Source organism: Schistocerca cancellata, chromosome 5 (genome assembly GCF_023864275.1).
Source record: "Schistocerca cancellata isolate TAMUIC-IGC-003103 chromosome 5, iqSchCanc2.1, whole genome shotgun sequence".
Taxonomy (NCBI): domain Eukaryota; kingdom Metazoa; phylum Arthropoda; class Insecta; order Orthoptera; family Acrididae; genus Schistocerca; species Schistocerca cancellata.
In genome coordinates, this window is record NC_064630.1 from 608,047,900 (window position 1) to 608,155,842 (window position 107,943).

Below are 107,943 nucleotides of genomic sequence, written 5' to 3' on the forward strand. Positions count from 1 at the left end.
CACCTGCATCAAACGTTCTATTACTTCCTCCAAGCTCTTGAACACTATGCATTACGTCTCAATTTTCACATTGGATTTCCCCAAATGGATCCCTTACTGTCTCATCAAATTTTTGCTTCTCCTCTCGTGTAACGCACAGTTCTGTACATCCTATGCTAGCCCGAACTTCTCTCTTCCCCTCTAATTTCTTATCGTGGCACTCTGCCAAGCGTCTAGTGACACTTTCTACCAACCCCACACTTACACCCACACGTACCATATTCTCTCTCGATAAAACTTCTACCCATCCCCTCTCTTGAACAATGAATTCCTCCTCGATATTTATTCATTCAGTCCCCATTTACCCCACTGAAAGTCAAGGCTCTCCTTCTTTACAGCTCCCCCTGACCTCACTTCTCGGCCTCCTTATCTTTTTTCCACCATCCATGCTAAACATTACCTCTATAGAGAGTACCGCACCAAGGGTATCGATATAGTAGTTTAGTGGGGGAGGAAGTGGGGTTTAGACTGAAGTATGGAGTATTTTTAATGAAAAATCACTCTCTTGATAGAGAAAAACTGTCTAGACTACACTTTTTCGTTTCCTTGGTGCTGGGTGGGTGCAGCAGCCTACCTTACCACCTTGTACCTAACAGATTCCCTTGCTTATACCGATGCCCTTTAACCCTGAAGAACTACTGATGCTCCCCTCCCTGAAAACAATTTTACTCCACTATAGATCCTACAGACTGCAGTGAGCGCGAGGCGCTCTTTTTTAAGAATGACAGTAGCGTTTTACACTTTTTTCAGTGTCTTTTTATCGTCTTTTGATTTTCTATATTTATTCAAAAACTAAGAAAACCAACAGTTTAATTGTACGTAAATACTACTGAAAACGCGTCTATTTAAAACATTTTCCAACTTTTCTTTACATTAGTAGTGTTTGAAAATAATTTAATGCTTTGGCTGTCAACCTCAGGCTATAAAATGAGCAGGGAATGATAAGAATAAAACAGGAAAAAACTGGCTATCCAGATCATATATATTTTGAAATGTGCACAAATTACAAACGCGAATGACAAGTGTTACTGTAATTATTACCGCCTTTCTCGGTTTTGTGCACACCATAATGAACAACTGTTGTAGACATTCTTTTATTTTCATCGACGCTAATATTACTCAAGAGATTTTGTTTTCTCAGTATCATCTTGCAACCACTCTGGGCAGTTTTGGCAAAGTGGATTAATAAAAGTGAAGACCAAAGTAATTTCGGCAAAATTATATCATAATGGTTAAGCTGTGTGTTGGACAAAAACAAAACGAATACCAATACTTGTCTGGGATCAACGGATTCCTTTGACATTCTTTCATCAAATTCTATGCTCTCATTACATGAAAAACAAAAAAACCCGTAACAAAAAAATCTGTAGTGAGGTTCATGTTTTAATTTATGTCATGCGATTAGTACATTCAGGATCGAAAAGTGGAGACATTACAGATGGTGTTTTTATCAATGCTGATAATTATTTTACGAGCATTAGGATGTTGTCTAAGGCACGTTTCCGTGCCTGTGTTTCGTCCTCTATTGAGGGATACATCCGCAGAGACTATGAAGGCGAAGTCAGTTAATTCTAAAATTGTAAAATTTTGAGCGCTCACTGTATCATAATCGAAGGCTTTCTGAACTCACACCCCTCAACCTGCAATTATCACAGAGGATACAGTGTTTGGAGCAGCTATTCTAGGATGTAATGCCAGAAGTAAAGGTAACTGCTTGGCAACTCTGACATGATGGATGCAGAAATGTTTAGTAGGTGGCCATGGTGGTACTGTCGAGAGAGGCCATAGAGCAATGTGGTGAAATTAAATGCAAGAATGGTAGCATTAAGCGTGCAATAGGAATTCCACTGGCAAACGCTGAGAGCCCACAAGTGTAATGAATATACTGAAATTCTCTGTGCCGGCAAAGACTTGTCCGATGACGCGAAAGAAAAAGAAACTGAGGAGGATATAGAATACATAAGGCGTCCATTATTAGAGTCAGAGTTTAAAAGGGCTTAGGAGGAGTTGTGATCAAATAAGGCAGAAGGGGTAGACAGTATTCCATATCTCGATTTATAAAACTAATGCTCGGAGTAGCAACAAAACGTCTATTCCGTTTGGTATGTAGAATATATGAGACTGGCGACGTAGACCAGACTTTCTGAAAGAAGTAAGCCACTCAACTCCGCAGACAGCAAGGAAGATACGTGCGAGCGCTACCGCTCCCCAACTTACCAGCTCATGCAGCCAAGCTGCTGATAACCACAACACTCAGAAGAATAGAAAAAAATGGAGATCTGTTTTATGACTCTCTGTTTGGCTTCAGGAAAGATAAAGACACCAGAGAGGCAATTCTGACATTGCGCTTGATTTTGGAAGCAGACTAAAGAAAAATCAAGGAACATTCATTGGTTATTTCGACCTAGAAAATCGTTGGACTATGTAAAATGGTGCAAAATGTGTGAAATTCAGCGAAAAATAGGATAAGCTATAGTGAAAGAGGGGTCTTATACAACAACAAGGACGAAGAGAGAGCAACACTAGTGGAAGACCATGAACGAAGTTCTCGGATTAAAAAGGGCGTAAGACAGGGATGCAGTTTTTCACCCCTACTGTTCAATCCTTACATTGAAGAAGCAGTCGCTGAAATAAAAGTTCAAGAGTGAGATTAAAGTAAGGGTGAAAGGATATCAATGACACACTTCGCTGATGACATTGTTATCCTCAGTCAAAGTGAAGAAGAATTAAAAGATCTATTGAATGGAATGAATAGTCGAATAAATATAGAATATGGCTTGAGAGCAAACTGGAAAACGATAGAAGCAATTGTAGCAGAAATGAGAATAGCGAGAAACTTAACATCACAATTGACGATCACGAAGTAGGCGATGTTAAGGAATTCTGATACATCGAAAACAACATAAGCTGCTACGGGCGAAGCAAAGTGAACATAAAAAGAAGATTAGCGAAGTCAAAGAAGGCATTTAATTCCAACACAGGACTTAATTTGAGGAGGAAATTGCAAAGAATGTACCTTTGGAGCACAGCATGCGTGGTAGTGAATCATGGACAGTGGGGAAAGTGGAACAGAGTATCGAAGCGTTTGAGCTGTGGTGTAACAGAATAATGTTATAAATTAAGTAGACTGATAAGCGAAGAAATGAACAGGTTCTTCGCAGAATCGACGAAGAAAGGAACATATGGAAACCACTGAGAAGAAGAAGGGACAGGGTGGCAAGATATGTATTAAGTCATCAGGATATAACTTCCATGATACTGGAGGGAGCTCTAGAGGGCAAAAACTGTAGGGGGACACAGAGATTGTAATACACCCAGCAAATAATTGAGGATATGGACTGCAAGTGCAACCTTGAGGAAAAGAGTTAGCGCAAGGGGAGGAATTCGTGGCGAGCCTCATCGTACCGGTCAGAAGGCTGATGACTCAAAAAGAAAGTGAAATAAACAAGTTACTTTTGTTAATTTATTTCAGAATTGTGTCACAACAGTTCTATTTACACTGCAGCCAAAACTAACAGCACCTTGCCTTAATTTTCTGTCTATGGAGTCCTGTGCATGTCCATGGTGAAATTTTTTATATGAACTCTAGTAAAGTTGGCGCTCTAGCTGATCCTGAATGTAAGGTTAATTTGCAGTCATAAAGCCGAGGTCTCTATCTTTCAGATACTCACGTTATTTTGTAATTTAAACCTTTCAATGTTGATTCTCGTTTCCGAAATTGTTGTGATGTGGTAGTGTTCATTATTGTTAACTGGAATACGTGACAGTCTCAGGGTTACCTGTTTGAATTTGTTTAAATATTCAGCTTTCAATTTGCAACAAATAAGGTCGACCGGCGCAATTCAATATACTATGATGTCTAGAAAGGGAATATGCTGTACAGGATGGCAGCCAGTGAAGGAATATTTTAGGGAATTAGTTTAAAAAGTTTATTTCAAAGGCCCAGTGGGATATTCTCCCATAGTGATGATGATGATGATGATGTTTGGTTTGTGGGGCGCTCAACTGCGTGGTTATCAGCGCCCGTACAATTATCCAATCTTTGCTCAGTCCAATTTCGCCACTTTCCTGGATGATGATGAAATGATGAGGACAACACAAACACCCAGTCATCTCGAGGCAGGTGAAAATCCCTGACCCCGCCGGGAATCGAACCCGGGACCCCGTGCTCGGGAAGCGAGAACGCTACCGCGAGACCACGAGCGGCGGACTCTCCCATAGTAATTCACGCCGTGTCTACGTGACACAAATTGCTTGTCTTTCAAAACCGAGGCAGTTCTGTCCAGTTAAAGCTGCTGACAAGAGACGCCCTGAGCCCTCAGCTGAAACTTCTAGAGAATTCACGCCAACTCACGCTAAAAAGCCAATAGAGTGTGCGGAATACCGATCACGTGAGTGGACGCCGGAACGTTCTACGGAGGATAACACACTTGCTTCTCTCTCTTCTAATCAAGACCTCGAGCAGAACAGACGTCTTTTTGGAAGCCAGAGCCTCTGGTTCTGCTTTTCACGACCGGCCACCAACGTAAGTTAACATGAACCGCTTCCCCTTCCGTTGCCCATTTTAATTAATTTTTCAACCTCCTAGACTGGCCTAAACCTGCTAACTTCCGACCCTACGTGCGCCCTTTTGTACTCCGTATATTGAAATATATACTTTTCATTGTACTTGATTTCCTATTTTGTCATTTAACGGCAGTCCTGGATGCCCACTATCAAATCCAAACCGCTCGACCTCCTGCACACTGCCGCCACGAGGCGTATTTATCAACCTTCTTCCCCCTTACCTGCTATTTTATACATTAACATCGGTTGAAGAAGTCCCTCGTAAACTTCCCCTAAATGTGCAGTTGTACTTTATATGAGATGGAGATCGCTTTTAGGTCTCCAGCAGCACTTTTTATCGCTGTATCTCTAAGACAGGACACGTCTTATTCTACGTAGTATGATTCCTTTTTCATCACTTGGCGTTGGTTTTGTTTATAGGCACGTCGCGGGACTGGTTACATCTTCTGGGACGACGTGTCGGCATGGTGCAACGACGTGTTTCCACCTCTTCTGCAACAGATTGTCGACTCCATGGAGTTTCCACTCTGAATTCCTGTCAGAGTCACTTACAGATTTGTGAATTAAATGTTGGCTATCGTAAAGTAAAAGCTTTCAATATTGTACAATATGTATTTTGAATAAAGAGGTAGAACTCATCAAAACTACGGTTTTGGAATTTTATTGTACACACTTCAATATTACACTCCTAGAAATGGAAAACAGAACACATTGACACCGGTGTGTCAGACCCAGCATACTTGCTCCGGACACTGCGAGAGGGCTGTACAAGCAATGATCACACGCACGGCACAGCGGGCACACCAGGAACCGCGGTGTTGGCCGTCGAATGGCGCTAGCTGCGCAGCATTTTTGCACCGCCGCCGTCAGTGACAGCCAGTTTGCCGTGGCATACGGAGCTCCGTCGCAGTCTTTAACACTGGTAGCATGCCGCGACAGCGTGGACGCGAACCGTATGTGCAGTTGACGGACTTTGAGCGAGGGCGTATAGTGGGCATGCGGGAGGCCGGGTGGACGTACCGCCGAATTGCTCAACACGTGGGGCGTGAGGTCTCCACAGTACATCGATGTTGTCGCCAGTGGTCGGCGGAAGGTGCACGTGCCCGTCGACTTGGGACCGGACCGCAGCGACGCACGGATGCACGCCAAGACCGTAGGATCCTACGCAGTGCCGTAGGGGACCGCACCGCCACTTCCCAGCAAATTAGAGACACTGTTGCTCCTGGGGTATCGGCGAAGACCATTCGCAACCGTCTCCATGAAGCTGGGCTACGGTCCCGCACACCGTTAGGCCGTCTTCCGCGCACGCCCCAACATCGTGCAGCCCGCCTCCAGTGGTGTCGCGACAGGCGTGAATGGAGGGACGAATGGAGACGTGTCGTCTTCAGCGATGAGAGTCGCTTCTGCCTTAGTGCCAATGATGGTCGTATGCGTGTTTGGCGCCGTGCAGGTGAGCGCCACAGTCAGGACTGCATACGACCGAGGCACACAGGGCCAACACCCGGCATCATGATGTGGGGAGCGATCTCCTACACTGGCCGTACACCACTGGTGATCGTCGAGGGGACACTGAATAGTGCACGGTACATCCAAACCGTCATCGAACCCATCGTTCTACCATTCCTAGACCGGCAAGGGAACTTGCTGTTCCAACAGGACAATGCACGTCCGCATGTATCCCGTGCCACCCAACGTGCTCTAGAAGGTGTAAGTCAACTACCCTGGCCAGCAAGATCTCCGGATCTGTCCCCCATTGAGCATGTTTGGGACTGGATGAAGCGTCGTCTCACGCGGTCTGCACGTCCAGCACGAACGCTGGTCCAACTGAGGCGCCAGGTGGAAATGGCATGGCAAGCCGTTCCACAGGACTACATCCAGAATCTCTACGATCGTCTCCACGGGAGAACAGCAGCCTGCATTGCTGCGAAAGGTGGATATACACTGTACTAGTGCCGACATTGTGCATGCTCTGTTGCCTGTGTCTATGTGCCTGTGGTTCTGTCAGTGTGATCATGTGATGTATCTGACCCCAGGAATGTGTCAATAAAGTTTCCCCTTCCTGGGACAATGAATTCACGGTGTTCTTATTTCAATTTCCAGGAGTGTATTTAGAACCTAGATGAAGTTGAGGAATCAATACGTAAGTGTTTATTGTTGTGTGACATCACGATTTGTCACTAGAAAGCATCATCCCGCAGATATATATTTTATAATGAAGAGATTCAATTACTCTTCATAGATTCTAAGTAACTTTGTACAAGTTATCACTGAGACTTGTACCAGAAATAGCAATATGGATGGTGTGTACAGTTTTTCCTAAGTGGTGTCGGATCACCAAATGAAGAAAACATCTTAAGTATTAGTAGACGACGGACCACATCACCGCATCGACCCACTCGGTATTCTTTGAATATCAACAAATGAACATACGTTTCGGGAAGTCTATTTCCTAGATAAGCTACTGGAGTATTCATGGAACAGTAGTGATATTTGTTCTTCCAACACACCATTTGTGAATATAATGCGGAAGAGGTACACATTATAGTACAGCACTCTCGAGTCAGTTGGTACCACGTAATTCATATTTGCAACATTTGTCTCCAGAAGGACGCAGGTCCCAGAAAGATGCAAATTATGATCCAAAACATTACCATTGCTGTCCAAGGAGAGAATGATAGCCACCTGGCGGGGCTGCAGCCACGTGACGCAAGCAGAGCAGAGACAATGCGAACTTATTTTACCTACGATGCCGGCCGCAAGTACGGAAATCCACTGACTTTGACGAAGTGCGCAGCACATGGAAATGAGAATGTCTGAAGAGATGATGATCGGTTTTCGCGTGCTAGTGTCGTGATCATCAACGGAAACTGTTTCAAGGACGGTGAAACCAAGAGCATGCAACAAGGTGTTCGTGCCTCATCATAGTGTTTGGAGGTTGGAGTCTTTGCCTTTCGGTAAAGCAGAATAGTCGAAAGACCCGACGGGGTAGCCGAAAGCGCTAAAGCGCTGCTTCCTGGACTCGGGTAGGCGCGCCGGCCCCGGATCGAATCCGCCCAGCGGATTAACGACGAGGGCCGGTATGCCGGCCAGCCTGGATGTGGGTTATAGGCGGTTTTCCACATCCCGCTAGGTGAATACCGGGCTGGTCCCCTAGTTCCGCCTCAGTTACACGACTCACAGGCATTTGAAACACGTTCGCACTATTTCATGACTTACACTAGACGCAAACAGCTGGAGTAGGGCCTACACTACTTCCGTCCCGGGGGGAGGGGGGGTTCAGTTTGGCAGCAGGAAGGGCATCCAGCCACCCTCTGCACTTAACATTGCCAAATCCGTCATAACAGAGCCGACCCCGCATTGGAACGGGACAACGTCCCGAGAAAGAAAGAAAGAAAGAAAGAAAGGAGAATAGCCTAAAGATTACGAGGAAAAAAGAAAAACGAAAATCAGCAGCAGACTGGATACATCGGCAGAGTACAATGCTGGTTGGGGGTAGAAGTGTCTGCGAGAACGACATTCGGTGCATAGTATTGAACACTATGTACTCCCATTTCGACACACTGTTACGATTTCAGTGGGTGCAGAAATATCGAGATTGAACTGAAGATCAATGGAAACAGCTCACTTCGTCGGATATAACACGTCTCTTCTCACACGAGGTCGGTGATGGTGCCCGGAAACGCCATCATCCAGGCGAACGGCTGCTTGGAGTACGTATCGCACTCGGACGCAAGGCGATTGCAGCAGTATTACACTGAGGCGATGAAAGTCATTGGTTAGCGATATGCACATGTACAGATGGCGATAATAACACGTACATAAAGTATAAAAGGTCAGTGCACTGGAGGAGCTGTCACTTGTACTCAGGTGATTCATGTGAAAAGGTTGCTGACGTGATTATGGCCGTAAGAATTAACAGACTTTGAACGTGGGATGGTAGTTGGAACTAGACGCATGAGACATTCCATTTGGGAAATCGTTAGAGAATTCCTCATTAGTGTGCCGAGAATACCAAATTGCAGCCATTACCTCTCATCACCGACAACACAGTGGCCAATGGCCTCCACTTAACAACCGAGAGCAGCGCCTTTTGCGTAGATTTGTCAGTGCCAACAGAGAAGCAACGCTGCTTGAAATAACAGCTTGACGTACGATGAACGTTTCCACTAGGACAGCACGTAACTTGGCGTTAATGGGCTATGTCGGTAGACGACGGACGTGAGTGCCGTTTTAACAGCGTAATATCACCCTTAGTGTCTCTCCCGGGCGGGTGACAATATCAGTTGGATCCTAGACATCTGGAAAACCGTGACCTGTACAGACGAATCCCGATTTCAGTTCGTAAGAACTGATGGTAGGGTTCGATTGCGGCGCAGACGCCATGAAGCCATATATAGTGTGGGCTGTGTCACGTGTTATCGACTAGTCCCTCTGGTCCAACTGAGCCGATCATTAACTGAAACTGGTTGCGTTCGGATACTTGGAGACCATTTACAGTCGTTCAAGGATGGAATTTTTATGGAGACAACGTGTCATGTCACGAGGCCACATTTGTTTGTGATTGGTGTGAAGAACTTTCTGATCGATTTGAGGCAGTAATTTGGCCACCCAGATCGCCCGACATGAATCCCATCGAGCAATCGAGCATTTATGGACAGAATCGACATGTCACTTCGTGCACAAAATCCTGCACCGGCATCATTTTCGCAGTTATGGATTGCTGTAGAAGCATAATGGTTCAGTATTTCTGCAGGGGACTTCCAACGACTTGTTGAGTCCATGTGACGTCGAGCTGCTGCCCTACCCTTGGCAAAGGAAGTCGAACACAATATTAAGAGATATCGCATGACTTTCATTAGTTCAGTGTATGCATTGTGGGAAAATCACCTGGACTTTCATGAGACTTGTGGTAGTAATCAAAGGCACCATGATAACTTTGCACTCTGTGAACATAGTTGCGGAGCACCCGCATCCGTTCATGTCTGTCTCCTTCCTCGCCAACAACACACTTTCCGACAGGGTTACTGACCGTTTCCCTACGCCGTAATTGTGGTACAGTGGTTCGTGAAGCATGGTGGTGAGCTCACGTTGATGTACTGGCCACCTACGTCGCCTAATCTGCACTCGATGGAGCACACCCATGACGTTATTGGGCCTCAGATCAGCCTCTGTTAACAACTGACGTGTAATTGTTGCGTCGCTTGTGCATAGGCTATTCTTGCCAGATATTTCTGGGAGCCTATCAAAAATTTGTTGAATCCATACCACTTAGAATAGCTCCAGTATTGCGTTTTGGCATGGGGCAAAACGCTGGATGTAGGTCATCATAATGTTTTGGCACATGAGTGTATAAAAACACGTTATACGGCATATTTTAATGGGATACCGCATTGCGTGTGTTCAGTCACCTGTCGGAATGGGTGTTCTGCCTCCGTGCACACGGGACCCTTTCTTTGCAAATATGTGGGAGCCGTGCCGTTTATGTATTCTTAGAGCGTAGGTGAGTGTAACAAATTACAAAAAGGCAGAAAATTAAGGAGATAGGACCTGGATAAGTTGAAAGAACCACAGATTAGGGAGAGTTTCAGAGGGACCATCAGGCAAATATTGACAACAGGGGGAGAGAATACAGTAGAAGATGAATGGATAGCTTGAGAGATGAAATAGTTAAGGTAGCAGAGGATCCTCGGATAATACAGGAGATGTTGAATTCAATTGATAAAAGAAGATAGCATAAAAATGGAGCAAATGAAGAAGGCGAAAAGGAATAAAAAATCTAAAAATGAGATTGAGAGGAAGAGTAAAATATCCTAGCAGGAATGGATAGAAAACAAAAGTAAGGAATTAGAAATATATTTCTGTAGGGGAAAGATAGGTACCGCCTACAGAAGAATTAAAGAGATCTTTGGAGAAAAGAGAAGCAGATGTATGAACATCAAGAAATTTGGTGGGAGGCCAACGGCAAGCAAAGAAAGAAAAGTTGAAATGTAGAAGTAGTATACAGGCTCTATACAAGGGAGATAAACTTGAAAGCATTATTATAGGAATGGAAGAGGACGTAGGTGAAGATGAGTTGGGAGTTAAGATACTGCGAGAAGAATTTGACAGAGCATTGGAAGACCCACGTCGAAACAAAGCCTAGGGAGTAGACGAAATTCTGTCAGAACTACTGACAGCCTTGGGAGAACCAGTTATGATAAAATTGTTCCATCCACAGCTCACAGTCTAGTGGTTAGCGCTGACGCTCCGGTTTCGATTCCGGCCGGGACGAGGATTTTCTTCGCTCAGGGACTGAGTGTTTGTGTTGCCCTCATCATTTCATCATCATTCGAGAAAATGAAGAGACTGGACAGTAAAAAGATTGGGTCTTTGTATAGGTGTTGATAACCGCACAGGTGGCCGCCCCGTAAACCGAATATCATCATCATCAAATCCGTTCAGTCTGGTTGAAACGTCCCCTTTGAACAATTTATACAAGACTGTGCTTAAACTGACACACAATATTTTTAGCGCAACGCAATCTGACTTTCAAAAATCCCTACAAAAGAATGGCCCTGACTAACATTAACCTATACCTTTCACAAATCACTTACCTCACAAAAATCTTCATTACTCAAACTACTGCAATACAGCGAGCGCCACTACTGCCAGCTAAATAAAAGATTCAAACTACGGAAGGCACTAACTACTGATAGGCATAGTTAGCAAATGAAAGATTTTTGTAGAGAACAAACAATGTATTTACCTTAATAGTCATAATATATATATAGCAGTTCATGACATCCAGTCTAACAAATTTCAAAACTCCGCCATTTCTCTCCCCACATCCACCACTGCTGGCGGCTCAACTCCAACTACGCAACGCTACGCGCTGTTCACATCCAGCTGCCACTGCCCAACACTACAATGGCAGACAACAATGCAAACTAGCCACAGACTGCACACAGCACAGCCAGTGATTTTCATATGAATGAGTGCTGCTGAAGAAATGTTCAAACCAAAAGGAAGTTTCCGAAACTGATAACAAACGCCGAAACAAAGGAAAGCTGTGTATTTTCTACATTCTGAATGAAGTTCGATCTGATAGAAGCTGGATCTGAGATCAATGAAAGACAACACTTTTACACCATTAAAATTTTGAAGAAGTTCTTCCAACGTTTGCGGCCTGTCTGTTTCAGGAATGATGATAGTATTGACTTGTCTCGAATCTAAGACAAGCTTGATCGATCCTTTTTTCTTCTCAACAACATGTAATGGATTGTTGTATGAGCTTACTGCAGGCTCAATAATGCCCTCGTCAAGCATAGACTGTATTTCTGTTCTAACACGGTCCCTATAATGTGCTGGAATTACGTATGGTCTAACACAAAATTTAGTATGCTCACGAACACGAAATTGGTATTGAAATCCCTTGATTGTTCCTGTTTTGTGAGTAAAAACTGTGGAATGTGCTTGTAAAATCTCAAAAAGGTCCTGCCTATCAGTGTCATTACAATTCACAATTGTTTGAATTTTATTCTGAATTAGCTCATTAGTTTCAAATATGCCGTCGATATCATCCCTGTCAGTACTTGCAGAGTGATTGTTAGTGTCAAGTTCCGTCGAAAATTCCGAACTGTTGTCTAACAGGAGGTAAAGCCGATTAATTTCTTCGTCATGGTTTGAGAGCCAATCTTCAAATTTCAAAGCTACTGACTTACCTTCTTTCTCTAAACTTATTTCAGCATCGTGAAAGCTTAAGACTGCTTTGTATTCATTCAGAAAGTCTACTCCCAGTATAATTTCCGTCTACAATAATGGAACAATGAGAAAGTTCATAGAGAAGCTGTGGCTTTGACAAAAGAATTCTAAGTTGGTTTGTTGGCGTACATCTACACTTTTTCCAATGATTGCACCTTGTAATTTAATCTTACGTAACGGAAGTGTGGGGCAATCATTAGATTTGTTGCATTTGCTAAAAGCTGTTTCACTAATTACTGAAATGGGACTGCCAGAGTCAAGTACTGCCGTAAATTTTACGTCATTTACAGTAATGTGAATCACAGGATATGCAATGTTGTTAAGTTTTACATCATGTTCCTGGAGTAAGATGTCCCTAATGTTTTCCATTTTTACGTAATTACTAGCTACGGCAGCTGCGTCGTCAGTTTCATAAGTACGTTTTGTGGCTGCCAGCGGTGTGTGTCATTGCCTATTGTCTCTTTGTTGGCGCACATCGTTATTGGGATTTGGAGACCTAACTTCTACAAATTCACCGTGACGAGAGGGCCCTGCCCTGTTTAAATCCCGCCAGTTCTGATACAATTCAGGTCTGTTGTTACGATCACATCGTCTGTCGTCATGTCGGTAGTTACTGTAGTTTCTTTCTTGTCAGTTAAGTGGTGGAGAATTTCTCCCTGAATCGTAACTGCGCGCTGGACCGTTGCGTCTAAAGTTATTCTGTCTCCCGTAATAATAATTAGTTTGGTTCCCATATTGCCTGTTTCTCTGATTGTCTCTGTCATAGTCATTACTGCGGAGAGGTGAACTTTCCCTGTTACTACTCTGCCAACGGTTGTCATACGGGTGGTGTCTGTTTTGGTCATGATTTACGTTATAGGAATAGCCTTGTCGTGTATTATTTCTGTCATCGCGGAATTGTGACAGATGTGACCTGTAATTGTTGTGCTCCTGTTTTCGCGTTCCGCGATTGTCAGTGTCAATTTCCGGTTCTTGTAACAGTCCCTGAAAAGCTTCAATGTCGTCTTTGCAACGTCCTGGTAAAATAATAAGACGTAAATGTTCAGGCAGTTTGATTAAGCAAATGCGGATGAGTTCTGAGGGGCTGTATGGGTTTGAAAGATACTGATTCTTATGCAACATGTCTTCAAAATATTTCATAAGACTGGAAAATTCAGATTGTTCGAAACGTTTCATCATTATGATGCTATGTTTTACTCGGTCTTGTGTAGCTTGAGACCAATACGCTGAGAGGAAGGCATGATAAAATTCTCCTTCACTATGACAATCGTGAATGACCGATCGCATTCTTACAGCTGGTTCATTGTCCAAGTAGCCACACATAAATTCTAACCTGTGCTCCAATGACCAGTTGGGAGGAAAACAATGAGAAAATTGATGAAGCCATGCTTGTGGATGAATGTCGTTGCCAGAATTCTTAAATGTTTTGAAATTACATGTAGTAATGAACAGCTTATAGTCGAAGTCATCGTGTCGGCGAGTCGCACATCGCTCATTGTTACTTCGTTTCGGCGGTTCCATCTCAAAATCCAATGCGCCTTGCCAATTTCTTTCATAATTTCCGAAGTGTCCTGTGTTATTATTTTGTGGTTGTTCCGTATTTCTATGTCCCTCTTCCCGTACTGGAGCGCGAGTGTCCTCTGAAATATGTAATTCTTGTATTACCTGCGTCAACTGATCTTGTACTTCCTGGATTTCTCTTTTGTGCTGTGTATTGGTTTGATTTTGATTTTGTTTAAATTTTCTAATTTGTTCATACTCTTCTGTGTCAGTGAAGGCTACAGGTCTTGTGTCATTCAGATCATCATCTACCTTTGTAGATAAGTTAGTGACCTGATCCAAAAGTTCAGCTACTTTCTCCGATAGTGAACACATTTCCTCAGTTGTTTTTCTGAACTAAGTTTCAGAGTGTCCATTTGTGTTGAAATCGAATCTACTGTGTCCTTTAAGTTTTCCTGAGTTTTTGCAAGTTGTGTAACCGAATCGGTAGATGCAACTGAGTCAATTTTAGCCCACAAGGTCTCATGATTTTCATGATCAATGGTTTGCAGTTTTTTTATGGCTGCTTCGTGATTCTGTAATGCATTTTCATGCCGCGAAAAAATAGGTTGAAAATGCTCAAAAATTTGTGTTTTTACGTCATTACAGACTTTTTGACATTTCGATTCAATGTTACGTAACTCAGTAGTTAAATCTTCACGTGTTTGTTCAAGTGTGGTGTCTAACTTTTGAAGATTTTGTTCCATTGTGTCTAACTATTTAAGATTTTGTTCCATTGTGTCTAACTTTTTAAGATTTTGTTCCATTGTGTCTAACTTTTTAAGATTTTGTCCCATTTGTCTCTGATTTTGTTCCATTTGTTGCATTAATTGCAATAATAATGTATTAGTGTCTGGAATCTGTTTCTCTATGCTTTTTCGCAGTGCATTTTCACCGGCAACATTCGCATTTTGACAAAGTAGAAAATGTGTCTTGACTCATTTGAGAAAACGCTGAGGACCCAAAACCTAAGTCTACAGTATTTGCAGTATTGTGTTCTGTCATTTCAGATTCTTCAGGCGAGCTGTTGCCGACCGATCGATCGATAATGCTTCCCTGTTCACTACCTGTTTCACTGTCTACACCATTATTTGCCGCCCGCTCCATTTCCCTATGCACGATTACCAAATTACTACTTAGATTGTCTGTTAATTCACTACACAGTGGTGCTGATAAGCTACGCTCTTCGTCACTATTATTTATCAGTTTACTTTGGAGCCTAGTGTAACGTTTTTCACACGCCATTATTGTCACAATATTTCACACGACAACACAGAAAAGCACAATTTGAAGAGCAAAAATAAGAGAACAAATTAACATAGCACTGAAAATAATATGTAGTTAATTGCTAGTGCAGCTGCAAAATACTTGGTGCAAATCTAAATGCATGCCACAACTGTGTACAACAATGAAATACTACCAACTACAAAGGAAATTCTCTCTATAATTACATGCTAGCAATAAACAAAAGCTACACTAATTACACAAACTACAAGAAAAATCAGAAGATTCCAGTGAGATATCCTGGCAGGGTCGCCATATGAAACGTCCCCTTTGAACAATTTATAAAAGACTGTGCTTAAACTGACACACAATATTTTTAGCGCAACGCAGTCTGACTTTCAAAAATCCCTACAAAAGAATGGCCCTGACTAACATTAACCTATACCTTTCACAAATCACTTATCTCACAAAAATCTTCATTACTCGAACTACTGCAATACAGCGAGCGCCACTACTGCCAGCTAAATAAAAGATTCAAACTACGGAAGGCACTAACTACTGATAGGCATAGTTAGCAAATGAAAGATTTTTGTAGAGAACAAACAATGTATTTACCTTAATAGTCATAATATATATATAGCAGTTCATGACATCCAGTCTAACAAATTTCAAAACTCCGCCATTTCTCTCCCCACATCCACCACTGCTGGCGGCTCACCTCCAACTGCGCAACGCTACGCGCTGTTCACATCCAGCTGCCGCTACCCAACACTACAATGGCAGACAACAATGCAAACTAGCCACAGACTGCACACAGCACAGCCAGTGATTTTCATATAGAGCGCTACGTAACGTTGCCAATAAGAAAACATAAACAGCCTACTTACATGGTGTGCAAAATCTGTGAGTCAGGCGAAATACCCTCAGATTTCAAGAGTAATGTAATCATTCCAATCCCAGGGAAAGCAGGTGCTGACAGGTGGGAATACAACCCTATTATCAGTACAGTAACTCTTAGCTGAAAAATACTAACAGTATTTTTTAAAGAAGAATGGAAAAATAGTAGGAGCCGACCTCGAAGGAGATCAGTTTGGAGTCCGGAGAAATATAGGAACACGCGGGGCAGTACTGAACCTACGACGTTCCTTAGAAGGAAGGCAAACATCCGTTTATAGCATTTGTAGACTTAGGAATGTTTTTTAAAATGTTGACTGGAATACCCTCTTCGAAATTCCGATCAGCGGTAAAGTAAGCGAAAGGTTGAAACTTTCCGGCAGACTATAACTGTGTGCCAGACCGAGACTCGAACTCGGGACCTTTGCCTTTCGCGGGCAACTGCTCTACCAACAGAGCTACCGAAGCAGGACTCACGCCCCGTCCTCACAGCTTTGCTTTCGCCAGTACCTCGTCTCCTACTTTCCAAACTTCACAGTTCTGCAAGGTTCGCAGGAGAGCTTCTGTGAAGTTTGGGAAGTAGGAGACGAGATACTGGCGGAAGTAAAGCTGTGAGGACGGGGCGGGAGTCGTGCTTGGGTAGCTCAGAAGTTTCATATCAGCGCACATTCCGCTGCAGAGTGAAAATCTCATTCTGGAAACATCCCCCAGGCTGTGGCTAAGCCATGCCTCCGCAAAATCCTTTCTTCCAGGAGTGCTAGGTCTGCAAGGTTCGCAGGAGAGCTTATGTGAAATTTGGAAAGTAGGAGACGAGGTACTGGCTGAAGTAAAGCTGTGAGGACGGGGCGTGAGTCGTGCTTGGGTAGCTCAGTTGGTAGAGCACTTGCCCGCGAAAGGCAAAGGTCCCGAGTTCGAGTCTCGGTCCGGCACGCAGTCTTAATCTGCCAGGAAGTTTCATATCAGCGCACACTCCGCTGCAGAGTGAAAATCTCATTCTGGAAGCGGAAGGTTATTTACAACATGTACAGAGAGCAGACATGGGTAATAAGAGTCGAGGGTCATGAAGTTAGCAGGGCTTGAGAAGGGAGTGAGACATGTGTGTAGTATATCGTCTATGTTACTTTATCGGTAGGCTTCAGGGAGAAGAGAGAAAAACTTTGAGGTTTGTTCAATAATATATTGTAATTTTGTCAGAGATAACAAAGGTTTGGAAGAGCAGCTGAAGTGTGTTCAAACACCAACAAAAGCAAAACAAGGATAATTGAATGTAGTCGAATTAAATCACGTGATGCTGAGGGAATTAGGTCAGTAAAGGAGACGCTTAAACTAGTAGATTAATTTTGTTATTTGAGCAGCATAATAACTGATGGTATTCAACGTTGAATACATTTTGAGACATAAAGGGATCAACAATTTAGTATTGGACGGAAGTGTGGTTGGGTGGAGGTTGGTGGTGGTGTGGGGGGTGGGGGGGGGGGGTGGGAGGGTGGCAGGGAGGGAGGAATTGACGGTAAAAATTTTAGAGGGAGACTAGGAGATGAATACCGTAAGAAAATTCAGAAGGATGTAAGTTGCAAGCACGGAGAGCAGCAGCAGACCAGTCTTCATACCGAAGACCACAGCAACAACAACCAGAACACCAACAACAGGACCGAGCGAGGTGGCGCAGTGGGTAGCACACTGGACTCGCATTCGGGGAGACGACGGTTCAATCCCGCGTCCGGCCATCCTGATTTAGGTTTTCCGTGATTTACCTAAATCGCTGCAGGCAAATGCCGGGATGGTTCTTTTGAAAGGGCACGGCCGACTTCCTTCCCTAATCCGATGAGACCGATGACCTAGCTGTCTGGTTTGCTCCCCCAAACAACCCCCAACCAACAACAGGTGAGTGTAATGGCTGTTTGTACATTTTTGTTTTATGTTTCTATTGTATGATGATAATGAGTGAAGGGAGAGGCTTAAAACGCTTTAGTATAAAGCGTAATTCATCCGAATAGCACTAAGAGGCCCGCCATGTTTGACCTTCCGTTCGATTTGGGAGGCAGTCTGGTTTTGTTGTCAGTGCGAGCCGGTTCGCAGTTTCTGCAGTGATGAACAAAATGACTGAGTCATTTTCACCTTCTTTCGTGGTGCCTATCAGGTGAATATGTTTGTCATTACAGAAGTGCACAATATATACCTGCACAGTTAACTTGCTGTCTATCCGTGTTCATACTTGCCACGTTATTCTTCCACGTAATGAAACGGAAGCTCGTACGTTGCTCACTTTTCGATAAATGGAAGCTAATTGTTGGACCGAATATTATCTTTTCAATTTCTCGTGCTGTAGATTGACGATTAACACTGTCTCCGACGTTATAGAAGAGTTATTCCCTTGCAAGAAGTTGTATATTGAGAGCATACGATTCAGTTTACTCTTTGCGAGAATCATGTTTTCATTCGTTACTTTGAGGACCCACGTGGGCTTTGTAGAATAGTTGCATTCTTTTGAGAACAATATACATACAGTTTCATAATATTTTTCACTGAATTGTTTCGGCCAAACCAAGTGATTTCATTTACTGTCTTTACCCGAAGCAGCTACATGCTACCTCGCCTCCATGTTGTGCACGGTTGTTGCCACCGGCTTCGTCTCGTAGATGCTGAGGGTGGCATGAAAAGTTTGCTAAATTTAATACATTCTACAGTTGCAAAATATTAGCAATGTATATATATTGTGCTTCTTTGTACGGATTTCGATTTAGCATGAGGAAATGAAGGTCGCTGGGCGCTATTTTAGCTGATTTCTGAACGTATCAGCTTGAACACGAGGCAGAACCAGCTAAAGCTAAAGGAAAAGAAATAATAACAAATCAACAACGGACAGTGAGCTGGAATATTAGAGAGTTATATTGCGGAATTCATAACAGCGACGGACTCTCTGTTAGCAATTTAGGAGAAAATTCTGTTTTGACGTAGTGTTCTGATCTTAGTAAATAAAGAAAGTATTGGTTTCATTGTTCTTATTTGTTTGGACACAGTGAGTATAAACAAGAAAGAAATAAGAAGGAACATCCCCATTTGTACTGCTGGAGGCCAAAGGCGAGAGCAAACACACTTCACAATTTTTGAACATTTTCTTGACGAAAAATTACTTTCTGATTGATGGTTGAACAGTTAGCTATGAAACATTCATTTCAGTTGCAACTGTGTTAGTTACGTTTGTGTGTCTGTGAGTATTACTTTACATACACCTTGTCAGATTGTGTTTCCAATTTGTTTATCTATCTCTATCCTAATCGGATGTTGATAATGGGTACACGGCTACGCTTATCCTCCTAGATGCAGTGTTAACACGAAGTTACCCAAGATACCATAGGTCTAAGAATATCAGTTAGGAGCTTAAGACGAAAGACTCTGCTGTTATATTGTCTGCCTCTCTAAGTAAGCTGAACCGTTAGCTAATAGCTTCCTTACAAATCATACGTTTTATTTCATTTGTCATGACAATGTGAATTACTGATAATACCTGCATTCAGTAAGTTTGTGTGTCTGTGAGTATTACTTTAAATTTCCTTGTCATATTGCGATTCCAATTTGTTTTCTGGGGCATACAGATTCATATATTACTGCAAAGCTTTGCTTATATTAGTATCCCAACTTTAATCACACACACACAAACAATTAGTACGCAAAACGAGATTTCTATTAAGGCAACAGAAATACCTGGGATGAAAGTTATTAATTTCCTGAAATTTGTTTTGAGGTTATAGCCATTACAAACACGAAAATAGCGTTAATTTATGATAAACGCTGACAATATACGTATTGAAAAGGGAGAAACAAATGTGAAATGATATGTTAGTTATAATGTGTCCTACTGGAATGAAGTTCCAAACGACGATTTAATTGCGAAATATGTTACGCATAATACTCATAACCTACGAAAATTCTCAAAATTGTACTTTTATTCACTTTAATATCTACACTGACAATCTTGGTTAACAATGATTTGAATGAGAGTACTACTGTTAAAGTTGTGTAAAAGCACAAATATGAACGACAGAAGATGTTATAGCACAAAGAAGGTTACTCGTGCTACACAACGTACGAAAACACATATCTGCATTTTACTTCGAGTTAAGGCTATTTTAGCGAAGTCGGAATGTTGACGCTAGTCGTGTATCGATCAGGTCTAAGGAAAGATCTGCAGTGATGGAGTGGGCAGATATAGTCAGTGTTACTTCATCATTACTGGAATATCCCGTTCGCAGCAGATAACAGTTTTGGATCTCACATGTTACAGATTCCCAAACAACCCAGGTGAGTTGCAAGCTGTGTGTCAAGTCGCGATGATAAAACTAACAGATAAATATAATTGGTTCATGTCCGATGCCGATAAGAGCTGAGGTTGTGATGCTGATTAAAAGCCTGATAGATAAAAGCCTCACTTCGAGAAATAAGGCGAGAACATCGATTACATATAGCAGAGAGCCGAGATTTTTTGCGAGAGAACCAGTCTTCAGCGGCTTGGCGAAGAAAACGAACGTAGCCAAAATGACACCTGGGAGCATGTGTTCATTCCTTCTGGCGCTTCTGGCCGTAGCGTCCCTACAGTGTGAGTATTCTAATCGGATATTGGTAATGGGTACACGGATACTCTTATCCTCCTAGGTACAGTGTTAACACGAAGCTACCCAAGATACCATAGGTCTAAGAATATCAGTTAGGACAGGGCTTAACAACTGGCCGGTTTTGAGCGCAAGTACTCGCGTCTGCTCAGGCACGTGCTCGCGAGCAGGTGCAAGGTCGCAGAGTAGGGAGGGAGGGGAAATGCGCATGCACGTTTAAAAAGGGCCGCAGCGTGCCTATTGAATTCGCGCCGACTATGTAACGTTTAAGGGGCTCCGGAACGCCCTATACTTGCAATGTTAAAATAACGCTTATAAATTACATCTTTCCTCACAAAGTATTTGAGGTAGGAAGTTGAACTTTTTACAGATTATTTATTGGAATATGGGCTACAACTTAACACAGGGATTTTACAAAATTTTAGTTCAGTTATTAAAGATGATTTTTTTTCAATTGTAATGAAAATTCACAACATTCTTTTGCAATTTTTTATTTATATATTCAAAAATATACAGTTTTTTTGGAAAAAAGGCTGTGTTAAAGTATGCAGAAGGTACTATGTAACATTTACTGAAAGTTTGAAACAAATATGTTTGGAAGATCCTTAGAAAACATGTAATTAGTATGAGAAAATAAAAGTTTTGGGAATCGAGCGACAAAGATTGGATTAACTTTTTAGTGCATTCCAGGTCCATAGGATCGATTATCTTCATCCTCTGCAAACTCTTCCTCCAGCTTCCTCTTGTTCCTCCTCCTGTTTACTCTTGCTTGTATTTCTAGACTCTTTACAGCCCTGTCTGCAGCCCGAAGGAGTTCCTTGTCTAAAGCAAGCATCGCTCGTACCATGTTAGAACCTATCTTCATTCCCATATTTCTAAATACCTTGCACCTTCCATTGTTGCCATCATTGAAAGTCGCAACAGCATCATACACACCAAAGTGAAGTGTTTCTATTCCAACAAATACAGTCTTGGGGATTCTCGACCATATAACACTATTTGCACTTTCATTGGGGTTTTGAGTTTTTCCGTGAATACACTTTTTCAACAGTTCAGGTGCTGCTAAGTCTCTGAAAATAGGTTTTATCACCTCCATTATTGCATGAGGCAGACTATGCTTATGAGTGTAAACTTCACCAGTTAGCAATCCTTTGTTATAATTACACCAACTGTCTTCTTCTTTGGGACACAAGCTATGTTGGGGATTTTCATCGGTTGAAGAAGTGTGAAAAAAAGAGCCCAAACAGCCTTCTTCATTTCGGCGACACTTTGTGTATTTTGCCTAATAGCCATTCCATAATAGTTCTGTATTTTGTCAATTACACTGTCAGTTAACCTTCCCTTCCCATCCAACCCTTTACCATCACTGAGTTTTTGTTTTTTGTACGAAGCTTTCAGTCGCCGAAGTCTTGTTCCCATTCGCTTCTGTACGTATCCAGTACACTCAAATTTCTGCACTGCAACATCATCACCATAGGGCTTCAGTCCTTGAACATGTTTGAAACTTTAAGAAGCACCATCACCAAGGTAATTAACATATCGCACTTTATCACACGCCTTGAACGCTGGAATATACTGGCAACACCAGCCACTTCCATTCCTCAACTACAGCCACTATAGTTAGCTTTGCTATTATTTTAATGTGTACCTTTATATTTTTGTGGACATCTACAATACTTTGATATTACTGCTACATCTAAAACTTTCCCTGTATACATACTGGTGGCAGATACTACACCATGAAGAGATGTGTGTCCCCGTTTATGCCAGGAACCATCGAACGCTGCAGTCAAATCTCTGTTACCATTATTTTCCATTACTGCCTCTGCCACAGCATTCTTCATTATTCTATACAGACATCTTCTACTTTAGACCCTATTAATTTATTATAGGTCGTAAACTTGGTTGGGGGATTTGGAAGATTCATGATGCCACAGAAAATTGCACCTGCAGTAGCACCCTTACCAACTGAACGCAAGGAATAAACAAATCTAATGTTGTGTTCGTAGATTTTGCTACCATTTTCTTCAGTTGCAGTTACTGCAACACTGTTCCAAAAAGTGGTCATGTATGAACACTTATCACATTACAGTTGTATTTCACTAGCAAGTCCTACGTGCTTTATTATGGAGAGTTCCAGACCAACTTCACTACAATGAATACATCTTACACAATTTGAAAAAATTCCTTTGAGAACCGACATATCAAATATTTCATTCACATCCGATTCGCCCATAAAACATTCATACACTCCTGGATATGGAAAAAAGAACACATTGACACCGGTGTGTCAGACCCACCATACTTGCTCCGGACACTGCGAGAGGGCTGTACAAGCAATGATCACACGCACGGCACAGCGGACACACCAGGAACCGCGGTGTTGGCCGTCGAATGGCGCTAGCTGCGCAGCATTTGTGCACCGCCGCCGTCAGTGCCAGCCAGTTTGCCGTGGCATACGGAGCTCCATCGCTGTCTTTAACACTGGTAGCATGCCACGACAGCGTGGACGTGAACCGTATGTGCAGTTGACGGACTTTGAGCGAGGGCGTATAGTGGGCATGCGGGAGGCCGGGTGGACGTACCGCCGAATTGCTCAACACGTGGGGCGTGAGGTCTCCACAGTACATCGATGTTGTCGCCAGTGGTCCGCGGAAGGTGCACGTGCCCGTCGACCTGGGACCGGACCGCAGCGACGCACGGATGCACGCCAAGACCGTAGGATCCTACGCAGTGCCGTAGGGGACCAACCGCCACTTCCCAGCAAATTAGGTACACTGTTGCTCCTGGGGTATCGGCGAGGACCATTCGCAACCGTCTCCATGAAGCTGGGTTACGGTCCCGCACACCGTTAGGCCGTCTTCCGCTCACGCCCCAACATCGTGCAGCCCGCCTCCAGTGGTGTCGCGACAGGCGTGAATGGAGGGACGAATGGAGACGTGTCGTCTTCAGCGATGAGAGTCGCTTCTGCCTTGGTGCCAATGATGGTCGTATGCGTGTTTGGCGCCGTGCAGGTGAGCGCCACAATCAGGACTGCATACGACTGAGGCACACAGGGCCAACACCCGGCATCATGGTGTGGGGAGCGATCTCCTACACTGGCCGTACACCACTGGTGATCGTCGAGGGGACACTGAAAAGTGCACGGTACATCCAAACCGTCATCGAACCCATCGTTCTACCATTCCTAGACCGGCAAGGGAACTTGCTGTTCCAACAGGACAATGCACGTCCGCATGTATCCCGTGCCACCCAACGTGCTCTAGAAGGTGTAAGTCAGCTACCCAGGCCAGCAAGATCTCCGGATCTGTCCCCAATTGAGCATGTTTGGGAATGGATGAAGCGTCGTCTCACGCGGGCTGCACGTCCAGCACGAACGCTGGTCCAACTGAGGCGCCAGGTGGAAATGGCATGGCAAGCCGTTCCACAGGACTACATCCAGCATCTCTACGACCGTCTCCATGGGAGAATAGCAGCCTGCATTGCTGCGAAAGGTGGATATACACTGTACTAGTGCCGACATTGTGCATGCTCTGTTGCCTGTGTCTATGTGCCTGTGGTTCTGTCAGTGTGATCATGTGATGTATGTGACCCCAAGAATGTGTCAATAAAGTTTCCCCTTCCTGGGACAATGAATTCACGGTGTTCTTATTTCAATTTCCAGGAGTGTAGTTTTCACTCATTGAACCAAGCTTCTTCTGTGAAGTATTTTCATTCCCACTTTGACTGCTATGGGCAGGTGTACTTGAGAGGTTAGGTTCACTCACTTGGTTATCGTCTTTATTGTTTACAGTAGTAACACATACCTTTGGCTTTCCAACATTTCTCCTTTTCTTAAAAGCCTTCAGAGGATTTCTGATAACTTTAATTTTACTCATTATTATACTTCAACAAAACAGAGACTCAAGAAACAGAATTAATTACGAATATTTTCGAGATAACGACAGAGTAAATAAACATGAAACAATCGACAATCACACCAGCGATATACACTCCTGGAAATTGAAATAAGAACACCGTGAATTCATTGTCCCAGGAAGGGGAAACTTTATTGACACATTCCTGGGGTCAGATACATCACATGATCACACTGACAGAACCACAGGCACATAGACACAGGCAACAGAGCATGCACAATGTCGGCACTAGTACAGTGTATATCCACCTTTCGCAGCAATGCAGGCTGCTATTCTCCCATGGAGACGATCGTAGAGATGCTGGATGTAGTCCTGTGGAACGGCTTGCCATGCCATTTCCACCTGGCGCCTCAGTTGGACCAGCGTTGGTGCTGGACGTGCAGACCGCGTGAGACGACGCTTCATCCAGTCCCAAACATGCTCAATGGGGGACAGATCCGGAGATCTTGCTGGCCAGGGTAGTTGACTTACACCTTCTAGAGCACGTTCGGTGGCACGGGATACATGCGGACGTGCATTGTCCTGTTGGAACAGCAAGTTCCCTTGTCGGTCTAGGAATGGTAGAACGATGCGTTCGATGACGGTTTGGATGTACCGTGCACTATTCAGTGTCCCGTCGACGATCACCAGTGGTGTACGGCCAGTGTAGGAGATCGCTCCCCACGCCATGATGCCGGGTGTTGGCCCTGTGTGCCTCGGTCGTATGCAGTCCTGATTGTGGCGCTCACCTGCACGACGCCAAACACGCATACGACCATCATTGGCACCAAGGCAGAAGCGACTCTCATCGCTGAAGACGACACGTCTCCATTCGACCCTCCATTCACGCCTGTCGCGACACCACTGGAGGCGGGCTGCACGATGTTGGGGCGTGAGCGGAAGACGGCCTAACGGTGTGCAGGACCGTAGCCCAGCTTCATGGAGACGGTTGCGAATGGTCCTCGCCGATACCCCAGGAGCAACAGTGTCCCTAATTTGCTGGGAAGTGGCGGTGCGGTCCCCTACAGCACTGCGTAGGATCCTACGGTCTTGGCGTGCATCCGTGCGTCGCTGCGGTCCGGTCCCAGGTCGACGGGCACGTGCACCTTCCGCCGACCACTGGCGACAACATCGATGTACTGTGGAGACCTCACGCCCCACGTGTTGAGCAATTCGGCGGTACGTCCACCCGGCCTCCCGCATGCCCACTATACGCCCTCGCTCAAAGTCCGTCAACTGCACATACGGTTCACGTCCACGCTGTCGCGGCATGCTACCAGTGTTAAAGACTGCGATGGAGCTCCGTATGCCACGGCAAACTGGCTGACACTGACGGCGGCGGTGCACAAATGCTGCGCAGCTAGCGCCATTCGACGGCCAACACCGCGGTTCCTGGTGTGTCCGCTGTGCCGTGCGTGTGATCATTGCTTGTACAGCCCTCTCGCAGTGTCCGGAGCAAGTATGGTGGGTCTGACACACCGGTGTCAATGTGTTCTTTTTTCCATTTCCAGGAGTGTATATTGAACCATCACAGGTTAGCCACAACACATACTTTATCTCACATCACTAAAATGTACCTGATGAACACGGACGTTAAAAATAACACCATTTGACAGCAGTTTAACAGCGCCACAGTGGGTCACGCCCATGTAGAACACACTTCAAAAAAAAATTTAAAAATAGTTGTAGTCTTCGGAACTGAATAAATTATATTTCTATTAAAAGGTAATAGTCTGCAGATTCAGAAAACGCAAAAAAGTAAAAATTGAACTTTTCATGATTTTGAGCCTTTCCCGAGCCCCTTAAAGCACTACGATCAGCTCTAACAGTCATTGCGCTGGTTAAGAATCATGTCAAGTCGCCGTTGTGTAACCCTAACCATGCTTTCGCAGTTTAACTCCCATTGGGAGGAATTGTATCTGTTCACAGAAAAATATGGTGTTCCAAAATGTTTAGTATGTCACAATACGCTGAATTCTTTCAGGAAATTTAATTTGCAGCGACATTATGTGTCGTACCACTACGGAAGTGGAAAATGTGATGGACCAGATCGTGCACAGGAAGTTATTAAACTTAAAAGGAAGCTACCCGAAGAAGATCTGGACGACGAAGAAAAATCAACTGAGGCAGCTCTCAGAGTGAGTTACAAAATTGGTTTGCTTTTAGCAAAATCCCTGCGCCCCTTCACTGATGGCGATTTAATAAAAGAATGTTTGGTAGTTGCAGCGGAACATATGTGTCCATCTCAAGTTGAACAATTTCGGATTGTGCCATTATCTAACATGACCATTATGCGTCGCATACAGGACATGGCAGACGATATCCAGAGACAACTTGCAAATATCTGTAAAGATTTAATGGCGTATTCTCTAGCTCTGGACGAAAGTGTTGTTATCACTGGAATAGCGCAGCTTGCCATATTTATGAGAGGTTTTAATAGAGATCTTCAGGTGAGGGAAGAGCTCCTCGATGTAGTAGCCATGAAGAACACTGCAATCGGAGGTGATATATTAAGTAGTGTTGAAGAAAGTGTTGAAAATGTAGGATTGTCGTGGAATTCGTTAGTTTCAGTGTCTACAAACGGTGCACCAGCGATGACAGAGAAAACATCAGGTTTTGTTGCGCTGTTGAAGGAGAAAATGCAAAAACTAACCATGCCGAATGCAGGGAAAAAATCAGGTTTCGTTGCGCTGTTGAAGGAGAAAATGCAAAAACTGACCGTGCTGAATGAAATAAGGGGCGTTCACTGTGTGATCCACCAGGAAAACTTATGTGCAAAGAGTATCACTCTAAAAAATGTGATGGTTGTTGTTGTTCGTACAACCAATTACATAAGGAAGCATGGACTACAACACAAGCAATTTAAAAGCTTTCTTGAGGGTGTAGAAAGCCAGTATGGTAGCCTGCCTTATTACAGCGAGGTCCGCTGGCTTAGTCGTGGCGAATTATTAAATCGATTTTTTTGCCTATTAGATGAGATAAATGTGTTCATGGAATTAAATAACATGTGTGTTCCTGAATTGAAAGAGCCTTCATGGAAATGTGATCTCGCATTCTTGGCAGATTTAACTAGCCATCTGAATGCTTTGAACATTTCACTACAAGCTAAAGATGTGCTAATTACTCATTTCATGGATCGAATACGAGCTTTTAAAATGAAATTGACACTTTGTGTGAGTCAGCTGGAAACAGGAAATCTAGCTCATTTTCCTAAATTATCATCCATGAAAGATGTTCACAAAGACTGTGAACATCATTCACATAGTTTAGTTGCCTTTAAGAAAGAATTTGATCAACACTTTCAAGACCTGACAGCACTAGACGGAGATTTTGATCTGTTCGCCTCTCCATATTCAGAGAATATTGAAAAGATTCGTCCTGAGCTGCAACTAGAAATTATTGACCTGCAGTGTGACAGAGAATAGAGACAAATTTCAGAACAAGAAAAACATTTTGTAATTCTACAGACAGTTCCCTCATGATAGGTTTCCTCGTTTGCACAAACTGGTGGCTTCAATAATATCAATGTTCGGTTCCACGTATGTTTGTGAACAACTGTTCTCTGCAATGAAATGTAACAAGACACGCCTGAGAAACGCATTGTCTGATCGAAATTTAAACTGCACGCTGCGCCTACAATGCACAAGAACAATTACCCCGAACATAAACGCAATTGTAAAGGACAAAAAGTACAAGATAACCGAGAATCCCACACTTCAGTGACACCTTTTATTGTGTAACTGTTCACAAATTAATACGAATGTAGAGGCATACACTAAGCTAATAAAATTATGTAGCACGTGTACATTCTCCTTTATTTGTTTCATTTGTCGCAGTAATAAATCGTGAGTGATATCCCTGCAGGTGGCCGCGGATTTACATTGACTGGCGGCAGCTGTTGTGTGCACCACGTGACTCTCCCCACTTTCCGATCTGGTCCAGTAGTGGGGGTAGCGTGCTCGCACCGCTCCGTGCTCGTGCCTTGCTGCTCACAGCTTGCTCCGCGAGCACGTATTTTGTGAAGCCCTGAGTTAGGAGCTTAAGTCGAAAGACTCCGCTGTTATATTGTCTGCCTCTCTGAGTAAGCTGAACCGTAAGCTAATAGCTTCCATACAAATCGTGTATTTTATTTCATTTGTCATGACAATGTGAATTACAGATAATACATAATGGCCATTTTAGATTGTATTATACGTAAGTCTCCGAAATGAAGCGTCTCTATACAGAGGGAACATTAATAAAACCAACAAACTTCAGGGACGGATTTCTGAGTGGAAATGGAGGAAAAAAGATCTTATGAACATGTCTCCGGAATTGTACACTACTGGCCATTAAAATTGCAACACCACGAACATGACGTGCTACAGACGCGAAATTTAACCGATAGGAAGAAGATGCTGTGATATGCGAATGATTAACTTTTCAGAGCATTCACACAAGGTTGGCGCCGGTGGCAACACCTACAACATGCTGACATGAGGAAAGTTTCCAACCGATTTCTCATACACAAAGAGCAGTTGACCGACGTTGCCTGGTGAAACGTTGTTGTGATGCCTCGTGTAAGGAGAAGACGTTAGCGGACAGAGCTAGAAATATTTGTGAACCTGAGTTGCTCGACGCTGAGATGGAACATCTCCACAATGCACTAACGAAGAACGGATATTCGTCCGCCGAAATAAAACGTGCGTTGAGGCAGCCACGCAGAAATCATATTGACGTAGAGGCTACTGCAAAATCTAAGGTTTTCCTGCCGTTTGTTAAAAATTTAACGGAAGGAATAGGGAGGATCTCGACGAAGTGGAATATTACCGTAATTTACAAGCCCACCAGGAAGATACAGGAATACCCTAAGCCTGCAAAGGACGCTCGCAAACCTTTGGAAAAAGCTGGAGTGTATAGCATCCTATGCAGCTGTGGTGATGTTTATGTGGGTACCACTAAAAGAATTGTTTCTAAACGTTTGGAAGAGCACAAGGGAAATTGTAGAAGAGGAGAAACGGAACGATCAGCTGTTGCGGAGCATGTTTTCCAGCCAGGGAACCACAATATTCGGTCCGAGGAGACGCAGGTACTAGCGGCCACAAGCGGATACTACGAAAGGCTCTACAGGGAGGCAATCGAAATCGCTAAACACCCAAATAATTTCAACCGGAAGGAGGAGGGCGTGAAATTAAACGGGATATGGATGCCGGTGTTAAAGAAGATGTGTACCATCCCTCCACTACTGGGTGACGGCAACGGCGATCGACGGCGACGGACAGCGGCCAATTGCACTGACGTTTTCAAAACAGGTGACGTCACACCGCGGCGCGGGAGCGCGCGGACACGGAATTTAGCGGCAGTCAGTAGCGAGCCAATGGGTGTGTTGGACCTTCCATCGACCTACGGACCCCCTTGAAGATGTCTCCCGCAGTCGGAGACGAAACGTTGGGAACTGAGGCAAAATTCATCAACCGACCACGGCATAACAGCCCGGATAATTATAACGGACATAATGGACAGAAATGCATACCATCACGTTTTCGACTTTGATAAAGGTCGGATTGTAGCCTATCGCGATTGCGATTTATCGTATCGCGACATTGCTGCTTGCGTTGGTCGAGATCCAATGACTGTTAGCAGAATATGGAATTGGTGGGTTCAGAAGGGTAATACGGAACGCCGTGCTGGATCCCAACGGCCTCGTATCATTAGCAGTCCAGACGACAGGCATCTTATCCTCACGGCTGCAACGGATAGTGCAGCCACGTCTCGATCCCTGAGTCAACAGATGGGGACGTTTGCAAGATAACAACCATCTGCAAGAACAGTTCGACGATGTTTGCAGCAACATGGACTATCAGCTCGGAGACCATGCCTGCGGTTACCCTTGACGCTGCATCACAGACAGGAGCGCCTGCGATGGTATACTCAACGACAAACCTGGGTGCACGAATGGCAAAATGCCACTTTTTCGGATGAATCCAGGTTCTGTTTACAGCATCACGATGGTTGTATCCGCGTTTGGCGACGTCGTGGTGAACGCACACTGGAAGCGTGTGTTCCTCATCGTCATCCTGGAGTATCACCCGGAGTGATGGTATGGGGTGCCGTTGGCTACACGTCTCGGTCACCTCTTGTTCACATTTACAGCACTTTGAACCGTGGTCGTTACATTTCAAATGTGTTACGACCCCTGCGAAACCCTTCATTTGCGGAGGATAATGCAAGACCGCATGTTGCAGGTCTTGTACGGGCCTTTCTGGATGCAGAAAATGTACGACTGCTGTGCTGGCGAGCACATTCTCCAGATCTCTCACCAATTGAAAACGTCTGGTCATTGGTATCCGAGCAACTGGCTCGTCACAATACGCCAGTCACTACACTTGATGAACTGTGGTATCGTGTTGAAGCTGGATGGGTAGCTGTACTTGGACACGCCATCCAAGCTCTGTTTGACCCTATGCCCAGGCGTATCAGGATCGTTATTACGGCCAGAGGTGGTTGTTCTGGGTACTGATTTCTCAGGATCTATGCACCCAAATTGTGTGAAAATGTTTTCACTTGTCAGTTCTAGTATAACTTGTTTGTCCAATGAATACCCGTTTATCATCTGCATTTATTCTTGGTGTAGCAATTTTAATGGCCAGTAGTGTATCTTTACCACGGTAGACAACGTTGACGAATGTAAGTTCGTTTGACTACGTAGCGTTTGTTCCTCGTGTGTTGCGGGCAGTGTGATTGACGCAGCGTTCTTTGAGCAGCAGATTTGTCCGCTATTCATGTCAGGAACAAGACGACAAGGTGCTTTTGCACGGCGAAGCAGATGAAAACGCTCGAGAAGCAGCTCGGCTATAACAAAACAAGTGCCCTCGGAGACGCGAACCGTATCACACATCACAACATTTCATCTGTCTGCACGTTCGTCTGTCTGAAAGGACCCACGATCACATAAACACCCTAAAAGCGCCGCATGCATATGTGATGCATTCACTGTATATTGCTATCTCGTAACAAGTGGCGATATTCATACCAAGCGGGTGGTCTCCACTGTGAGCAGTTACAATAAAAATGGAACTCACAATATGTACATAAGAAGCAACCGGGTGCGATTGCACATTGTCGTCATCAATGTGCTATCATTTACCTTTGTGCATTAGCCCCATGAAGTCTCTCACACAATCGCTAACCAGTAAAATAAGCAAAGAAAAATATTCACAGTGTCTTCATCTCGTGCAGGCAGAAACTGGTGTCTGAGGTGACAGTATTTGTCAAATGTATCTGCTATCCTTGCGTGTTAACGAGTGTTATACAGAATGCTCAACATATGTTTCACATATTCCTGCAAATGGCTTTACTGGTAAAAACCAGAAAAAAAGTTCCCGTAATTGTATGTTCTGAAACAAATACCTGTTGAGATATGGGCCGTTTTACTTGCGAAGAAGAACGTTGTTGTACCATGTTGTTTTTCAAATCAGTTTATTGCGAACAATCGGTTTCGGGCAAGACCCATACTCAAGAGTGTCTACAGCAATGTGAATACAACTGCAATGTGTCTTATCAAAAAATAACGTGCCATGTGTATTGTGCGTAGCACGATCGTCGACGTTCATCCTCCAAAATATAAGGTGGAAGACTTGATAATGCTTACTAGAATAGTATTGTTAGCACACCCCTAAATCGAAACACGTAAACTAAACAGAACAGCTTAAATGCCCTGGTCGTTAAAGCCGTCGAATTAACAGACTCAAGGTCGGGCAAGAACCGAAAGTTCGTAATACCTGCCTCAACCAGCGTACTACCGCCTGTGCCGGGCAGTCCTGGTGTGAAATAGCCAAGAAAATCCACTAATGTTGTCCACGCATGCCAGCAGTACTTGTGTGCCGATCGCGAGCATGGAAATAGAATCACGATTAGATACACACTGACATTAATGACGGTGTAACCACCAGGATGTTGAAGGAAAGCATGCAAACGTGCATCACTGTGATGTACTGCTGCCGGATGTCAGTTTATGGTATTGAGTTCCATGTCTGTCCCAATTGGTCGGTTAATGCACGGACGGTTAATACCATTTGTGGACCACGCTTGAATTGTAGTTCGATGATGTCCCATGTGTGCTCCATTGGAGACAGATCTGATGAGCGATCACGCCAAGGCAACATGTCGACACTGCGTAGAGCGTTTTGGGGTATGTGGGCAAGCGCTATCCCATTGGAATGCTGTTTACGAATGGCATCACCACAGGACGAATCACGAGATTTACGTACAGACTTGCAGTCAGTGTGCGTGGAATAACCACCAATGTGCTCCTGCTGTCATATGAAATCTCATCCCTGAGCATAACTCCTGATGCAAAGAATGTGTGTTTCGGCATGCTGACAGGTTTCTTGCTGGCCCTCAACTCGTCTCCTTGTGTCTGACACATGCACACCACTGGCACTTACCCAAGGAAGTGTTATAGGCCCTCTATTGTTCCTGAAGTTGTGGGTAGAGCAAACCAAAACTACAATTCATTGGTAGAACACTTAAAAGGTGCAACAGATCAACTAAAGAGATTGCTCACAACACGCTTGTCCGCCCTGTACTGGAGTAGTGCTGTGCCGTGTGGGATCCGCATCAGGTGAGACTGACGGATGACATCGAAAAAGTTCAAGGAAGGGCAGCTCGTTTTGTAATATAGCGAAATAGTGGAGTTGGTGCCACAGACGTAATTCTTGAATTGGAGTGGTAATCATTAAAACAAAGGCGGTTTTCGTTGTGACAAGGTCTTCTCATGAAATTTCAATTAGCATTTTTCTCCTCAGATTGCGAAAATATTCTGTTGGCACCAACCTACATAGGGAGAAAAGATCACCACGATAAGAGAAATCAGGGCTCGCACAGAAAAATCTAAGTGCTTGTTTTCTCTGCGCGCCGTTCGAGAGTGGAACGGTAGAGAGACACCTTGAAGGTGGTTCACTGAACCCTCTGCCAGGCACTTTATTGTGAATAGCAGAGTAATCACGTAGATGTTGATGTGGATGTAGAATCAGCTGTCATCAGAAAACACAACAGCCCTCCACCCTGACGTCCAATGAGCTCTCGCTTGACACCGCTAAGGTCGCAAATTGCTGTAATATGCGGCTAGAGGAATAAACGCTACAGGGCATCTGGCTCGAAGCTGCCCTTGAAATAGCCGATTCGTAACAGTTCGTTGTGTCACAGTGATGCCAACTGCTGCTTAGATTGCTGCTGCATCTGCTGTACGATGCACCAGACATACGCCAGACACGCAGGTGTTCCCTCTCGGTAATATCACGTGGCCGACCAGAGAACGGTCTTCTCGCGACCATATATCCTTGTGATCACCGCTGCCAGAAAACATGTGCAGTGTCTATGTCCCTGCCAAGTCTTCCTGCACTATGGCAGAAGGAACATCCCTCTTCTCGTAGCCCTACTGCACTACCTCGTTCAAACTAAGTGAGGTGTTGATAATGGAGTCTGAGGATGCAAATCAGTTTCCCCTTTAAATACACGCTCTAACGGTCTCTAGTGTGAGCTACTGTTGAGATTGGACGTGGTCACTTGATGTTAAGGCCACGGTATTACGCAACTGGCCCGAAATTGAATATTCATCATCTTTCAGATGTAGAACCACCCCTACCAACTTTCGTTTCCGTTCCACAACTCCTCCTTGATATAGCAATTTTTTTTCCTTTAGTGTATGACTTCTCCATTTGTTCCTCCACAGGCTTAGATGCTAACATCTTTTCTTTAACATCGTGTGGTGCCTTTCCGATAGATATAGTTTTGTACGTGGGCGCCAGAGTTCTAATATGCGCTACTATCTCTTTCCAAATGAATTCTCCTCCGATCTTTGTACGTGTCCTGCACACTTCCAGGTGGCCGCCCGCTGGCAACAGGTGGGAACAGGCGAATAACGTGGGCACCAATCCTTCTGGAATCACTGTCCTAGGATGGTGGTTGCATCTAGCCGTACAACATACTATACCTATCTGCAATATGGCTTCACCAAGTCCCCCATGGCCTGGTTATCCATGATGGCACACACGAAATTATTCACTTGTTGATACTTCGAAATGTCCTGAAATATTGCCAAAAGCTCTCATAAAATAGTTAACACTCCGAGTCTTGTGTTTTCGTCCTAACATCTCCGTTCCCACCTTCACAAGATGCCCTTGGAGCGTTCTACTCAATCTGTTTTCAGTCATGTTATCATGTGCCTTTACATGCTTCACGTCAAACTTCTAGGCCGAAATGGCGACATCCAGACCAGTTATCTAGCTATTCTTCTCATGTGGTTTGGTCCAGCCAACACCCTGCTCAGAGTCTAATTTTCGATCTCGAATTGTTATCGTCCACGTTCTCGGTAAAAACGAAACCTCTCTACCACGAACAATATAGACTAGGCTTCCAGCTCATTAACGTAATGGTGTTTTTCCTGACGGCTATAATCTCCGAGACAAGTACAACAACCTTCCAGGTGTTCCTGTAGAAATATAGCTTCCACTTCCAACAGGGAAGGATCTGTATGAGCAATGTACAGTTTCTCATAATTGGTAATTGTCAGTACGTAAGTGAATACTATAGCGTCCTTCAAGGATTCAAAAGCATCTTGCTATGATTCCCTCCACTAAATCTCTTGTCGCTTCTTGTGCAATGCACTCTACAATTTGGGCAGCTGAGAAAAATTCGGAGTTAATTACCTGAAAAAGTTCAACACCCCAACGAACCTAGACATTTCCCTAATATTAAGAGGCGGTGCACACTGTGTGCATTCTGAATCCACTCGCACTTCACGTGGTGAGACGATATGCCCCAAAAATGACATTTCCAGTAATAGAGTTTTATACTTGCCCAGTCTGGCAGACAGTCCTGCCTCCCTGAGCATGGTGAAAACACTTCTCTGAAACTGGACATCAGCAAATTATCAAGATAATGATGAACGAATTTAAATTTAATGTTGGATGACAACTAGTCCAGTAACTGAGATGAGATGGAGCATCTCTCGCAAGGCCAAATGGAACATGATCAAATTCAAACAGTTTGCACTCAGCGGAAATGCTGTGACGTGTTTAGACCCCTCATCCAACGTAACCTGATAATAAGTCTGATTAAGGTCCTAGGTATTATATGGCGGTGCATTTGTGAACTAGGAAAAACAGTTTTGCAAAAAAATGGATCAATTGGCTCTGAGCACTATGGGACTCAACTTCTGAGGTCACTGGTCCACTAGAATTTAGAACTACACTCCTGGAAATTGAAATAAGAACACCGTGAATTCATTGTCCCAGGAAGGGGAAACTTTATTGACACATTCCTGGGGTCAGATACATCACATGATCACACTGACAGAACCACAGGCACATAGACACAGGCAACAGAGCATGCACAATGTCGGCACTAGTACAGTGTATATCCACCTTTCGCAGCAATGCAGGCTGCTATTCTCCCATGGAGACGATCGTAGAGATGCTGGATGTAGTCCTGTGGAACGGCTTGCCATGCCATTTCCACCTGGCGCCTCAGTTGGACCAGCGTTCGTGCTGGACGTGCAGACCGCGTGAGACGACGCTTCATCCAGTCCCAAACATGCTCAATGGGGGACAGATCCGGAGATCTTGCTGGCCAGGATAGTTGACTTACACCTTCTAGAGCACATTGGGTGGCACGGGATACATGCGGACGTGCATTGTCCTGTTGGAACAGCAAGTTCCCTTGTCGGTCTAGGAATGGTAGAACGATGGGTTCGATGACGGTTTGGATGTACCGTGCACTATTCAGTGTCCCCTCGACGATCACCAGTGGTGTACGGCCAGTGTAGGAGATCGCTCCCCACACCATGATGCCGGGTGTTGGCCCTGTGTGCCTCGGTCGTATACAGTCCTGATTGTGGCGCTCACCTGCACGGCGCCAAACACGCATACAACCATCATTGGCACCAAGGCAGAAGCGACTCTCATCGCTGAAGACGACACGTCTCCATTCGTCCCTCCATTCACGCCTGTCGCGACACCACTGGAGGCGGGCTCCACGATGTTGGGGCGTGAGCGGAAGACGGCCTAACGGTGTGCGGGACCGTAGCCCAGCTTCATGGAGACGGTTGCGAATGGTCCTCGCCGATACCCCAGGAGCAACAGTGTCCCTGATTTGCTGGGAAGTGGCGGTGCGGTCCCCTACGGCACTGCGTAGGATCCTACGGTCTTGGCGTGCATCCGTGCGTCGCTGCGGTCCGGTCCCAGGTCGACGGGCACGTGCACCTTCCGCCGACCACTGGCGACAACATCGATGTACTGTGGGGACCCCACGCCCCACGTGTTGAGCAATTCGGCGGTACGTCCACCCGGCCTCCCGCATGCCCACTATACGCCCTCGCTCAAAGTCCGTCAACTGCACATACTGTTCACGTCCACGCTGTCGCGGCATGCTACCAGTGTTAAAGACTGCGATGGAGCTCCGTACTGGCTGACACTGGCGGCGGCGGTGCACAAATGCTGCGCAGCTAGCGCCATTCGACGGCCAACACCGCGGTTCCTGGTGTGTCCGCTGTTCCGTGCGTGTGATCATTACTTGTACAGCCCTCTCGCAGTGTCCGGGGCAAGTATGGTGGGTCTGACACACCGGTGTCTATGTGTTCTTTTTTCCATTTCCAGGAGTGTAGTTAAACCTAACTAACCTAAGGACATCAAAAACATCCATGCCCGAGGCAGGATTCGAACCTGCGACCGTAGCGGTCTTGTGGTTCCAGAATGCAGCGCCTTTAACCGCACGGCCACTTCGGCCGGCCAACAATTTTGCAGTCGCAACTGTGGTATGAAGTGAAGTACTAACTTTTTATTCACATCCCTGTAATCTACCGCTGGTCTCGACTTTTCATTTCGAAGGGTTTGGGTGCCTTAAATATGGACGCAGAATGTTGTGATTTAGATGTCCTTATGATCCCTTGTTCGAACATTTCCTCAATTAGTGCCTTTAACTTCACCAGATGGGGTCGCGACGATCGATAAGCTAGCCATCTGGCAGACACCGCGTCAGTCTTCTGAATACAATAATAATAAGACTCACAATAATAATAAGACTCATAAGACCCAAGCTGTTCATCAAGACATACGTGGATTCATTGTACAGCTTATCCAATTATTTCGTTTGTCTCGGGGTTAATGATCTTACTGTACCATATTACTGCGGCATTCCTTCTCCTGGACAACAGCTACTAAGAATCCTCAATGCTGTCAAAAGGAGAATATTCTACTCCTGGAGAAATAAAATATAAAATGGTCCTCTTGCGAACTGGAAGTAACCCCGTCATCCTAATGAGCTCAGACGTGAAAATGAAATCAGTAGACAGTCCATCGGCAACCCCTAATGTAATTCTCCATTTAAATCACAGATACTTAATTTCACCTCCACCCACCCCAGTACACAGTAACGTATAACACGAACTTCTCATACGATCCTGCCAATCCACACATCGCTTCGTGTTTTCGGAATTACTTCTTAGATAACATGGTTAACGAGCTACGAGGACGGCACCTACTGGTTCACTATTGATGTCGCAACGCACAGACAGAGTCTTGTTTCGCTGGTGTGGCACTGATCCCACCTAGCAGTGACCGAGCTAACAAAGCCTTATGAAACAGTCCTCTACTCAACCTTGTATCGGCCATCCTCTGTGGGAGTCGCGTCTACAGCGCCCTGTGGCACCACCAGATACCGTCCGTCTATTTTCACTAGCCTGCTCGTCTTCTTTCACCAGCCTTGATCAACGTACCTAATGCCGTCCATTTTATAGGCTAGTTTCTCCAAATATCGGAATGTTTGAGTTGTTTGAGCAAAACGTTATGCGTAACTGGTCCACTTGATTAATTTCTTCGAAGACGTTCACTAAAATTGCCATTAGCAGCCAATATTGTGGTTGCATGGTAGACAATGTGTGGGGGGTCGAATGCCATACACATCATTGGCCTTTTGCGACCTCAAGGCATTCCTTGTCAGATTTTCAGCGACTCTCAGTCGCCAAGTTACTGTGCAGTGTAGTCACAGGATTTAATGATCGCTTGGTAATATGTCGAAGCCGTTATTGGTACTGTCTGTGTGACCTATGGTTGGAATATGTGATTAAAAAAAATTACAAGATGCCGATTGATTTCCTTAGGGCAGTAACAATGAAAATATATCTCTTCTTTTACGGTACATTGTCCATTTCTGTGTTTAGCTGCTCGCTATTCCAATTTTCTAATACCTTACATCTCACTCATTTCATACAGGGATAGGTTGTAGTAAGCTTGATCTGGGTGAATTATTATTTTATCCACAATGAACACAGAGGAGACATACAGGGAGCTGGAAAGTGTAACATAAAAACATACGTTTAGAATTTTCTAAGTTGATGTGTCAACTGCTTTTCAAGTGAAGTCATCAAGCTGCTTGTAGCACTCGCCTACACGATAACTGGACCGTTTACCAGTTCATTTCTCCTTTCTTATATAACTTTCGATGTCAAGAATAAGATGAGCCTGATTACGAAGTCGACTATTATGTCGTCTCAGACATACGACAGTTTTGTAAGCATCCTATTTCGTAGTCAGATTTCATATACACGTTCTCTGAAAGTCATTACCTCTCACGAAGTGATGAGTCACCTTGCTTTGCTGAGTGGTAGTCAGTACTAAGTAACGTACGTGGGCCCGCAGCTCGTGGTCGTGCGGTAGCGTTCTCGCTTCCCACGCCCGGGTTCCCGGGTTCGATTTCCGGCGGGGTCAGAGATTTTCTCTGCCTCGTGATGGCTGGGTGTTGTGTGCTGTCCTTAGGTTAGTTAGGTTTAAGTAGTTCTAAGTTCTAGGGGACTGATGACCATAGATGTTAAGTCCCATAGTGCTCAGAGCCATTTGAACCATTTAATGTACGTGGCTCTTCTTATTACTCACTAACATATTAATTAAACTGTACTTTTGTGTATGCTAAAGTACATACTGTAAAGTTTCTCATCACTAAAACTACACTAACGGTCATTAAAACTATATTAACTGCAAACAATGACCCGTATGAATTCCGAATTGTAAAAAGTGTTGAGTATTGTGCGAGCAGTAACTGAGATTGCAGAGAGACTGCGCGCATCTGAGGCCAACAGAGTTTGATCGTAAAGGTCAATGTTACGCCATGATTAGTCAGAGAGGAGCTGTCAAACGAAGCGGAAATTTAATTTCAAATACCAGCACAGCGCCTCAGCGATAAATAGCGCCATATCAGTGAGTCAGACTGGAGGGTTAGTGCGTTTCACACACCTCACATTTTAGTGCAAAATATGCACAAAAGTGAGACACTACAAGATGAACGACAATGTTCGCGAACTTTTTGAAGAATAAGAAAACCAGTTCCAATATGACAGTCAGTCATAATATAGATTAAATACTCATCACCTACGTAAAATCAAGATTTTTCAATATCTTTAAAATATGGTGGAGTACGCAGCAGTTGTGATATCCATTTACACGTGTAACAACAGGAACGAATGTAAAAATTGTGGGGATATAATATAACAGGAACATGAGATGACCGGCCGCTGTGGCCGAGCGGTTCTAGGCGCTTCAGTCCCGAACCGCGCTGCTGCTACGGTCGCAGGTTTGGTTACTGCCTCGGGCATTGCTGTGTGTGATGTCGTTAGGTTAGGTTTAAGTAGTTGTAAAGTCTAGGGGACTAATGACCTCAGATGTTAAGTCCCATAGTGCTTCTAGCCATTTGAACCATTTGACCGTGCGAAGAATCTGCCAAAATTATTAGAAGGCACTTAAATACATTTAGTGAATCTTTTATACCAGAAGAATTTCGTGGTTCGAGGAAAGGACATCATTGTAGTGACTCTGTATTTGCTTAAAACAGTTGATACAGAAGAGACAGGAGTTCGGTTGAACAAACAATATTTTATTCATAGAATGCTTAACAGCATTCGACGGAATTCCGAGCTTTGAGAAATAACTGGATATAAAGCCCACCTACATCATTTAAAAAGTCATGAGAGACTTGCAATTTGACACTACCATTTGTGTAGACAACACAGGGAGAAATTAAACTGACGCAGTCATAAACAATGGAGTGAAACGAGGGTTCCACCGCCGAAACAGTTTAGTATTTATATGTGTGCAGCTACGAAAGACGTCCAGCAAATATTTTTCTTTCTGCAAGTACTACTCTGAGATGAAGAAGTTGGTACAGAATAGGAATTCGTGGTGCGTGTCATCAAAGCAGTCAGAAGACTGAAAAAAAAGAAAAGACTAACAAATCAGTATAAAGCATCGTAGAATTGGCAACACAGTTTGATTGTGACCTACTTGCAAGCAATGAGTCTAATGTACAAATGGCCACGCATAAATTCAACTCCGTTTTAAATTGCCACCTGGAGATGTTGGTGTTGTGATCTTCAGTCCAAAGACTGTTTTGATGTAGCTCTCCGTGCTACTCTATCCTGTGCAAGCCTCTTCATTTGTGAATAACTGTTGAACCCTACACCATTCCGAATCTGCTTAGCGTATTCACCTCTTGGTCTCTCTCTATAATTTTTACCCTCCACGCTTCCCTCCAACACTAAACTGGTAATCCCTAGATGCCTGGTGTCCTACTAACAGACCCTTCTTCCAGCCAGGTTGGGCCACAAATTTCACTTCTCTCAGGTTCTATCCAGTACCTCCTTATTAGTTACCTGGTCTACCCATCTAATCTTCAGCATTCTTCTGTAGCACTACATTAGAAAAGCTTCTGTTCTGTTCATGTCTACACTTTTTACCGTACATATTTCTTTTCACTTCAATAAATGATTACACTCCATACAAAAAATTTCAGGAAAGACTTCCTGAGACTTAATCATTACTCGTTGTTAACAAATTTCTCACCTTCAGAAACGCTTTCCTTGCCATAAAAAAATGGTTCAAATGGCTCTGAGCACTATGGGACTTAAACATCTGTGGTCATCAGTCCCCTAGAACGTAGAACTACTTAAACCTAACTAACCTAAGGACATCACACACATTCATGGCCGAGGGAGGATTCGAACCTGGGACCGTAGCAGTAGCGCGGTTCCGGACTGAAGCGCTTAGAATCGCTCGGCCACAGCGGTAGGCTCGACCAAGCACAGATAAGCTATGCGTCAAGACTCTTAGATGCCTCGTAGAACTTCAGATACGCTATCCTGTTATAATCTAGGAGAAATTGAGTAGCATGCTATCCAAGGATAACAAACTTCACTTCCTACATTGTTTTACCCTTTTTTTCGGTTTCTGCTTTGCACCTTATCTCCGACTAACCTTCGTGGATGTGCTACACTTCGTGTTGCCCTCTCCTTTAGCTGACGGTACACGCGCCGCATTCGTCAAACGGCACGTTGTGCGAGGCGCTGCTCTGTCGCCGGAGGACTACTTCGCCAGCCTCGTAGACCAGTTCGACGACACCGTCCGCAGCTTGGGCTTCTACAACCTGCCCATCCACGACTTCATCAAAGAGCTTGAGTGAGTTTCTTTCCTACTTCCAGTAGCGATTATTACTGTCTCGTAGATAAATGTGTTAAGCCTGTAATATACACTACTGGAAATTAAAATTGCTACACCAAGAAGAAATGCAGATGTAAACGGGTATTCATTGGAAAAATATATTATACTAGAACTGACATGTGATTACGTTTCCACGCAATTTAGGTGCATAGATCTTGAGAAATCAGTACCCAGAACAACCACCTCTGGCCGTAATAACGGCCTTGATATGCCTGGGCATTGAGTCAAACAGAGCTTGGATGGCGTGTACAGGCACAGCTGCCCATGCAGCTTCAACACAGTTCATCAAGAGTAGTGACTGGCGTATCGTCACGAGCCAGTTGCTCGGCCACCATGTTTTCAATTGGTGAGAGAATGGAGAATGTCCTGGCCAGGGCAGCAGTCGAACATTTTCTCGATCCAGAAAGACCCGTACAGTACCTGCAACATGCCGTCGTGCATTATCCTGCTGAAATGGAGGGTTTCTCAGGGATCGAATGAAGGGTAGAGCGACGGGTCGTAATACATCTGAAATGTAACGTACACTGTTCAAAGTGCCGTCAATGCGAACAAGAGGTGACCGAGACGTGTAACCATACCATCACGCCGGGTGATACGCCAGTATGGCGATGACGAATACACGCTTCAAATGTGCCAGAACCTGGATTCATCCGAAAAAATGACGTTTCGCCATCCGTGCAACCAGGTTCGTCGTTGAGTACACCATCGCAAGCGCTCCTATCTGTGATGCAGCGTCAAGGATAACCGCAGCCATGGTCTCCGAGCTGATAGTCCGTGCTGCTGCAAACGTCGTCGAACTGTTCGTGTGGATGGTTGTTGTCTTAGAAACGTCCCCATATATTGACTCAGGGATCGAGACGGGGCTGCACGATCCGTTACAACTATGCGGATACGATGCCTGTCATCTCGACTGCTAGTGATACGAGACCGTTGGGAGCCAGCACGGCGTTCCGTATTACCCTCCTAAACCCACCGATTCCATATTCTGCTAACAGTCATTGGATCTCGACCAACGCGAGCAGCAATGTCGCGACACGATAAACCGCAATCGGGATATGCTACAATCCGACCTTTATCCAAGTCGGAAACGTGATGGTACGCATTTCTCCTTCTTACACGAGGCATCACAACAACGTTTCACCAGGCAACGCCTGTCAACTGCTGTTTGTGTATGATAAATCGGTTGGAAACTTTCCTCATGTCAGCACGTTGTAGGTGTCACCAGCGGCGCCAACCTTGTGTGAATGCTTTGAAAAGTTAAACATTTGCATATCACAACATCTTCTTCCTGGAGGCTAAATTTCGCGTCTGTAGCACGTCATCTTCGTGGTGTAGGAATCTTAATGGCCGGTAGTGCAGTTCAGTGGACCATTTCTAGGCTCATAGGGCTTACTCTGTAACCTCCCCACTACGCCTTGTTTCAGTACAGAATTTAGCCCACCTGTACCTCCTACAGTACAAAACTTACGTATTACCAAATGCTATGTCCCCAGAAACTGTTATCCAACTTAAAGTCGTATGCTAAATTCGACCAAATAGAACCTCACATGAATGAACTGTAACTGGCCTGAATGCAACTGGCCTGAATGCAACTTATCTTTAAGTTAAATACGCGGCTGAACTAAAACGATTATCTGGTGCTAATCAAAATTTCCACTTACCTTGCGGCTTGACAGCGCTGTTCCACATTTCTCGAAAGCACAACAGCAAACTTCAAGCTGGCAGTGGCTGGGCTAGGTTTCTGTTTCTACATACATACTCGAAATGTTGCATGTGTAATGCGTAATGATAAACAGTGGGGTGGGGAATTTAACTATTCCTATGAAATGGTATTCCAAGAGAACTGTTTTAAAATGAAGTGTGTATACAAAAAAGACAGAGTAAAGCTTCGAGTCATCTTCACACATAACATTGGTCTGAACAGTACTATGCTTAGCAAGGTATATAATGTTTTAAAGGTGGTACAACGTTAACAGAGAATTTCTATAAAAATTAAACATTTTAATCATTTAATATGTCAATCCATGACTAAGGGAAATGGGGGTGGTCTTTCTCTCGGCTCTGAGCAAGTTAACTAGCTGACAACAATAATTCCTAGCTGCGCAGTGCTGCAGTAACACCCCAAACTTCTGCTCTTCAAAAATGATAACATTATTCAAAACTTACCTTGTCTTCGCTTTCTTATGTATTCGTCTTAATCATCCTTGCTGCCCTTTACAATCAATTCTTCTTCATCTAAAAGACACCATCAGAAGTGAACACAGTACTACTGAATGGGTGCATCACCTACCACACTTCCACTAAGAATGTATCAGAATGCGCAGCGGCAAAGACAGTGCCTCAGCAGTGTTTAACAGTAACGTAACTTGGTTTCTTCTCACTCTCTGATGTGCACATCGATGACATAGAAAAATTAAAATGACATGACCACTCTACGACTATAGTAGCTGTTATAGTTTTCTTGGCATTAAAATTATTTTAAGAGTAATTAAACTTGTGATGAATTCAACTAGCTCTTAAATCGAAAATGTATTTCGGCTTTGGATTTTCATTATTTAGAAACAAAGTTTAAGCGAAAAACTAATGCTAAACAGCTTGACGTACTTTATCCATTTGCCTGGATGAGAATACCGAAACATGTCAATAAGGACGTCACAGAAACTCAGCATCGCAGCTTAGCAGAAAAAGCGGCCGTCCCCCAGTGGACTCACAATAATTTCATCTCCACTTACAGTTTAAACTTTATTTCGAATCAGAATGTAACACTACAGTTGACTATCGTGTGATTTCTTGCTGAGCATTAATATTACTGGTCCGATATGTGGGAAGGTATCCCTTATCACTGTATCGAACGAATTGATATCATTCTCTGAAGTGAATTAGTGTAACTTCGTCCTAAAACTATCGGATTTGGAGGTTCTCTATATATAATTTCATCAAGTGATATTTGTTTTGCTTGGATATGCATACATCCCATAACGTGAGTTTTAGTAGTAGAGTCTCTCAATGTTCTACATTTCGTGGCTAAAAGCTCAAGACGATCAATTTTTAGTTACTTGCGTTTTTCATGTCGAGAGAAGAAATAACTCTTTCCGGAATACACCTTTCGATAGGCATTGCATAATTAGAACTGCTGCTGTAATCGAACTCGGATTGTAGTTTCCCAGAGCCTATTATACTCGATGCCTTGCAGACACAAGAAGAACTTCTTTCGTTGACACCACCAGAACTTCTTAGTAGCGTGAAACACGATGTATCGCCGTTACGAGAGTGACGAGTCATCATGTCATGGATGCAAAGTGACGATCAGAAAATGAAAAGATAAGAGTATATGAGGGACACTGACGGTCAGTGTGTAAAGGGAGATGATAATAATCATGTTGGATTGAAGGACAGTGGTAGGGGAAGGAAATGAGGATGCTGTTACAGGAGAATATGGGCTTGGAATGATTGGGGAAAGGCTACTAAACTACAGTAAACTTCAGCTGATTATAATAAATACACCAACAATCGTAATAGGGAAAAGCATATTTGGAAAATGCCTACAGACACGAGAAAATCCTATCTGGATTACATCATGGTCAGAAAGATATTGCGAATTTAGATCCTGGATTGTAAGACATATCCAAGACTAGATATACATCTAGACAACGATTTAATAATGATAAAGATTAGGCAATAGTTTAAGACAATCTCAGAGAGAATCAACGTGTAAAGAAATGAGAGAACGAATTACTGAGTAGTGTGAGTCTGGATTTCTCTGAGGTAACAGATACTGCGACAGTGAATAGCACAACAGTCCTCTTGAAGGACAACGATAATAGAAAAATTGCTTCAACTGACCGACGAGAGGAATCTGTATGAAGAATTTCAGGGAAATACAGAAATATGGAAACATTAGTGACTTAGGAATGAAATAAGTACACCGTACAAGGAAGCCAAGATGACATGGCTGCAGGACACATGTGAAGATATCGGAATATACGTGGTTGTCGTGTAATGGCGCAGTGGAGTGGCAATCAACACTGACATCAGTACCAACAGGGCGGCTACTTCTGCCACAGAAGGGGTTTGCGGAAATGTGGTGCGGTGTGGTGTGGATGTTGAGGCAGTAGCGTGTGGTGTGGCGTGGATGCTGAGGCAGTAGCGTGTGGTGTGGTGTGGTGTGGATGCTGAGGCACTAGCGTGTGGTGTGGTGTGGTGTGGATGCTGAGGCAGTAGCGTGTGGTATGGTGTGGTTTGGATGCTGAGGCAGTAGCGTGTGGTGTGGTGTGGTGTGGTGTGGTGTGGATGCTGAGGCAGTAGCGTGTGGTGTGGTGTGGTGTGGATACTGAGGCAGTAGCGTGTGGTGTGGTGTGGATGCTGAGGCAGTAGCGTGTGGTGTGGTGTGGTATGGATGTTGAGGCAGTAGCGTGTGGCGTGGATGCTGAGGCAGTAGCTTGTGGTGTGGTGTGGTGTGGATGCTGAGGCAGTAGCGTACCACCGGCCAGCTGTGTACATGATACTGGTGATGCAAGACTGAATTCAGAACCCTTCGAGTCGGCTGGAGTGCCAGGCGATGACATTTAAGGAGAGGTCTCCTCTCGGTGGTACGATGTACAATGATGGTAAAATTATGGCAAGTAAACGAGAAAGATAAGTGAAAAATACGTAATTAAATTAACATTGAGTCGTAAACGTAATGTCGGCTACTGTGGGAGTCAGCACGGACACAAACAGGGAGGGAGAGAAGTTGATATGGCTGGTAGCAGGAATCCAAAATGATCTGTACATAACAGCTGTAAATTAATAGAGCACTTTCTGTCTAAAAAGAAAAGAAAAGTATCTTAACTTTCCTCCTGTGCCTCATACCTGCAATTACATTATCCACTATTACTACTTGCAGAACGCGGACGAAGAATCGTCTTCCTATTACTCAGTACCGATGCTCTCGAAGTTTGCGACCGGACTGGTGCCGACCGGCGAAGGACGACTCTTTATGTCAGAGTTGACAAGGGGCACTGATATGTGTCTTCCTGGAGGTGTGTCACTGTTCGCTCTTTCCATTGGCTCACGGGTGAGTACTTTCTTGATGCCGCTGCACGGCGCTGCGCTGGTCGGTGTGCAAATCGACTGCCAATCACAGGCTTAGCGGGATCGAAATGAACAAGGCATCTGTCACTGAACAAGGCATCTTTAAGTTTCTGCAATGCACCCTTATACTCTGTGGCCCAAACAAAACGCACAGTCCTTCTCCGCAAATGATGCGAGTGAGCCTCGATTTGGGCTGCGTTGGGTATAAAGCAGCTATAGTATGTAGACTTCCCGAGAACTGACTGCAATTCCGTCGCGTTCCGCGGGGCAGTGAGGTCCCGAATGGCTAGAAAATGTGAGTGAAGGGGATGAACTCCTTGGCTGTTAAGAACATGGACTAAGTACTGAATTTCAGTCGGAAAAAGGCACAGTTGTTCAGGCATCACTTCAAGCCTGTGGCTGAAAGTACTTAAAAAAGCGTAGAAAGGTTACAAAATGTTCCCCCGGTGTACGAACGTTCTGACAACACAATAGCGTCCAATTTCAGCAGAAAGGAAATTTTGCATTAAGCTGTTCTTAGTAGCGATGGAATATGGCATGTGCAGAAGTGCTGCCAATGGGTAAACGCAAAAATTTAAACGAGCCTAAATGTAGGTTGACCACAAACACTTTCTGAGACTCCTCATCGAACAGAATTGGCAAATACGCATCACGTAAGTCAGTGCTTGAAAAATAGCGGCCTACACCAAACCAATCCAGTAATTCCTCAGAGTGAGACAAAGAGTAAGTGTCAATTACTGTTTGTGGGTTCCCAGTGAATTTAAAGTCAACACAAAGACGAAATCTTCCGGAAGACCTTGGTGAGATTACTAACGGAGAAGCCCAATGGCTAGCTTCGATAGGTGAAAAAACACCATCGTCTTACGATTCTTTAAGTTCACTTGCAACTTTGTCTCTATGTGCATCAATCACGGAAAGGACGCGCCTGATAGAACTTAGGTTGCGCATTGCTCTTCCTTGTAATGTGTTCCATAAAATTATTTGAGAAACTCTGCAATCGGTTAAGCAACACTGCGTTTTGGGTTGAAAGCACAAACACAAAGTACATTTTCTCAATACGAAGTCCTCCTTCGGGCGTGGGTATATGTGTTGTTCTTAGCATAAGTTAGTTTAAATAGTGTGTGAGTCTAAGGACCAATGACGTAAGCAGTATGGTCCCTAAGGAATTCACACACGTATGAACACTTTTTGACCCACTGATTGTCAAGTGGTAATTATTCGCAACATCTCACTGGTAAGACCCGGAAATATCTGATAGATTGTTCGTAATTGTTTTACTCGTTTTTGGTCATCAGCAGCGTCTTCAATGCTAAGCCATGTTGGACGTTGCAGTTAAACACCTTTTTGGAGGACATTTTGAAGTGTTTCCCTCGGGAGTGATTCGAATGTAGAGATATCCGTCTCCAGAGTCGAGTTTGCTGGTGCGCGACTGTGCGGGACTGGTTGACTCGCAGGTAAGGCAGTGGATGAAATTTCCACTGATAGCATTTGGCCGGTAACCACAGGAGAAAGAAAATGTTCAAATGTTCAAATGTGTTTGAAATCTTATGGGATTTAACTGCTAAGGTCATCAGTCCCTAAGCTTACACACCACTTAGCCTACATTATCCTAAGGACAAACACACACCCATGCCCGAGGGAGGACTCGAACCTCCGCCGGGACCAGCCGCACAGTCCATGACTGCAGCGCCTGAGACCGCTCGGCTAATCCCGCGCGGCTAACCAGAGGAGAGGTGGTAGTGTAAAGTTCCCCATCACCAGTCTCTGCGCTAATGTTATGGATTATATTCCAAATGTAAGCAGTGTCTCATGTATTTCACTGTTGACAATGATCTGTCCGTCGTATGGGACATTAACCTTATTAGTCCGCTCTGTGCTGTTCGACCGTAGTATGTTCTGTCGTGGTGCCGGGTTTTATTCTCTCCGTTGCTTCATCATCATCATATAACACAAACATAAAACTAGATTATACAGGCATACAGGCGTCCAGCGCAATCAACTACACCCCACAAATACACATACAACACAACTCTCACATATAAGCAGGAAAGGGGCCAGTGTGTGTGGCAGAAGAAATTCTTTCCCCTGAGTATCTGAAGCCACCCCATGGAATATCTCAATCACCAATTCCAGTTTAAATGCACAGAACTAGCTTCGGTATGCGATTTTCATCATTGCCGGAACCTGTCTGAAATCTTTATGTATCTATTCATTAATTTTGTATTCCGTATGTGAGCTACGCAAGCATGAGTCACATTATCATTCTATCACTAACTGTCTTATTCACTCAGTAGCCACTTACTGCTGATAAGCACCAAGTTTGAAAGGGGCCACACACTCTAAGACTTATTTTGAAAATAACCCTTAAGATGTATCACACTACCTGACAGTTGCTTCGTCAAACAGTTGCGTACTGCTGTTTCGTGTGATAGCGGTTTCACCTCATATTGCGCAAAACAGCCACAAACTAAGATGTCAGTTTCTGCAGGCACCTTGGTGAATCGCTCTGTCGTGTCCCTGACATCAGCATGCGGGTTCGTGCTCAGGACAGTGCTTTATTAGAAAAATAAACGAAACGAGATCTCTGCTGGTGACGCAGAAATTATTCTGTAGGCAGCGCCAGCTTGAGAAACAGTTTATGAAGGAAAAGCCAGTGGAATCTATTGAAGATACGATCATGAACATCGGACCCATGGCTGCTTACTATTAATTCGTTTTTTCCATATATCATCCGTACATTACGTAAACAGCTGTTCCATAGATCATGAATACGACATTTAGTAACGATGTGGAACGCGTCAATTTAACAGAAGTTTCCTTTACGTGATATAACCATTTCTTTCCAACAACTAATTCATATCTAAAAATTAATCTATTGAGAAGAAGGTGTTGTCAGTCAGAAATTCTTTTAATTAGTTTTTCAACGCTGGTCGACTATCTGTCAGACTTTTATTGCTATTCGGTAAATGACCAAAAATATTTGTGGCAGCAAAATTAACCTTTTTCTGTGCCAGAGTCAGATATAACCCAGAATAGTGAAGATCGTCCTTTCTTCCAGTGTTGTATCTAAGCACTTTGCTATTATTTTTGAATTGAGATGGGTCATTAAGAACAAAGGTACTGTAAACATCTCGAGTTTCTTAAATAAATGTCTTCAAGGTGATCTTGGTTGGGCTCCAGCTATTATTCTGATAAGACGCTTTTGTGCAGTAAATACTCTTTCTCCTAATAAAGAATTATCCCAAAGTATAATGCCATATGAAAGCAGTGAAAGAAAACAGGCACAGTAGGCTAATTTAGTAATACGTCTATTAGCAAAATTTGCAACAGCCCTAATAGCGTAAGTAGTTGAACTTAAACGTTTCAGCAGATCATCAGTGTGTTTCCTCTGATTCAATTTCTCATCAACTCACACACCCATAAATTGTGAATATTCTGCGTTGGCAGCAGACTTCTGTACAAAGTCTGTATTTTCCAATTGCGTTATGCCATTTACTGTACACAACTGTGTACACTATGGTTTCTCAAAAGTTAGCGACAGTTTACTTGCAGAGAACCAACTGATAACTCTCAGAATAACATTATCTACAATTTCCTCAGTTACTTCTTGTTTGTTGGGTAGGTTTAATAACAGATTGTATTGGTATTGCCTCTTCCATATACAGCCTTGCATCTTCTTAAGAACAGGTGTATCCTATTTTCTCTATAATACTTAAAATATTTTCTACTTCAGACTTTTTGTTAAACGTTTCGTAGATTTTGATAGAGATACAGTCTTTCCGTGCTCTCGGTCGCCTGTATCCCTTTTAACAATATTCCAAATTGTTTTAATTTTATTATTAGAGGTGCAAATCATAGACATAATGCACAGACTTCTGGACTTTTTAATAACATTTCGTAATACAGTGCAATAGTTCTTCTAATATTTGTTTCTGGATCATTACTCTTTCTACCTATGGAACACATTTCCCTTTTCTGTTTACAAGGTATTTTTATCCCTTTAGTATATCACTACTTCTTCGATGGTTTCTTACAGTTATGTTTCACTGTTTTATAAGAGAAATTGTTTTCAATTATACTCACAAAGGTATAATAAAATAGATTAAATTTTAAATTATGATCAGGTTCCCTGTACATCTCATACCAGTCTAGCTGTTGCAAGCTTTCCCTAAAATTTGTAATTGTTAAATTGTTAATTGAATACCATATTTTGGAGGACTCTTTCGCGTTACTGCATGAATCTGTGTCATATACTGTAACTAGCTGTGCATTATCATCAGAAAGGCCATTCTTAACAAGGAAAGCTTTTACTTGATTAAATTTATCTTGGTCTTTAAAAACGTTGTCTGTCAGTGTGCTGCTTTACTGTACTTCCCAAGTAGGAATATCAGTAACTGATGTCAAATTTGAAAGAACCAAGGAATACTTCAAGGTCATGCTTTCTATCAGATTCTTTCAGAAAATCTATATGAAATCCCCAAAACAATAATTTGCCTTCCTCTGTCTGACAGATAACACAAAAAACAAACCACGTTTTTCACAAATAGCAGAAAAGTTTCCAATTAGGACCTATACGCAGCTGTAATCAAAAAACTGCCATTATTTAAAGCTCACAGGCACATGCTTCTATGTGTTGTTCTACACAATATTTTTTAGAACCTAAATTTTTCATACTACAATTTAATATTAACCCATGTGGCAACTCCTCCTCTCTCTATAGTGCCTCTATTTACATGTGCTGAAAGCTTATATCTAGCTACATTTACCTTTTCCTCGTCTTACTTAACACCATATTGACCCTCCTGACAGAGCTCTTAAATTGAGGCTCATCTTACCATTTTAAATTGGGAACCACGCCAACGTTTGAATGGTTCGTTGCAGATGGTATTTTTACTAAGTCATACTTAATATTCTTTCCCTAATCCCTGTCCATAATGTTTCCCGCTCCACTCACTATCACAACACTATGCAGCTTTGTAAAACCATTGTAAAATGATCCTACATATTCTGTCACTGCAGTGGGCCATTTCTTTGGGATACTTCAAAACCGAAGAGTTTTATTACACTTCATTGTGGCGGCTTCTTTTCTCCTGGGTCGCTTTCACACGACGCAGGTAACAATCTGTACTGTACATGGAACGAGAGAAGCAAAACTCTATGATGTGCTGCGAAATCCCTACTGGCGTCTGCAGCACAGTTCGCTGTGGGGACCACGTTTGTACTACGTGAGACGTGGTTCTATTGCATTACTACATAAAACGTGGAAATATCGCGCGAGTCTGTTCCGCGCAAAGTTAAAATTTCATTAAGGCTATCGTTAACACCACTCAGCTCCATATTTGTTCTCCATGCCATGCTAGGTCCAGCGAAACATACAAGAGGGTGTTAGTGGAATCTGGAATGCTGCAGAAATATATCGATTGTGCGAGGCGACCTACGTTTTACGCTGATGTATCATTTGCGAAGAGCACCTTCTGTGAAAATGAAATGGTATGAATGGATGAAATTCTCTGAACTTGTAATTCCTTTATAAACTCCCGTTAGTCCTTTAACAACATAAGTAAAATGAACTGTTTATTTTTCCATTTTAACTTGTCACTTGTTTCGTAAAATGATATTATTTGAATCACATATATGAGGTAGAGAACAACAGCTCGGTCTTAGGCAACATTCATTTGCAAAATATTCATTTCTTCTTATCTACGTGATAAATACCGATATTAATGACTGTTTACAGTACATATTTCGTTAAATTAAAATTTGTGATAATAAATCAGTTTCATTTCACAATCCCCTGCCACTTCCTACTGCAGAATGTCAGCCATTTCTTCCTCATAATTTGCAAATGACCTCAGTTGCAGTTTTTTTCCACAATTTCCTTTTTCTATCTACCTTTACTGCAGTTACCATTACGTTTTTTATAGAAAGTACTTGATAAGATCACCATTAAAATTTGTTAGATTGGAGTTACATTAAAAAACCGTAACATACTTCGTAGGAATTTGTTTACAGCTTTATTTCACGAAATTCTATGTACTTTATATTCACAGTGACTCATTTTGTTGTTCGAGATCGTAATTAGGTAGTCAATAATTCCAACACAACATCATCACCCATAGCGTTTCCTTCGTCATTAGTACAAAGACTGGCAGCTGATCCTCGAAGTTAAGTGATGCATTATCCCTAAGCAAACGGAAGAATTCCACAATAATAAGCTTAACTGTCAGTTAAACCAATCAAATTTCTGAATTATTTTGAGGCATTCACGCTTAATGAATCAAAGATAACAATCATACAATAGAAAAAGTTTCACCTCTACTAGAGAGATCTATCCCAACTCATTCGAAAGACCACTTTTCGAGTACAGAACCGTCTCAGATTATATAACAATTGGTCTACTGAAAGAGACAGAAATGATACTTCGTCTACTGGAGGTTTCCCTAAGAGTTAGTTCGAATACGTCGAAGAAACGCTCAACCAGCATCAGTGGATAGATGCTCCAATAGTAACTCCTGCATTCCGAGAGTATCCTTGAAATTATAAGTAAGGTAACATAGAGTCTCCAATACACTGAGAATTATGACCATGACAACGAATTGAAGGATTGGTCGAAGGCGATCGAACAGTTGTTCTTCCCAAAGACTGTAAAAGCAGTATTGATATGAGTGTATTGCGGGTCCTCAGCCAAATGCCATGTAGACGTAGAACTTGTTGAATCATAAGTCTTTTTAGAATTATGAAACATGTAATCAACAATGTTTATCTTTGGTCAGCAGTTGTGACCATAATAAATGTTTATTTGTTACAGCGAGACGGTATACGATATAAAATTGGAAGGACAGTGTGCCTACAGCTTCGGATATGTGACGAATATGGATCCATTCCTGGTTGGCAAAACTTCTTGGGGGGACTCAGTCACCTATTTTGACGGATACCTGCAAGGTTACGTCGATCTGCCCAACATCGAAGTCATCTACGACTTCCAGGCGACGCTCACCGTCGGAGACGTCTCAGGCACCGCCACCCACGGATACCCTAACAGCCGCATCGAAGTGACTGTACGTACTGAGCATGACTTCTCCTCGCTTGCCTACGTCTTATTTCACTTGTCGAAGTGACTTCATTCGAACTTGAGGAACTTCTTTACAAACAGCAGCTGCTCTTCATTGGCTGGAAATATTAACATCGATGATCCTTCGTCTTGCGGCCTGCGGTCAGGATTTTGTTCTAAAGAGCTAAGACTTTTCAAAACTTTCTCCTCCGGAGTCAGATATCTTGCATATGTCGCGTCCTTTATGGCCCACGATGGACACCTGTCAGTCAAGACACTGAATGACCGGACCCCCTGCAGCACCGATACATACACAGGTGTGCACGTCTAAGCATATTCCGATACATCTGGCTGATTTCTTTAAGTTCCTGTGTTGTGAGTGGATTTATTTCATAGACCTTGCTCTTCAAGTGGTCCCATAGGAAACAGGAAAAAACCACATGTTGTTAGATCCGGCGAAAGTCGTGGCCACAAATATTTGCTGACATTCGCTCCTCAGTCAAGACATCATGGACTCGTTGTAGGGATACCTTAGAAGCATCGCAGGCCCCCCCGCCATTGCTGTAAGAAACAGTACTGTCTTTCATACTCAGTGAGTTGAGCAAAAACTGTATCAGCAACTTCCATATATGCAACTGTGTTGAGGGTAGTGTCAAAAACTATCGGTCCAATAATGTGCGTTGCTGTTACACCGCACCAAACGCTTACTTTTTTTTCTTTTTTACCATGGAGTAATCGCTGACACAAAATGTTAGGGTTCGTTAATGTTCTCCGTTCTGTAAATTCACATTACAGGAAAGATGAAACCATGCTTCATCACTCACAATGTATCTGAAAGGCTGTAACAAACCATCGCTGATGTTTTTCGAAAGCCACGTGCAGTAATCTGCACGTTTATGCGTGCCATTCTCCCGTAATTGCCGCACAAGTATCACACGATAAGGTTTCAGATTAGACCCTTCAATATGCAGTGGCAACTCCTATTTACATGGACCAGTTTATGTGTATACTTCTTTGGCCTCTGAATATCTATTCAGTGAACGTGTGCAATGATGTGTCGTGTGGGAACCGAAGGAATTGTTTGTCGTTTTACATTTTGTTCAAATGGCTCTGAGCACTATGGGACTCAACTGCTGTGGTCATAAGTCCCCTATAACTTAGAACTACTTAAACCTAACTAACCTAAGGACATTACACACATCCATGCCCGAGGCAGGATTCGAACCTGCGACCGTAGCGGTCGTGCGGTTCCAGACTGTAGCGCCTTTAACCGCTCGGTCACTCCAGCCGGCCATTTTGTTCAGATCCGTAGTTATTACTATCTTTCCTCGTACTGCTTGACATTGACATATAGAAGAACGTGTGAACAAATACTTCGTTCCAACGTTATGAAATACCCTGAAGTACATTACCTATTGACACCAAACCAGCATGCATTTGGAAAGCAGCACTCTTGTGAAGCACAGCTGACACTTATTCGCACGATGTGCTCCGTACAGGGGCTCCCAAACCGATTCCGTATTTATAGAGTTCCAAAAAGGCTTTTGATATCATTCCTCAAAAACGGCTTCCAGCCACATTGCTTTCCTATGGATTGTCTCAGTTGTGACACTAGACTGGCGATTTCCTGTCTGAAAGATCACAGTTCTCAGTAACTGACGAGACGTTGAAACATCCCTTAGAAAAATTAATTAATTACTGTGCTGATAAACCTCTTACGTTATTTGATTTTCAAACAGCTGAACAGAACTGAGCATACTCAGACATTTCTCTCTTTACTTATTCTGATCAACACTAAACTGCCACACAATATTTTTAGCGCAACGCAGTCTGGCTTTCAATAATCCCTACAAAAGAATGCCCCTGACTAACAATAACCTATACCTTTCATTAATCACTTACCTCACAAAAATCTTCGTTACTCGGACTACTGAAATACAGCGAGCACCAGTACTGCCAGCTAAATTAAATATTCTAGCTACTGAAGGCACTAACTACTGATAGGCATAGTTAGCAAATGAAAGATTTTGATACAGAACAATTACCTTAGTAATATTCAAATATCTCAGTTCATGATATACAGTATTACAAATTTACTCTTTCTGATGGACACACGTCCAGATCGTTCGCTCTCAAAATTCTGCCATCTCTCTCCCCACATCCACCACTGCTGGCGGCTCACCTCCAACTACGCAACGCTACGCGCTGTTCACTTCCAACTGCCCAACACTACAATAGCAAATATTCCAACAAAACAAATCATCCACAGACTGCGCACAGCACAGTCAGTGATTTTCATACAGAGCGCTACGTGGCGTTACCAACATAAAAACCTAAACAGCCTACATAGTACATAGCCCCCATGCTCCCCACAAAATTTTTTACAAATTGTTTTGGGCAGTGGCCAATAATGATATGATAAAATTTTTCATAATTACAGTAACAAAGATATGAAATGCATACACATATTGATACACTGTTGCTCAAAAGCAAAAATTGTTCTCATAAAGAGAGTCGTGATCATTCATCACAGTAGTAATTGCATTGCACAAAGTCTGATCAGTAAAAGAAAATGCACACGGAAGTAGTGGATTTCCATGCAGTCTTGAAGAAGTAGTGTTGTCCTTCCAAAGGAAAGACAGTGCTGACTCTTGATATGCAGACAGGTAATAGGCCACAACAGAGCAAACCCACAGCAGAGTGAATCGATGTTTTGAAGAATATTGATAGGTAGGTCACCACAGATCAGATCCACTGTAGTCCTGGTAGAGATTATGGTATTGGTGGGCCACCAGAGGTGCAGACCCACTGCAGTCATTGCAAAAGTAGTGGTATTGGTGGGCCATTAAAGGTGTAAACCCACTGCAGTTCTTATAGAGATGGCCATCAGCCATCTGTTGCGACTGTGTGGGTGTACAATCACCATTAAAGAGTCATGCGGACAATATAGGAAGTCCATGAACCAACACTTGTGCAATCACAAATACAATTTTTCAAATGTCCTTAAAACCAGCAATGGTGTTAACCATCCCTTGCTGAGTTATCAACACACGTGCAAACACTAACAGCCCTTTTTTTCTCACATATTGTGCATACAGTATGACCAACAGAAATGTGTGCAGTGAAATTAAACTTAATTTGAGGAACTGGTGTCTATACAATTACAAATTTATGGCATAAGAATACAATTACAAAGATACAGAATACGTCATAAAAGAACATAATAGTAAAGATAACATTTGTAGAAATAAGGGCTTTACAAAAGAATCGAAATAACATATAAATCAGTGTTACAGGAATTATAACATAAGTAAATACATAAAACATCAGAACAACTTTCGAAACATCAAATTCATACATGAGCATTAAAACAAAACAGAATAAATAATGTCTAACCATCTTTACAAAGTAAATAACATATTATTAGAAAAACTCTACAATGTAACACTTATCAGATAAACACATACAGACAGGAATAACACAAATACACAAGGGTAGACGACACATAGCGGAACAACATAAAAGGAAAGGAAAGGGTTTGTTTTACTGAAGTTTTTGCAGACAAAACTTTCTTTACTTCTTGGAGATCTCCCTTCGTTCATCAATATTCCCAAAAAGTCCTATCCATACCTGCTTTCTGTATTCTATTCATATCCTCTTTGAAAATAATTATTCTTCATTTTACAGTACCTTCTTTTTTTACAAACTTTTTTCGTATTAATTCTCAATGCATTTCTTCCAATTCATCGCAACTCATCCTCTTATATAGCCTACCCCCTCTCAAGCTAACTTAAATCTACTGAGTTCAGGTGCATAAGCTAAGGGACTAGGCAACGTAGCGGTACAAAACAATTAACACAAACAGCAATGACAAAAAATGCAGATTGGCAAAGCTAGCAGCAACAAATATAAATTAGCAAAGCAAATGCAACATTACAACTAATATGAGCCAATGTGCAGAACAAGATAAATAAATCAGTAGTAAAACTGGCTTAACACAAGGTAAAATTCAGTAGGACAACACCTAACAAACAGCAGCAGCAAATGCAATTATTCTTACCTAAATATGACAAAGCTCAAGCAGAAAAAATATTACAGTAATGATAGGAAATGTCTAATACCTATGTCAGATCTTAACACTAGAGTGATGCATCAAAAAAACTTACTCTGACAAAAATGTTACCAAATCGTTGAAAAATTATGTACACAATTCCTGTGAAGGGAAATGTCTATTTGTGCTCCTCCCATTTTTTTAGAAAGTAGATCATATAATTATTATTTAATGGATCTGTAGGCATAAAATAGCGATATTAGTACATCTATTACATTTTATTTGAACCAATGCTGCAGTGGAACTAGAAACTAGATATTAAACAAAAGAGGCAAATATATAAAGTAAGGCATGAAACGTCATTCACTAGCCATATGACATCTCCTAAGGCAGTAAAAAAATCTCTCAACTAGCAAGACAATAGACATCAAATGTTTCTCATCATTTCATTAGGCATTTCAGTAAATATCAGACAAAATAGGCGTGTACCCCCTGAAGATTAATGTAATTATACCTCCAGGTGTTACAGATTACATCAATCGAATGAAATGTATCACCGAAAACTTTCTTTGTATCTTTGTGATTCAAAAATCTTTAAAAATAAATGTTTTGACTACAAAAATCAATCACTCAAATGCGTGTCCTGTAGCGCTAAATGTGCATCTTCATGTAAGATAATTATGTAGAAGTGTCGTAGTTATCGTTCTCCGTAAACAAAGTTCTGCAGAAGTCAATGTACTTACCTCATCATAAACAAAAATGAAGTGCTTTGCGTATAGATATCGTAGTTATTTTGCTTATTGCCGTGATGAAGAAAGTACTGTACTGTAATGTATTGTTGTGCTACGGAAAAGGCTGCCTCGTTGTAGTTATACCACAAAGTTACTACTAAAACATGTTTTACTTTCCAGAATAATATAGAAAAACTGTGCAGATGTAAAACAGATACACCGCAAAAGCAACAATGTAAATTGGGTCATACATTAGTAGCGTCGTGGTATAATCGTGTAGCTGTCAAAGAAACCAAATTCTAAGTCATCTTTAATCTCACAGAAAGTACTTCAAATAAAGAATGTCTTTTCAAGTAAACCAAAATGTTGCATTAAAATCTCATTAGCAGTATATGTTCTAAGTATGTAAGCCGTACATTCTTTATGTAATCCTGCAAACTAACAAGCAAGAATGTAAAAATAACAACACTGTGTCGTCTGTTCACTGTAACAATGCATTCGTAATTACTGTTTAAATAAGTTCTCTTGGTTCTTGACCGGATAGTTAACTTCGAAACATTGTTGCATGTTAACAGTTTCTAAGTCTGACAAAGCGTACTAGTGACGTGAAGTGAAAAACTTTATGGCAAAGACTAAGTTAAAAAGCAGATTATGTTTCAGTAAACGGTTTTACATGTGATATGTGGTGTAAGCCTTTACTCTTCCTAGTACGCAGAGTTTCAACTTCAACGCAATTATCATGTGGTATACGTCGGATTCTGTAAGGTCCATTGTAAACCAGAAAGAATTTGTGACTCAAGTGTTTCTTCTTATGTGACAATGAATGAGCTTTAATGATAACTTTATGACCAATATATAGTTTCTTTGCATTTGACTTACCGTGTAGTTTTCTCCTTTTGTCTGCAGCAGAATGTATATTTTTAATAGCCAAATTATGTCTTTGTGTCGAAGTTTACGTGTATTCGGAAAAGGTACAAGTTGTCTGATTCTGTTTGGTGGTTCTTCATTCTTCAGTACAAGAACAAGTGGTAAAGCAGTGGAGTCATGAGGTATTTCATTCGGCATGTTTTGAAATAACTGCAAATAAAGGGTGTTTCAAAAATGACCGGTATATTTGAAACGGCAATAAAAACTAAACGAGCAGCGATAGAAATACACCGTTTGTTGCAATATCCTTGGGACAACAGTACATTTTCAGGCAGACAAACTTTCGAAATTACAGTAGTTACAATTTTCAACAACAGATGGCGCTGCGGTCTGGGAAACTCTATAGTACGATATTTTCCACATATCCACGATGCGTAGCAATAATATGGCGTAGTCTCTGAATGAAATTACCCGAAACCTTTGACAACGTGTCTGGCGGAATGGCTTCACATGCAGATGAGATGTACTGCTTCAGCTATTCAATTGTTTCTGGATTCTGGCGGTACACCTGGTCTTTCAAGTGTCCCCACAGAAAGACGTCACAGGGGTTCATGTCTGGCGAACAGGGAGGCCAATCCACGCCGCCTCCTGTATGTTTCGGATAGCCCAAAGCAATCACACGATCATCGAAATATTCATTCAGGAAATTAAAGACGTCGGCCGTGCGATGTGGCCGGGCACCATCTTGCATAAACCACGAGGTGTTTGCACTGTCGTCTAAGGCATTTTGTACCGCCACAAATTCACGAAGAATGTCCAGATGGCGTGATGCAGTAATCGTTTCGGATCTGAGAAATGGGCCAATGATTCCTTTGGAAGAAATGGCGGCCCAGACCAGTACTTTTTGAGGATGCAGGGACGATGGGACTGCAACATGGGGCTTTTCGGTTCCCCATATGCGCCAGTTCTGTTTATTGACGAAGCCGTCCAGGTAAAAATAAGCTTCGTCAGTAAACCAAATGCTGCCCACATGCATATCGCCGTCATCAATCCTGTGCACTATATCGTTAGCGAATGTCTCTCGTGCAGCAATGGTAGCGGCGCTGAGGGGTTGCCGCGTTTGAATTTTGTATGGATAGAGGTGTAAACTCTGGCGCATGAGACGATACGTGGACGTTGGCGTCATTTGGACCGCAGCTGCAACACGGCGAACGGAAACCCGAGGCCACTGTTGGATCACCTGCTGAACTAGCTGCGCGTGCTCTGTGGTTGCCGTACGCGGTCGCCCTACCTTTCCAGCACGTTCATCCGTCACGTTCCCAGTCCGTTGAAATTTTTCAAACAGATCCTTTATTGTATCGCTTTTCGGTCCTTTGGTTACATTAAACCTCCGTTGAAAACTTCGTCTTGTTGCAACAACACTGTGTTCTAGGCGGTGGAATTCCAACACCAGAAAAATCCTCTGTTCTAAGGAATAAACCATGTTGTCTACAGCACACTTGCACGTTGTGAACAGCACACACTTACAGCAGAAAGACGACGTACAGAATGGCGCACCCACAGACTGCGTTGTCTTCTATATCTTTCACATCACTTGCAGCGCCATCTGTTGTTGAAAATTGTAACTACTGTAATTTCTAAAGTTTGTCCGCCTGAAAATGTACTGTTGTCCCAAGCATATTGCAACAAACGGTGTATTTCTATCGCTGCTTGTTTATTTTTATTGCCGTTTCAAATATACCGGTCATTTTTGAAACACCCTGTATCTGTCCCAATACTAATGCTTCATGTGACAATAAAGTCTGCAAAGCTTATTGATTTCTTTCATAATCCGTTCAGACGGGTTACAATGCGGTGAGTACAATGAAATAAAAACAGGTTTGATTTTATGATTCTGAAGTATGCGTGACCAAACAGCAGATCTCAACTGCTATCCGTTTTCTGAAATGACTTTACTAACGTGTCCAACTTCACGTAAGAAATTTTTAACGAAGGCGTTGGATACAGACCGTCCAATGGCTTTACGTAACTGTGTGAAAGAAACAAATTTTGAAGTAAGTTCAACAGCGACTAAAACGTACGCAAACCCATTCGATGTTCTGACAAGAGGTCCCAAGAGATCAACAGCAGCAAATTCTTTTAATTTCCAAGGAATTATAGGAAACAACGGAGCACGATGTGAGATAGTAGATGGTTTAGCCTTTTGATTAAGTTTACAAATAGACAAGACTCTTCAAATTCTCTTTTCCATATTGTTAAAATAACAAGTCGTCCGAAAATATCATAATATTTTCGTGGACCAAAATGTTCGCAGCAGAAATGAATGTACCAAATGGGCTTATTAACAAAATCGTCAGGAACACAAAGTACCCATAGCTTGTCATCAACAGTGCAGCGTTTGAAAAGTATGTTGTTTATAACCAGATAATAATGCCGAATCTGTGTGTGCCTTTTCATGCCATTTACCTTTGATATCTTTTTAAATCGGATCTTTATCTTGTTCATGAGCAATGTCTTTTAAAGATGTGGTGATGAAGTTTCCAAAGGCGACTTTCTGAACGTAAAGAATATTGAAATTTTTTTCGAGGTTGCCGCCTTCTGTGTTACTTTTCTCAAGCCCAGCCGGTGCGCGTGACAGTGCGTCCGCAACAATGTTCTCCTTGCCGGGAATGTAGACTATTGTGAAGCGGAATTCTTGCAGAAACAATGACCAACGTTTTAACCTGTCATGATTTAATTTTGAAGACATGAGAAATTGTAATGCACGATGATCACGTGCTTACCAGAAAGAAAGGAACGGAATTTGTTAAATGCCCAAACGATAGCTAAAGCTTCGAATTCAGTAACGGAATAATTTTTTTTAGATTTTGTTAGCACTCGGCTAGCAAAAGCAATGGTTTTCTGAACAGTAGTGTCATTTTCTATAGCTTCTTGAAATAAATGGGCACCAAGACCGACTTTAGAAAAATCCGTGCTAAGGCAGAAATCTTGTGACAGATCTGGATGAGCTAGTATCGGCGCATTAAGTAGCCCTTCGGTCAAAGAATTGAATTCCATCTGTGCCTGTTCGTCCCAGTTCCAAATAGTATTCTTCCAGTGAGAGAACAAAGTTTTGGTGTAACGATGCTAAAAATTTACGAGACCTTGAAAACTGCGGATGTGTGTGTTTTTTTTTTTTTTTTTTTTTTTTTTTATGGCACTGCAATGGCTCTGATTGCTTCTAACTTTTCAGGATCCGACTGAATGCCTTGAGAAGAAACAATATGTCCCAAAAGCTTCATCTCTGACCTACCGAATTGAGACTTTTCCAAGTTAACTGTAATTCCGGATTCTGCAACAAAAATACGTAACAAACTGTTGAGGATGCGATTATGTTGTTCCCATGAGGCCTCTGCTATTAGAATATCGTCCACATATAAGGTGATGTGACGTTTTAAGAACTCAGGTAATATGGAATTTAGCCCGTGAATGAATGCTGCTGAAGAAATGTTCAAACCAAAAGGAAGTTTCCGAAATTGATAACAAACGTCGAAACAAAGAAAAGCTGTGTATTTTCTACATTCTGGATGAAGTTCGATCTGTTAAAACCTCGATCTGAGATCAATGGAAGACAACACTTTTCCGCCATTAAAATTTTGAAGAAGTTCTTCCAACGTTTGCGGCCTGTCTTTCAGGATTGATGATAGTATTGATTTGTCTCGAATCTAAGACAAGCCTGATCGATCCATTTTTCTTCTCAACAACTTGTAATGGATTGTTGTATGAGCTTACTGCAGGCTCAATAATACCCTCTTCAAGCATAGATTGTATTCCTGTTCTAACACGATTCCTATAATGTGCCGGAATGACGTATGGTCTACCAAAAAATTTATTATGCTCACGAACACGAAATTGGTATTGAAATTCTTTGATTGTTCCTGTTTTGTGAGTAAAAACTGTGGAATGAGCTTGTAAAATTCAGTAAGGTCCTGCCTATCAGTGTCATTACAATTCTCAATTGTTTGAATTTTATTCTGAATTAACTCATTAGTATCAAATACGCCGTCGATATTATCCTTGTCAATACTTGCAGAGTGATTGTTAATGTCAAGTTCCGTCGCAGGTTCCGAACTTTTATCTAACAGGAGGTAGAGCCGATTAGTTCCTCATCATGGTTTGAGAGCCGATCTTCAAATTTCAGAGCTATTGACTTACCTTCTTTCAGCATCGTGAAAGTTTAAGATTTCTTTGTATTCATTCAAAAAGTCTACTCCAAATGTAATTTCTGTTGACAATAATGGACCGATAAGGAAGTTCATAGAGAAACTGTGGCTTTGACAAAAGAATTCTAAGTTGGTTTGTTGGCATACATCTACAATTTTTCCTAAGATTGCACCTTGTAATTTAATCTTACGTAACGGAAGTGTGGGGCAATTGTTCAAATTGTTGCATTTGCTAAAGGCTGTTTCACTAATTACTGAAATGGGACTGCCAGAGTCAAGTACTGCCGTACGTTTTACATCATTTAATGTAATGTGAATCACAGGATATGCAATGTTGTTCTGTGTTACGTCGTGTTCCTGGAGTAAGATGTCCCTAATGTCTTCCATTTTTACGTAATTACTAGCCACGGCAGCTACGTCGTCAGCTTCATAAGTACGTTTTGTGGCTGCTTGTGGTGTGAGTTATTGCCTACTGTCTCTCTGTTGGCGCGCGTCTTTATTGGGATTTGGAGACCTAACTTCAATAAATTCACCTAGCCGAGAGCGCCCTGCCCTGTTTGAATCCCGCCAGTTCTGATGAAATTCAGGTCTGTCATTATGTCGGTAGTTTCCATAGTTTCTTTTTTGTCTCTCACGTGGTGAAGAATTTCTCCCGGAATCGTAACTGCGCAGTGGACCTTTGCGTCTGAAAGTGTTCTGTCTCCCTTGATAATAATTATTTGGTTCCCATATTGTCTGTTTCTCTTATTGTCTCTGTCATAGTCATTACCACGAAGAGGTGATCTTTCCCTGTGATTATTATTATTCTGCCAGTGGTTGTCACATGGGTGATGCCTGTTTTGGTCATGATTTGCGTTGTAAGAATAGCCTTGTCGTGTCCAGTTATTGTTTCTGTCGTCACGGAATTGTGACGGACGTGACCTATAATGATTGTTTTCCTGTTTTCGCATCCCGCGACTGTCTGTGTCAATTTATAATTCTTGTGAGAGTCCCTGAAAAGCTTCAATGTCGTCTTTGCAACGTCCTGCCAAAATAATATGTCTTAAACAATCAGGCTATTTGATTAAGCAAATGCGGATGCGTTCTGAGGGGCTGTATGGGTTTGACAGGTACTGATTCTTGTGCAACATGTCTTCAAAATATTTGACAAGACTGGAAAATTCAGATTGTTCAAAGTGTTTCATCATGTTTTACGCGATCTTGAGTAGCTTGAGACCAATATGATGAGAGGAAGGCATGATAAAATTCTCCTTCACTGTGACAATCGTGAATGACCGATCGCATTCTTACAGCTGGTTCATTCTCTAAGTAGCCACACATAAATTCTAATCTGTGCTCCAATGACCAGTTGGGAGGAAAACAATGAGAGAAATGGTGACGCCACGCTTGTGGATGAATGTCGTTGCCAGAGTTCTTAAATGTTCTGAATTTACGGGTAGTAATGAACTGCTTGTAGTCAAAGTCATCGTGTCGGCGAGTCTCATATTGGTCATCAATCTATCTCAAGACGATCGTACAAGAGACGATACGACTTGAGATTCTAGATACGTTTCACTCCATGTAGGGCGAGGGTGTTTCGATTTGCCTCCTCTGCTTTCACCATTTGTTTAAACACAAACAGAACACAATGTCACAAATGTTAGACTTTATTCCGTTTTCTGACTAGAAAACAGAAATATTCTAGTTGTCATGGCACGAGCTATACTACAATCTTGACAAAATAAGACTATAGTTAAATACTCTTGTAGCACCATGCCATAGAATATCGCCACGGAGCATGCTAAAATATGGTATAATGGTACATAATACTATACTTGCTATTCGAGTGCAGAAAAGTCCGGTTTAAGTCATACGCTCTATGCCCGTAGTGTCGCGATCGCTTGGGCGGACGCCTATCTGTGTCACGTGGCCGCTGTCTGATAGTGTTGAAATTGATCTTATCGTGACAGACGCCGTGAGCCCATCGCAAATAAGTTTCGGCAAGATTTTTCTATTACTGACTAGTTAGGAAATTAACGAAATATTCCCTGACGTTCTGTCAGACATATGCTCTTAACGAACAGACGGAAAGAGGCTTAAAAACAAAGGAAAATGATGTATGTGATATCACGGCGTTGTGTTCGCACTGCATGACACTGACCACGAATAATTTATTCACAATCACAGCTCAAGCGGAAGTCAATACTTTTCGTACGGCGTGCAGCGTACCCCATACTGAGAAAAAACTTGATGCTAACACTTGTGAATTCGGTCATTGATTAGACTTAGGCTAGCTTGTAATGACTAAGATGTGGGTTCGATTCCAACTAGGGATACCAGTTTTTAACAGCCACAAACACACCCTCTTGACATACAGTAACACCAAGTAAAGAACGGACTGTGCCATGAACCAAAACCAATATTAGATACGTTCATTCGCTAATGATTTTTATAGAGTTGGATTAGTTTTGGTTATCAGAGCGGAAGTCGCTGCTTGCAGAAATTCTGCCTCTAGTAAGCTTTCTTACCATAGTAATGGTATTTTTGTTCACAAAACAATCGTCATATAAGGTCATTTCGTTTTGCATCATCAGTCTTATAACTGCCATGATGCGGCCCGCAGTCGCTTCCTCTCCAGTGCTAATCTCTTCATCTCAGAGTACCACTTGCAACCTATGGCCTCAATTATCTGCTGGATTCTTCCAATCTCTGTCTTCCTCTACAGTTTTTGCACTCTATAGCTCCCTCTACTACTATGGATGTCAGTCCCTGATGTCTGAAAAGATGTCTATCATCCTGTTCCTTCTCCCTGTCAGTGTTTTCCACATATTCTTTTCCGCTCCGATTCAACGCAAAACCTCCTCATACCTTACTTTATCATTCCACATAATTTTCAACATGAGACTGTAGCACCAGATCTCCAATGCTTCGATTCTCTTCTGTTCCGGTTTTCCACAGTCCATATTTCACTCCCATACAATGCTGTACTCCAAACGTATTTGCTCAGAAACTTCTTCTTCAAATTAAGGCCTATGTTTGATGCTGGTAGGCTTTCCTTGGTCAGGAATACGCTTTTCGACAGTGCTAGTCTACTTTTGTTGTCCCCCATTGCTCCGTTCATCATTGGTTATTTTGTTGCTTTGGTAGTAGAATTCTTTAACTTCATTTTTTTCGTGACCATCAATCTTGATGTTAAGTTTCTCGCTGTTTTCATTTCCTCCAGTTCTCATTACTTTCGCCTTCCTTCGATTTACTCTCAGTCCATATTCTGTAATCATTACACTGTTCATACCATTCAGCAGATCATGTACTTCGTCTTCACTTTCAGTCAGGATAGCGATGCCGTCAGCGAATCGTATCATTAATATACTTTCACCTTGAATTTTACTTCCATTCCTGAATCTTTCTTTTATTTCCATCATAGCTTCTTCGATGCGCAGATTGAACAGTAGGGGTGGAAGACAACAATCCTGTCTCACATCTGTTTTAATCAGAGCACTTCGTTTATGGTCGTCCACTCTCATTATTTCCTCTTGGCTCTTTTACATATTCTATATTACCCGTCTCTCCCTATAGCTTACCCCCATCTTTTTCAGAATTTCGAACATCTTGCACCATGCTAAGCTGTCGTTCGCTTTTTCCAGGTCAGCAAATCCTATAAACGTGTCTTGATTTTTCTTTAGTCTTCCTTCCATTATCAAGTGCAACGTCAGAACGGCCTCTCTCGTGCCTTTAGCTTTCCTGAAGCAATACTGATCGTCACCTAACACATCCTCAATTTTCTTTCCCATTCTTCTATATATTATTCTTGTCAGAAACTTCGATGCATGAGCTGTTAAGGTGATTGTGCGATATTTGCACTTGTCGGTTGTTGCTATCTTCAGAACTGTGTAGATGATATTTTTCCGAAAGTCAGATGGTATGTCGCCAGACATTCTACACATCAACGTGAACAGTCGTTTTGTTACCACTTCCCCCACTGATTCAAGAAATACTGATGGAATGTTGTCTGCCCAGCTCTCCTTAATTCTGTTTCTAGTACTGGATCCTCTATCTTCTCTAAATAGACTCCTGTTTCTTCTTCTATCATATCAGACAGATCTCCCCCTCGTAGAATCCTTCAATGTAGTTTTACCATCCATCCGCTCTCTGCTCTGCATTTAACAGCGTGGTTCCCATTGCACTCTTATCGTTACCAACCTTGATTTTTATTTCACTGAAGGTTGTTTTGACTTTCTTGTAAGCTGAGTCAGTCCTTCCGACAACCATTTTTTTTCGATTCTTCAATTTTTCTTGCAATCATTTCATCTTAGTTTCCCTGCACTTCCGATTTATATCATTCGTCAGCGACTTGTATTTCTATGTTCCTGAATTTCCCTGAACATTTTTGTACTTTATAAGATGGTATCTCTTATTTTGGACAAGTCCGAAAGAACAGATACCATCGGTGACCATGCAGCTCTATAGAATGAAATGATAATTAAATCATAACCCTAAGCTGCCGACAGGCGTTGATATACATCAACGGGGACAGATGAAAATGTGTGCCCCGACTGGGGCTCGAATCCGGGATCTCCTGCTCACATGGCCGACGCTCTATCCATCTAAGCCACTGAGGACACATAGTGCGACTGCACGGATCTGTCCCTTGCACGCTCCCCGTGAGACCCATATTCCCAAATTAATGTCCACACACTACATTCGTAGTGCCCCTGACCATTACACTCATTACTCTCTGCAGACAACCTTAGTGAGTCCCGTAAGAGTTCGGGCAATGCGTGTGCATCCAGCACAGAAGAAAAAGGTCAATGGGCGGTTAACCTTAACTATGTGTAGATGGTACCTGTTCTTTCGAAGACCCGGACATATCCGAAGGAACAGATACCATCGTCATATAGTTAAGGCTAACCGGCCATTGACCTTCTCCTTTGCGGACATGCATTGCCCGGACTCTTATGGGACTCGGTTAAGATTGTCTGCCGCGAGTAATAAGTGTAATGGTCAGGGGCACTACGAATTTAGTGTGTGGACATTAAGTTGAAAATGTGGGTGACATGGGGAGCGAGTAAGGGATAAATCCCTGCAGTTGCACTATGTCTCCTCGGTGGCTCAGATGGATAGAGCGTCTGCCATGTAAGCAGGAGATATTAGATTCGAGTCCCAGTCGGGAAAAACATTTTCAATTGTCCCCGTTGATGTATATCAACGCCTTTCGGCAGCTTAGGGTCTTGATTTATCATTTCATTTCTTTACTTCCTTCTTTCATCTATCAACTGAAGTAGTTTTTGCTGTTACCCGTGTTTTCTCTGCAGTTACCTTCTTTGTACCTATGTTTTTCTTCTCAACATGTGTGACTGCCCTTTTTAGAGATGTTCAGTCCTCTTCAACTGTACTGCTTGCTGATGTATTTCTTATTGCTGTATCTACCACCTTATAGAACATCTGACGTAATTCGTTGTTCCTTAATACTTCCGTATCCCATTTCTTTGCGTTTCTATTTTCCCTGACTAATCACTTAATCTCCAGCTTACTCTTCATCACCACTAAATTGTGATCCGTGTCTATATCTGCTCCTGGGTAGGCCTTACAGTAATCCGATTTCGGAATTTCTGCCTAACCATGATGTGAACTAACTGAAATCTTTCCGTATCACCCGGCCTTTTCCAAGTATACCTCTTCCTCTTGTGATGCTTGAGCAAAGTATTCGCTATTACCAGCTGAAATTTATTACCGCACTCAATTATTCGCCTCTCTCATTCCTTGTCCCAAGTCAATATGCTCCTGTAACCGTTCATTTTACTCCTTGCCCTACAACTGCATTCCAGTCCCCTATGACTAATAGATTTTCATCTCCCGTTACGTACTATATTACCCTTTCAATCTCCTCATATACTTCCTCTGTCTCTTCATCTTCAGCTTGCGACGTTGTCATGTACACTTGAACTATCGTTGTCGATGTCGGCTTGCTGTCAGTTCTGATTTGAACAACGCTATCACTGAACTGTTAACAGTAACATGCTCTCTGCCCTACCCTACTGTTCATAAAGAATCCTACTTTCGTTATACAAATTTTTGCTGCTGTTGATATCGCCGTATACTCCTCTGACCTGAAATTCTTTCCATTTCGCTTCACTGATCCCTACTATATCAACATAGACTGAGCCTTTGCAATCCGTTTTCAGGTTTCCTAGCTTCCCTACCATGTCAGGCTTCTGACATTCCACTTCCAGACTCCCCCTTTGCAGTCCGCTCCTGGAGATCCGAATGGGGGACTATTACGGAATCTTTTGCCAATGGAGAGATCATCATGACACTTTTTCAGTTACAGACTACATGTACTGTGAATACACATAATGTGTCTTTAATGCAGTGGTTTCCATCGCCTTCTACATCCATATGCCGTTGATTATTGCTGATTCTGTCATCTTTAGGACCGAGCGAAGTGGCGCAGTGATTAGCACACTGGTCTCGCATTCAGGAGGACGACATTTCAGACCCGTCTCTGGCTATCCTAATTCAGGTTTTCCGTGATTTTCTTATATCGCTTCACGCAGGTGCTGGGATGGTCCCATCGAAAGGCCACGGCTGACTTCCTTCCCCATTCTTCATTAATCCGATGGGACTGATAACCACGCTGTTTGGTCCAGTCCCCCTAATCAACCAACCAGCAACCTTTTGGGGCAGTTTCCCACCTCAAGGACAAAATAGTGCCCTGAACCCCAGTCGGTTCCTCCGCTCTCTTTGAGAAGGCCGTTGGCAGAATGAGGGTGACGTCTAATGCCGGAAATCTTCGGCTACCAATGCTTATTACTAATCAAAATTTAAGCGGTGGTGGGTTTCGAACCTGGATCCAAGGACGTTTTGGTTATTAATCAAAGACACTATCTCTAAACCACTGGTGCAGCTCTCAATTTATATTTTAAGTGACCTTAAGATTTAGGAAATATTGGTACTAAACAGGGATTCGAACTCCGATTCCTGTTTTTTTCTGGATTGGAACCCTTCAAGATTGTAGTGTGCGGTCACTTCGTAGTTCCCTCACGATGCCAACAACGTCCAGGTTTTTAAGAACTGAGCGATCCTAACTACTATTGAAAGAGAATTTGATAGTTGACACCTCTTCATGTGGTGTCAACAACGATGAAATTCGCGGGTTTGCAGTCCCAGGCAGCACACATTAATTCGTTTTGTTACCTCCAGCCGAACATGTGCACATCTCGCTGATGATGAAGAAACAATAAATATTTAATGTCTAAATGGTTCAAATGGCTCTGAGCACTATGGAACTTAACATCTGAGGTAATCAGGCCCCTAGAACTTAGAACTAGTTAAACCTAACTAACCTAAGGACCTCACACACGCCCATGCCCGAGGCACGATCGAACCTGCATCAGTAGCAGTCGCGCGGTTCCGGACTGAAGCGCCTAGAACTGCTCGGCCACCGCGGCCGGCTATTTAATGTCTACTCGCAGCTGTAAAACAATGGCGAAAGGTGCTGTTTTCGAATTCCTGCCAAAGCATAATCATTTGTATCTTTGTTTCAGGTTCCAATATCACGCTGTTGGTGAACACATTTAATATCTGACATCTGACTGTGCATAGTCAACAGCTCATGTAGATTTTGGGTTCTACTCCGTGTGCATCACCACAACTTTACTTAATGGCATTTCACACTTGTGTGTTGCACTTTATTACATACCTTTCGTGGTTACTTCTCATTGCAGTATAAGCTTCATTGGGTTACCGGCGCAGTGCTAAGTGTGTCGTCATTTACTTGCAGGTTCGGACATTCGACCTTGTAAACCGATACTGATGGAAACTTTGATATTTTACGTGTCCTTACACCTACTCGATTCTCGATCCGACGTGCGAGCACTGTGTGGTTAACGGTCGGTTGAAATTCGCGTCACAAACAACAGCTCTTCATGTCATTTAATGAGTGTGATTAGAATTCTGCAGTGTCACTTATTGTAATGAAGTTCAATTTACAAGCGTTAAGGGCTGTCTCATCTCTAATCACGTGTTTTCTAAAATTTATTTTATCGCGGTATTAGATATATCTCTTGTGATAACCATTGTGTACACTGAAACGACTGTACCCCACAGGGTTTCGGCGCTTAGAGGACCTACGATATAGGTGTGTTATGTTGGTCGCATCCAGCAGTGGCCGACTTTCTTTGCTGTCAAGTGTACAACACGTCATGTGAACTTCGCGTCAGGAGATTGACGGAGAATAGCATTCTGGGATTCTTGAGGAAGGAGGACCGCTATCCTGAATCAGGTTTTCGATTGTTGCACTAAGTCGCTTGAGGACAGTACTATCCTTCGCTAATCCGACATTCTGCTCCTGTCGTAATTATGGGATAATAAACCACGCTCTTCTTTCATTCTTAACTAAATAAAAACTTCGGTTTTACAAATGTACTAAAGTAAACAAGAAGCTTACATAATTTCCTGCTGCAGGTGCAACGCAACACCACAGTGGAGGGATCTACACCGAAAGCATCAGCTGCGGCGTCGTCCACGTCATCAGCGAACTATACCGTTTATGTTCCTGACACCAACGTAACAAGGGCTCTTGCCAGGGTGGTGAGTAACGCTAAATTGTTATTATCGACTCCTTCCAATTCAAGGAGCCCAGTTTTTTTCTTTTGTTTCTTCCGTGTTGTGTATTGCTGGTACACCAAATCAAATTTTCTTTTTCTACAGCTTGTGTCTCACATGTGGCAGACTCCCTTATAGGCTATGACTCATTAAAGTAGTTGAAAATGGATAAATCGGCTACAAACGGTTATAGCCATTTCTGTACATCTTTGCGGCGATGATAATTGTACTGAATGTAAGAAATAATTCAAATTTGTGTATGTCGTTTGCTATAATGTGTACGACTCCTTTTCTCAGCCGGACAACATTAAAATAATTGATTTCACAGCATATATTCTGAAGCATGTCTCAAGCCACCGACGAGAGAGTATCAGATGTGCGCATTGCATTATCTCGAATTGTTTTCGGCACAACGTCTTTCACTCAACGCTATAAAAATAAATACATGAGTCTCAGGTCCGGAAATTTACGTGGGTGAGGGCGCAACACAGCGTCGACATCAACTATACTATCCAGTGATTTGGAAGATACTGATTTACAAATATGATAATCTTCGTACTACATCGTAAGACGGACGTTCCACCTTACTGAGAAATGCAGGCCGTGGAATTCGTATGAAATTGTGTCATCAGGCATTGATCATGCACCTCCAGGTAAACGTTTGTTGAAACACTCACCTCAAAGAAAGAAAAATAGAGTGTGCAATTTTTGTGATGACATAACACAGAGCACATTCATGTTCAGTTACACAAAATGGCTTTTCGGTCGTCGTATTCTAGTGTTTTCCCTGTTAAACCTCCCACTTACGCAGTATGGAGTGTTGTCGCATCGTTGAAAATGAGGTGCAGCATATACTTCCTCTATGGCTTCCGGCGATGACACAGCATAATTCGTACGTTTGATGTTGTCTTGCTGTGTGAAGTCCTGTGAAATCTGAATTATGTAGGCCAACTTTTTCATTTTCACTTTTGTTTTGAGAGCTCACCGAACCACTGCGTATGGAATTTGGCGCTCTGCTGGTACAATACGTTGATTTCCGTTAACTGTGTTTAAAGGAAAAGTAAATTCTTTCTTCGCTTTGTAATGATGAACGTGGCCTCCGGTACTTGTTTTGCACAGTCAGCCTCTTTCTTCTAACTGCCGATGCCACTGCGAAAGTTGTTGGCCTTGGAGAAGCTTAACTGTATCGCCCATGAGATTTTCTGTGTACTTTTATGAACAAACAACGATTGTCAAATTCTAACTCTGAGGGTACCGTCTGCATGAGATCCGCCATTTTCTCTGATAACCCGAAACTCCTCACTTAAGTATTACCTCTTATTTGTTGACTTCCGATTCACTGCGCTTGCACAAGGGTCGAGATTTTTATCTTCCTTTTACATTTTCTGTAATTGTTATCGGCAAATAGTTACAACTGTTTGTAATACTTCATTCATTTAGAACTGCACTGTATTTATTCTGGTTCTGTAATATGTAACTCTTTCAGTTGCTACAAGCACCAGTTACCCAAAGTGCGCAATCACTCTATATGTTCTGTGGACATTTCACATTTTACCTACGTATGATGTTCCTAAGGCTGAGGTGAAGAACTATTATGCCATTTGTCTACAAAAGCGTGTAAAAGTACGTAAAAGACACTTTCAGGCTAGCCAACGTAACAGAACCATGACTGATAATCTGACATAGGTATTCCGACACAGGAAAGCGCACAGTAGCTGAAGCTATACCAGCAAGTCTTGCAATCCACCCTCATTATCCTCCGCCCCTACTAAACACTGACCCAACGTATCCTCTCTTACATCAATGTTGTACTGATATTCGCCCCAAAAACCATTACATTACTCCTTCCAAATCCTTGAACGCCACGCACTCAGCCCACCAGTTTCCGTTTACTTTCTCCCACACTGATCCTTTACCGCTTAATCAATTTTCTGTTTCTCGTTCCACGTACTGAACTGCTTCGCACAACCTACACTATCTACAATCTTTCTCCATTCTTATTGGCTCTCCTCTGCTTTGCATTTCTGGTACTTTGCCACGTGTCTGTCCACATGTACCACCAATCCTACTCTTACGCACAAACACACACACACACACACACACACACACACACACACACACAAAGAACATATTCTCTTCCAGCTTTTACCGATTCTCTCTCTCTCTCTCTCTCTCTCTCTCTCTCTCTCTCTCACTCACTCATACACACACACACACACACACACACACACAAACACAAACACACACAGACACACACAGACAGACATACACACACACACACAAACACACACTGACAGACATACACACACACACACACACACACACACACACACCATATTCTCTCCCAACTTCTATCGATTCTCTCTCCCAAACATCTACGATATTTCTCCACCTTGTCAGCTATAACACTTTCCCATTTATACTACCGCACATTAGGGTTCCCCATCCATCTTCGATCTTTCCTTGTCCCTACTCCTCCTCGTACCATGACACTAATCACACCTCGGCCTCTTTCTTGTTTTGTATCTTCCCACCATCCTTACTAACCTTCATTTCCACAGATACTACTCAACGAAACCTGTCTTTCAATCCTTCAAAACACCTAACGTTCTCCTCCCCAAACACAATTTTCCTCCAGTAAAGTACTTTCGCATTTTAGTGAAAGTAGAGCGCTCCTTTTTTAGAACGATATCTTTTGGGAACATGTTTCAAATACATTTTTTTTGTTTTTCTTTTACAATATAAATTTTTGTTTTCAATTAGAAACGAATTAAATGTACTGTTTAATTGCATGTAAGTACCATTAGAACATTATGCTGTCTGTAGATTATGAAACATTTGTAAATATTACACCGTCTAATTATATTACTTCGTTATTGTTTGCCTTGTTTTCGTCCGTTAAGCTTCTTTTAAAAGTTTTGCCTGAAGAGCCAGATACTATTACAGGCGACAAGTTACCCCGAGACCATAGGAGGCGGCGTGCTGAAACAAAAATAAAGTAGGAAACGAAACTGGCAATCCGAGTCGCGTGTATTTTGAAATATACGCAGCCCACACGTACCAGTGACAACAGTTGCTATAATTAAAGTCAAAAGAAAAGGAAGGGATTCGGAAAAAATAAGGTAACTGATTTCAAAAGGAAGCACCTCTTTGATCCAAGCAACTGCACGGCCCACAAGCTGCCATGGTTTTTTCGACCAATGGGTTTCCTTGGAAAGCCATTATACATCCTCTACACCTCTACACCTCCTCATGAGGCTTCTATATTCTTGGAGCACTGAAGAAATACACTCCTAGAAATTGAAATAAGAACACCGTGAATTCATTGTCCCAGGAAGGGGAAACTTTATTGACACATTCCTGGGGTCAGATACATCACATGATCACACTGACAGAACCACAGGCACATAGACACAGGCAACAGAGCATGCACAATGTCGGCACTAGTACAGTGTATATCCACCTTTCGCAGCAATGCAGGCTGCTATTCTCCCATGGAGACGATCGTAGAGATGCTGGATGTAGTCCTGTGGAACGGCTTGCCATGCCATTTCCACCTGGCGCCTCAGTTGGACCAGCGTTCGTGCTGGACGTGCAGACCGCGTGAGACGACGCTTCATCCAGTCCCAAACATGCTCAATGGGGGACAGATCCGGAGATCTTGCTGGCCAGGGTAGTTGCCTTACACCTTCTAGAGCACGTTGGGTGGCACGGGATACATGCGGACGTGCATTGTCCTGTTGGAACAGCAAGTTCCCTTGCCGGTCTAGGAATGGTAGAACGATGGGTTCGATGACGCTTTTATATGTACCGTGCACTATTCAGTGTCCCCAGTGGTGTACGGCCAGTGTAGGAGATCGCTCCCCACACCATGATGCCGGGTGTTGGCCCTGTGTGCCTCGGTCGTATGCAGTCCTGATTGTGGCGCTCACCTGCACGGCGCCAAACACGCATACGACCATCATTGGCACCAAGGCAGAAGCGACTCTCATCGCTGAAGACGACACGTCTCCATTCGTCCCTCCATTCACGTCTGTCGCGACACCACTGGAGGCGGGCTGCACGATGTTGGGGCGTGAGCGGAAGACGGCCTAACGGTGTGCGGGACCGTAGCCCAGTTTCATGGAGACGGTTGCGAATGGTCCTCGCCGATACCCCAGGAGCAACAGTGTCCCTAATTTTCTGGGAAGTGGCGGTGCGGTCCCCTACGGCACTGCGTAGGATCCTACGGTCTTGGCGTGCATCCGTGCGTCGCTGCGGTCCGGTCCCAGGTCGACGGGCACGTGCACCTTCCGCCGACCACTGGCGACAACATCGATGAACTGTGGAGACCTCACGCCCCACGTGTTGAGCAATTCGGCGGTACGTCCACCCGGCCTCCCGCAAGCCCACTATACGCCCTCGCTCAAACTCCGTCAACTGCACATACGGTTCACGTCCACGCTGTCGCGGCATGCTACCAGTGTTAAAGACTGCGATGGAGCTCCGTATGCCACGGCAAACTGGCTGACACTGACGGCGGCGGTGCACAAATGCTGCGCAGCTAGCGCCATTCGACGGCCAACACCGCGGTTCCTGGTGTGTCCGCTGTGCCGTGCGTGTGATCATTGCTTGTACAGCCCTCTCGCAGTGTCCGGAGCAAGTATGGTGGGTCTGACACACCGGTGTCAATGTGTTCTTTTTTCCATTTCCAGGAGTGTATATTCGTGGCGGTCGATTTGCTTCGGACGAAATGGTGGCCGCCAAGGCACAGTCATTTTTCCACAGGCTACCGTAAACATTTTTCCATGAAAGCATGTGGGATAAATTTATGGCGTTAACTTCTGAAAAAATGAAACAGTTTAGTTACTTTTTCCATCTGTCTTATTTCCATTTGACTACTTCTTATTTTACTATATTTCAAATTTATGTGCACACCATAAATATCCGTCTATTCCACACACTATTTTTTTTAATATCAAACCTAAGAGATTTCGTTTCCTGAGTATCATTCGACAACTTTCGTGGAGTACTATGATAAAGAAACGATGTTAGCAAAGAAGAAGAGTACACTGCTTTTAGAGATAGATGTAGTGTAGTTGTTAATCTATAGGGTCCAGAATAAGAAAATGACTACTAGCTATCAGATTATTTCAGATTTATAGATTAACTTGGTATATTTGAATATACATATAAATATCGTTGCTGTCAGCATATGAGAACAAAAGAAGCGTATCAAGTCTGTAGCTCAGAATCTATAGGAAGATTTATATATTAATCACATATGTCAGGGGATTAGTACATTTTGGATCGAAAGTGAGAAAATTTGAACATATAATAAAGGTTTTAACAACCGGGTCTACATCCTCGGTGATAATTTTTCGTTGAGATTAGGACGTTGTCTAATGCACGTTTCTGCACCTATGCTATTTCCCCACACAAGAGTAGTGTTTTAACATCATCGTATTGCTGAAAAAATCGCAGAATCGTACCGAATTGTGTTATGGAGATCTTACAATGAAGAGCCAAATTAACTGGTACACATGCCTAATATTGTGTAGGCCCCACGAGAGCACGAAACAATGCCGGAACACGACGTGGTATGGAATCGACTGATCTCTGAAGTAGTGCTGGAGGGAACGGACACCATGAATCCTGCAGGGCTTTCCATAAATGCGTACGAGGGGGTGGAGACTTCTTCTGCACAGCACGTTGCAAGGCATCCCAGATATGCTCAATAATGTTCATGTCCGGGGAGTTTCGTGGCCAGCTCGGAAGAGTGTTCCTGGAGCCACTCTGTGTCAATTCTGGAGGTGTGGGGTGTCGCGTTGTCCTGCTGGAATTGCTGAAATCCGTCGAAATGCACAGTGGATATTAATGGATGCAGGTGATCGGACATGATGATTACCTACGTCTCACCTGTCAGAGTCGTAGCTAGACATATCATGCGTGCCATATCACTCAACTGCACACGCCTCGCACCATTACAGAGCCTTCACCAGCTTCAACAGCCCATCATGACATGCATGGTTCATGGATTCTACAGGATGTCTCCATACCCGTACATGCCCATCCGCTCGATACAATTTGACACGAGACTCGTTCGAGCAGGTAACATGTTTCTAGAAATCAACAATCAAATGTCGGTGATGACGGGCCCAGGCGAGGTGTAAAGCTTTGTGTCGTGCAGTCATAAACGTATACGAGTGGGCCATCGGCTCCAAAAGCCCATATCGACGATGTTTCGTTGAATGGTTCGCACGCTGACACTTGTCGATGGCCCAGCATTGAAATCTGCAGTAATTTCCGGAAGGGTTGCACTTCTGTCATGTTTCACGATCTCTTTATCCGTCGTGTCTCCCGTACTTGCAGGATCTTTCTCCAATCACATGTTATTGAACATGTCTCGAATGCCTTGCAACGCGCTGTTCAGAAGAGATTTCCACCCCGTCGTACTATTGCGGATTTATGGACAGTCCTGCAGGATTCATGGCATCAGTTCCCTCCAGCACTGCTTCAGGCATTAGTCGAGTCCATTCCATGTACTTCTGCGGCAATTGCACGTGCTCGCGGCAACCATACACAATATTAGGCAGATGTAACAGCTTCTATGGCTCTTCAGTGTATTTGAATGTAGGATGCCGTGCTGGAATGTTGTTGTGTTTTTACCGTGGATATTACACGTCTTTAACTCCTTGTTTCTCAAATCAGCCGGAGTTATTAAGAATTCTCCTTTGTATCATCTTAGTCGTCATTTAGAGCGCAGCAATAAGTAGCAGTACTTTGCCTTAATTTTTATGTTTATGGAATGTTATAGATGTCCTTACAGATAACTCTTTACTGTCTCTAAATACATTACAATTCCAGCTCATGTTGTACACAAGGTTGTTCTGGAATCCTGAAAGGAAGTCCTTATTTTCAATTATGAAAGTAGTTTTAGGATAATAGAGTTTATTATTGTCATCTGGAACTTTTTTCATGTTCAAATTTGTTTAAATGTACTACTTCTTATTTGGAGCAAGTAAGGCCAGCTGACACAGATATACTATAAAGATAACATGCTCATAGTATACCTCCGAAGATGGAGAGCATTAATTGGTCCACAGCACCACATCTACCATATTCAACACACTAAGTACAGTTCTTGTTCTACGCGGTATGTTTTGGTTTCATTACACGGATGTTTTTTTCTTTATTTATAGGCTCGTTTCGAGACTGGCTACATCTTCTGGGACGACGTAGTGACCTGGTGCAATGATGTGTTCCCATCTATCCTGCAACAGATAGTCGACTCGATGGAGTTCCCACTTTAGAGTCCTATCGTAGTAATGAAGCACTGATGATTTTTGTATTTGCGTTGACACATGAAACACTATACCTCTGTACATCACATAATTACTGTTGTGACAGGGCCAGTGATGGCATACAATGTTAAACGACATCTGTTTTAAATAAAGAGATATAACTCATGGAAATTCTGGTTCAGAAATTTGATTTTAAATGCTTCACTGTTACTTCCAGGACATTATAACCTAGACGCACTCTAGAATTCAATATGTTTTTCGATTTCGTCAAAACACGATTGGTTATTATAAAGTCTCTTCCTGCAAATACACTGATTGTATTCAAAAGGTTCAACTACCTTTCTGTATTTGTAAGTAGCTGTTGATAAAGCACCACCGAGGATTTTAGCAGCTCAAGAAATATGGAGGGTGACTAGTATGCAGTACAGTTTTTCACAAGTGGTGGTGGATCGCACTGCGGCAAATAACTCCAATAAACATTGGTCTATATCACAGCATCATATCACATGGTATTCCTTGAATATCAATAGATTGAAATGTATTTATGGAAATCATTTTCGTGGGCTGGTTAGCTTTTAATATATACTTGCATTCACAAAAATTGCAATAGATTCAACTCTGCACCAATGAGTACTGATAGTTATTCTCACCACTTACCTTTTGTGAATTGATTACAGAAGAAACAAAACAGTATTATTCACTTTGGCCGAATGTAGTGTGACTTACTCACTACATCTTTTGAACACTTGTCTCCACAAGGATACAAGTCTCATATAGATGTAAATTAAACACTGATGAGCCGAAACATTGACTCGGTAACTGCATGGTCAGCGCAGCAGACTACTAGCTGAGGGTGCTCGGGTTCGATACCCGACCAGGTAGAAAATTTTCTCCGCCTGAGGACGGAGTGCTGTGTTGTCTTCACGTTCGTACCGTCATAACTGACATTCCACTATTGAGATGGCTATATGGGCATGTCCCGAAACCCAAAAAAAATGAAAAAAGATGATAATTGACCACTGACGGCTGGGTGTTTGAACATTTCAGTGACGATTCGAGCTGTAAAGATGAAATTCACTGACTCTGACAAAGGCAGATTGTTATGGACTGAGGCCTCGAAACGAGCATCTCAGAAACGGACAATTTCGTCATTCATTCCCTTGCTACTGTTCTGAAAATGTATGCAAAATGATTGAAACACGGTTTTAAGTAGACATCAAAGTGCGTAGTTGACCAATATAGGTACGAGTGCAATCTGCAATGTTGCCATTTCTCCTTATGTAAACAAGTATCATATCCCCTTCTCTTATTCCTCCCCTCATTTCATCTCTCCATTGTACCCTCTATCCAGTCCCCTTCCACACTTCTTTAGGCCAATTGGGTGAGGTGTAAATGCCAGAACATTCAGAAAAGTAGTGTACAACGTTGCCCTACTTGTGGATATGAGCACAGATACGCACTACGGTATTTGTTGCCTGGGAGGGGAAGGACCGTGCCAAATAATGATTGAACATCATTCGTATGAATATTTCTATTAAGCCTTGCCAAAAAAATCATTTTCTTAATTAGGCCTAGAGGACCTTCACATATTAAGACAAAACTGTAATTTAAGTAAAATTACTAAAAATCAATTACTGATAATCGTTCAACAATTTATCAAATATTTCAGTGAGATCCAATAACAACAGATTATAGTGTTAATTCAAATACTAGCTCTTAACTCTCGAAAAGTCATTCGTGGGAACGTGAAACATGAAATTTTAATTTTAGAAGAATTATTCTCTTTCCAAACATATACAAATCTAGTGTGCCACTGGTCACTATTGACGAAATGTTTACAGCAAATTTTAGTAAGGGAAGCAAGATAAGCCGGCCGGGGTGGCTGGGCGGTTCTAGGCGCTTCAGTCTGGAACCGCGCGACCGCTACGGTCGCAGGTTCGAATCCTGCCTCGGGCATGGATGTGTGTGATGTCAAAATGGCTCTGAGCACTATGCGACTTAACTTCTGAGGTCATCAGTCGCCTAGAACTTAGAACTAATTCAACCTAACTAACCTAAGGACATCATACACATCATGCCCGAGGCAGGATTCGAACCTGCGACCGTAGCGGTCGCTCGTTTCCAGACTGTAGCGCCTTAAACCGCACAGCCACTCCGGCCGGCTGTGTGATGTCCTTAGGTTAGGTAGGTTTAAGTAGTTCTAAGTTATAGGGGACTGATGACCTCAGAAGTTATGTCCCATAGTGCTCAGAGCCATTTTTGAAGCAAGATAATATTTCAGCAGTTGAAGTTATTTAACAATCTTTTCAAAGTTTCTGAAAAAGGGTTCATTAAATGGAAACAAAACGAATTCAAGCTACTTCACACGTCGGAAAATGTAGTCCGGACGAACGGATCCGAAGTTTCTTAGGGCAGACCCGATGCATTGCTCACCACGTACCTTTTCTAAGCAACCAGTGGGAACACGCCCCGAGGCACAAACAAACAACAATGGCCTGATGACCAGAGAGCCGCGCAGAGCAGGATCCGTCTTCAATAATGTCGCTGGTGTCCGCACAAAGCAACGAACTGAATGCAGCTCACCGACCATCCACAAGGCCGCCTTGGAATGACTAGCGGGGGAAGATGTGGGTGACGACGACATACCACTCGCCATCAGACCTGATGTGCCAAAGGAATAACGTGTCAACTCTCTTTTCCGGTGAAGGTCTCTTGCGTCAGGGAAGTGCTCAGCCAGACCAACTTGGGAGTCACACGTGCGGTAGAACTAAGAGCCGGCCCGTTGTCCCGCAGACCTGCGCTCTCCGTGCTGCTTCATACATTTTCCCTACCTGGTAAACGATTTCAACGTCGCTCGCCGCAATGTGCCACGCCCCCTTCGCGCCGTAGCTTGTGGCGCGAGCTGTCGACCGGTCAACGGTGGACAGAGTCTTCATGATTCCCACCTTTTTAAATACCTTACTGGCTATAATTTACGACGTAACAGGAACACATTAAATCATTAAAGTAAATTACCATAATTTACCAACTTAATGGCCACCTTGAAGTTCAACAACTCCTCTAAGTCATTTGTAAATGACGGGAAATTCAAATGGATGTTCTCCAGTTGCTTAAATTACTGTAATTTGATGACGTCATGGTCTTCTCTGCAAACAGTCCAACGTATAACCATCTTCCACTTCTGGTTAAAGTTTTGCGAAAATTTGTGAAAATTTTAGGGCTATTGGTTGATTTCCTCCAAGCATTCCAAGTACCTACAGTTCAAGATCACCACGCAAAGATGAGGTATTGAACAAAACTTCTAATATTAAACAATTACCTCTGTGAATTATTTAAACAAATACACTCTTGCTATGTACTGAGTCTGTGTTTCATTCTTAGGAACTGGTCCCTCCTTTATTAGGGTGTTCAAAGCAATGACATCACTATTAGATTCCCTTAGAGGTGTCCAGCACAATAAGATTGTAATTGACGTTTAAATAATGGTGGGATATCCATGTAGGAGCGTTTCTACGAACAATTTTCACACACTCAAGACATCGTTAAACTGCTGTAATGTACAACACTTTTCTGTTACCATCACACTTGGGACTGGGTAAGATGGAGACAATAGCATATTTATTGCAATAATGTGAACAACGTCATACCCACATGTCTGCTTGCAAAACCCTGTTAACCTAGCCCACAGTCTGACAGCTCAGCTCTGGATGCAACAGGAATTAGTTGTGAGAGAAAGGCAAGGTCACACTGCCCATGGCTAATACAGATGAGAACCCACACTGTGTCCATATAACTACTTGTCAGTGCGACAGAGGTGTAATTGAACATAGGAAATGACGTTCATGGACAACGTATGTACGATATCTTAACTATTACAATTTTATAGCTGTAACCCCTGGTGATTATAGTTAAAGAACCATTTTCAGTGCGCTGGGAAGCAGGAACCGCTGCTCAGAATCACGTCAAATTTGAAAGGAATATTCTTAAAGAGTGGGGAAAAGCTATGCAAGGAAACTAATGACGATTTTCCCACTAACTGGCACTATAAGCTTTATAATGGTTGGCTTATAAATGACAGGTGAATCGCATTGCGATGTTTATGGTGCGAGTTGCTAATTAAACCATCTCTACTGTGTCAAGTGCGTGATCTCACACGTTTGTCATTCAATAGTTCTGGCACTAGTAGTTAGATAAGGCTAACAACCACAGCAGCGTCGTATTACATCAGATGAAAAAAATCGATTTATAAATTTTTATTAAAAGTGAAACTCCTCCACCTGCACGTAAGATTTTATATTTATTTGGCTACCTTTTTCGACGTTGCGTCAACGCCATCTTCAGGCCCGTACACTTCGATGAAATCAATTGTATGTGGCTGACTACTAGAAGTCCGCGGTGAGACCAATACTAGTTACTGCCCGCCACCCATATGGAATACGTATTGGACTTCTAATACTCAGCCACACATAATTTATTTCATTAAAGTGTACGGGCCTGAAGATGGCGTTGACGCAACGTCGAAACTAGGAGCCAAATAAATAAACAAAAATGGTTCAAATGGGTCTGAGCACTAAGGGACTTAACTTCAAACGTCATCAGTACACCAGCACCTCGTGTAAGGAGGAGAAATGCGTACCATCACGTTTCCGGACTGTAGGTCGGATTGTAGCCTCTCACGATTGCGGTTTGTCGTATCGCGACATTGAGGCTCGCGTTGGTCGACATCCAATGACTGTTAGCAGCATATAGAATCGGTGGGTTCAGGAGGGTAATACGGAACCCAGTGCTGGATCCCAACGGCCTCGTACCACTAGCAGTCGAGGTGACAGGTATCTTATCCGCTTGGCTGTAACGGATCGTGCAGCCACGTCCCGATCCCTAAGTCAACAGATGGGACGTTTGCAAGACAACAACCATCTGCACGAACAGTTCGACGACGTTTGCAGTAGCATGGACTATCAGCTCGGAGACCATGGCTGCGGTTACCCTTGACACAGGAGCGCCTGAGATGCTGTACTCAACGACGAACCTGGGTGTACGAATGGAAAAACGTCATATTTTCGGATGAATCCAGGTTCTGTTTACAGCATCATGATGGTCGCATCCGTGTTTAGCGACATCGCGGTGAAGGCACATTGGAAGCGTGAATTCGTTCGATCCCTGCGCAACCTTACATTTCAGCAGGATAATGTACGACCGCATGTTGCAGGTCCACTAGAGGCCTATCTGGATACGGAAAATGTTCGACTGCTGCCCTGGCCAGCACATTCTCCAGATATCTCACCATTTGGAAACGTCTGGTCAATGGTGGCCGAGCAACTGGCTCGTCACAATACACCAGTCACTACTCTTGATGAACTGTGGTATGGTGTTGAAGCTGCATGGGCCGCTGGACCTGCACATGCCATCCAAGCTGTGTTTGAATTGTAAGGTGTCAGGCAAATCCAACACCTTCCATGAAAACCCTGACATGATAAGCAAATCCAGTAGTATGTCACATAGCTTCGAATAAATCGTGACATTAAATTAACCAAAGTACTACGAGTAACGAGTGAGCAAATGGAATACCACAGACTAACACAAGAATGCCTAAATGCATGTCATACCTTCCCACCATTAGACAGACGCAGTTCCGAGGGGAGAAACGAGAACAGAAGCCGAGAGCAGAACCGTGTTAAGCTAGAAGGCCCTACGATAAGGGACAGACACCCACGTCGCCAGCTAACCACCAGGACCACCATCCCAGTCCATGTTAAAAGCTAGAGCCCTCCAGAAGAACAGTATAGATATTACGATAACACAAAAAGGGCCACACCAGCCGCAAGTTTTAGCATGAGACTTTTTCGCGTCTCTGTTACGCTGCAAACGTTAAAAACATTGCCCCACCACGAAAAGTAACCACCAGGACCACCCCCCAGCCGATGTTAAAAGCTAGAGCCCTCCAGAAGAACAGTATAGATCTTACAATAACACTAAAAGTGCCACACCAGCTGCAAGTTTTAGCGTGAGACTGTTTCGCGTCTCTGTTAGGTTGCAAACGTTAAAAACATTGCCCCACCACGAAAAGTATAACGTTTCTCATTGGATGGACAGAATTTTTGTAGGTGGAGCTTAAGGTTAACATTGAGACCTTGATTGGTCAGATGAAAACACAGCCAGATAGTTTTTTTTTTTAAACCAACTTCGGTAAATTGTAGTAAGGAGAAGTTGGGAGTGGAGTTGCTTCCGAGACGGCGAGCTGGATAGAGCTGAGCCGGCCGCCGCCCCCTGACGAACACCGACAAGGTAATGAACGCACGCGATGCCGCATTTTTGAGTGCATAAGGCTTCACTCAGAACTGCAAAAGTCTCATCTGTTACATCCCCTTTTTAGGTAATACTAGTGTCGATCGTCGATAATTGAGGGTCACTGTAGACAATTTTGATAGTTTTCTCTTTTGTGAAACTTAATTTAAACCTAGATTATAGATGTGATATGGCATAGGTCATCCTTCGATCCATTGTAGAACTTGGAAACCCATTCAGGGAATATTCGTTCACATTTTTGTTGAATGCAGTTGGTTTTTAAATCCTGTATTAAAATATTTCCTTTCATCAACAGTGCAATTTATAAACTATGTTTTGTGAGTAGAATAAAAATTCCAATGGTAAACTTAACTGATTTGTCGACGTTATTTTACTAGCTAACTAAAAATAGGAAAGCCTTGAACCCCTTCCACTAAATTTAGTTAGTATTAAGATTCTTTTATAGGGAGCACAGTGGAGTTGACGCTGAAATCATTAAGGATTTGATTATATCATCGCTAGTCTCACAGAACTCTTCTGAACTTTAAATGTCATGTGTGGTCTGGCGTCTCCTTACCAGCAACAGGTCCCAGGTTCAAACTAGTCAATTCCCTAAAAAACACGCTCAGAGCGTCGTTGCGCGAAAGTGGTAGGGAGACACGACTTAGAACAAACAGAAACCACGCAGAACTTTAGAGACTCAATGCCCAGGTGTATCAAGGCCGTTATTACGGCCAGAGGTGGTTACTCTGGGTACTGATTTCTCAGGACCTATGCACCCAAATTGCGTGAAAATGTAATCGCATGTCAGTTCTAGTATAATATATTTGTCCAATGAATACCCGTTTATCAACTGCATTTCTTCTTGGTGTACCAATTTTAATGACGAGTAGTGTAAAATCTTAAGGACAGCTGGAGGAGTTTCATTTTTAATACAAATTATAACAGCTGTGTCACACCACAATCCTGTTCAAATATGGATGTACGACGATTTTTAACTGTCCTGCGGCCACAAAGCGCTTAAAAAAGAACAATGAAGTCCGCTTTTAACTATCCACAACCAAAAATCGCATAAAAGGCAACAAATAAATATGTTTTTTCTGCCATAAGTTTAAACCGAGAAACAGGACGTTCCACAACAGAACGGAATGTTTCAGAGGTTATATTCAGATACTTTGCGCAGTGTGTGCCTTCAGTTCAACTACGTTTGTAATCGGAGCACAGAACACAGCACTTTTCAGATAATTCCACTGCCAAAAGTCACACACATTAAGATCAAGTGATTCGGTCGACCGGACTGTAGGGTAACGGCGGCTGGTATTTCTAGCACCTCCGAAATGCCTCTGCAGCAGCTGCTTCAATGGCTGTACAATGTGCGGAGAAGAGTCACTTGCATAAAAATGACCTTAACCAGACATTCACGATATTGAGGGGTTGTAACGATGTTGGTTCGCAGAAGACAGTCGTAGTGCATTTTAGTGGTGATTCAAATCACAGGACCCGAAGGACTCAGCTCGTCGAAAAAATATGTGATGCCGTCAACTCGCACCACACAGTTGCCTTTGCAGAAGGAAGTGCCAGCGGTTGATGTGCGAGCGGATTTCCCATTGCCCATATTCTGCAGTTATGTCTATTGGCACGTCCTCGGAGATGGAAATCAGCTTCATCTGTCTATAGAGTGTTCCATGTGCATTTATTGTCCACTTCCATGCGAGCAAGATATTCTACATCAAACTTTTATCTTTCTGGCAGGTCGTCATGAAACAACAGCTAAACTAGAGTAATTTTCTGTGAACAGCACTGCAGGGTATTTCGTAGAATTTTTTGCACCTTCCTCACTGGTGTGCCCAAAATTTGACCAATTCCTCGTGCACGGTATGTTAGCACACCGCCGCTCTAACCCTCCTCCAGTGCTGTGCGCATCCTCTGCCACATTGCACTGTCCTTTCGAATTTTGCAATTATTTTCTTCAGACCCTTGGTAGACATTGGACCAATGCCTTTGTTCATACCGCTCAGTATCCGTAACCTGTGCAGCGATACGGGCACACAGTCACCACTGTTGCACAAGAGCTTTACCAGCAGCGCGTGACTCTGCGTTGATACCGTCGTGCCGAGCCTCTCAGACGCAAACTTAGGATCGGCCTTGCGTCTTTTATGTTGCGTGCTCTGCCGCTGGCAGAGCCATCTAGAGGTAAACGTTTCGTTGCATTCTTTTGTTTTCGTAATGTTTCCCCTTTCTTGCATAACATTCCGTTCAAATTTGACTTCCTTTGTAACTTAAACCACAATCACCCTGTACTTCCAGAAATGGGGTGTTTTAGCCTTTCGTCACTTATTTTACAGTAGCCATTTCTTACATCGTCTGTACTGTATTTAAACGAGTAAGGACGACTATTCCAATGTCATTGGGCAGCACATTGCACGCAGCCAGGGATGTTCTGGTTTCGAACACTCCCGTGTGCAATTCTTCTTTCTCTTCTCTTCTAGAGTGCAATACAAATTCAACAAGGTTTCCCTGTAAGAGGCAATATGATTATGGACTTTAAGAAAATCATGAAACTCCTGTGCAGTAACGATATAGCCACTACTACAACTTACGAGGTTATGGTATTCTACAGACATGCTCGCTGGGACTTATCTCGCTGATAAAACATATTTTTTATAACTTCCAAATGTCGGGAAGGGGTTATTTCATAATCAAGTCCATTTCTTATATTTTGTTCTGAAGATGAAACTTCTGCTCCCACCATCATTTATCATCCGTCCCAGATCCATGTGTGAAAGAACAGATACCTCGTACTCATATAATTGATAGGCCTCGATGGACTCGGAATCCACAACCTTCAGTACAGGTGCACATTTACCTTCAAACCCTAAAATTATCTAAAATTATGGGGCATGGAGAACATGGAGAAAGACTGCGGACAGATGGCGCAGGGAAGGAGTCGACCAGGGATCGTGCCGAGGTAGTCCACGCACTTGCGATGAAAACCGTGTCCGGGACTAATACAGCTTTCTAGTAAGCAGGAAAATAGTAGTTTCGAGCCCTGTTCCAGAACATATTTTCACTTGTCGCCGCTGATTCCGCATAAAGCCGCGATGCAGTTGATAACATTAATTCCTTCCCATTTCTTCCCATTCATTTCCCCTCTATCCACTTTCAGAATATTTGTATTATTTCTAATTTCTCCTGGCAGTCATTTTGCGAGGCAGATGGGGAAGGGTACGGGAACACAACACACTCTCTCTCTTTTTTGCAAGAGCAAACCACTCCTCGATGCATAATGCGTCTCTTTTAGTGCACAACTGAGGTTCGTTCAACACCGCGCCATTACTAAACAAACCCCTGACAAAACGCTTCGTTCTTCGTTGGATTTATGTACCCATTCCACTTACGATAGCTCCACATGAAATTTTGCGATTGCATCTGTTTCTGGTGATTTGTTATTATTAGTGTAATAGAACAGTAGCGGATGCTGTACGCTACATTTATTTCGGTTCAGCTCCCACTCTCATTCCCTGCATCAAACGTCTGTCCTGTTCAGGTCTCTTTTAAATCGCTACAGCATACCTATGTTGCATGCTTTCCACAGATAGCATTTTCTGTGGACAACTTACATCTAAACACAAATATCGAAAGCCACTGTATAGAGCATGGAGGAGGGCTACATCGAAACAGTATTATCGAATTTTGTTTTTATTCCAGACACGTACTGATCGACGAAAAAATGGTTATCTATGACAAGACGTTAGGGAGACCTCCGCTTACAGTTAGTGAATATGTTGGTGATTAAGACACAGACGGTGTCGCAGCTTAAAGCCGCATCATCAGATGCAACAAAAGATAACGTTGAAAGATCGTCAGCACACGCATCGTTTCTGTGATCTTTTGACGTTGTTATACTTTATGATGCGGCTTTTTGCCGCGAAACCGGTTGTGTTTTGACAAACAAAAATTTCACCAGCTGTAAGTGGAGTTCTTCCTAACATCATGCCTTTCAACAGCTGCAATTTCCCGGCATATAAAATGATGAAAAATAAAAGGAAGTCTTCTGAAGTACCAGTAAAGATGAAAACAGAGGACGGTACCGTGATTGAAGATCCAGGGAATATAAAACATCTCTGGAAAGAACATTTTAAGAAACTGTTAAATGCTGAGGAGCAGGTACATGAGGAAACAACAAATAATGGAGAAATTGAGAGAAGTTTGGAAGCAGAATTAGGTAAAATTACACAGGAAGAAATGGAAAAAACTGTGAAGAAGATGAATGGGGGGAAGACCCAGGACGTGATGAAGTATCAGTGGACATGATAAGAGCAGTAGGTCCAGTAGGAACGCAGTGGCCGTATAGAGTACTATCAAGCGTGTGGAGAAATAATACAATATCTGACGATTGGAGAGCAGGAGACATTGTTCCCATCTTCAAGAAAGGCAATAAATGACTTTGAAAAACTACAGAGGTATAACCCTTATGAGTCATACAGCCAAGATGTTTGAAAGAATTTTACTAAATCGAATAAGTGACAAGATAGAAAAGGAGCTGAGTGAAGAACAGCATGGGTTTAGGAAAGGAAGAAGCACGATCGACCTTATATTTTCTATCCGTCAACTGATGGAAAAAAGTTGGGAGTATAACAAAAGGGTGATAATGGTTTTTATAGACATAGAAAAGGCATATGACTCAGTAACAGGGAAAGACTCTGGGAAGAAATGAATAAGATAAATATAGGAGATGGTTATATTAATGTAATAAAGACAAGGACACAATTGTAGAATTAGAACACCATTGGGGAACTCTGAATGCTTCGAAATAAGACAAGGATTTAAGCAAGGAAGTATTCTATCTCCTACACTTTTAATGTTGTAATGGAGGGAATGAACAGGGCAGTTAAAGATATAGTAAAAGAAAAAGACAAAAAGTTGATTTTTGCAGATGATATGGTAATATGGGGTGATAAAGAGGTAGATGTACAGTTACAGCTTGATGCATGGAAGGCAATAATGAAAAGGTATGGATTAAAAATAAATAAAGATAAGAGTGAAGTAATGGTATTTGGAAGAGAGAGGATTCAACGGAAATATTACCTTGAGTGGAGAACCCCTCAAAGTGGTAGAAAGTTTCATTTATTTAGGGAGTGAAATATCTAGGGATGGAAGAATAACTAACGAAATTAATAGGTGGTTACAGAAGGGAGGCAATTTCTACCAAACAATAAAACACCTTATTTGGAATAAGGAAGTTTCAGAAAAAGCAAAACTCCTTATGTATAAGAATTATTACTTCCCTATTGTCACCTACGGTGGAGAAACATGGACGATGACAGAAAGGGACTGGAGCAGACTGCAAGCAGGGGAAATGAAATTTCTCAGAGCAGTTAAGGGAAAACAAGAATGGACAGAATAAGGAATGTACCGATTAGAAAGGACCTTAAACAAGAAAGTATAAGAGAAGAAATTGAAAAAAAAGAGATTAAGATGGTATGGGAATGTTAAAAGGATGCATGGGCAGAGACTCCCCAGAGTTATGGAAGAACTAAAGATGGATGAGAAAAGACCTAGAGGGCGCCCAAGAACACGGTGGAAATGGGAGTGAGAATATCTGTAGAAAGGAGAGGTGTGTGACCTGGCAGCAAGTGGAGGAAGAAAAGTGGTGGGAGGACCGAGACAAATGGAGAGGACTCGTCAGCACCCAGACCCGGCAGAAGTTGGAGCAGGATGCGGATATAGATAGATAAAATAGTCAGTGACTATCTACGCGTATGTTCTTTCGTTCGTACCCCAATCTCGTTCATATTACTAGCATTACTACGCCGGTTATAATATTGTAATGGTGAGAGTGTAGGAGAAGCCCATTAACAGTTCTCCAGAGCAATGACCAAAAACGCCTTGCTGCTGTGTCTTTAATTATACTGTGATTAATAGGGTATTCTCAAGATATTGGATTTCTACTAAAGTAGAATATATCTCACACCCACATAGACACTATGTGTCACGAACTCGTCCCCCTTGAGTTGCCAGATTGTGCACTGTGCGATCTACTTTACATGTATGCCATTTTATCTAAAGCATCTACACACCTACTAGCGAACATTAAAATTATGTGAAGCTTTCAGTTGAAATGCGTATAGTATTTAAACAAGAAAATCACGACAGACAAGGCTTGGACATGTATACAGGATATTTGACCGTTTGTCTGTTTCACAGCTCAGACTGAAAACTGGTTAGACATAGGCGTATGCAATCCCTGCATTGGTTCCATTTTCCCACAGTTAATGGCTTCCCAGGTAGAACGACAACGTAGTTCTCGCTGAAATCTGCTGGATAATTACGGAGAATATGCGTTCATGTAGACTGCGCGATAATCCTACCCCCTCTCCCATTGTATGTGTCACATAACGGCCATATGAATAAGATAAAACAGATTAGAGAGCTGCTAAAAGTGAACGTAAGACAGAAAAACCTTTATCTGTACTATTACCCATTGGTCCGTGGTAGATGTGGGACGACAAGTGGCTTAACACTACGAGATCTTCATCGCTTAACTATATCACACACTGAGTAACGAGATATGAGAAACTTTGGTTTTAACTCAAACATTATACATTTTCCACTTGTAATGCGAGAGTGGAATGACTTCAGTATCGGATTTACGGTAGTGTACGGTACCATAGCATCGCCCTCTAGGGGGAACCTAGAAGTAATTTCCTTAATATGCAGTCTGCTTAGGCCCAATTGATACACAGCCTCATTTACTTAAGCCCTGCAGAATAACTGTATTTTTTGGACGCAGTAACAGTTTATATTGCGTTTTAGAGTTCCGTACCGCAGTCGGTAAATACGGAACACACATATAAGCGCTTGCGAAAAGTAGTACCTCCATTTTTTTATGCAGAAATTCTTTAAGACTTTAAAATTAAAGAAACTTGATTAATATTATAATCATCTATTCTTTACGTCCACATATTTATTTCTCAGTATAGTCACGCTGTCAACGAACACATTTCTCTCAAGGAGAGACGAGTTTGTTAATAGCGTCACTGTAGAATGTTTGATTGCCGACGGAGCCACAACCTCACTTTTGCTTGAGCCGGTTCATCGCTGTCGGAGTGAAGTCCTCTAAGGTGTTCTTATATTTTGGAAACAGGTAAATATTTTGTAGTGCGAAGTCGCGACGTTATGGAGGATGATCAATGACAGTGATCCCAGCGTGTCAGACTGTTGTACATGTCACAACTATCGTGTGTGGTCTGGCATTGCCAGGCTAGAGAAGAGAGTGCTCCGTGTGTGGACGAATTCCAGTGCGGTTAGAAACTCGATTACAGCACGCTGTTTCTGAAGCACCTTTGCCATCAGTTACACGCTACAATTCGGAGCCCTCTGACGGCAGAGGGTTGCAACTTGCGTCAGCAAAGCGGGAGAATCAGCCGAGTAATACGCCTGCATGTTATACCTCAACCGGTATTGATAACAAAACAAACTATTCGGAGGCATTATTTTTCCGCGCGACCTCATGGAATCACTTTGCTTTTCGTCTGTCTGTCCGTCTGTTAATATCCCTTTTTCTCAAAACGGTTAGAGGTACCAAGTTGAAAGTTACGTCAAATACCAAGGTCAACAGTTCCTTGCTTTTCTAAGAAATGTAAGCTTCTAGGCCAAAGCAATCAAAAGATACTGCTACCTATATCACATATCATGAGACTCACAAACTCACTCACAGACTCTATAGAGTACTTTCCGTTGACCTACAGTCATGGAATTTGGCAACCAGCAAGGGTCCACACTTCAAGCAAAGGAAAAAATTCGAAAATTGTAATTACGTCACACAAAAAATATTTTTACTCTTTTTTGCCCGTCTGCCTGTCTAAGACCCAGGAACAGGTTTAGAAATTTGTGGCAAATTCTAAGGTCTATGTGTGCTTGACAGTGTTTAAGCTTCTAAGGCAATGCAATCAAAAGATACGACCATGGATGTAACATATTTTGATACGTATAAATTCACGAGAACGTATAGGTCAACTGTCAATGTACGTAGTTAAGTTCCTATCGTACCCTCAGAGAGCGGGTCGCACTCATACTTGTCTGGACTTCTCCATTAAGTCTAACAGAATAACACGAAGTACACTTCTATCACATATTCTCCAGCGCAAATGGAAGGCAATAGCCATTTCTTTTATGTTAATAAAGCAACTGGAGTGATAAACTAAACTAACGAAAACTGTAGTTTTAATGGAACATTTGTTAACGTGAGAGTATAGATAAATATGGATTAAGAGCTAACGGCCGCTGTGGCCGAGCGGTTTTAGGCGCTTCAGTCGGGAACCGCGCAGCTGCTACGGTCACGGGTTCGAATCCTGCCTCGGGCATGGATGTGTGTGATGTACTTAGGTTGGTTAGGTTTAAGTGGTTCTAAGTCTAGGGCACTGATGACCTATGATGTTAAGTCCCATGGTGCTTAGAGCCATTTGAACCATTTGGTTAAGAACTCTCCAGCGCTATGATCAAATAGGCCTTACTGCTACTCCACTAATAATACACTGCTTATAATAGAATCCACAGACCGAAATTACTTCATGTAAAAGTATCCTAAGCGAGGTGGTAGTACACAGTCCATGCAAATACTTTTCTTTCTGAAGACAGAATCGAGCTGTAGTCTAGAGCCTTTAGGTTACATGTGGCCGCAGCCTGCAGCACACTGATAACCATGGTAGTTCTTGTATACCCACAGATACTTCCGATACAATGCTAGTGTCCACATCGAAAACCAGTTGCATAACACCCACACACGACCTTCTGTGTGTGGTGGATTCAACCCATGTACATTCTCAGTTCACTATCAAGCAATGATTTTCGTTAAAATCCCTGTATCAGCTCTAATTCCTCGTTTTGGTCTTTTTGCGAGATATGAATGGGAGGAAGTAATGAACATACTCCTTAGATTTCCAACAGTAATCCTCTCCGTGATACATATCGCCTCTCCTGTAGCGACCGCCACTGGAGTCTGTTTAGCATACCACTGCAACTATACGACTGTGTGCATGCTGCTATTCGTTGGATTTCCTATTAATAAAATCTATTGAGGCTTCCAGTTTGACAATCAGTACTCAAAAATCGGCCGAATAAGTGGTCTGTAAACTGTTTCTTTTGTAGATAAGATTCCTAACAGCCTGGCGCACAATTTTCTCCTATTGGTCTTACTTAGTCATCACCTGCCAGGTTAGCAGAGAGTGCTAATCCACCCAGTGGAATAACGACGAGGATGTGGTTTTTAGGTGGTTTTTCACATCCCACTAGTTGAATACTGGGCTGGGTCCCATGTTCCTACTCAGTTACACTATTCGCAGACATTTGACACGTATCACACTATTTCATGGCTTACACTAGATGCAGACAGTTGGGGTACACTACTTCCGTCCCAGGGGGTAAGGGTGGGCGACAGGAAGGGCATCTGGCCACCCTCTGAAACTAACATTGCCAAATTCATAGTAACAGAGCCGACCCCATGTTGAAGTGGGACAAAGGCCCACAGAAATGATGATGATAGTCTTACGTAGTCATTACACTCCACCACAATGCAGACTGTTACTCCTGGATAGTTTCCATTTGAAAATTATGTAGTAGAACAGTAATGGTCTCCTATTTATGTGCAGTAGTTACATTTACCGCCGGCCGGAGTGGCCGAGCGGTTCTAGGCGCTACAGTCTGGAACCGCGCGACCGCTACGGTCGCAGGTTCGAATCCTGCCTCGGGCATGGATGTGTGTGATGTCCTTAGATTAGTTAGGTTTAACTAGTTCTAAGTTCTAGGGGACTGATGACCTCAGAAGTTAAGTCCCATAGTGCTCAGAGCCATTTGCACCATTCTTAAGTTACATTTACCTGCCTCCAGGTCCCTGCAGCAATCAACCATCCTCTGAAATTCGATATTTCTTATTGAAAACAACATCATCTATGACCTTACACAGTGATACAAGCTACAACGTTTTCGATGATTGTGGCCACACTCAGTAATCGTAGACTGAGTGACTAAAGAGTTCCATTGGCTCCAAAGAGAACCATACTCCCACCTAACCCACACTTGCACCCCTCTATGTAATGCCATCTTCCTCTTGTATTGTTGTATAATCTTATTTGACAGCATGTGCCTAAATGGTTTATTAGACCCATACACTATATAATTTTACGTATAACGCAGAGTGACCCACCATCTTCCCTCTATTAATGTATGAGTTTGTTATATCATTTCGCTCTCTTATGATTAGTACTTACGTTAAAACTCCCCAGATTCTGTGGCAAATTCTCATTACCCCTGAAGCAGGAATTTACAAATATAGCTGGAGATTCTTACTTTCCTGTATATGAGAATGTTCCTGTACTCAGTAAAAGCAGATAGCACTCCGGTTATGCACCTGCACAAGCTGCAAATTTTTCGTGAACAACAGAGCAACACAACAGACCGATGGACACAAATGTGGCAGAACAACGTTACCCCAGAATAGCTGAAGATGCCACGCATCTCAACAACGCCACCAGGTTTGAGGAACGTAGTAATGTCTGGTCTGCACTCACCAGAATAAAGGCGTAGTGTAAGACGTCCTGACTCAATGTATGAATGGGGATTAACATCGCCCAGCTGTGATTGCGGAGCAGAACGACAAATATCCTGGCGATCCAGGGCAGTTCCTGTTGGCAAGAAAGTAATCAGCTGTACTTAAGGTCTCTGATCTTCTGCGCTTTTAAAACACTGTAAATGAACTTTTAATTGTGTTCTATGTGTTATTTTATATATATATATATATATATATATATATATATATATATATATATATATATATATATGTGTGTGTGTGTGTGTGTGTGTGTGTGTGTGTGTGTGTGTGTGTGTGTGTGTGTAATGTTTTCTGGTGTAATGTGATGCTTGTCTTTCACTCAATAAATAAAGAACTTTCTGCATATATTGTTTGTAAAAGTAATATGATATGTTTGACGAGGCGTCTGTAAGAGGTCCGAGCAGATGTAATTTCGATGGATTGCTCGCACGCTGCCTGCGATATGTAAGGTATAAGAGAATCTCAGACCAGAGAGCAGTGTTGACTGCAGTAGGAACTGTGTAGCTGTAGGAGTAAGTTGTTTCTAGCGAGCAGTCTGGTCTGGTGTATCGTGTTGGTTGGGCCGGTCGTGTGCAGCGATGGCGGAGTCTCAGCGTTGTAGTATAAGGTAAAAGCAGCCTCGCGCATATGTAGTATTGTTATCTCAAGTCCCATGTAAATGTTTTAAAAAATCTCCTAATAATGATCTTTCTCATAAAAAGTAACTTTTAACAACCATTCATTTCAATTTACAGAATTTACTTATTTCTCCAATCCATGATCATCCCGATTATTGCAAAAGTAACATCAGTTGTTCCTTTTATAAATGACAAATCTATCGGCCAGCATTGCACAGCAGTGTGCCAGAAAAGTTTATTGTAAGAGTAGATATATATGCGTTATCCGGCGACTTCATTGAGGTAAGAAGTTTTCTTTTTTATTCAGAATGACTTTCAGGGCCATGACGCAGCACTGCTGATGTCCAAAATTTACCAGGTTAAATTCACAGTCAATTATTGAAAAGTTATAAGTGAGCGACAATTTAATTGAGAGGTTAGTTACGTTGTATTATTACCAGGTTACTGAATTTATTTTTTGTTGGGACGTTACGCTGAATGTGAACGACATAATTGTAATTTTTACTGTTGAGAAGTTCAGGAATTTTTCTGTTTTGAGGTTACACTAAATGTGAATATTATTCTTATATATTATATTATTTTGATTTTTGTTGGGAGGTTACACGACGTATTATAATCGCTATGTTATGGCTGGAAACAAAATCGAATATTTTTCTTTCCAATACATTGCGATACGGCATTGTGTCACAACTAACTTAGCAGACTGTACAAGTCGCTGCTGTCACGCTATCTGTAAAGAAACCGATGTTAACAGATGATACCAAACTGTACAGCATAGGCCAGCTTTTTCGTAGGAATTGTTAAGATCATTGCCATCATAACAAGTGTTGACCTACCCTTCAAATACAGATCTCAATAGAGAAAATGAGTGTCTCACTTTAACAAGAAAAACCAGCTACATCTATTACAATATACAGTTACACAGTATTATCCGCTAACTTTAGCATAATATATGCGACTGTGGATCTCTGATGCAATGTAAATCATGCAGAATATCTACAAAAATCTGGTTATTCTCCACGTCTCCCTTTTCATAACCCTTCTTTGAAGTATAATGTAAACGAGTGTGTGTTACTAATTTACTACCAGAACCCTTACGCGTGTGACTGCGTCTAAAGAGGTTTTATTCACTATGCTTACCACTTCATGCATACTGACACCCATTACTACAACTGTGGCAATAAGCGAGCCATGCGTGTTTCTCTATTGCTGTCTAACAAATAAGTTACAACAGCTGAGCAAAATGCACGTTTTATTTTGAAATCTTTAACAGAGATTGGTTTAAGTCAGTTCGAGATATTCGTTCATTTTCTTAAGAGCTACGGAATACCATTATTTATGGGAATCAATTTTAACTCGATAATATATCCACATTTGACGGTGTTGTAGTGGGCAATGTTCAGGACTGGAAAAAATTTGATTCTTTTGCTTCAATACTACAATTCTGTATCGCTAGCATTTATATAATTCAGTCACATTAATGCGATCAACGTTTATGTTCGACGTCAGCGTGCAGTAACCACTCACAAACGGTAAGCGGCAACAGTACCAGTGGAGAGCATATAAAGCTTGTCGGGGGGACGCGGAAATCACAGCAATTATTGTAGTAATGTGGGAACGGAGCCATTTATCTGACGGACGAAAGGGCACGGTCATTGACTTTCAGGACAAGGGTGGAAGCATTTCCGGAAAGGCTACGATTTCGCATGCCATCATGGTTAAAGATACAGTGCATGCCAAAATGGCGCTATCCAAAACAGATGCGGAAGCAGCTTTAGAGCACCACGGACCATGGGTGACAGGGATGAACACCAAGTGCGGAGATATGTACCGGGCAATAGATGTGCAACTGTTAAGCAACTGATCACCGAGATGTACCAATGGGCTACAAAGAGTGTTTTATCAACGAACGTTTAGCGACTATTGCTGTCTGCGTGATTCTGTATCAGGCTCCTGGTTCACGCACCCATGCTGACTGCTCTTTACTGGCGACAAATGCTGGTATCAGCACGTCCGTACTGCAAATGGATGTCCACTGTGTGGCTACATGTGACCTTTTCAGATGAAGCAGGTTTTTGCTCCCTCGGGCACATTGTCATTGGCGTGTACGGCTCTGCAATGGAATGCCCCAGACCGGAGTGGGGAGTGTTATGGTCTGAGGAATGTTTTCGTGGCATTCCTTGGATGTCCTGTTATTCTGATAGACACAATAGATCGGCACGAGCATGCAGCTATCCCTGGAGACCGTATCCACCCCTGCATGCAGTTTGTTCTTTCGTTGGCACAATGGCATCGACTGCAGGACAATGCAACGTGTCACAGTGGTCGCTGTGTATATACGCGTTCGAAGAGAATCAGAATGAGTTTACTGTAGTCCCTTTGCCACCAAACTCCCTTTTCTACATTATCGAGAATGTGCGGGACAACCTCGATCGGCCTGTTCGTACGATAAGTCAATCGAGAAACCTAGTCCACTTATCCACGGCCCTGGAGCTGACATGGCTCCACCTTCCGAGATCTCAATGACTCTCTTCCTAGAGTCCGCGCTGAAAAAAGCGCTTATTCAGGCTTTTGACAGACGCTCACATTAATTTCGCTGGACCATGTGATACATATTCAAACAATCCATTGCGTAGTTATAAATCTTAGCATAAAAGTACATTTCTCTTAAATCGTCTCCAATGCTCCATTGCTAGGTTTCTCACAAATGCCTCTTGCTGTCACAGTATTCTCCTGCACAAGAGAAATAATAGTTCCGTTATGACACCATGTCTCTCTGATGTTTCCTCCATTAAAGTGCTCATATCGGGTTTCAGTTTTCGCGTACATCTCGTGCCTACATCAAAGTCCAGCAGCTTATGAGACAAAATCTGTTTACTTCCACTGTATAACACTTTTATTAGGTGTAGGCGGGAAAATTATATTTTCCCATTCAGTACACCTTGATACAGCTTCGAGCCACTACTAGCTTAGCGGAGTGTATAAGTTGCCTTTAGAATACCATTATCACACTGCAGTGCGCTTGTTAACAGATACAGAAATGAACACTACACGCCTGACATATGGATGTAGCCAACAAATTATAATTGTTACATAATAGAGCCGGATATTTGCCACAGTATACTTCCTGCTGCGACCTCAGGCCTTCGAGATTCCTAGGTTAGTAGAGTGTATAAGCTGCCTCTGACACGCTATCCGCACATCCAACGATCTGATTGATAGAGAACTGTGTAGTACAAGTTGTATTGCGTAGTACAGGTCTGAATAACAGTAATCACATGGAATGAAATGGTGTTTTAATCCCATAGAAGACTGCTTACATTTACAAATGTAGGTGTTCTCTTTCAGTTCTATGTTTTGCGACTAAAGGCACGGTTTTTCAATAATGGCCAGTGTTTTTGAAGGAAGTCTTAAGACCAGGGTGTAATCATAGCCATAGTATTAAGAGTTGACCTGTCTAGGTATTACGTGTGTCAGTACAGAATGCTGGTGTGCAGTATATCGCTTTAAGACAAAACTGCACTGTCCTTCCCAAGAGCCAAAACCAAATGTCCTCTGGTTTTCAATAGTGCAATATTTTAAATTTATAGAAAAGTATTTATTTAATTTTTAAATATGTTACTTTATAAAAATGTGTTTAAAGATTATCTTAAAATTATTATATTCTCTGACTTGGCTTGTATATGTTATAAATAACAATTACATTTTATTTAAAATAAAAGAATTATATGGAATAATATATCAACGCTCATATGAAGTGGAAGATGGTATTATCGAATCACTACACCAGAATGCCATCTGGTGGGCTTATTTCACAGAAAGTTTGCACTGATTGTCAGTCACTAGTCACCAGTTGTTGTGTGTGAGCACTCACAGCCAGCTTCTTATTAGGTCTACGGCTTCCCTTCCGCCGTTTTGCAATATACGGCAGTAGTGGTTGGTCATAGGTGTAATACAATAAGCTTAGGCATGTGTAAACGTAATTCCATGAAAATATTAGTCGATTTGTGATTTCATCGTAAGGTTATTCTCGATTAAGTACATCAACTTACGTACCCATTTCTCGCCATTGGCGGGAAATTTTGATTTTATGCTTTAACATGAAGAAATCTGCGGCTATGGCTCTTAAAATGCTGGGTAAGACCAATGGTGAGGGAACTATTAGTGGAATAACGTGCAGAGAATGTTTTCAACACCTTAACAACGGTGATTTTGATGTCGAAGACCGGCATGGCGGTGGAAGACAGAACGTTTTCGTGGCTACTGGAAAGAGACGAAGACAGTCACAGGAAATCATTATAGAAAGCAATTGATGCGTTCGAGCTCAGTACTGAAACACAGACGGCCAGAGTACAGTGATAGACACGTAAAGGTAATTTTGCAGTAGGTCAATGCTCGCCTCTGTGTCGCAAAACCCATCAAACTATACATGGAAACGTTGAAATGAGAAGTCCTATCCCTCCCGCCGTATTCTTTATACGTTGCTCTCTCTCTGACTGCCCCCCTTTTCGTTCAGTGACACACAGTCTTGCTGACCAGCACTTCCGATCATATGAAGAAGTGCAAAATTGAATCGACTTATGGATCCCCACAAAAGACACCCATTTCTTCCGCCACGGGATTCGTATACTATCCGTAAGACGGGAGAATGTAGTGGTCAGCGATGGGCAATCCCATTAATCATAATTTTTTTGTAAGTTTTTCAAAATAAAGCCCCGATCTTCGAGAAAAAACGGTGGAAGCAAAGTTGTAGACCCAATAGTATCATGTTGGTAGATGGTAATGCTTTTATATTTGAGGTCTCAACTCCTAGTGAATTTATTGACACTGACGTATACATACTTGCTGTTACACCACTTACAATGCTGACGAAAAAGATGATGTGGTGTTGTAAAGCAAAAGGTATGTTGTTGCTCCATGTAGTGTGATAAATGAAATATTTGTGTACAGTACTGCTTTATGCTTGTTAACTGCTTATCCTGTCAAAATCGATTCTGCCCTATTGCACATCCGAACATGACAACATAGTCTTGCCTAAACCGATTATCTAAAGGTAATAAATGCTTTACTAGTAATCTTGTCGTTTGAAAGTTTCTTCACTGTCCATGAGAATTTTAACTCTTAAATATGACTGAATGCAGCAACTTCACTGTGCTCTCCGTTCAGGAAAAGGCGAAAAATAGCCAAATCAGTAGCAATAATACAACGTTGACTGAAAATTCCTTTACCTAGGTTTCGACGTCTTTCAAAACGTAATCTTCAGAGGGGTCAGTGATTAACACCGCTTACATAATGTTGTGAAGGTACGTAATGGCTACATATTTAACCTACCTCCACAACATCATGTAAACAGCCGAAAAGTAGCTCAAGAGGTTTTCAATAAATCTCATACTATTCCAGCTTTTTTTACTGTTTTTGTCATTTTGCCTACACGAAGAATTTTACGAGACTGTTACGGATCTCATCTGAAGGTTCAAAGCAATAAAAGAATATTAAAATTGTACTGTAATGCCCGCTAAGCAAAGATGTCCCTTCCTCCATCTCCAAGATAAACACCGACTCATTTCATATATTTAAGTCATTCTCTGACTTCGTGTTTGATAACAATATACTATTTTCAGCAAAACTTACTATGCTGACCCATCCTATCTACTATTCCGGTCGTCAGCCTCACTGTACCGATCCTGTCCTTCACGATTGGTCCTTGTACTATCGACTACCGTCACCCACGAACCGCCCTCGGATTCTCCTTATCTTCGATAGCTGAACCATCACATTAACAACACAGTCCAACTTTACCCAACTTCTGATAGTCATTGTGATAAAAGCATGAGCCCAAATCATTTTGTTATTGTACATATTGGGGTGTCACTTGGTAATGCGTTGTCACTTATACTATACTACGTGTGTCAGCAAAGGAAACCTCCCCCCCCCCCCTCCCACACACACCCACCCACACACACACACACACACACATATATATATATATATATATATATATATATATATATATATATATATATATATATATTACGCTGTCAAAAGTATCCGGACGTCCCCAAAAACATCTGTTTTTCATATTAGGTGAGTTTTGCTGCTACCTACTGCCAGGTACTCCATACCAGCGACCTCAGTAGTCATTAGACATCGTGAGACAGCAGAATGGGGCGCTCTGCAGAACTCACAGACTTCTAACGTGGTCAGGTGATTGGGTGTCACTTGTGTCATACGTCTATACGCGAGATTTCCACTCTCCTAAACATCCCTAGGTCCACTACTTCCGATGTGATAGTGAAGTGGAAAAGTGAAGGGACAGGTACAGCACAAAAGCCTACAGACTAACCAGTCTGTTGACTGTCAGAGACCGCCGACAGTTGAAGAGGGTCGTAATGCGTAATAGGCAGGCATCTATCCAGACACTCGGGAATTCCAAACTGCATCAGGATCCACTGCAAGTACTACGACACTACGACAGTTAGGCGGGAGGTGAGAAAAGTTAGATTTAATGGTCGAGCAACTGCTCGTAAGCCACACATCACGCCGGTAAATGGCAAACGACACCTCGCTTGGTGTAAGGAGCGTAAATATTCGACGATTGAACACTGATGTTTTAAACACCTTCTTCGTTCCCACTGTTAAAGAGCAATTCGGGGACGGCGAATGCATCTTTCAGCATGATCGAGCACCTGTTCATAATGCACGGGCTATGACATAACATCCCTGTAAAGGACTGTCCTGCACAGAGTCCTGTCCTGAATCCTACACAACACCTTTGGGATGTTTTGGAACGCCGACTTCGTGCCAGGCCTCACCGACCGGCATTCGTACCTCTCCCCAGTGCAGCACTCTGTGAAGAATGCGCTGCCATTCCCCAAGAAACGTTATAGCACGTGACTGAACGTATGCTTACGAGAGTGGAAGCTATATATAAGGGTGGGCCAACACCATATTGAATTCCAGCATTACCGATGAAGGATGCCACGAACTTGTAAGTGATTTTCCGCCAGGTGTCCGGATACTTTTGATCACACACACACACACACACACACACACACACACATATATATATATATATATAGAGGGGGAGAGAGAGAGAGAGAGAGAAAATGTCCAAATGAGTATAAATTTCACTTACAGAAAACTTTACGCCAGCCGCTGTGGCCGAGCGATTTTAGGCGCTTCAATCCGGAACTGCGCTGCTGCTACTGTCGCAGATTAGAATCCTGTCTCGGGCATGGAAGTGTGTGGTGTCCTTAGGTTCGTTAGGTTTAAGTAGTTCTAAATCTAGGGGTCTGATGACATCAGATGCTAATTCCCATAGTGCTTAGAGCCATTTGAACCATTTTTTAGGATCGGCGAGAAAGGAGTATGACCAATTGCCTGGTGGAAATGGATAAGACACTTTGAGTGAAGAAGGGATACGGATTTTGGATTTTGTCCAAGCACGTGAGCTTGTAGTGACAGAGACATTCAAGAAGAGGTATACACATCTGATAATAATTACATGTGGTGAGCACAAGACTCAAAGTGACTATCTGCTTACAAGAAGACGCAACCTGAATCTGTTAATTGAGATACAAGTCATCCCCTCCGAATCAATTGCCCCCAGTATTGGACTCTTGTCATGCACGTCAAGTTGAATATCCACAGCCGAAATCGTCCCCAAATCATTGGAATACAGACTATCAGATGATGACGTATTTCAGAACGCAAAACGCAGCTCACCACTGCACTTAGGGACATCCCGTAGTATCGGACTCTTATCATGCACTTCAGGTTGAATATCCGCAACCGAAATCGTCCCCAGGTCATTGGAATACAGACAATCAGATGGTGGCGTATTTCAGAACGCAAAAAACAGCTCTCCACTGCACTTAGGGACATCGACATAGACACAGACATAGACACATACGTAATAAATGTTACATGGTCATCAGCACAAGGTCGATGGTATCAAGTCAGTTCACAGTAATAATATTTCTGTTACTGATAAATCAGATATATGTACACTATTCAACAATCATTTTCTGAGCATTGCTGGCGAATTATATAAAAATTTAGTTTCTACAGGAAATCATATAAATTTCTTAGCAAATGACTTTCTGAGATTGATGTCTGAAATACTCCTCTGTGATACAGACAAGAGGGAGATTGAGTCAATAATTAAATCACTGAAGACTAAGGACTCTCATGGTTATGATGGAGTGTCTAGCAGAATATTAAAGTACTGTGCTGCACATGTTAGCCCTGTATTTAGCCATATTTGTAATTTTTCCTTTAGGAATGGTCAGTTTCCTGAGCGATTAAAGTACTCAGTAGTAAAGCCGCTTTATAAAAAGGGACAAAAGGATAATGTAGATAATTTTAGACCTATTTCTATGCCATCAGTGTTTGCAAAAGTTATCGAAAAGGCTGTGTATGTAAGGTTAATTGATCATTTTATATCACACGATTTGCTATCAAATGTACAGTTCGGCTTTAGAAGTCGTTTAACAACTGAAAATGCTATATTCTTTTTCTCTGTGAGGTATTGGATGGGCTAAACAAAAAGTTTCGAACGCTTGGCGTATTCTTTGATTTAACTAAGGCATTTGACTGTGTTGATCTCACAATATTGCTCCAGAAGTTGGACCATTACAGAATAAGGGGAGTAGCTCACAAATTGTCTTCTTACTTTAGCAACAGGCAGCAAAAGGTCATTATTTACAATGTTGATAACGGCTGTGACGTGGGATCTGAGTGCGGTACCGTCAAGTGGCGCGTGCCCCAGGGATCAGTGTTGGGGCCGCTTCTGTTCGTTATTTATATAAATTATATTCCCTCCAGTATTATGGGTAACTCTAAAATATTTCTGTTTGCTGATGACTCTAGCTTGGTCGTAAAGGATGTTGTGTGCAACACTGACTCGGTTTCAAATAGTGCAGTTCATGACCTCAGTTCATGGCTTGTAGAAAATAAACTAACGTTAAATCACAGTAAGACTCAGTTTTTACAGTTTATAACACACAATTCAACAAAACCTGACGTTTTAATCTCACAGAACGGGCATATGGTTAGTGAAACTGAACAGTTCAAATTTCTAGGTGTTCAGATAGATAGTAAGCTGTCGTGGGAAGCCCACGTTCAGGATCTTGTTCAAAGACTTAATACTGCCATTTTTACTATTCGAACGGTATCAAAAGTGAGTGATACTTCGACACGTAAATTAGTCTACTTTGCTTATTTTCATTCAGTTATGTCGTATGGTATTATGTTTTGAGGTAACTCTTCTCATTCTAGAAGGATATTTTTGGCTCAGCAATGGACGGTTCGTGCAATAAGTGGTGTGAGTTCACAAACCTCTTGTCGACCTCTGTTCACGAGTCTGGGTATTTTGACATTGGCCTCTCAATATGTATATTCCATATTGTCGTTTCTTGTTACCAATATTAGTGTATCCCCAAGAATAAGCAGCTTTCTCTCGGTTAATACTCGGCAGAAATCAAACCTCCATTTGGATTGGACTTCCTTACTCTAGCGCAAGAAGGTATGCAATATACTGCTGCATCCATTTTCAGTAAGCTGCCACTCGAATTCAAAAATCTTAGGAGTATCCCACGCGCTTTCAAATCGAAACTGAACAGTTTCCTCATGGGTCACTCCTTCTATTCTGTCGAGGAGTTCCTTGAAAAATTAAGCATATTCTTTTGTATTGCTGATAGCGTTTACTTAAACTTATGGACAGACTTTTTTTCAGATTCAAGAACATTTATTTTTATGTGTTATTACTTTTATGTTGTAAGTTCATGTACTGACACGTTCCATGACCTTGGAGATTTGCTCCTCAATTTGGTCCTACGGAACCTGACGTGTAGATATAAATAAAATAAATAAAACCTTGTGTAAAATGTTCAATTTTGTTTCGCGATTACTTTCTGTGTTATTCAAATTTGAAATCATTGTGAAAGACCCTGTATTTGTAACAAATTGAAGGAGAAGCAGATGGTTCAAATGGCTCTGAGCACTATGGGACTTAACTTCTGAGGTGATCAGTCCCCTAATAGTTAGAACTCCTTAAACGTAACTAACCTAAGGACATCACACACATCCATGCCTGAGGCAGGATTCGAACCTGCGACGGTAGCGGTCGCGCGGTTCCAGACTGTAGCGCCTAGAACCGCTTGGCCATCTCCCGGCCGGCAGAAGCAGATGCCTTTTACCTCATCTGTCCTGTACTGGCCCGCATCTCGTGGTCGTGCGGTAGCGTTCTCGCTTCCCACGCCCGGGTTCCCGGGTTCGATTCCCGGCGGGGTCAGGGATTTTCTCTGCCTCGTGATGGCTGGGTGTTGTGTGCTGTCCTTAGGTTAGTTAGGTTTAAGTAGTTCTAAGTTCTAGGGGACTTATGACCACAGCAGTTGAGTCCCATAGTGCTCAGAGCCATTTGTCCTGTACTGGACGTCTGATATAAAACAAAAAACCTGACTCTGATGAACGTCGATATTCAGCAAACTCGGATTATGGAACGTCACTTGATAGCCGCTTCATGGACACGAGGAAGAATGTGTGGAAAAGTAATGAACAA

At 42.6% G+C, this 107,943-nt stretch overlaps 2 protein-coding genes across 2 annotated transcripts in view; both read left to right on the forward strand.

Moving 5' to 3' along the window:
- The window catches only part of LOC126188929 (uncharacterized), a 108,772-nt gene extending 103,629 nt beyond the window's left edge, over positions 1-5,143 (forward strand). Inside the window, exon 5 of the mRNA XM_049930650.1 lies at positions 5,026-5,143. Within this exon, the coding sequence (XP_049786607.1) occupies positions 5,026-5,136 (111 nt within the window). The 3' untranslated portion in view covers positions 5,137-5,143. The remainder of the gene's footprint in view (positions 1-5,025) is intronic.
- Positions 5,144-20,523: 15,380 nt separating this feature from the next.
- On the forward strand, positions 20,524-79,880 carry LOC126188715 (uncharacterized). Its single transcript, XM_049930322.1, has 5 exons — positions 20,524-20,599; positions 41,829-41,988; positions 53,912-54,161; positions 72,448-72,573; positions 79,770-79,880. Exons 1-5 carry the CDS (start codon positions 20,539-20,541, stop codon positions 79,878-79,880), a joined length of 708 nt encoding a protein of 235 aa, XP_049786279.1. The 5' UTR covers positions 20,524-20,538.
- The last annotated feature ends 28,063 nt before the right edge of the window (positions 79,881-107,943 follow it).

Bases quoted from the DNA above. Each gene is read 5' to 3' on its own strand.
- LOC126188715 (XM_049930322.1), top strand. From the start codon at position 20,539: ATGACACCTGGGAGCATGTGTTCATTCCTTCTGGCGCTTCTGGCCGTA. The intron at 41,989-53,911 runs GTGAGTTTCTTT...TATTTGTTACAG, and splicing joins GACTTCATCAAAGAGCTTGA to CGAGACGGTATACGATATAA. The intron at 54,162-72,447 runs GTACGTACTGAG...TTCCTGCTGCAG, and splicing joins ACAGCCGCATCGAAGTGACT to GTGCAACGCAACACCACAGT.